The sequence below is a fragment of the Ailuropoda melanoleuca genome, chromosome 5 (assembly GCF_002007445.2).
Source record: "Ailuropoda melanoleuca isolate Jingjing chromosome 5, ASM200744v2, whole genome shotgun sequence".
NCBI lineage: Eukaryota > Metazoa > Chordata > Mammalia > Carnivora > Ursidae > Ailuropoda > Ailuropoda melanoleuca.
The window spans coordinates 57,393,868-57,520,633 of NC_048222.1; the positions used below are offsets into that span (position 1 = coordinate 57,393,868).

Genomic DNA, 126,766 nt, shown 5'->3' on the forward strand with positions numbered 1-126,766 from the left:
TCCATCTTGAGCTCCTTAATCACATCTTCAAGCCCCCCTTTTTCAAAGATGGTAACATTTATAGATTCTAGGGATTAAGACCTAGATATCTTTCAGGAGTCATTATGAGCCTACTATACTGTATCCTAGCACAGTGGTTGGGCCTTAGATCTTTATAGGGAGTTGAAACAGGAAACAGGAAATGTTTATTTCTGTGTCTACCTAGTTTTAGGGAGACAATTCTAGTATCAGCTAATTATTCAGGAGCCAAAGAACAAGGAGAGCTATGTCTGAGTTTGTCAGCAGATGTAGGCAAAAGGGGAATGGTTTAGGTTTGCTCTTGTCACAGTCTTAGGGGACTTACAAAAAGGGTAGACAGCAAGTCTTATCTAAGCCATGTGAGGAATGTTGGTTCATTGTAGTGAGCCATTTTCTAGAATACAAAAGGGTAGGAGATTTGAGGGGGATAAAAAGGTTGGGAGATTTCTTAACCATCACTGTCTTCCAGGAGCATAGAATTCAGGCGATGTTCAACATTGTCAGCACCTTCTCATTCTTAAATATTTTTTTTGTAGATGCCCTCCCTGATCAAGTGCTGCCTTCCCATTATTCTCTGTCACAGTTTCCTCTTTATTTCTTTCTGGTATTTTCCATAGTCCATAATTATTTTGTGTATTTGTCTATCAAGACCATAAATGTCTTGAGGACAGGGAACATGGTTGTCTTATATCTGAAGAGCTTAGAACAATGTATCATTATATCTTTAGATCATTTTTGTTGAATTGGCCAAAGAAGAAATACCAGATGGCCAATAAACTCAGGAAAAACTGTCTAGTAATTACTTCATTGGTAGTAAAAAAAAAAAAAAAAAAAAAAAAGCAAGGATGAAAATAACAAAAGAGAGTCAGAAATCCCAGACAGGAGGACCCACATGTTCTCAGAGACACACAGAGGTGTGTGTGAAATGTGAGTCACAGCTGGTGTGGGATGGGTTCTGAGTGGGGTGGGGTGAGGCTCCACAGCGAGTCAGAGACCAAACCCCAAGGGAGCTTGGGATTTATACTTCCTGTTTCTCTCAGTGCCCTGCATTCATTCATCCTTTCAACAAATATTTGTTGAATGTGTTTCATGTGCAGAGCTGGTCTAGACTTTGGGGATACGGCAGGGAACAGAACAGACAAAAATAAGTCTGACAGTAAGTAGAAGTGGTTGAAATAAACAGTTCTGAGTATTAAGGAGAAAAGTAAAGCGGGAGAGTAAGATGTGGAATGTAGGCTTGTGATTTATAAAAGAGTGACCAGGAAAGGCCTCAGTGAGAATATACTATGCGCCAGGTGTGGAGTTGGTGGGGGGAGGGGGGCCTTAACCACACTTACAGGGAGTGATATCCTGAAGAAGGGCATTCCAGGCAAGGGGCACAGCAAACACTCAGATCCTGAGGCATAAACTCACCTGTAAGATGGCCGGTGTGGTCCAAAGACAGTGACAGAGGGTCTTACAGTTGTAGGCGATGAGATTACAGGAGTGGGGAGCAGCGTGCAGTTGTAGGGCCTCGTAAGCTTCTGTACGGACTGTGGCTTTTCCACGGAGTGAAATGGGAAGCCACTGGAAGATTTTGATAAGAGGAGTGACATACTCTCTTTCATTTAACAAGATTACTTGGGCTGCTATGCGGAATGAGACAGAAAATGATCAAGACCTGATGCAGGAAGACCCTCTAGGAGGCTGCTCAGTGATCCAGGGGAGAAAGGACAGTGGTAGCATGGATCAGGGAGGTCACAGTGATGATGGTGAGAAGTGGCTAGATTCTGGGTATATTCTGAAAGTGGGTCTGATGTGAGGTGAGAGAGAGAAGTCAACGATAAAACCAAGATTCATGGCAAGGATGGGGTTGCCATTTATTGAGATCTGGAAGAGTGCTAAATGAGCAGCTTTGGGAAGGAAGGTCAAGAGCTCGGTTTGGGACAAATTAAGTCCAAAATGCAGAAGTAATACTTTTTCAAAAGAGAATTCATTTCATAAATGTTCCTGTGAGCATTAGGAAATTATGGAACTGGCGGTCATCTCTGTCCAATGCACTGCCTTAGTGGCTGACTAGTTGCACACCTTTCGAGACCTGTCATTGCTTTCTTCCCTGAACCTCCCACCTTCCCTGAGAATGTTTCTACCTCTCCTTTGTTGGGAGACAAGTACAATAGGAGAATTAGAAAATCCAAGTATATAATGGCTTTGGAAATAGTAAGAGCAAAGTCCGTCTGTTGAAATAACTCCTTTTCTTGACTTCCTGGGCATCCAGAAGAGCAGGTGAACTGTATTCAGAAGCTCAGGAAAGCCACCAGTTTGGGGAAAGGGCTGCATCAGAATAGAGGCCCATGCTTTGGCCCCCAGGGCTCTATAGTTGGGCCCACAGCTTGGCATGTCTTTCTCCAATAAGTCAAGTGTTTAGCTTTGGCCCCAAACAGCCCTCTGCTGAGAGGTCATCGGGGCTGAGAAAGCAAGCAAAGGCTCTTTGCCCCAGATGTCATTGCTCTCACCTTCTCTGAAGCAATGACATTCATAACCTGGATCTTGGCCTCAAGCTCTGAGTTCCCTTTCCACATTCCCAAGCTTGAGCTACCCAACCTGAAAATACACCCTTTAAGTCTTATGCCAGAGTGCCATGCATTCTGCTTCACCGCAGTCATTCCATGTAAATTAATTTTCCAGATAACTGAAGCTTAGCCATCCCCTGACACCAACTATATGAAGGAGAATTTTTCTGAGGATGCAGTGCACCTATTCTAACTGTCTCAACCAGAGTACGTGGAACAAAATCTGACTTTTCTGCCATAAGGCTGTCCTCTCCCAAGTGATGATGTCCTCAGGCTCCCGTGAGGTATGGAGGGTCTGTGTCTGCTACACTTAATGACCTCAGCCTGCCATGCTTTTGAGGTGTGTATTTCCTCTTAAAAAAGTGTTTTTGATGTTTTGCTGCATTATCTCTGCTGACATTTGCTGTTTATTTGCTGCTCATTTAACGTGCTGGGAAACACTGAAAAACCATGTAATCAGAATTGTGCATGAGGGGCGCCTGGGTGGCACAGCGGTTAAGCATCTGCCTTAGCTCAGGGCGTGATCCCGGCATTCTGGGATCGAGCCCCACATCAGGCTCTTCTGCTATGAGCCTGCTTCTTCCTCTCCCGCTCCCCCTGCTTGTGTTCCCTCTCTCGCTGGCTGTCTCTATCTCTCTGTCGAATAAATAAATAAAATCTTAAAAAAAAAAAAAGAGGGGNATTCTTGGGGGGAGGTTAAGATGGCGGAGGAGTAGGGGACACCTTTTTCAGCCGGTTCCCTGAGTTGAGCTGGATAGGTACCAGATCAGCAGGAATATCCACGGAATCAGCCTGAGACGCAGGACGATACATCTGGATCTCTGCAAATGAACATCTCCAGCGCTGAGTACCGAGGTACGAAGCGGGATGTACTGTATGGTGATTAACATAATATAATAAAATAAAATTAATTATAAAAAAAAAAAATAAAATAAAAGGTAAAAGGTAAAAGAGCCTACTACACTTACCATGCGTGGGTTCATACAAACTTAACCACTTTATTATAATGACCTCATCCTACTATGGATAATAGCAATCCTGAGTTTTATTCAGTCCAGGAAATAAAACCCAAGAATTTATTAAGATTATACTTGTCCTCTTCTGAGCTTCAGTAAATAAAATCGGCAGGGTTATAGTGAGTGGTAAGTCCAAGCCAACCATTTCTCTATCACTGTTCTCACCCAGGAGAGAATCATAAGTTTTTTTAAAAAAAAGATCTCACATTAAAAAAAAAACTAAACTAAACTAAACTAAACCAAACTAAACTAAACTAAACTAAACTTGGTAGGAGGTGGGATCAAAAATTTTTTGCAGTGATGTTTTTGTTGCTTACTTACAGATAAATGCAACAGAATCTAATGATGGTATGATACCTTACATATTTTTGTGCTTTATAAAACTTTTTAAAGCTTGTTACGTATGACCCTCATGATATATGTCACTTCAACATGAGTTAATTAAATACAACCTGGCAGGCAAGTAGTTTAGTTATTTATGGATTTCACTTCTAAAATTTTAATTCCAGTAGGGTTAACACATACAGTATTACATTAGTTTTAGATGCACAGGATAGTGACTCAACAATTCCATACATTATGGATTTCATTTTTAAAATATTATTTTTGTGCAGTCAGTATGATATAGTAAAAATTAGATCGCTCTCTCACACACCTGTCCTTCATTCATCTTGTTTTCTTCTTTAGCGTCAACTCTTACCAGTTATCTGAGCATTCTTCTAGAGGAATTCTATGCTGTAATAATTCAATATTCAAATATTTTTGCATAAATTAAATGGTGGCTAATGCTCACAAAGTGTGATTAATTTAACTGATTTTCTGACATAAGATATATCTGTATTCCTGATTATGGCGAATTATTACTTGAATATATCGATAAAATTGAGTTGTTAGTGTTTTGGGGGGGATTTTTCCATGTTTATTCATACAAGAAAGTTATTTGTCCTTTCCAGTCTGTCATCTTTTGGTATTGAGTTCATGAGAGTTTCCCAGAATAACTGAGGGAGAGAAAGACTTTCATCTTGCTCCATTCTGCAACAGCTTAAATAGGATTGTAATTATCTTTTCTTCGGAAATTTAAATGGTGTCACCTAGAAAAAAATCCTTTGGGTTGATACCTTTCTGCAGCTAATTATTTGACAATCTTTGAATTTTATTCCAAAGTATTAAATTTTGCCAGGTATTTTGTCTTATGTTAATTTTCATAAACAATGTAAATTTTACTGGAAATTGATATATTTCACTGGAATTAAAAAAATTATCAGGCTAGAGTTTTAAAGAGCATTCTTCTTCAAAGTTGTACCAATAGTCTCTCACCCATTTGTAAATTTGGATGCATTTTTATCTTTTATGTTTCGATGTTCTTTTTTTTTTTTGTTTTAGCAATAATAACAACAAACAGCACTTGACTTTATCAGCTGTACTGTTTTTGTCTTTTCTGAAAATAATAACGTCTAACACTAAGGTAAGTATTTACCATCAAGCGCTCAGCTATTTATACACATGATCTCTTCTCTTTGCAACAACCCTCAAGGGTAGATTTTTTAATAATCCTCAAGTTACACATGAGAGAATGGATTATTCAGGAGGCTAGTGATGTTCCCTCCACTACTAAGTAGGGAAACTGAGACTTAGCTCCTCTCTCTCTGACTCCAGACCCTGAACTTTTGATTTTACTCTCCTGCTTTTCTTCCTTAATTTTTTCTTCATGCTCTCCTGTAGTTACTTGGCACAGCTTCTAACTTCTTGAGTTGAATGTTAACTTTCATTTTTTCTTATTTATGAATGAATCTATTCATAGGTATAAATCTGCCTTCCAGTCCCACTTTCCCAGCATACATTTTGTTATGTGTAATTATCAATGTTTTTGGCTAATATTCTAAAATTGCATTATTTCTTTTTTTGAATTGAATTTAGAAGAATTTTCTTTTCCCAATGAGTAAGGTTTTTGATGTCACTGTTTATATATTTGTAAATAATGTTAGTTGGATTGTGATAAAAATTTATTTACTATTTCCGTATTTGGCATTTACTGATTATCAAACATATAATTTGTTTTTATAAACACCCTATAGATTTCTAAAAGGCAGTGTATTGTCTGTGCATAAGTACTATCGTACCTATTAAATCCATTTTTATTTTTTATTTTTTATTTTTTTTAAAGATTTTATTTATTTATTCGACAGAGTTAGAGACAGCCAGCGAGAGAGGGAACACAAGCAGGGGGAATGGGAGAGGAAGAAGCAGGCTCACAGCAGAGGAGCCTGATGTGGGGCTCGATCCCATAACGCCGGGATCACGCCCTGAGCCGAAGGCAGGCGCTTAACCGCTGTGCCACCCAGGCGCCCCTAAATCCATTTTAAAATGTAGTTTGAATTCTCCTATCCTTGGTCTGTCAAAGGTTATGATATAGGTGAACTGTTTCCCAAGAAAATTGACTTTCTGTGACTTTCTCTTTTTGTTTCCAACAATTCTTTTTTTTTTTTTAATGATTTTTTATTATGTTAGTCACCATACAGTACATCCCCGGATTCCGATGTAAATTTCGATGATTCATTAGTTGCGTATAACACTCAGTGCACCATGCAATACATGCCCTCCTTACTACCCATCACCAGTTTATCCCATTCCCCCATCCCCCTCCCCTCTGAGGCCCTCAGTTTGTTTCTCATAGTCCATAGTCTCTCATGTTTCATTCCCCCTTCCTGATTACCCCCCTTTTCTTTATCCCTTTCTTCCCCTACCGATCCTCCTAGTTCTTATGTTCCATAGATGAGAGAAATCATATGATAATTGTCTTTCTCTGCTTGACTTATTTCACTTAGCATTATCTCCTCCAGTGCCGTCCATGTTGCAGCAAATGTTGAGAATTCGTTCTTTCTGATAGCTGAGTAATATTCCATTGTATATATGGACCACAGCTTCTTAATCCAGTCATCTGTTGAAGGGCATCTCGGCTCCTTCCATGATTTGGCTATTGTGGACAATGCAGCTATGAACATTGGGGTGCATATGGCCCTTCTCTTTACTACGTCTGTATCTTTGGGGTAAACACCCAGTAGTGCAATGGCTGGGTCATAGGGTAGTTCAATTTTTAACTTTTTAAGGGACCTCCACACTGTTTTCCAGAGTGGCTGTACCAACTTGCATTCCCACCAACAATGTAGGAGGGATCCCCTTTCTCCACATCCTCTCCAACAATTGTTGTTTCTTGCCTTGTCTATCTTTGCCATTCTAACTGGCGTAAGGTGGTATCTCAGTGTGGTTTTGATTTGAATTTCCCTGATGGCTAATGATTTTGAACATTTTTTCATGTGTCTGTTAGCCATTTGTATGTCTTCATTGGAAAAGTGTCTGTTCATATCTTCTGCCCATTTTATGATTTGTTTATTTGTTTCTCGTGTATTGAGTTTGAGAAGTTCTTTGTAGATCTTGGATACCAGTCCTTTATCTGTGGTGTCCTTTGCAAATATATTCTCCCATTCCGTGGGCTGTCTCTTAGTTTTTTTGACTGTTTCCTTGGCTGTGCAGAAGCTCTTTATCCTGATAAAGTCCCATAAGTTCATTTTATCTTTTATTTCTCTTGCCTTTGGAGATGTGTCGTGAAAAAGGTTGCTCTGGCCGATGTCATAGAAGTTGTTGCCTATGTTCTCCTCTAGAATTTTGATGGATTCCTGTCTCACATTGAGGTCTTTCATCCATTTGGAGTTTATTTTTGTGTATGGTGTGAGAGAGTGGTCAAGTTTCATTCTTTTGCATGTAGCTGTCCAATTTTCCCAGCACCATTTATTGAAGAGACTGTCTTTTTTCCACCGGATGTTTTTTCCTGCTTTATCAAAGATTAGTTGCCCAAAGAGCCGAGGGTCCATTTCTGGGTTCTCTATTCTGTTCCATTGGTCGATGTGTCTGTTTTTGTGCCAGTACCATGCTGTCTTTGTGATCACAGCTTTGTAGTACAGCTCGAAATCCGGCATTGTGATGCCCCCAGCTTTGTTTTTCCTTTTCAACAGTTCCTTGGAGATTCGGGGCCTTTTCTGGTTCCATACAAATTTAAGGACTATTTGTTCCAGTTCTTTGAAAAATGTCCTCGGTATTTTGATCGGGATAGCATTGAAAGTGTAGATTGCTCTGGGTAGTATGGACATTTTAACTATGTTAATTCTTCCAATCCATGAGCATGGAATATTTTTCCATCTTTTTATGTCTTCCTCAATATCTTTCAAAAGTGATCTATAGTTTCTAGCATATAGGTCCTTTACGTCTCTGGTTAAGTTAATTCCAAGGTAACGCATGGTTTTTGGTGTTATTGTAAATGGGATGGATTCCCTAATTTCTCTTTCTTCAGTCTCGTTATTCGTGTATAGAAATGCAACTGATTTCTGGGCATTGATTTTGTATCCTGCCACCTTACTGAATTGTTCTATAACTTCTAATAGTTTGGGAGTGGATTCCTTTGGGTTTTCCATATAGAGTATCATGTCATCTGCAAAGAGAGACAGTTTGACTTCTTCTTTGCCGATTTGGATACCTTTGATCCCTTTTTGTCTTCTGATTGCTGTTGCAAGGACTTCTAGTACTATGTTGAATAATAGTGGCGAGAGTGGGCATCCTTGTCGTGTTCCTGATCTTAAGGGAAAGGCTTCCAGCTTTTCCCCATTGAGAATAATGCTTGCAGTAGGCTTTTCATAGATGGCTTTTATGAGATTGAGAAATGTACCCTCTATTCCTACACTCTGAAGGGTTTTAATCAGGAAAGGATGCTGTATTTTGTCAAATGCTTTTTCTGCATCAATTGAGAGGATCATATGGTTCTTGAGTCTTTTCTTGTTGATATGATGTATCACATTGATTGATTTGCGAGTGTTGAACCATGCTTGCATCCCAGGTATGAATCCCACTTGGTCATGATGGATAATCCTTTTAATGTACTGTTGGATTCTATTAGCAAGGATCTTGTTGAGGATTTTGGCATCCATATTCATTAGAGAAATCGGTCTGTAATTCTCCTTTTTGAGGGGGTCTTTGCCTGGTTTGGGGATCAAGGTAATATTAGCCTCATAGAATGAGTTTGGTAGCTTTCCTTCTGTTTCTATTTTTTGAAATAGCTTTAGGAGAATAGGTATTATTTCTTCTTTGAATGTTTGGTAGAATTCCCCAGGAAAACCGTCTGGGCCTGGAGTTTTATTATTTGGAAGGTTGTTTATCACTGACTCAATTTCTTCATAGTTAATTGGCCTATTTAAGAAATCTATTTCTTCCTGTTTCAGTCTTGGTAGTTTATAGGTTTCCAGGAAGGCCTCCATCTCTTCCAGATTGTTTAGTTTTTTGGCATATAGCTGTTGATAAAAGTTTCTAATAATCCTTGCAATTTCAATGGTGCTGGTCGTGACCTCTCCCTTTTCAGTCATAATTTTAATAATCTCAGTCCTTTCTCTTTGTTTTTGGACAAGTTTTGCCAGTGGTCTATCAATTTTATGGATTCTCTCAAAGAACCAGCTTCTAGTCCTGTTGATCTGCTCTACTGTGGTTCTGGTCTCTAATTCATTGATTTCTGCTCTAATCTTGGTCAACTCCTTCCTTGTCAGTGGGTTAGGCCTGTCCCTCTGTTGCTGTTCCAGTTTCTTGAGGTGAGAATATAGAAACTGCATTTTAGATTTTTCTATTCTTTTGAGTGAGGCTTGGATGGCTATGTATTTCCCCCTTAGGACTGCCTTTGCAGTATCCCATAGGTTTTGGACCGTTGTGTATTCATTCTCGTTGGTCTCCATAAATTGTTTAATTTGTTTTTTGATTTCCTGGTTTATCGAGTCATTCTTGAGCAGGATGGTTCTTAGCCTCCAAGTGTTTGAGTTTCTTCCAGGTTTTTCCTTGTGGTTGAGTTCCAATTTCAGAGCGTTGTGGTCTGAGAATATGCAGGGGATAATTTCAATCTTTTGGTATTGGCTGAGACCTGTTTTGTGTCCCAGAGCATGATCTATTCTTGAGAATGTTCCATGGGCATTTGAATAGAATGAGTATTCTTTGGTTCTGGGGTGTAGTGTTCTATATATATCTATGAGGTCCAACTCGTCGAGTATGGCATTCAAAGCCTTTGATTCTTTGCTTAGTTTTTGCCAGGGTGTTCTGTCTATTTCTGATAGTGGGGTGTTGAGGTCCCCTACTATTACTGTGTTCTTATCTATATGTCTCTTTATTTTGGTTAAGAGTTGGCTTGTGTATCTTGCTGCTCCCCTGTTGGGGGCATATATATTAATAATTGTCATATCCACTTGTTGAATACTTCCTTTAAGAATAATATAGTGCCCTTCTGTATCTCTCTCTATGGCCTCTAGTTTAAAATCCAGTCTATCTGATATGAGAATTGCTACTCCAGCTTTCTTTTGAGGTCCATTTGCGTGGAAGATGGTACTCCATCCCCTTACTCTAAGTCTGAATGCATCTTTGGGTTCAAAATGAGTCTCTTGTAGACAGCAAATGGATGGGTCATGTCTTTTTATCCAATCTGCAACCCTGTGGCGTTTTATGGGAGAGTTTAAGCCATTTAGATTGATAGAGATTATTGACAGATATGATTTTAATGATGCCATTTCTCTTTAAAGTCTTTGTATCGGTTGTGACTTGCTGCTCTGTATCACTCTTGGGGCCTTTTTACCTTTATAGAGCCCCCCTTAATATCTCCTGTAGGGCTGGTTTCGTGGTTACGAAATTGGTTAATGATTGGCGATTTTGGAACGTCTTTATTTCTCCATCAATTCTGAATGACAGCTTTGCTGGATAAAGGATCCTTGGCTGCATGTTTTTCTCTGAAAGAGCTTTAAAAATGCCCCCCCAAGCCTTTCTCTCATTCCAGGTCTCTGTAGACAGGTCTGACGTAATCCTGATACCTTTGCCTTGGTACGTGAGAAATTTCTTTGCCCTGGCCGCTTTCAATACTGTATCCTTGGATCTAATATTTGCGAATTGCACTATGACATGCCGTGGCGTAGGTTTGTCCTGGTTGAGCTTGGATGGGGTCCTCTCTGCCTCTTGGACACGAATGCTTGTTTCCCTTGCTAGATTAGGGAAGTTTTCAGCTACAATTTGTTCAAATATCTCTTCTAGACCTCTGTTTTTCTCCACCCCTTCAGGGATGCCGATGATTCTGACATTGGATCGTTTCATAGAGTCAGTAATCTCCCGTAATCTACATTCGTGGGCGTGGATTTTTTTAAGACCAGCTTCTATTTTCGTTTTTTCTTCTACTAACCCATCCTCCAATTCGCTAACGCGTTCCTCTGCCTCGGTGACCCTGGCCGTCAGAGCCTCTAGTTTTGACTGTATTTGGCCCATAGAATTTTTAATTTCTGTCAGATTCGCTCTCATTTCTGCCCTTAGGGATTCTATATTCTCAGCAACGCTTTCTCTGATGCTTTTTTCAAGTTTACTCATCATCTTGACCATTGTTGCTCTGAATTCCATTTCTGATAATTGGGATACATCCATATGTATTAATTCTGTGGCCGAGGCCAATTCTGTGGCAGAGGCCACAGACTCATTATCTTTTCTTTGCTGGGGGGGACTTCTCCTTCTCGTCATTCTGATGAAGAGAGATTGCAGGGTTGTCCAGAGCCCAAGTGTTGACTGGGACCCAGGCCGTGCGCCCTTGTTTTATAGAGATCTTAGGGATGTGGGCTTCTTCCTTAAAGAGTTTATTTATTTATTTGAGAGAGAGAGAGACAGTCAGCAAGAAAGGGAACCCAAGCAGAGGAGTGGGAGAGGAAGAAGCAGGTTCCCGGTGGAGAAGCCCGATGAGGGACTCCTTTCCGGAACGTTGTAAACACACCCTAATCCGAAGACAGGTGCTTGGTGACTGCGCCACTCAGGCGCTCCGGGTTGTGGGCTTCTTGATTTTTCAGCCTGCCTTCTGGGGGAGGGGCCTGCCTGCCGGTACTCAGAAAACCCTGTTTGGGTAGAGTCTCTGTGTCCCTTGCGAGGGGGGATGGGGATGGGCACCCTGTGAGCCGGTATTTCCGGGCTTTTGTTCTCTGGCGGCTTTCCCTGGCGGTTTGCTATGCCTCTTCTGAGAGAGCAGCAGCGGCTGAAATTCAGCCTCTGTCTCAGAACAGAGGGATCGCGGATCGTTCTCCACTGATGTTCTGGCCACTTTAACTCTGTTTCTGTTGGTGCTGCTCAACCCTGCAGCATCCCGGGCTGTGCGCCCCACACCCGGCGTCCCAGCCCTCACTTCCAGGGCCGGCACGTCTCTGTCCTTTGTGTTTCCAACCCCGCCCGCCGCCAGCCGCCCCGCGCGGGCTCCCGGAGCTCCCCGTCTCAGTCTGGTGTCTCACGGGTGCTGACCGCGAGTCCGCCTGCTCCCCCGTGCAGGTGGCCCTCCAGCCGCCAGCCGCCCCGCGGACGCTCCCGGAGCTCCCGGTCTCAGCCTCGATCCAGTGAGCACACCGGAGCTCCGGAGCTCCGTGAGATGCTTGGTGGTGCACGCTCCCGGCTCACGGACTCAGTCTGCCGTTTCCAGAGTGCGGGTCCGCGGTCCGCCCGCTCCCCGGTGCAGGTGGCCCGCCAGCCGCCCTGCGCGCGCGCTCCTGGAGCTCGCGTTCTAAGTCTGTTGTCTCGCGGGTGCCGTCCGCGAGTCCGCCTGCTCCCCCGTGCAGGTGGCCCGCCAACCGCCAGCCGTCCCGCGTGCGCTCCCGGAGCTCCCTTCTCAGCCTGCTGTCTCAAGCGTGCGGGTCCGCGGTCTGTCCGCTCCCCCTTGCAGGTGGCTACCGCTTCCCGGCGCCCTGACACGGCGGCTCCCTCCCCCTTCTGTTTAGCTTCCGATATCTGTGCGCGGTTTCACGGCTCCCCGCTTCGTACCTCGATACTCAGCGCTGGAGATGTTCATTTGTAGAGATGCAGATGTATCTTCCTGCGTCTCAGGCTGATTCCGTGGATATTCCTGCTGGTCTGGTACCTATTCAGCTCATCTCAGGGGACCAGCTGAAAAAGGGGTCCCCTACTCCTCCGCCATCTTCCTCCTTCCATTCTGTTTCCAACAATTCTTATATTATTTATGTCAGTGTTAAGCTATTTATTTACATAAAGCTCCATTATTATTATAGCTATCTTGTGGCTACATATTTTTTGGAAATGTAAAATGATACTCTCTTTTTCTTCCTAATTCTTTTAGTCTTAAACTTTGAATAATATTGCCAACTCTACTTTCTTGTTTAAATGTTTCTGTATATAATGAATCATTGAGCTTTACATCAGAAGCCGGGGATGTACTGTATGGTGACTAACATAATATAATAAAAAATCATTAAAAAAATGTTTCTGTATAGTTTTGTTTATTCTTTTGTTTTTAGCCTCTTTGATAGATAATTTAGAATATGGTGCTGGCAGATTGAATAGAGGTTGATTTTATTTTCATTAAATTTGAGTCTTTTTTTTTTTTAAAGATTTTATTTATTTATTTGACACAGAGAGAGAGACAGCCAGCGAGAGAGGGAACACAAGCAGGGGGAGCGGGAGGAAGAAGCAGGCTCATAGCGGAGGAGCCTGATGTGGGGCTCAATCCCATAACGCTGGGATCACGCCCTGAGCTGAAGGCAGACGATTAACCGCTGTGCCACCCAGGCGCCTCTGAGAGTCTTTATTAAGAAAGATAAACACATTTACGGTTTCTGTTTATTTCTTGTATGTGTGATCTTCTATTCTAGTATATAATCCTATGACATGATTTCTCTTTTCTAATGAGAATTTTGACTTTTCTCTTGTAGATTTTTCCCAGTTGCTGTGCTCTTTATGTATTAAAATTTACACATGTTTTAAATTCCATTAGAAGACACATTTATTTTTTAAAAAAATCACACTTAGACTTATAGTTATCCAAAATATTAATGCCATAACAAAATAGTGTCTATTGGTTTTCCCTTGTAAGAACTGCATTGCTGGCTCTCCTGGTGGCACTGAAGTCTTGTGATGTGGAAAAATGGGGACATCAACTCTGAGTGGAAAGATGAATAAAAGAGTAGGACCCTGAAGTGGAACCAAACTTATTTTACTTCTATTTCCTTTATTTTTATATGCATAAGAATGGCATATGATTTAAAATTCTGTACTTAGATAAGCCTTAAAAAGGTATCTCAATTAATATATAATAATTAATATATAAGAGATTTTTCTTCCTTAGTAGAAACTAAAATAATGGTGTGTTTAGGATGGTGTCATAGATGAGAAGGAATCTTGTATATTTTTGAAAACACTTTTTCTGCCCAAAAAGGAAGGTTGAGATCATTGTTTCAACATCAGAAATCCTAAAAGAGGTAAGTAAGATTGGCCACGGCTCGCTGCGGAGAGGAGACTGCACCTGGTGACGGGCTGCTGGGGTGTGGGAGAGCTGGGGCCTCTGGAAGAGCCCCTGGGCCACATGCTGGGGCTGGAGCAAGGGGCTGACTTCTGGGCCGTTCCTGCCACTGATGGGGGTGTCATGATCTGTCAGCAGTTGGGACAGAGTAGTGCTAAAGTGAGTCACACCCAAAGAGAAATTTCTCCTCTTCTCCTCTTGTGGAGCCCAGACAGATCTCATCCTTATGTCAGCGTGTCCCTAAATCTCTGCAGAAGAAAGCACTAGAAATACATGTCTAGGTGACCCTGGCAGCAATACCCAGTCAGCAAGGACCCCAGGAGGCACTGAGTCTTTTAAACCGTGCTGATGACAAGCAGATGTGGCGGGACTTGTGCTGGCCGCAGGGACCTCTACCACACTACCCGGTTACTGTGACAACCTTCCTATTTCATCTGAGCCAGAGGCCTGCTTGATAGCACCTTATAGTTGCCAGGTTCGTAACCCAGCAGCTGAGAACAGAGACCAGAGGACAGAGATCAAGGGCCAGGATTGTCCACCTCTGTGCATTTTCTTCTTTGCGTTAGGAGAAGTTGTGGACTGAAAGTTGATTTTTCTCTTTGGCTCAGCCTCCATGGCAAGCAGGCATCTTTCTGGTAGCTTTCAAGGGCATTCATGAGATGCCGCATGACAATAGCCATGACTTCAAGTGCTGGTGGGGGGGGCCCTCTGGGTAGTCTTTTCTGAATACTCTCTGTATCCAGCAAAACAGATCCCACTCGGTGCTATTCTCTGTCCTACCTCCAGCTTCTCATCTCCAGATGCAACTGTGGGCGGAGGTTGGTGGAAATCTTTCAGGGTCTCCTGGTGATTTTTCTTCTCTGGACTATTGGTTGCAAGCTGACCTTTGGTAGCTTCCTTTAATCTGGTCCCAAGTAAACTATGGCTTGATTGTTTTTTTAAAAATGTTACCATACGGATGGCATCCTTCCTTAGTTTCCTACTATGGTGTAGGTCTTTCCTATTTTTATGTTTCTTTGGTCATTTCAGGGGGGAGCTGATAGACAATGCAGCAAGCCTTTGTTCTAGTTGTGTGTTTTGGGTGCTATTTTTTTTCTTTTTGAACAGAAGTCTGGTCTTCCTGCATCTGTAGGACTTACAAAGAGAAACACTGTGAGCATCAATAGTTGACTATTTGGATCTGAGAGCCTGGGGAGATGTGGGTGAGAAATGTAAATTTGAGGGACATCAGCCTATGGTGACAGTCAGGTCACAGGAATAGCAGAGACTGCCTAGAGCAGGTTTCCGAAGCCTTGCAGATCATTGGTCCCTCTCCCAGATTCTAATTTAGCAGGGCAATGGGTCCCAAGAATCCACACTTTTTTTTTAAAGCTTCCAAGTAAAGATTTCTAGAATTGGGTATTAAGAGAACTTATAAGACAATGCTCTCAGGATGGTCTTATTTTGATAAGAAAGCTTTATGTCTATTGTACATGGATATGTTGTAGGGATAGTGGCAGGGTAATCAACTGAAAAAGTGCTGGAGATTTTGAGAAGTCAATGTGAGGAAGTAGAAGGGATGCTGATGGGAAATGGAAACAAACCGAGAGGGCAGAGAAAGTTTGACACCAACGCACATGATCGCGCATCTTTCTCCATCCTGCTCTGAAAGCTGAGGGTAGACACTGAGGTGATGAGTGGTTGGCTTAGTTGAGTTGGGTGAAGCAAGGGACAAGGGCAGAACACCGAGGGCTACAAGAATCTGCTGACGTCTGACCACAGCCTCCAACCATTCAATTTCCTGTGACCCTAACCTGTTTCCAGTTACAGCTGCTCTGGACCTCAAAACCGCCAGTCCCTACTGCCACCTGTCCCTCTTCTCTCCGGCCATGTACCACTCCCTCGTTAACCCAGAACCTAGGGACATACATCACTTCAGTCACTCTCTTGCCATTAGCCTGCAGGAAATTAAATAACTAGTTTAGGGTCAAACCACTAATAGATGGTGAGACTAAAATTTGAACTCAGGCCAGTCCAAGATTTTTGGTTTTTTGGGGTATTTTTGTCTTGTTTTATTTTAGACCACTACTTTCTATGACCGCTGTGGCAGGCATGGTGATGTCCCACCAGACCCTGTTTAATGAAGGACTCATTGCCCCAGCAGCTGGGAGTGCGATCAGCAGGCAGACTTCAGCTCTCAGGCCCCCCGGGGATGCCTCCGCTGCAGAGCTCTGCCTCACCCAAGGGCACACCCCCTCCTGGGCAGCACAATCCAGTGATGGATGGATGCCGGAGTATAGAGGCTAGCCCTTCCCAGCCCTGCTTGGGACTACTCTGAAGGACCTTTCTCTCCAGAGCTCCCTGTGCGGTCTGCTGAGGCTGTCCTTGGGCCCATGTCACTGCTTACCTTTTCCTTCTCCCTTCCTGCTTCCTTCCCCTCCCTCCCTTGCACAGGTATTGATCCCAAAGGCGCTCCTTAATAAACATGCTCCGTGTTAAATGCTCTTTCAGAGTCTGTTTCCCAAGGAACTCAGTGTATGACAGCCTCTCAAGGATACAAGAGCCAGACTTTCCTAGTACAGAAGTCCTATGACTTCCCACCTTTCCCGGAGACCCTCTGAAGTTTCCGAGAATTGTCAGGTCTGGATGAAGCTGGGTGTTCCTTCCCCTGGTCACCGGGACCACATCTAGTCTAGTCTTTGGATTTCAGGTATATAGGGCTCAAGAGAGGTGGTTTAATCTGGGGCTCAGGGAGGCACATGGTTCGGGATTTGGGGAGAGGCTAGCCTGCTGCTTAAGTTTTACGGACCGTTTCCCCTTTCCTCCCTTGTCATCCTCCTGAGCTGAGTTGGGCTTGGAATTCCGAATCTTTTTTTTTTTAAAGATTTTATTTATTTATTTGACAGAGATAGAGACAGCCAGCGAGAGAGGCAACACAAGCAGAGGGAGTGGGAGAGGAAGAAGCAGGCTCCCAGCACAGGAGCCCGATGTGGGGCTCGATCCCATAACACCGGGATCATGCCCTGAGCCGAAGGCAGACGCTTAACCGCTGTGCCACCCAGGCGCCCCTGGAATTCCGAATCTTGATTGCCAGTTTTAGACAAGCGTCACACGAGGCAACTGATTGAATTTTTAATGCTCACATCTGATATGCCATTGCACTGTGATCTTACTAACTTAAAGGTAAAAACATGACCTGGGCCGAAGCAAACAAATTTCAGTGCTTTTATTTCAGGTTCATTGTTTCCCTTGTATTTTATCAGTTAGAATAAACAGTCAAAACATGTTAAGAAAAAAAAAATCAAGTCATCCATCAGAAAAGAAATTTGTTGGTTTTTCAACGTGATTAAGTATTATAGGAATATTAACAAAAATGAAAAAAAAATCAATACTTGTATGTTCTATACAACACACAATTTTGTAATTTTGTCAGTTTCTCCCTTCACATTTTAATTATTCCTTTCAATCCATACAATCAGTATATAGAGTAACTAAGTATATGATTCAGGATATATTTCTTTGTAATGGCTTGAAAATTTGTGGTATTTGGTTTTCAATTAGATATCTAAGAGAATCTCATCTGTGCTAACCACTTCATTAGAAACAAATATTCAAAGTAATACTATGATGGAGATTTCAAAATATTTAGCAGGCAAAACAAAGTTTATGTGTTAAAAATGGAATCTAGTTCATCTAACTGGAATATTGTGGCCTTCTAATCCAGCTGACGTAGTCTTCAGTCAGCAGCAAATCGAAGCCCTATGTTATCAACGTTCGCTCAGGTCACTCTAAGTATATATGCTGTGTTACATTAAATAACCTTATTTAGGTCACTGCTTTAAACATTTTGTAGACTCAAGTACTTCTTAAAGTTTTCAGTTATTGATTTTCAAATCTTCTTTGTACGTATAAGGCTCTCAGAAGGCCAAGCATAATCGCGGTTCTGCCTAGCCGGTCTTTCTCTTTGATAACCACCTACGGTTACTCTACCAGCCTGTCAATAAGCATTTAATGAGCACCTGCTGTGGGGCTGCGGCCTCTCCTGAGATCTAGCAGCGAACACAAGATTAGGGTTGCCTGGAGAAGCTTACAATCAAGTTCGTGGTTTTCAGGAGAAGCCAGCATGGTTTCCTTAATTTCCTTGTTTATCAACAACAACAGCAACAATAAAGATGTTTTTTCTGGGGGTGGCATTGTCTTAAGCTGATAGAAAAAAAAATAGCCCCCAGTAACTAATAAAAAAATAATAATGACATAGTTTATATGGAATCCAGTACGACTGTCTCAGAGGTTTGCATAACCATAGATCAGATTTACAACACAAAGCACTAGACCATGTTCCTTAATTATTCATATGTTAAGTTAAGACGTGTTCTAATCTTTCTTGTATTAAGAGTAAAACGTCAGGACATTTTTGTGGTTTCCTCTAACTAGTAAAACAGGAGGGAGGTTCTTCGTGAGGATTTCCAACCAAGCCATGTACAACCAATCTGATATAGATCCTTTTCTTGCCACTGGAAGGCTCCTGACAGCATGGAAGAAAAATTTTAAAAGTGACAATTACTACAGGCAGTAACATCACTAGTCATCTGAGCTATTTCATAACCAGTGGCCTGAAACTTTGGTAACCCTCCTCCCACACGTGAAAGCACTGAAATTATTTCGAATATAGGTATTCAACTGATGTATTTCTCAGATAAGACAAATTATCTGTAAGCCAGAAAAACAGACTTAGGCGTTGTAAAGTAGCAACCAAACATAACTATAAATTTTCACTCCTTTTTAAATAGAAAATTTGATCAACCAATATCTCTCCTCCTTTTTCAATGGAAACGATTTTCCCAATAGTTTAAAGCTCTTATATTTGGCAGAAACCTCAGAAAACAGCTAGGCGAAACCTCCTTCCCAATTCAGAAGACGGTTCTAGGTCTCAGGTGGCAGACCTGTGCAGACCTTGAAGACGTATTACTCTTCATACGTAGGAATCACGTCACGAGGCATCAGTGTGAAATAGCTGTTTTTCATGTTTAGCTGTCAATCCTTTCCTACTTCCAACAGGTACACCTCTAACATTTGTAGGGTGAAGGGCAAGAGAAGAAATGGAAGAATCCCCTCCCTTTTTCTCCTACCTTGGCCTCTTTTGACATAGCCGGGAGCCTGCTGAACTTGCTGTCGGCTGGCTCTCTACCCCAGGAGCACCACGCCAGGAAGGAGCCCGTGAGCCTCAGTGGCTCACTTGAGGCTTGTTAGGCAGGGGATTCCCGGGCAGGCTCCAGGAGCACGCTCTGAAGGGGGAGCCGAGGTTCTATGGGTGGGATGCGCCAGACACAAAGTCCAAGTGGCAGGGTCCCAGGTAGCATTTATTTTCCTTCACTGTCTAAAATCCCACATGTTCCAATTTTTTAAACTTTCCACCTGAATAGTCAAGACTTTTTAAGTCGATTAAATCATTTACGTAAGATTCCTCTGTAACATTCTTAAATGCCTGCAGTGATACTCACAGGACGATGAGATTAGCGGCTCTTGAGTGTTCCTGTAAGAGTTCGTTCAGGCGAACTTGGCGGCAACTCTGTGGACAACATTCAGATTTTGTTGAGGGCAGTTCTACCAGAATTACGGATGAGAATCTATCTCCTTACCTCAAGTTATGGAGAAGTAGAAAAACCTCACTTAAAAAACAATTACAATTATTTCCTTCAGGTCTGGAAACTAATTTTTAAAAACTCACGAGAAATTCTAGAAATATAAAGAATAAGACCAGGTGCTTGTTGTGCTGGAGTGCCTTATTAAATTCTAAGGGAAAAACAAGCGAGCAGGAAACATGGATAATAGTAAAGAGAGGTGAGAACGGTCAGATCTGGGAACAGGTTTGAGGTGGAAGAACTAATGTTGATAGCAATTTGATATCCTAAGAATGTAAATTATATCCTAATCTACGTTGTTTAGGCTCTTCGAATATTTTATCAGCACAAGGGACTGGTTTCAACTAAAAAGTCATCCAAGACTCACCTGGAAAAATAACTACATCGACAATTTCGCAGTGATGACAATAATACTTATTGTGTTTCATTGGTTCAGAAACCAAGGCTTAGATGTATGATTTGCTCAATTATGTGTAAAATCTTTGTTAAAAAAAAAAGAGAGGCAAACCAAAAAGCAGACTCTTTAACTATAGAGAATAAACTGAGGGTTGCTGGAGGGAGGTGGGTGGGGGATGGGCAAAGCGTGTGATGGGCTCTAAGGAGGGCACTTGTGATGAGCACCGGGAGTTGTATGGAAGTGATGAATCACTGAATTCTACACCTGAAACTGATATCATACTGTATGTTAAGTAACTGGAATTTAAATTAAATGTGAAATTAGGGGCACCTGGGTGGCTCCACTGATAGAACGACTCTTGATTTGGGCTCAGCTCAAGATCTCAGGGTCGTGAAGTCGAGCCCCACACTGGGCTCTGTGCTGAGCATGGAGCCTGCTTAAGATTCACTCTCTCCCTCTCCCTCTGCCCCTCTGCCAGCTCTCTCTCTCCCTCTCTTAAAAAAAAAAAAAAAAAAAGGGAAACTAAAAAAAAATAAAAGTCTTCCCAACCTCCCCAGTAAACCAATAAGCAAGCAAACAAACAAAGAACTGGGCAGTTTATTATACACAGTTCATAAATCTTAGCTCAGTATTTTCTCCACTAAATTTGAAAGGCTTTAGTATCTCTTGTTCTAAATTGTTTCAAGTTCAGCTCCTAATGTTTGTTTGTTTGTTTATTTATTTATTATATCCCTCCTACAACTTGTGCCTGATGCAACTTTCATAATCATTGTTCCAATTACATATTTTCCCAGATCACTTTGTTAGTTTTCATAACCTCATCAGGTTAAAATTCTTTGTTACTGTGTTAAACTGTGAGTCAATTACCTTTATCTGCTTTGCACATATATTGACTTAAATTATTTTAGACCCATGGATCTGTCTCCATTCTATAAAATTAAATTTGAAAGGAGACTTCACAATATATATCAATAATCTGGGTTTTTAAAAATCTTTTAAAAAAAGAATTGACTTTATATTAAGAAATGAAAACCAGTTTCTAAATTCTCAGAACCAGTAATATGATTAAAAAGCATTTGAAAAATGCAGACACCCTAGATCTTGAATAATGAAATTCTATAACGGATACATTACTTCTTGATCTTTGAATCAACCACTGTTTTCTTTTTCAGCTAGTTAGCAAAGTAAAAATTAAGGAAGACAAGTCCTTACCTTTTCCTTGACTGCTTCCAGCTCTGCATCTGTAATTTTCCACGGGGTTTCTCTCTTTAATTTCTCAGCAGTTGTTAAATCTTTGCAGCTTTCATGGAGACGATATGGTTCAATCATCTCTTCAAAGACTTTCCAGCTGAAATTGGAATTATAAAGGAGGGCTCACAGTGGGAAACTAACTCATTATTTCAGAGACACTCCAAGTATGACTGGCTCTCTGGCTGCAGAATCAGAGCTGAATGTCATGCAAATCTTTTAAGAATTATCTTTGCAGCGGACTTACTGTGAGTAAAGCCATGGATATAGTATTGCCTCCCTACCCAAGGAAAGGCCTTAACATGTTGAAGCCTTGTTAGCCTACTGTGTATTAGATCCTCAATATAAACGCACCAACACACAGGTAGTAATTATTCTGCAGATATATTTTCTACATGATATAGTCAAAGACACCATTGTAATGGAGACACTTTAGCCCATAAATAAGTTTCCATGCACTTAAATGAGTTTCCATCTGCTTATTGTACAGACAGGAGACATTCATGAATTAATGTGGAAGATGAACTAGGTTGCTTGGGATGGGAGTTGGCTAGGCCTGCCCTCTCCTTTAGCCCACATGACCCTTGCTGGCGGGGCCATCGGTGGGCAGCTAGAAGAATAGCAAATTCAATGGTTATAGAACAATTTGGATGTTTGCTGCAAAAAAAGCAGCCTTCGTCCTTCTGATGACTACTGTTGCTGTCTGAGATTTTTAAATGACTTTTTTTCAGGTGCGTGTTAGAGGAAAGAACAAAAATCAATAATATTTTAATGTCTACAAATCTGAGGCCATTTTAGAGCAATTAAGAAGAAGTCATTGAGTAGAAAACTAGCAGCAGTATCTCACAGCTGTGGAACATTTTAAAAAGTACTAGAAAATCTCATTCTTGTCTTTCATAAGAACCTCAAAGATTTTTTTTGAACAGTAGTAGAGAACAAAGCTTACAGTTTATGAGAGCAGTTGTCTTCAGTGTGCTACTAGAAGATGATGCCAGATATAAACAATGTCTTTTGGTTTTGTATAATGTGGCTTACTTACAACTTAGTAACTCTGGAATGAGGAGTAACTGGAATCTAAGGAATTAAAATATGATGGCACGTGTTCAATGATCTCATCAGTTGTCCTGATTCAGGATTTGCAGATCAAAGTGCAGATATCATAAAGGAGAACCTACCGGTGCCTTTGTTAAGGAATTGAAGAGATACTTAAAGTAGTAGATTTCTGACACTTTGACTTGTTTAGAATGCTGGACAGCAACAGGGAACCACTGATATGCCCTATCATTCTTTCAACTACATAATACTTTTATTTGCTACTCCTTCCAACGGGGCCAAGCCTTCAGAGACCTTTGGCAGTAATCTGTGCAATGGAAAGGTGCCAGCCTAGGAGAGCCTTGGTTCTTGTGCTGGCTCTTCCATTGTCCTCCTGGACCTGGATAACCTTGCCTATAAAAGGAGGTAACGGCTGCTCAGAACTGGCCTGAAGATTGGTGTGATGGTTCGATGATGATTTGGGTGATGGTGCTCTGAAAGTGTAGAGTGCCCTGTAAAACCAAGGCGTTGATTTTACTCAACAGCCGTGGGACTGAGGTTAGCCATTGAGAGGCTCTCTGTTTAAGCTCTACATATACTTATTTTTTTTTAAAGATTTTATTTATTAATTTGACAGAGAGAGAGACAGCCAGCGAGAGAGGGAACACAAGCAGGGGGAGTGGGAGAGGAAGAAGCAGGATCCTAGCAGAGGAGCCTGATGTGGGGCTTGATCCCAGAACGCTGGGATCATGCCCTGAGCCGAAGGCAGATGCTTAAGGACTGCGCCACCCAGGCGCCCCTACATATACTTATTTTGATCGGGATAAAAGTTTTCTTTGCATCTCAGCCCAGGTGCTTATTAGAAAGACCAGTTCAAAAATAGTTCCCTAAGAAACGGAAGTAGAGTGGAGTTTGCTCGTTGTCTCCCCAGCATCCACTGTAGTTTGGGTGGGAGTGACTCCATTCCCAGCATCAGCTAATCAGCACAATTCTATTCCATCTGCCAGAGTGTTTCACCAGGGTAGCCACACAGCCCAGGCAAGCTTGACCAAGAGGCACCTAACATTCCACTGACCAAGTAAGTGGCTCAGTGGCTTAGGTTGGCACAACCTGGAGCCCATGACCTGGGTTCAATAACTACAGAAGAGACAAACTTTCTCTCCCACTGAACATAAATGAGCAGTATGTAGTCCTGGTTGCTGTCATCTTGTTTTTTTGAGCTAAATCAACCTTGATTGATGATTTCTTTTTTCTTTTTTTTTTTTTTTTAAGATTTTTATTTGTTTATTCGACAGAGATAGAGACAGCCAGCGAGAGAGGGAACACAAGCCAGGGGGAGTGGGAGAGGAAGAAGTAGGCTCATAGCGGAGGAGCCTGATGTGGGGCTCGATCCCAGAACGCCGGGATCACGCCCTGAGCCGTAGGCAGACGCTCAACCGCTGTGCCACCCAGGCGCCCTGATTGATGATTTCATAATGGAAGGTAGAGTAGGGATAATAGGAAAGAATTAGTCCTTGATTATATATAAAATTAACCTTCTAGATCAAGCTTTTCCTGAAAGCCAAAACATAATTGGATTTTTCAGTTATGTTTGCCAATAATTTTATTATTTAAGTCATTATAAGTTTTCTTTTCCTTGCATCAAAACACGCTAAGTGACATAAAGGTTATAATGGGAATGTATTTGCCTATTTATTTTCCCTCAACTCTTACTGTTCTTTGTCTATGTTCATCTTTGACTTCATCTTAAGGTTCATCCCTGAACTGGCCATTTACCATTCTCCTAGCTAGGTGATGCAAAGGTGGCTCAAGATTTCTATCCTGATTCTCATTCAATCTCATTTTTCATATAAATGTTTTTTAATTGACTCTAGAATAGGCCAAGTTGACTCCAGAATAGGCCAATAGACTCTAGAATAGGCCAAATAGACCATGATAATGAATATAAATGACAATTAATTCAATTTAAAAATTAACTTATACCTGCCCTGCCTTCCCCATCCTTGTTCTTCATGATAACAAAGTTTAAAAATTTTATAATTGTAAAAATTTTTCCCCCTAAGTTCCTGTAAGATTTCCTTTCTCAAATTAATGTATTAGTTGTTTTGTGACTACTCCAGTATCTTTTTTTTTTAAGATTTTATTTATTTATTTGAGAGAGAGAGAGATTGCAAGGAGAAAGGGCTGAGGGGGAGGGAGAGGGACAAGCAGACTCTGTGCTGAGCACAGAGCCCCACACAGGGCTGGATCACATGACCCTGAGATTATGACTTGAGCCAAAATCAAGAGTTGGCTGCTTAATGGACTGGACCACCCCGGCGTCCCACCACTCTAGTATCTTTAAATTATCCAGTTAATTGCTTCTACTTTCTCTTTAATTTCTGTATAAAGATTGTTGTCTTTTTGGCCTATGACTCTTAATTCAGTATATTCAATAAAAAATGAAATTTAACCACAAGAGATTTTCAGTTTCTCCAGGCTCAATTATTTTCTCATTAGCTTTGCTTTTGTACTCCCTTTCACCCTTGCCCAGCAGTATTTATGATGTGTCTATGGTAAAATATCTCCATCAACCTTACTGATGTTTTATGGGTAGTTGAAAGATTTATTAGAGGCAATTTAGGTACATTTAACATTAGCCTCCAACATGGAAATAGTTGACAAACTATTTTTGACATTTTGTGTCACCTGATGACCAAGAAAAAACAATGATGAGGAGATAATTGTTAATGGTAGGTAGGGGCTGCCTGGCTAAGAGGAGCTGAAATTGAACTGGTGCTCTAAGCATTGGACCCTCGGACGGGCTTGCATCAGCCCAGAGGAAGAGTCTTCTTTCTCTAATTCAACTCAGAGGAATTGCCTTTTAAAAATTATCACAAAGGCCTCAACAAAGTAGGTTTAGAGGGAATATACCTCAACATAATAAAGGCCATATATGAAGAACATACAGCTCATCATAATCAATGGTGAAAAACCGATAGCTTCCCCCTAAGGCACAACACAAGGATGTCCACTCCTACCACTTTTATTCAACATAGTACTGAAAGTGCTAGCCATAGCAATCAGACAAGAAAAAGAAACAAAAGTCATTTAAATTGGTAAGGAAGAAGTAAACTTTCAGTGCTTGCTGCTGACATGATACCACATATCAAAAACCCTAAAAATTCCATCCAAAACTACTAGAACTGATAAATGAATTCAGTAAGGTCACAGGATTCAAAAATCAATGTGCAGAAATCCATTGCATTTCTATACACTAATTGGGAAGCAACAGAAAGAGAAATTAAGAAAGCAATCCCTTTTACAATTGCACCAAAAATAATAAAATATCTGGGAATAAACTTAATCAAGGAGGTGAAATACGTGTACTGAAAAGTATAAAACATTAATGAAAGAAATTAAAGATGACACAAACAAATGGAAAGATATTTCATGCTCATAAATTGGAAGAACAAATATTGTTAAAATGTCTATACTACTTAGAGCAATCTACGTACTTAATGAAATCCCTGTGAAAATACCAACAGCATTTTTCACAATACTAGAAAAAATAATCCTAAAATTTATATAGGACCACGAAAGACCCCAAATAGCCAAAACAATCTTGAAAAAGAAAAACAAAACTAGAGATATCACAAGTCTAGATTTCAAGTTATACTGCAAAGCTGTAGTAATCAAAACAGTATCATACTAGCACAAAAATAGACCCATAGATCAATGGAACAGGATAAAAAGCCCAGAAATAAACCCATGATTATCTGGTCAATTAATCTGTAACAAAGAGGGCAAGAATATGCAATGGGAAAAAGACAGTCTCTTCAACAAATGGTGCTGGGAAAACTGGGCAGCTACATCCAAAAGAATAAAGCTGGACCACTTTTTTACACCATACACAAAAAATAAACTCAAAATAGATTAAAGATGTAAATGTGAGATCTGAAACCATAAAAATCCTAGAAGAGAGCACAGGCAGTAATTTCTCTGACATCGGCCATAGCAACATTTTTCTAGATATGTCTCTTAAGGCAGGAGACATAAAAGCAAAAATAAACTATTGGTACCACATCAAAGTAAAAAGCTTGTGCACAGTGAAGGAAATAATCAACAATACAACCTACTGAAGGGAAGAAGATATTTGCAAATGACATATCTGATAAAGGGTTAATATCAAAAAATAAAGAACTTACACAACTCAACACCCCAAAAACAAATTATCCAATTAAAAAAGGGGCAGAAGACATGAACAGACATTTCTCCAAAGAAGACATACAGATGGACACATGAAAAGATGCTCAACATCGGTCATCATCAGGGAAATGCACATCAGAACCACAATGAGATACCACCTTACACCCTTTGGAGTGGCTCAAATCAAAAACACAAGAAACAGCAAGTGTGATGAGGATATGGAGGAAAAAAAGGAACCATTGTAAACTGTTGGTGAGAATGCAAACTGGTGCTGCTACCCTGGAAAATAGTACGGGGTGGGTTCCTCAAAAAATTTAAGTTAGAACTACCCTATGATCTAGTAATTACACTACTGGGTATTTACCCAAAGCATACAAAAACACTAACTCAAAAGTATATATGCGTCCCTATGTTTATTGCAGCATTATTTACAATAGCCAAATTATCGAAGCAGCAGCCCAAGTGTCCATTGACTGATGAATGGATAAAGATGATGTGGGGTGTGTGTGTATATATATATATATATACACACACACAATATACAATATATTATACAATTATAGAATATATATTGTATTACATATATAATATATACAATATATTACTCAGCCATAAAAAAGAATGAAATCTTGTCACTTGCAGCAACAGGGACGGAGCTAGAGACTGTAATGCTATGTGGAATAAAACAGAGAAACACAAATACCATACGATTTCACTCCTATGTGGAATTTAAGAAAAAAAACAAATGGACAAAGGAAAAAGAGAGAGAGAGAGAAATAAGCTAAGAAATCGATTCTTAACTATAGAGAAAAACCTGATGGTTACCAGAGGGGAGGGGGTGGGGGGATGGGTGAGATAGGTGAAGGGGATTAAGAGCACACTAAACAGGACGAGCACTGAGTAATGCATAGAATTGCTGAATTACTATACTGGACACCTGAAACTAATATAACATGGTTAACTATAGTGGAATTAAAATAAAAAAACTTAATAAAAAAATTATCACAAAGGTACCAGATGTGCTACCAATGGCCATCTGTGAGATTTACTGAGTGATCATTCTCTGTTTTAAAATAGGATTGCCTTTATATATTTGAACATCATTGCCGACACCAGATGCGTGACTGTTTTACAAAGCAATATGGTATCAGTAACAGTGGAGAGCCGAAGGGAGGAGAATGGCCCTTCCAGCACCTCTCTTCTTGGTGGTATTTTGTCTTCATACCAGGGTACATTAGCTGCAAAGATTCTTTTATTCCAGTAAAAATGGATTTTGTTTTTTTGCATCTTCCTCAAGACCTTGAACTATCAAAAAAAAAAAAAATCCCCCAAATTGTGAGATCTAATCATTTTTTTCCTGAGAAAGGGAAATAGATCTCTTCATTGCAGGATGATGCGGATATGTAAGAAACAGCAAATTAAAATGGTGTCTAAAAGCAAATTTAGATACCAGGACAAAAGCAAAAATGCCTGGTCCTTTGTTTTTTACTCCTCTCCATAATGTTGGCTGCCTGAAAAGAGAAAAACATGGCACAAAGTTCAGGGTTAGTCAAAGAAATTGTGTCTAGCCTATGATGGGCACTCAGACTATGGAGAGGCACTAGTGGAAGAGGTATGTGGACATCCTTGGTGATAGGACAGATAGGACAGGAATGCAGGGGGGAACCGTGGCATCTGGCAGAGACTAGCATGAAAGAAAGGGAAAGAAACTTGTGTAGAGAAAGCCAGGTCGATCCATAAAGAGGCAAAGGATATAGGAACTAATGAATCAGCAAGCACAGACAGTCCTTAGCTGATGTTAAGACAAACAACAGCAAGAAGAATTCGGCTACAAGAAGCAGATGACTAATTTGTGCCCAGCACTGAGCCAGGGCTCATAGAAAATGTGAAGTCAGTAGGGGACGCCATGACTTCCCTCCAGATAATAGTAAACGGCCCTGTGCTTGCAGAGCTCTGGCAGGCTCCGGCCTGTTACGAGGTGGCACATGCTAGGAAATCATTGTACCTGCTGTGTTAGGAAATAGAAGGCCTTTCCGCCAATTAGAGACATAAGAGGAGCCTGTTTGATCACATCACTGCAAATGCCAAAGAGGCAATGACTTAGGAATTAAAATTCTTCAAATGAAATGTGGAAGGCTACCAGAGATTACTACATGACCACCCAGCTCATAGCAGAATGTTAATTACTTTTACTGAGGAGTATTATAAACTCATCTTAATTTACTTTTAAAGTGCTTAAAACTGTAGAAATATAGGAATATAAGGCATTAGTGGTATATACGATGTGAGGAAATACTGCATAGTAATAACCCAGGTGAACTCTGTCGATTATAGCTTTCTTATCACAATGAGGATGTTTTGTAAAGTCGTTTTGACTGACATGTAGCCTTGGAGGAATCATGCATACCCTCAAATGACATGAAGTTCAAGGTTGTTGTGTGGTCAATAAGATTGCATCTTAAATCTGGATGATCTTCTGTCAGGTATTAAGCTCATACAGGACAGCAATGAATCAAAAGAAAGGAAGAACAAGGAGATTTGAGTGTGGAATTGGAAGCTCTCAGGAGCTGCAGGAGGAAGCAGAAATGACGGCTAAGAGAAGTGAGAACAGGCCCAGCAGGCCAGGGAGAGCCGAAGCCACACTGAGATCCTTGTGCCCCTGTGTCTCTCAACCTCGAAGGCCCCACTCCACACCAACTCACGTGTATTAAATCGCATCCAGGTGCAACAGTAAATATGATTTTGGACTGTCAACAATTGCAAAATCTTATAATTGGTAAGTTATCCCTCTAAGAAGTACAGTTAATATCGGCTATAATTTCCAGACCATCTTCTTGCACCTCTGGGAATTCCTGTGATGATCTAACCTACAAGCTGTTTTCCAATATCATGGACTTGAAAAATTTAACAGTTAACGAGGGTTAAAATGATGTCGTGATTTGAAGACATTCAATTATTTCAATTTCGGCATTTTAAAAATTTTGGAGCCAATACATTTCCTTGCCAGGCTTCAGACAGTTTTAGAGGACCCCCCCCCCGCCCCAAATTCCATAGCTCTAAGTGTTGGGTCCTGAGTGCCTAAAAGTGAAAATAGCCATGGAGGGTCGGTTCTGTCATTGTGCCAGGAAGACTCATGCTGTTTCTAGCTTCTCTATCGCAGCTCCCCATCCACAGGACGCACCACCAGTGACTTTAAAAAATAGAAATTTTTTATGATTTATTTATTTATTTTAGAGGGAGGAGAGGGGCTGAGAGAGAGAGGGAGAGAAAGAAAAATGTCAAGAAGACTCCCCGCTGAAGAAGCACAGGGCCGAGGCGGGGCTCAATCTCACGACCCTGAGATCATGACCTCAGCTGAAATCAAGAGTGGACGCTTAACCGACCGCGCCACCCAGCCACCCCAGCAGTCACTTTAAATAAAGAAAACTTGCCCTGACTGCCCAGTCCAGAACAGTCTACTCTGGCCACCATACAAACCAAGAACAAGACAGGCAATCCTAACATGCTGACTAACCTGTGTTTCAACAATTCTCCCCTCTCAGGCTCAGCTTTACCGTAAAACCTTTTCCTTCCATTATAATTTATTCGATCGTTCTGCATGGTTATTCGAAGTCCCTTTTTATTACATCTTATTAGGAGGTCACTGCAGTCGATAGATAACATTTTTACCCTTTAATAATCATCACAAAAGAAAATGAGAGAGTACCAGGGGCAAACAATGGATCTTGTTAAATGCTTCATACCTCTCTTTGTTTGGCTTAATGTTGATGTCACCAATGATATGGATATCTGCAAATTTTATCCTAAATTTGCTCAGAAGAGAAGCCATTCTGGAAATATAAGAGAGAGATACTTCATCATTGCAAATGTAACTATTTTCAGGCAAAGAGTTCACGACTTATTTCAGCTTCACATTCAGACAAAGGCTATGTTTAGTTCAATGTCCTTCATCATATACTAAATGCGGACCAAACTATTCCACTGAAGGCCAAGACAAATTCAAGTAGGTGCAGACCCTAGGAATAGCAAGCCCAACTCTGCATTCACATTTCAGGGAAGATAGAGCTGTACATGCTTCCTTATCATTTGGGGGAAAAGAGAACAAGTTTTCATACTATTGACTACAATCTTGTTGAGAATTTTTACAGTTACCGACAACGTACTGACAAACCAATAATTATAATATGTCATTACATATTGGAGGTTCTTTCCCTGGCAACTGAAATTTTTGATACAATTTCAAAGTTACAGAAAAATTGCAAGGACAGCACACACACACACACACACACAAATCCCAGACTCACCAATTGTTCATACCTTGCCCCATTTAATGTAACACCTTTTTCTCTTTCTACACAGCAGCGTCTATCGACATCTTCCTTCTTTCCTTCTTGCTTTCTACTCACCTACCCCCTGCCTAGCTGCAGCTGTCAGGCCCCTTTACCTATAAATACTTCAGTATTTCCTAATATTAAGAACACTCTCTTATACGAACAAAGTATACTTTTTGAAATCAGGAAATTTAACATTGATGCCATGCTATCATCTAATCCACGAACCGCTTTTAAATTTCATCACTTGCCCCAGTAAGTTACTGGAGGCTTTAAGAAAATATAAATTATTATAGCCATCATGTTACTTTCCATCATGTTAGTTATATTATAAAAATATAATTATTATAGCCATCATGTTATGACTCTCTTTAAGGGGAATTAAATATATATATATATTTAATACATACAGCTTATATTATATATGAATATATATAATATAGTGTGTGTGTGTGTATTATAGTCCTCCCAGATGGAGGGAAAATGTGCAAAATTACAGAATAAAAGCCTGTCATTATTTCGTGATTTCTGGAAGGGCTTGCGACTTAGGCCTGCCATGAGGGGCCCAGGGCTGCAGAAGGTCGCTCTTCAGATTTCCACCAGAGACCTTTGGCTGCACGGCATTCCTAACACCCTTGCTGCTTCCACAACCACGCATCAGGCTCTCCATGACTAAATCAATGACTAAGATGTAAATTTACACTCTGGAGACTTATTTTTTTAATTATAAGAGTGTTCAACCATCATCCATTTAAACTCTTTCAGGCTACAGATGAGAAACTGGGGACCCAGGTCCGGGCGGTGGTGACTGTTGCAAAGTCCCGCAGCTCGTTGAGGGCAGGGCTGGGACAAGGACCAGGTTCAGTCTCCCGGTCCTATTTTTTAAGTGTACTGTGCTAGAATGCCCACCACAAATCAACAGGTTTGACCCACCCCAAGGAAGCTACTGGACACAAATTCCTTCGGGCTTTTCCTTTCTTGGATCCATTCACTGGTCAAATCAAAGCAAACATTATACAAGATAACGATAGTCCCGTTCAAGACTTGAGATGGGGTTTCTGTGTCAAATTCCTTTTTGAAAGCATTTGTGGCAGGGACCAAGGGACGTGAAGACAGTGATTATAAGAAGTACGCAGATAATTTAATAACCAGAAAACCAAGTAAACATGAGGCCCATCATGGCGGTTTTGTCTTTAAATCTCTTGTGTCTCAAAAACACTTGAAGTTCTTAAAATTAAAGCATTAAAGCAGCAGACATCCAAAGTGCTCTAACACAGGAGGGATGAGTTACTTACGCAATTTTTTCTTCTTCAATGCGGCTGATCTTCCCTCCAACATAGATTCTTAACTTACAGTCTTTCCATTTTTTTCTGAGAGTCAAGATATAGGGAATAAGGAGTGTTAACCCTGAAAAGAGAATAAATTATGACAGAAAGAATGAATCGATCCTGCTGAAAGGAAACGAATAGCTTTACATCTTTATTCATCGCCACATTCATTGCTCCTAAATAATTAAAAATCTTGGGAAAACACAGAAATATTCTCCTTCAACTGATATGGTTTTCATATACCTTCCCCTGCAGATTGTTAACTCGATCAACGTAGTAATTCTGCTCCCTAGTGTACATTCTGGAATTGTTTTTACCTCCATCATCAAACAACCACCACACATCAATTGTGCCTTTTCCTTGCTTCTTTTTAAATTGGGTGCTGGCTTCTACCAGTTTCTGGTTGAACTCCCCCACATGCATCGACTGGATTGTGTTCATGCTGCTGTCTGTAACGAAAGAAAAAGTAGTAGGCCTGCTTGTCTTTTGAGGAAAGAAACAAAATAACATGCCAATAAATCTATTCCGGAAAATAGAGGAAGGGTCATGAATCTGTAAGCTTTTTCATCTTTATGGGTAAACAGCGAGCTAGGAAAAGGGGTGATAAAGGTCAAGTTCCACAGTGATTTAGATCACCTTTAATAGCTCAAAAGAATTTGATGCTGATTTCATGATCACAGTTGTCATGACAAAGCAGTAGACTATTTTCAGGTCCCCAGTAATCTCAGGGCGGGGTTATTATTTCCGCAGGTAACAATGCTACATGACCTGATACAATAGCCTAGATAGCCCCATTTTTCAAAATTCCAGCTATAACGCAACTTAATCCTATTTTCAAATTTACTTCAAAGTAGAAAGTGTGGTGATTGGTTTTCTAGAGATAAGCAATAGAATCAGAAGTATTTCCTCATTAGAGCATTCATTTGAGCGCAATTGGTGTAAATTCCATGAATGTCTGGATTATAAAGGTGGCTAGGGACCAGATGCATCTTGACTCTATGACCCTTTGGTCCTAATGTTAGCCTAATGTCAGCTTGGCTTGCTTTTCTGTTTTCAAGGAGCCTTGTAAGAGAAGGCAAAGCCACTGAGCTCTTTGAATCTCTGTGAATGAGATGGAAAAGCCAGGAAATAGGGAGAGACAAAATTCCTTTACTTGAGGTAGAGATAAGGGTGCACAGAAAGTACTTGGTTGTTTTTTTTTTAAATGCACTTTCCACGCTATCAAGGATCCAGTGAAAGTGTATTAGGGAACTAGGCCAGTGTTTGAGCAGGACCCTGGCTCCTTTTTGCCAGTAGAGGTTTTCGTTGCTACACCATTGATATTATTTCTCATTTCCACATCTTTTAAAGTTCTGACTTCATTGCTCCATTTCAAAGAGATGGTGTCAGCAAAGTGCTCAGAGTAGAGCTGACAGCCGCTTCAGGCCTTCCTCTGTGATCTGAGAGGTTCTTAAGATGCTGTGTTCTGTCTTTGGCCGTTTCCATGTTTAGGGCCTATCAGTTCTGAAGCAGTTATCTTACATGGCTTCTATCTCCCCAGGACTGCTGAGGGAGAAAGTAAATATCTTTACAAAATGGACCAAACCCTGCCCCCACTTACATGCAAATCAAAGCACCCAGAGGACTCAGGCATTAGTGCCTGGAGGTGGGGTTTGTCCTGATCTAGAACTCCAAAGAGTTGTCAACCAGTGAAACCCCAGAGCGGTGAAGGGGCCTCCTTTAGGGCTGCGTTTGAAATTTGAGGTGTTGGAAATAAAACGTAACATCATTTTGCTTTTGTGAGCACTGAGATGTGTTTGTCTTTTGCCAAAAGATTTGTGATACAGAAACAGGCTTCCAGAATAAATAATAAGTCTCTTTTCATTAATAAGAACACTCATGCTTCCGTCCTCCCTCATCAGCTAAAGAACAGTATTGCGCTATGACTTCTGAATTTTCCATTGCTTTTCCGGACTGTAACTAACATTGAATGATTGAATGGTAGAGCAGATTCAATGAATAGTTAACATTTCTCATGAATAAACCAAATAATTGAAAAGGAAAGAAGACAGTTAGCATCCAGATGGTCTTATTCTAATATTTACACCCTGAAGGTCCTGATGTACCTCCAGCTTGAGATTCAAACACATCAATTTCCTAGACAATGTCATGTTAAGGTGGGGAATACTTAATAGGCTGTCCTATAGCCCATGGAATATTCCAGGAACCCGAGGGTACTTCTAGTATTTGAAGAGGGGCAATGTTTATATTTCATGTTATTCTATGGAAATACGTAAAAATATCGTATTGCAGGTGAAGCTTTGTCCTTGGACTATAGTAGGAAAACAGACAGAACCAAAACTTTCCCAAGGTGTTAGAGGGCCTCACCGAAGGACCTCTTTGAAAGGTTGGGTCCCATTAAACTAGACCAGAAGCCTGCTAAGTCTCACTTTGGATCTTGCTGTTTGATGTGAAGACCGTCCCAGAGAAATGATCTTTTCTGGGGCTCACACCAAGTGACTTCAATAAGCCTAGGATTATTTGTGTATGTTAACATTCTAATTTTCTACCAGCAGAGGTCGCTGTGGACCTCATTAAAAAACCGGCGGTGTTTCTGGAAAGCAAGCAATTTTCAATTTTCAAAAAAAGTCAGATGTTTGAATCACCTGTTTATAAGTTTTATAAAAAGCTCTCATTCTCTCCCATTCCTGGGGTGCATACTGGACATTCAAAGGTAAGCGTACCACTCAGCTGAAATCTACAGGTAATTAGCATCAGTGAAGCTACAAGCCCAGGATTCTGGTTCATGTTAAAGATAGATTTCAAAATTAGGCTTCTCATTTACCTGTCCTAGTCAACTTTTCGTCTCCTGACATGTCTGTAAGGGGCATTAAGGTGTGTGTGTGTGTGTGTGTGTGTGTGTGTATAGATAAATCCATTTGGGTATTGGTTCTTTAATTTCTATCTCCTTTCCACCTTAACTAAGAAATGTCCATTTTATGGCACTCAAATCGGTGTAAGCATTATAGGACTCCCATACCAAATACTATTATTTTAAAATTAAGATTTTACAGTGAGATGGCACAAAGGGCTTATTGTTACTGATAAATAACTTATACATTTCATCTGTGCTACTGTCTTGAAAGAAGCGTCTTTCAGTCCTTTGCTAACACAACGCTCCCAACATCTTAGATGCTGACCTCAGACCTCTATCGATACTCAAGCAATGGCTCATTTCGTAACTTTCTTGTGAATTTTAAAAGTACTTACCTTTCTTAGGAGCTGGCTTAGTAATGTTCAACTTGCTAGCTTTTTTAAATAAGCCTCGGATGCCGCCACTTCCTTCTTCACATTCGTTATCTTTGATAGTGGCTTCCAAAGCCAGCCTTTCCTGTTCCAATTTCTCTAATTCATCTAATGCAGGAAGACAAAAATCACTTAATTAACTCAGAGTGACCAAGTTTCTAGGAGCAACCTTATAAACTATTTTAATATAAAAAATGGTGTCGCATTTGCAACAACATGGATGGAGCTAGAGTGTATTATGCTAAGTGAAATAAGTCAGTCAGAGAAAGACAAATACCCTTTGATTTCACTCACATGTGGACTTTAAGAATGAAAACAGATGAGCATATAGGAAGGGGGGAAAAGGAGAGAAGGAAACAAACCGTAGGAGACTCTTAATGATAGAGAACAAACCGAGGGTTGATGGAGGGACGTGCGTGGGGGATGGGCTGGATGGGTGATGGGTATTAAGGAGGGCACTTTGGATGAGCACTGGGTGTCGTACATACGTGATGAACCACTAACTTCTACTCCAGAAACCAATATTGCACCGTATGTTAACTAAGATTTAAATAAAATTAAAAAAAATGGTGTCTATGCAATAAAATTATTATACATCATATGATTTTTTCCAAATGGTTATTAAAAAGTAATATATACCAGCAAATTGTATTTGGAAAGTAATAACTAGCTCAGGAAAGTAGCTCTGTGTGTTGTCATAATACATGAAGTCACTCGGTTTTTATTTGTGAAGGTAAGGGAGTCTATTTAATGACATCTTCCTTCACTTCTGGCAAAACCTAAAAAGCCAGACCCTCTGTACATGAGCTCTCGAGCCCTGCACGCCACTGATTTGCTGACCTAAACTACTGGGTTGGATATCTGACAAGCGGAAGTGCCAAAATTACCAAAGTACACCGGGAACGTATCAGGCACACGACAATGTCTCCTGAATTGCAGCATAAAACTAGACAGCAATAATTACGGAAAGGTCACCAAACCTTATATGAAGCTTTGTATGGGCTCCGAATAGAAATTACAGTGAAAAAGTCCACTAATAATTCTTTTTTTTTTTTTTTTTGAGAGAGAGAACACACCCCCCCCAGGGGGCAGGGAGGGAGCAGAGGGAGAGGGAAAGAATCTTAGACAGGCTTCACACCCAGTGCAGAGCCCTCATGACCCTGAGATCACGACCTGAGCTGAAATCAAGAGTTAAACGCTTGACCGACTGGACCACCCAGGCACCCCAACAATTCTTTCTTTTTTTTTTTTTTTTAAGATTTTATTTATTTATTTGACAGAGATAGAGACAGCCAGTGAGAGAGGGAACACAAGCAGGGGGAGTGGGAGAGGAAGAAGCAGGCTCATAGCAGAGGAGCCTGATGTGGGGCTCGAACCCATAACGCCGGGATCACGCCCTGAGCCGAAGGCAGACGCTTAAACGCTGTGCCACCCAGGCGCCCCCCAACAATTCTTTCTGATAAGCAACATACTTTCTGGAATGAGTGACCAAAGTTTAGGTTTCTGTGTGCCTGTCGGAGTTCAAATTGCTAAGAAGGGTCTCACGACACTCAAGTCTGGGGCAAGAGTCAGGCCGTGCAGCTTCCTGTCCAGGTCTGAGACCCACTATCCAAGCTTTGATGTTGCATCTGTCTGCCTTTTATCTTTTTTGGATTCTGATTGTGACGAAAAATTCCTAACTGCTATGTAACACCTTGCATCCCTTTCTGACGTCAACCTGCATTGGATCAGGGTGAGTAAGACTTTGAAAGCAGTCAGGGGACAGTGCTCAAGAATGATAGGCATTCTTGCTTACAGTGGGCAAGGTGGCCTCTTGTCAGATCCCCTCATCTTTTTGCTTGCTGGGAACAGAGACTTAGAAAACAAGCAATGTTCTGAGGAACAGAGTAGAAAACCAGCTTCAGTGTTACAAAACACTGGTAGGGCTTCTGTAAATGTCAGCCCTTGGAGCCTGTTGCCTTATCTATCTGGGAAGCGAAGCTATACAAACTCTAGATTTATCAATTATGTACTAACTAAATCTGTCAGGACAGTCACATCCCTAGACAGTGTGCTGTTATTCAGCTCCACAGAATTGTCTGGCCTCTTTCCAGGTCTTAGCAATTAATCTTTTGCCAGTGGCATGAGATTTAAGGTCAAATCACCCATGTGATTTCCCCAAAGCTTCAAAGGTTCTCCAGATCAGCGACTATAGAAAATCTGAGAAATTAGACTGATGGCATTAAAGCTCAGACAGGAGTGGCTTACCCCTGACTTTCGAAAGGTGAACACAGGCTGCATTGCAGGGGAGGTCGTGACCGATGACAGCTCTGCGGCGGGCTTTACGTGACATGAAGCGAGTCATTTACTTTTCCTATGCCTCTGATTTCCTATCTGTGAAATGGAAAATTGTAACCCTTCCCCTTTCCAACTCTCCCAGGTTTGCAAAAAGAACAAATAACAGCTTCTGCACGGTGCTTTGCGGCGCCTTAAAGAACAAAGCAACGAGCATGTTCTATAGGCAGTGTATTTATGCGGCCCCTGGAAACGGGCTTAGTCATGCAAAGCAAACTGAGTATTCTGAGAAGACTGGGAGTTATTTTAGCAGTTACTATTTATTGCACACTCTCTGGGTGCCCGGGACTGTGCTGCATATTATTCCTTCCCAAAGGACTCCGAGAGAGTTACTATTATTACTCTCATTTTGTAGGTGAAGAAACTGAGGCTCAGAAAGGTTAAGTAATTTGTCCGAGGTCACCCAGAAAATAACAGGGTTCAAATGCAAAGAGGCCGGCATCGCTCCAGATCCTGCACGCTTCCACTCTGAAGACATTTTGCTTTCTGCTCATTACTCTTCTCTCAGGGTTGTTCCATTAACCTCCAACACTTCATCGTCAGGCGAACTTAAACACTCTCGGGCATATAGTGTAATGTCAAGTCAACTCCCCCAGATGATGGCTCCTCCCACATGTCATTTTAAAGGGAGGACCCTGAAGACACAGGTACTGATGACAGGCTGTCCCAGGGCAGCAACCTTGTGGGAGATATCACTGGCCCTGGGGAATGGCCCCCGAGCTGTTATCTACTGTTTGGGATGCTGCAGGTGTCCAGCTGTGGGGTAACCTCCTCTTTGCGGTCGTCCGGAAGATGTATATTTGCCAGCTTCTTTGGGGGGGCAGTGGCAAGGGCCACGCTGGGGAAGGGCTTCTTTTGCTTTCCTTTTTTGGCAGGCTCCCGCACACCCCGTGATGAGGCGCTGGTTGCCACGTTCTTTGTCCTCGAGTTTGGACAAAGGAGGAAAAAAGATAAATCCTCCTTTGACACAGAGTCAGCTGGCTGAGTGAGCCGGGAGCTACTCCAACTATTTGCTCAAAGGTATGTACACAGCCCATCCTGGACAGAGCAGACTGCAAAATCCCAGGCCCCAGAGACAAAACCAGACTTCACCGGAATGCGAAAGATTCAGCAGTCCCCTCAAAGACAACAGACGGAGGCCAGCAGAGAGAGGTCTGTTCCACGGGCTAAGATCTGCTTGCTTGGCCATCTTGGATTTTCACATCCACCCAGTGGTCTCATGCCTTGCAGCGTGATTTTGCAAATTCTTATTAGAGCTAATTCATAATTATACACTTTGTGGGTGATCTAAGACCTCCTCCTGTGCCATCCATCCTTTCCTAATTTCAGTGCTAAGCAGAAGTGATGGTCTGATGATCTGTTCTGAATGATCTATCTGGTGTACTGCTCGCCTCTGTACGTGTACGAGTCCAGAGTAGACTTCGTCAAAACATTTCTTTCAACTAGAGTACTGGCTAGCCGACTTGCAAAAGCATACCACTGGCCACAAGGCGGTGAGCCCAGGGAGTAAGGATGGATAGGCATAAGCCAATTTCCACGAGGCTGACCATAACAATTACTCATTCCATCTCAACTGCACGTGTGATGTTCCGGATTTACAAAGCCCTTTCCACAAAGGATCTTATTTGATCCCAACGCCAGTCTTGGGATCCAGGCAGAGCTGGCGGCATTCTCCCCATTTTACTGAGAAGGAAATGGACTCAGACCATTCAAGGTTGCACAGCTGGGGATGCAAGCTCCTGCTTCCAATTCTAGCATCTCCCTTGTTACCATCCTTCCTCAGCGATACGCTCTGACTGCCAATATGTGCCTGCTGAAGAAATACACACTCTGCATTTTTTTGAAGAAGCCATCCCCCAATTTCCCAAATGGAGAAATTTTTATATGGCTTTACTTTTCCATGATACTCTGCTTAAACCTTTATTCTAGTAACTACACCTGTGTAGGGAATAGTTTTAAGACACATGTTTACTTATGCCCTCTGGACTGCAAATTCCTGGAGGGTAGCTTCTGTCATATTTCATTGCCCCCCACTTGTCGGGGGTTTCTTTTGTGTCACATACAATGTCAAACATTTTGTGGCCGTAATATCCTTTAATACAAGACAGTAAATCTGTGAGCTAGGTGCTATAATTATTTCCATCTGAAAATGTGAAAAGTGAAACAGAGAAGATGAGTAATTTGACTAAGGCTACACAGCCAAAAAGCTTCGAGCTGGATTTTGAAACCAGGTCTGACCGACTTCAGAGCCTATGCTTAGACTTCTCACATTCTTAGTTGCGCCCACGCCTCCCTACTCGTGCCTACCACCATGATAAACACTCAAGAACAGTCTGTCGGAATAAAAGAACAAGTCAGCGCTATTCAACACAGTTCAATACATTTGAAAGTATCTCTCTAAAGGAAGGAAAACAAAAGGATAGTTGTCAGGAATGAGCACGTATAAAGTACTGAGTGGAGGGGGGCGTACAAAAGACAGTGTTGAAAAGAAGCAGGATTAATGCCGTATACAGAATTATAAAAAGAGGGCCTGATAGGGGCTGATGGTACAAAGCAAGATGGAATGTGACAGAAGGTAGGACAGGCAGGACTGAGCAGAAGAATGAGAGGCAAGGGAAGGGATCCTTTCCCTGGAAAGATCCACCACCTGGGCATCAGGTGGGAATTTGAAGCTTCCATAGTAGATAATTCTGTAGTCTATCCTGATTTACAAAACCACAGTGCTAGAAAGAGAGAGGAAGAGAGAGAGAGAACAAAAGCCCTGCCCGTCTCTCATTCCGAGAGTAAGCGAATCCCTGAAATTCTCATGGTGGAAGAAAAAGCTTAGACCTTTCTGTTCTCTCAGTTGAGTGGGTTTCTAACCAATTCTTCAGACATACCCTTGAACAGTTCTCAATGTTCTATCCCCAGTCTTTTTTTTTTTTTTTTGAAGATGTTTTTTAGAAATAGGCATTACGATTCACTTTGAATCCCAAGGATGGAGAGCAGTCAATTATCTGACAGCAGAAGAGGGAGCAGGGAAACCCACCAAGGAATCGTGTCTCCTCCCATTTCACAGCAACCTTTCTCTTTATTAATTATTAAATTATGATTCTTTCCTGGGTCAATCAGCTCAAAGCTGTAAATGCTTACATGAATCAATGTGACTTACCCTAGGTGAAGTCTTGCTGAATTGAAGGCAGGAAGCAATCCTGCAGTGGTCGTCTTCCAATCAAGTAATTATTTACTACACTGCCATCTGTCTTTATTTTGCTAAGCCACTCCATCAGACACACCAGAATCCCCGTGCTCTGCGATGGTCATAAATCGTGTAGTACTTAAATGGAACACTTGACCACAATATATTGCAGATCACGTTTCATCACTTTATTCCTACCAGTACAATTTGGATTCTTTGTTGGCAAACTTGCTAAGTACCTCTGGGAAGTGAACAATATGAAATATTGCATTTTTGGTGTTGTCAGGCAATAAATTAATTTATTAAGAGAAACTATCAGCCATCAGTATTGGAAGAGATGCTGCGGTACACAAGTTAGAATGTTACGAGCATTGATCTTATTTATATACAAAAGTTATTCTCCTCACATAAGCCTGTGACACAGCATAGAAATAATTGTCATTAGCTGGTAAATTACCTATAAAGCTGATTTCTATTCACTGCTTTATTAACTACAGTATATGGGCACTCTGAATCGCTAATATTTCCTTTAAATTATAATCTGTGATGACACCGTGGTGCCTGTGTTGGAGAAGCTATGACGATCATCATTAACATAGTGTAATGCAATACTCAAGATTTATCAGGCTCTTATTAAGCCCTATCTTACAGTATAATATAATGAAACACAAGCTTATTTCTTCCAGTTCAAAATCTAATATGAGGATGGCGTCATAAATTACATAAACTTCAAAACGATGCATGGAAATGTGGCATAAAGTTAATTTCTATCATTATGCTGTTGTTTTCCTGCACGTTCTTCATGTATTTGTATAACACTGTTTTTTGTTTACCCTAGATAATCGGTACTTATAATTATTTTATTAGCATCCAACTCTATTTTCCCTTTCTTGACTAAGACTCAGAAAGATTTCAAACATCAAAGTTGATATAAATTGGATACATCCCTTGGGAAATTAAAAGGGGATGCAGCTCACTGCCAGGATTCTTTCAGAAATACTACAAAATTTGCTTGCTGTATTGCCTTACAGGACTAAATTGATGGTGCAATTTGGCGGAAGGAGCAGTAAAGGTGGGAGCAGTATTTTCCAGCTACATCACATCTCTTGGCTCGAAGAGATCAACATACGTACAAAGCAAACGTATAATCTAAGTGCAAATTGTATTTTGTATTCTCATTTTTTAGATGGGAAACCATTATACCACAAAAGGCAAACAAGTTAAAGCAAAATGCAGAAAGTTAGCAACAGAACAGGTCTCTTAATATTAGATTTTTGTAATTGTCCTTAACGTCATGTCTGTCTTATCATAGACAGGCACCCCCCTCCCCACACACAAAGGAATTGTTCCATTCCCATATCTCAGATTTCACCATTGGCTCTCCTTATCTTAGTCATTTTCCTTTCTAGATCTTCTTAAAAGATAGAATGGTGGTTTCAAACAGACATAGGTCTGAATCTTACTTCTACCAATTGCTACCCTTGTGAATCTTGGGTAAACCTCAATTTACTAGCTATAAAATGAGGACAAAGATCGTGCTTTCTCTATAGGGTAGTTGGGATGACAAGTGTTATATGTGAAAATGAAGCATATACATGGCACATAAAAATGCTCAAAAATGGTTAAGAGCTCCTGGCTGGGCGCAGAGCATACGACTATTGATCCTGGGGTTGTGAGTTTAACCTCACATTGGTTTGGAACCTAGTTTAAAAAAATGCTAGCTGTTGTTGCTGCTAACGTATTAAGTTCTACTAGAAAGAACTATAAATGAATCATGAACACTGAGTGGGAATTAGAATATCCATCTGGAGATGTAAAATGTCCATAAAAGAGAATAGGGGCACAAAAAAGGAAGCCTGAAGGCACCAGAGTATCCTCTTTGCTATGGTTTTGCACTGGATAGACTCTCTGTTTTATTTCTTAAGCTCTTCCTACATAATCATGGAGTATACATATTGCACAGTGGTTCTCTAGCCTATATAAACACTTGATCTCCAATTTCGTCTTCTTTCTGCTCCCTTACAACACACCAGATTGGCTCCATCAGGAAGTTCACCGAATCCTCTCACACTGCCTTCCGTTATGACGAAGACAACCCTACATGGCCAAATAGAATCTGGACTGTCAGGCACCGGCACTCTCAGATCTCTTGCAGGCTTTTCCTTCCTGCTGAACCGATCCTGCAAAATCCTGAGTCTCCTCTACCTGGAGACCAAACACCACTAGACAAAAACTAGACAACCAGCGGGACTGCTCCACCTTCGAAGAGAATTGAGAGCGCTGTGCAAAATCCTCAATCTACCACTCCACCCTTACAAATCTACATACCTCATCATCAATCCTCACCCCTTTTGCTCTAATTTTAGAGGATGAAGCATTTTTGTTTGTTTCAAGCCCCCTCTTCCATCCATGCCCTTCCCTTGATTCATCCTGTTCCTCCAGAATCTTACTCCATGGGTTGCCCCCCCTTTTTTTTTTATACCTTCACCTTCAATCTCCCACATTCTCTTGGGTCCATTTCCTCAGTCTGAAAACATCCCCCTCTCTTCCATTCTAAGGTCGATGGGTCTTCCTATGATAAATCTCCTCAATCTCATTCCTCCCTGTTGCATCCCAACTTCTCAAGGCTGGGAGGGCCACACCCATATTCTCTGCTTGGTCATCTCATACTTTGTCCTCAACCCACCGCAATCTGGATCCTGTCCACACCGCTCTACAGATACTAGATTCACTAAGATTATCTGTGCCTTGTCAGTTGCATTTCATTCATAATCTTACTGGTATGTCCTGCTGTATTTGACAATAGTGGTGATTCTTATTTTGAGCCCGCTGCTCGCATGGCTTCCGTGACACCACAGACTCCTGATTCCTTTACCTTTCTGAACGCTCCTTTCCTGCTCTTCTTTGGGGCTCCTTCCCTGTGTCTTAGGGCTCTTGACTACATGCACTCTTTGGATGATTTTTTCCAGTGTTGTTGTTTCAGTTTTCACCTAAACTAGGATACCTTCTGTATCAGTCCACTCGGTGTGCCGTAACACATACCACAGACTGGGTGCTTAAACAACAGACATTTATTCTCTCACAGTTCCGGAGACTAGAAGTCCAAGATCAAGGTGTTGGCAGGGTGGTTTCATTCTGAAGCCTCATTCCTTGGACTGTAGGTGGTTGTCTTCTCCCTTTCCTCAGTGCTTGTCTGTGTCCTAATCTTCTCTTTTCATAGTGACACCGGCCATATTGGATTAAGGGCTACCCTAGTGATCTTATTTTATCTGACTTACCTCTTAAAGGACCCTGTCTCCAAATACAGTCACATTCTGAGGTTAGGACTTCGCCATAGAATTCATAGAAAATAGTTTGGCCCATAACATCTCCTAAATCTGCATCTCCAGCTCACACTTCTCCTTTAAGACCAGGACTGTTTAACTGCCTGTCGGATCTTTCTGGTAGAATTTCCCACAGGAAATTATTTAAACCTACTCTTCCTCTGTATTTCCCATTTCCACAGGCAACACCACCATTCATGTAGTCAGCCAGTGGGTCTTTTTTCATATCCCACACATCCAACCAGCCCCCAGATGTTGCTTTCTGTGCCTCCAAAGCACTCCTGTCCTTTTGTCTCCATCCCTGGCTCTAGTTCAGGCTGTCACCTTCTCTGCCTTTGATTATCATAGAAATCTTTTTGATTTTTAATTTGTCTCCCTGTTTCCATTCTAGTCGCCTTTGAGTCCATGTCCCCCCACTTAAATCTCTTCAATCGTTCCTCATTGTCTGCAGAATATGCCCACACTTCTTAATATGGTAAATGAGGCTTTTAAAATCTGGATCTTATATCAGCAGCCTCAAATTTCACTATTGTCTGCTTCATACTTTCTACTTCAGTAACGTGAATCTGCTTTGGGTAGCCTATTTTTCCATAATCTCATGTATTCACACCTTTGCTGATGCTTTCCTCTTTGCTAGAAATGATGTTCCCCAAACTCATTCATTTCTCTCTCGCCCAATATCACCTAGTTAACTCTACTCATTCCTAGTAGAGGAATGAGTCTTTCCTCCAGAAAGACTTCTTGGAGTAAGATGTTCCTCTCTCTTTCCCATTATACTCTATTAATATACTTATTAGCACATGAATGATATACCCATTCCGATTTCTGGGCTGTGAGCCTTTTGAGAATACAGACTTTTATGAGCCTTGGTTTACCCAGCACTGTCTTTACACCATGCCTGGTACATGAGATACCTAAGAAAATACCCCTTTGTTTTAGTGTCAGTCATCAATGGATTCTATTTTGAAGTTCATCTAAAGAGATAAGTCACGAATGAATGCCCTGTCCTAATATTTCAATGACTCTTTAGATGTGTCCTTTATTTCATACATAAGAGGGTATGTTTAAACTCTTAAGATTAAACAAGTGTAATAAATCCTCTATAGGGAAAAGCAGAATCACTAATCTGAATTAGTGTTTCTGCCTTGGATTTAGATGAGGATTCACAGCATGATACATTCAGGCTCGTTTCCATGTTAGCTGCAAACCAGATCATAGACTCTTAAAAACAAAATACGTGATTTTTCAAGGAAAGAATTAATCTTTATTTTCTCAAACATCTTGCAGAAATTAATTTGGCGGTTATTTCACCAAAGGTGTTTATTTTCAGCGATGCTGGCTTTGTGGTTTTGTGATAAGAAGAGTAATTTATGACTGTCCTGGATTATTCTCTAGTTCTGTTTAGCAGAACAAAAGCCTTTTGTGTTAGCAATGGGGAAAGCACTGGGGAAGTGGACACTTCAGGTCAGCACAAGAATAAGCAAGCTCCATCATTGGGGGTTTTGTCTGTATTGTACACTACTCTATCCCCAGCACCTAGAAAAAGGCCAGGCATGGAGTAGGTGCTCAATAAATATTTGTTGTTTGAATAAAGAAAGTACATACCTTGCACTTGAAGAACCTGAGAGATGTCAAATCCTTGGCTGATTCTGACTATGACCACACCAATCTCAAAGTCAAACGCATCACTGAAAGTGGAAGCAAAATGGTTACTGATTTAAAAGACTCCTTTAATCCTGAGGATTTGTACTACTAATAATAAGAATTGCAGATGTGATTAAACTGGGGACCTTGAGATGAGATTAGCCTAGATTATCTGTCAGGGCCCAGTGTCATCACCAGGATCCTTAAAGAGTATTCGGGAAGTAGGAGAGGCGGTCAGAGTAATAATGGGAAGGATTTGACCCATCAAGAGCTTTGAAGATGGAAGAAGAGGGCCCTGTGTAGTGGGCTGCCTCTAGAACTTACAAAAGGCAAGGCTGGGGATTCTTTGCTAGAGCTTCCAGAAGAGAATAGAGGCTAGCCCACACCTTGATTTTAGCCCAGTGAATTAGTGTCAGACTTTTAGCCTACACATCTGTAGGCTATGAAATTTTTGTTGTTTTAAACCACTAAGTTTAAGGTAATTTTTTTTTTACAGCAGCCAGTGAAAACTAATACAGATTCTAATTAAAATTAAAACATACCTAAACACTTAAAATCTTTTATTCAAAGAAAAATGAGAAAACACTATACTATGGTAATAAAACCCCTATGGTAACAATAATACCATGCTTTAAGTCATAAAACAAAACAAAACAAAAAGAAAAAAAAACAGAAAAGGAAATATAATCAGTATGGATGTATGATTATCTTCCTTCCACGTTGGCCTCACTGCTATGATAGTAAAGTCATTTAATTTTACTAAGCCAGCTAAGTGTTATACTAATACAAATTTGAGCCACCTTAACACTGAACTTTACTACCGAGAAGACCAATTATTAATTTGGTATAAAAACCAGAAGTCTCCTTGGCCTCATATTACCAGGTTTGATTATTTTGGTCCCTTTGAATTTCTAGAATGTTTGGGATGGTGGGGAGGTTGGAAGACAACCCCAGATAATTTTATATCAACTAATGGATGCTTAGTGACTAAAGGTTTACATATGTCTTCCTGTTTGCTCCAGCCCTTTTCTTCTGAAGATGAGGATTAAATTTCTTTCCTCTCCACCCCTTCTTCTCCCCCCAATGGTAAAGACGACATTTTACTGAAGAATCTGGATTACAGAGAGCAGATCTGATCTATTTCCAAGAATGGCCAGCAATGGACTGTGATTTTAAATATATCAAAATGCTGGTTGCTGAGCTTGGTAAAATTCTGATCACCTGCTTTGGCCTTAACCTACCGAACTCAGGGCACCGACAGGGGCCACTCTGTAGCAGGTGGTATCCAGGCTTCATACCTTTGGGAATCACAGTTTGGGAGAATGCATTTAATACATGTGTTCCCTATGTTAGATTTAACACACATTTTCCCTATGTTAGGAAGATTATGGAGTGACTTTCTGTTTGGTCAGTAACACATATAAATTTCAGAAGATGAAAATTATCTTCTTCTTTTCAATCAACTAATACTAGAATGCTTTTGTACTGTTCCCCAGATCTCCCCCAGATAATGACGAATATCATTCTAGCAGGGCCAGAGACATAGCCTCGTATAAGCAGCGCTGCGTGTGTATTTGCTTGTTTTGAAGGGGTGAGGATTTCTTTCCTGTGTATTACGGATTTTTAAAGTGCAGCCGGACTTCTCAGGGCACACTCTCTGCCCCGAGGTGTGGAATCAGAGCAAAGCCAGACTCCGCACAGGATATCTTCCATTTTCAGAGCTGTTGACAAAAGATGGCTGTTAGCATAGCTAACATTGCCCCCCAGTGAGACAAATCCGCTTAAATATTTTCAAGCCTGAAGAAAGGCTCCGTTTTCTAGAATGGTCACTGAGGACACTCTAAGCCTTTCCGTATGGAAAGGCTCAGAAGAAGGAACCAAGCCAGATAATACTTTGGCTGTCCATGTACTTTCAAAGGCAGCAGAACATTGTGGTCACGAGTCTAAACTTGCAGTTCGAGAGTCCTGGAGTAGTTGGAATTCCCGCTCTGTCACAACACTGTCATTTTCTGCAGGTTTCTTAATTTTTAACATCTGTAACTCTACTTATAAAACGGAAACAGTATTAGTACTACAAAGGCTTCTTGTGAGAATTAAATGGGATAATGCATGTCGAGGACACCAGCCGGCTACCTGCTAGTCTTTTCCGGCCTATCATTATTGCCCTTGTCCCAAGACTTCCCCAATATTTAGATAGGAGATGTCAGGTCCCATTTTAAACTCACTTTTTGTTTTTAAACCAACACAGAGGCACTGATACATGACAGCCTCCTATCAGCAAAGGGGGAGCCGAGGCTCTTGGGTAATAAACTCCTGACCCGGGGCTCGGGAGATGATAATGACTGAACTGGGCACACCGGCCAACCCAAGATTCCCGGTGTTTTGAAAGACCATTTCTTTCCTCACCTAGCTGTCCTTTGCTCTTAATCTTGTGAATAGGTTTCATGATTGCAACCCTTAATATTTACCTTTTTTTTTGATATCGAGTTCCCTCCACCCTGCCTCCTCTGACACTATGATTCCACGCAGTTCTACTAGTGGCAGTGTTTTTTCACTTTGGTAGAGAACTCAGGGTACCTGGGGAATGTCCTCTTTTCGGCAGTTTAATCTGGTACAACAGCTCCTGTTATGTACCGCCCGGGTTAGTGCTTTGTATACAAGAACGCGTCTCGAAAGCCATCACTTACTGTATGATTCCCACATAGTTCTCAATCTCTGTCAAGGGAGCTTTCCTCCAGTTTTTTTTATATCCAATCACCAGAGTGTTTGGTTTCATTCTTCCTAAGCCCGAGGCCTAAACAGAGGAGATAAACACATGGGCAATCCTCTCCATACCAGGAAACTACCACTGCAAATGAAAAATAATGTCCACAAGAGCACCGAAGTAATGTCCGGAAGATTCTGAAGATGAGATTACATTTTAGTGCATGTCCTTCATGCCCGTACCCAAGCATAAAATAGAAAGATTAGTTCTAAATCATCTCAGCCATAAATGGATTTTAGATGACAGAAATGTAGCTTTTCTAAATTAGCAGTCATTTGCATTTCTTCTGACACACTCATTAAAATGGTTCAATAATTTAAAATCAAGTGAGGGTCGGCTCAACCGTTGGCGTGCGTGTTGTAACTTAGTGATTCAAAGCTCATTTCCACCTGTTTTATCCATAATGTCATTAGCAATAAAATCCATGTTCGGAAAATGCTTAGATGCAAGGATCACTGAAACTTCGACTTATAGTATTGCGTGAAGAGGAAGTGAGCTATGTCTCCAAGACCTAATCCTCTCGCAGGACAGTATCGTGAACAGTAGTCTTCCACTTCAGGTTTCACTCCCCCCGTTAGATGGCAGGACATGGCTTCCGGTTAATTAAACTTCACTCAGCAATGTTATTGAGCACCTATTACTTGCAAAGTGTTATGGTAGGTGCTGTGGAAGAGCAGTGAGGCCTATTCTTTGGCCCTAAAGAGCGTAGAATGATGTGAAGGAGGCAGGATATACACAGATAATTATAATTCAAGAGCACATGCCGTAGGAACTCGTATGGAAGCATAAAGGAAGAAACCTTGGATTCCAGCTGTGGGTTCATGGCTGGCTTCAAGGGAGAGGTGACATCTGTTCCAGGTCTTACAGATTGATTCGAGGTTGACACGCATAGAAAGGAGAGCAGCGGGAGTGAAGAAACGACTCTCTGGGTCACAGGAAGAGTGAAATCAGTGACCAGAGTGGGACATGTTAAAGGGGATGGTAGCAAGCAGGAGGAGATGGGCATCAACGGGAGGGTTCTTGCCTCCACATTTGTTGTGTTTCTCCTAGAATTGTACAGGTAGCAGGACAACTCCTTAGAGCTCTCATTTGGTGCTTGGCAGGATGGAGCTTGTCTTTTCTGTGACTACAGTTTGGGGATGTTGTCATTCTCATACCATTAATTCTTAGATGCATAGGAGGCTTTATCCAAAATGGTGTAATGGCCCCAGTCTTTCCCTTTAATACCGCCCCGTCCTGCCCTTTTGTCCTGATCCCTCTGTATTCCACTTTCGTTTGAGCAAATTCAAATGAACAAGCTTTTGCATTGTCAAAAAAAAATTTTTTTTACAGTTTCTTCCAGATTCATATAACAATTGTTTTCCAGACCTCTTTTCTCTCCCTGCTTATTCCATGTCAGTCCACCCATTCCTCACTGAAAATTTTATTTACCAATCTTTTGTGATAATTTTACCTGAAATGTGTAACCTTCTCAACATATTTCACCAAAGAGCTACTGAAAAGTAACTCACTACAAAAACTCAACCTCTTAAAATGGCACCTATTTCCATGGCTTAGCAAATTCGTAACAGATGAAAAGATGCTCATTGGGAGTAATAGGTCTTTCAGAAATGGTTTCTCTGTATGTACAGCTACTTTGCAAGAGTTCTTCAGGAATATTAGAGACAGGAACGCACCAAATAGTCTTAATCTCCAAAATATTACAGTTTAATCAATATTTTTTCTTTCCTGCCTGCATAAGCATCGGAGTTCCTGGACGCTGTCCTGAACTTTGACACTGCTGGAAATGGTAACTCGGAAAGTGAATATATGTAATTTGGTATATGGAGAATCAGGGCTTTCCAACCATATTAAAGCCAAATGATTAGAAAGCCAAGCCCTACAGTTTCTCAGAGTCTCTTGGATTGTTTTAAGGATACTTGACCATTCTAAGTTATGATCAGAACTCGGGAAAGAGTCTATGTACTTACTAAGGAAGGGGAGGAAAAGGGAAAGAATAAGGGAGAAAAGATAGAACTGTGGGCTTTAGCGTGGAGCCACAGAGATTATTACATTTTATTCAACATTCTGGAAATAATTTGGGGGACTAGGGAGATTTTACGCCCAGATCGCCACACATTTATTTAGTCGAATCTAGCAGCTTGCCCTCACGCCTTTTGCAGAAGAAAGGAGCAGAATGCCTGACTCGAACACTGCTATACGCAGTATGAGATGCAAAAATAGTTTGAAGTTTTAATAGGATCCTGAACGTCGTCAACCATCAGAACAAATTTGCATTTCAATAAGCGTGGGGACAGAATGTATGCTGGTGGCCAAAGGCAACCTCATTCTCCATTTCCAACGTATCATCCATAGTTCATTGTAATAGAACCTGTCTGCTTTTGTTTTAGCTTTGCCTCTCCTCAGGAATTCAAAGCGAATTCCTTACCCGTCTGCACTGATCTCTGGGGCTGTGCCTTAGCTGGAGCCTTGCACTTTGAGAGCCTCATTAACTGGGCAGTGCTAGTTGTCTTTTGCCTCCGAGCTCATTCCCTCAACGCTGGCCTTACCTGAAGGAGACTTCGAACACCATCTCTGAAACAATCTGCAGCCACTGCAGCATAAAAAGCCTTGATTTTGTTCTTTATAAGCCAGGCCTGCTTTTTTGCCATGCCACTGTTCATCTCTTTCACACACAGCTTGCGCGGTCCCTGTACGACATGATGAAATATTGGTTAGAAGCCCTGCTATTACCCATTGCGCTGCTGTTGTTTTCTAAAGGACAAAAATACCCAGCAATGCCCCACCGAGTTAAGAAATGGGAAAGAGGGGAAAACACCTCACTAAACAGGGTTCACGCAGATTCAACCTCTTGGACTGGGCCTGTGCTGCTCCCATCATTCACTTGCCACCCAGAACGTCCAGATGCATTAACATCTGCTTAATTAACTGCCTCATGCCAACGGAAGAAAGAGTCGAGGACATCATAGCACAGGAAAGAAATACTGCAAATGTGACTGAAGAAATTCAGGATAAATACACGGTCGGCCTTTGACTCAACAGCAAGAGGCACGTTTAGGAACACTAAGGAAATCTCAGTTAGAGCCCCGTTGGAAGAAATGAACCAAGCTCCTAGGAGCCAGGACGTGGTGGGTTGTAAGTCCTGCCATGAGCTACCACATCTTGACAATTCTAGTAGGCCCATTCATTGCTTTCTGTATGTGGCAAAAACACCCTTGCATCACTTTTCCTTGTATAATGTTGACTTACTCCCATCCAAATAAATTAAGATTTCCCTCTCACTCAATGAACTTGGTGGGAACAGAAGTTCACATACCTACGGCATAGGACGGTTTGGAGAGCTTAAGAGAGAAGGGGGCAGGTGTCATGGTGGTAGATGAAAAAGCTTATAATTTTAAGATTTGAGTTCTGGAAACTCAATTTAACTAAAATTTTGATTCTTTTCCTTCTTCCCTAAAGGTCCAAGCTAGCTCTTTTCTTTGCAAGTTTCAAATCAAACCCAAAAAGTGTTTCTGATGATCTATATAATATGGCTGATAAGGTACAAATCTACTATTTTCCTAGGAAGATTCTTTCAACTCATGGAGAGATTAGGTATGTTGCTGAATTGTCTTAGATTTCTTACAAGCCACCTGGAATCTTAATGAAATGCAGTGTGGAGGTCTGGAATGAGGCTTAAGATTCTGCATGTCTAACAAACCCCCAGGCGACATGGATGCTACTGGTCTTCAGGCCGTGCTTAGGGTCACAGTCTTAGAGGGGCTTAGATGGGAGAGGAAGGGCTTGAGATGTATGAGAAAGATGCCAGGCTTTGTGGTCTGCAGAACTGGTTTCAAATCTAAGCTTGGCCACTTCGTAGGTGACTGATTATTTCTGAGCTCTGATAGATTTTTCTTAAAGCAGGGATAAAATTTCTATCCTACAAGGTTGTTTTGAATAGTAAGGACAAAGTGCCTAGTCTGGTGTCTGGAAGAGAGTAGGTACTCATCCAAAGTTGGATGATTTTTATTATTGTAATGAGCACCTACGATCTCGTTGAAGCCCTAGACCTATTCCCCACTGTGTTTGCTCTACGACAGAGAGCTCAGCTGGAAGCCGGAGCTCTGGGTGCAGATCTGGCTCTCACACTGACTGGCTGACACCCCGCTGCCATGTGTCCTATCTTGGTGTGGGTTTTACATCTATAAAAATAAGGGAATTGTCCAGTTCATCACTATCCAGTATGATAGGCCTTATCCATTTGCTGTTAAGCATTTGAAATGTGTCTGGTCCACATTGAAATGTACTGGGAATGGAAAACACACATTGGATTTTGCAGCCTTAGGATGCAAAAAAAAAAAAAAAAAAGGAATGTAAAATATCTCATTAATATTTTTGTAGCATGCATATTGAAATAATAACATTTAGGATGCATGACATTAAATAAAATCTATTAAAATTAACTGTTCTTGTCTCCCTTTACTTTTTTCCAATGGCTACTAGAAAATTTTAAATTACATATGTGACACATACTATATTGCCATTCCACAATACTAGACGATGTCTGTGGTCACTTCCATTTTAATATTCTATTTGAATTGGATCAGATTCTTTATGTACTTGTTTTTACCAGTATATTTTCTAGAACCTGCCAGCTTTTCAAAAGACTTTTCAAAAACAGTTTGGATGACTTACAGTAAAGTTAAAATACAAGAGCCTTCAATGAAGATAGGGTAGGTCAAGTTATAGGGGACGGTAGTTATTAAACCAGAAGACCTAACCTCAAGAAACAGGCCGTTATGGATCACATTTTGCTCAGGGTTCTAGAATGTCAATGCATTTTGAACCATTTGTTCTCCTTGGGCATTCAAGACTCTTCAATTGCAAAGAAAGAAGAAATATTTTATTCAGGGAAGTTCAATGGTAACCCCGAGACAGAAGAATAACCAATAGCTAGAAAAGGTATTGGGCCATCAGTATATTGAGTTGTACCACAATGACTACGAAACCCTGGGGAAAGTGGCATTTATTTAAATAAATACAGTCTAATGTATGTCTATTATTGCTACAAAAATCCAGATTAAGCATTAATTGTGACAGAAAGATTTACTTTAATGCCTAAATTTGCCATATTGAGAAGTCATAAAAATATTTCAGGCAGGATCTCTCTTTGCTAAAAGCGATTATAATATCTTTGTAGCACACTTATTAATGTGAGGCAAGGCTGCAATACAAATGTAGTAGGGAAAAACAAACTAACAAAGAGGGAAGACATACTGGAATATAATTATTCAAAATTCAAATATATCATAGTCACCAAAATGGATTTTACCACTCAATTAAAATATTACAGAGATCAGCTCAGTGAGTATCCAAAATATGAATGCATAACTTAATTCAGGATTTGAACAAAGAAGCTCTAAAAATCTTGTATGTATAATAACTTTGACATTGATTGAGAAAAGGGTAAAGAAATTCTAATTATTTAGTCTGGAGAAGGAGCTGATGTGATGCTACTTCAAATAAATAAGTATTACGGAAAAAATTTGCAAAGGAGTTCCAATACCATTAGGATCAAATAGAGAAATTGCTCCAAAAGCAATGTGCTTTCCAGCTTTCATTTTTCAAGACACTGAGAGTCTTACTGCTCCGTCTTTGCTTTCATTGCCGCTCTGGTTGGAATGGTGGGAAAGAGAAATTTTCCTTTCTGATTTGTCCATATTTCATCTCACCCTGTGCCTAGTGCCCATTCATAGGTCATTTCATTTTTCCTGCGCTGGGCCGTGCCACTATCTTATGCACGTTGTGACACAGACTCGATGACTAAAGAAGAATAGACTCATCTCAAAAAATGCATCCACTTGGTGGTTGTGCACATTGAGATTAAGAAGAGGTTGAAGATAGGGGCGCCTGGGTGGCACAGCGGTTAAGCGTCTGCCTTCGGCTCAGGGCGTGATCCCGGCGTTATGGGATCGAGCCCCACATCGGGCTCCTCTGCTGTGAGCCTGCTTCTTCCTCTCCCACTCCCCCTGCTTGTGTTCCCTCTCTCGCTGGCTGTCTCTCTGTCAAATAAATAAATAAAATCTTTAAAAAAAAAAAAAAAGAAGAGGTTGAAGATAGAAGAAGAAAATGAGAATCGTAGTTTCCCCTGGGTCGTCTGTGCTTCAACATTACAGAAGGCGGCTGCGTTCCCCGAGTTTTCTGAAGAGCATCTTTGAATTCAAATAGAGCTTTAGGTTTTATGAAGGTATCTCATAAATTTTAAGAGAAAAGAGAAAGAGAAACAGTAAGGGTGAAATTTTGCTAAAAGGGGATCTACATGAGGGAGCTGGTCAAAAACTGTCTGTCATCTCCTTTACCGTGAGAGGAAAGAACAGGACAATCAAGGTTTAGAGGATGTGAAAGAGTAGGAAACATTAATCAAAATAGATCTACATCTTGGTACGCTTCAGTGAAACGAGTAGAAGAATACCAATAAGGCTGAGATAACATTGCCTTTGGAGAGGGACAGGGCCGTGAGTGAAGGGCTATAACAGGGACTTGAGCGATGATGGTCTATTTCATTTTAAGAGTGAGTAGGAACATCTCTGACAAAAATGTTAACAGTCATTAATTGAAATACATAGAATATGGGTGTCATTTAATCTTATATTGTTTAATCATATGAAATTGCCAGTGTTCCACAGTTTTGACTGACAAAAATGTAAATTTCATATGATTCAACCTAATATTTTTCTTAATGTTTCAAAATAAAAAAATAGAAGCAATCTAAAACAAAATCTTTATGTTTCAGCCACCAGGACAAAAAAGGATGTACTTAATAAAAGATGCCACTGCACACTTGAAAGCCTTTTGCAATTTTAAGACAAGCAAAATTTAGAAAAGAGGTAAGTGTTGCATTTGGGGGACAATAAAGCTTTATCTGATTTGCATTCTACGTCTCAGATCAATTGGATCAAGGTTCCATCTTGAAGGTATATTTGTCTTTGATTTGTTTTCATAAAAAATACCCTGCCTTTAAACTAAAACTGAGAAGTATATGAGTGAGGGACTATTGATGCCTGGATGATGTCTTCCCACATGGGGAAGAGAAATGTGAGCTGGCACCTTACAAGTTTTAGAAACAAACATAGCGTAGCCAGAGAAAGAAGGCTCCATAAGCCCAAACTAAGTTATTGCAATGATTGGTTTTATTGTCTTCCTAACACCTATAAATAAATGAGCAAACTGATGGACAAAGAAAAGCAGTGTGTTTTTACATCATGGTACAGAGGGTAGAATCGGGGGAGATTGCAACTCCTGACTTAATTCCTGCCTGTAGCTAACCACCCCCAAACTGGACTATGCTTGGCAATATGAGAAGATACTAGAAAGGTGGAGTCCTACTCCTTCTGATCTTTCCGTGATGATAGCATTGAAGCACAGAAGAAGAAGAAAATTACTTTTGTTCAATATAAAGCCTCTTGGGATCTAAGTATGTTGATGATTTATCCCATGGTAATTCAAAGGAGAAGAGTAGACAATATTGTAATTCACCAAGCTAGTTCCTTAAAAAGGAAGGTGCCCATGTCTGAATGACGAAGGGTACTTCTGAAATGTTCAGGCTGGGTAGGAAAGAAGCAAGAAGGAGAAGAGGCTCTGATGGGTGAGTATAAGAGTCAGTGGGAGAGTTGGAAGGACACAGTGGGGGCTTGGGGTCCAGCAAAAAGAATAACTCTTTCCATTCAATTTCAGCAGTGCTGAGGGCTATGATGTCTAGTCCTTTAAAAATGCCTTTGCTATAGAAAATGGCAGCTGTAGCCACATGCTTTCCATCTACCCACCAGCAACGAAATTCCAGTGAGCTCTGGGTCTTGCTCCTTTCTTGTAGTGTAACCTCATTTCAAGTTAGCACCGAAATAACCAAAGGCCACCAGAGGGACGGAGCACAGAGCCTGCCGTCCTTTGATTAATCAGCAGGAATGTGTAGCTCACTGTTCTATTGTGATCACTTTGGATGCCTAAAAAAGTCCAAAATCCAGTGTCGGGATCTGGTTTCCCTAAGAAAGGATGTTTCTGGTTTTTGTTGAAAGGGATCTATTTTTGGAGTGATAACGGCAACTACGCTATATCAAAAATAATGGTGATGAAATAGCAGTTCCAACAGTAACAAGCACAATTAGTTGAGGAAATTACTATTTGATAGGTGCTGTGCCGAGCCCTGAAAAGCTCACCTGATAGAATTCTCGCAACAGCTCCACAACGTAGGTGCTGTTATTATTATGATTCCCATTTTATAAAGAAAGAGAGAAAACTGAAGCCCAGAAAGGCTAAATTCTGTACCTAAGGGACTCACAGCTAACAGGTGGCAAATAGTGATTCAGAACTTGACCGTGTGTCTCAGAAGGCCGTGAGCACCAGCTTCCCAGAGTTAAGAACTGCCTCGTCACCTCTCAAGATCGTCACTCCTATTTAACCTTCCAATAAGGTTGGCCCAATACCAACGACCGCGCTTTTGGAAAAAGTTTTCTAAGGGTATGCAGCAGACTTCCCCCACGCCCCCTTCCATCTGTTTCTTTACAAAGATGATTGACGACTGAGCCTAGAGTTGGAAAATGCTGACGGCATCTGCAGCCCCAGGGGCACAGAGAGTAACTAACTGGAAAGTCATTAACTGAGGCAGTAACTACTTCCTGTCCCCAGGAGAACCTCAGAACCTGGGAGCATAATTCGCGGGCCTTACTCAGAGACCAGCACAGTGATGTACAATGTGGTCCAATATACACGTCCAACAAGGGGCCATCAGAGGCGCAGACATAGGTTCCTACGTCATATGATACTCCACAATCACGCTCTTTTATTAGAGTGAAAGCAGCAAAGGGTTAATTAAAAGCAATATCTCCTGTCTCCGTGAAAAGACCTTTTCTCCCTTGCCAATATATGATTCTTTATACTCTCAGTTCATTTCTCCTGTCCGAAAGATATTTTATTGCCTGCTAAACTAAGTTTTCTCTAAATTGCTGGAGAAGAAAAACACCCCAAACTGCTTATTCCATCAAAACCAGCTCCTGTATTATATTGGCCAAAATGAAATTCAGTAATCCAGGGCACCAAAGTTGATAATATGAGAGAAGGGTGTTTGATAAGATTTTTAAAAATCCTCTGGAGTCACAGTTGGTCATTACTTAACCTGTCAATCTTATGCAGTCAGTAGGGTTCCTTCCACTCCCTTCCTGATAATTGTGTTGAATTATATTGTCTCAGTTACTAGCATATAAGCACTGAGAGGAAGGAGAATGTGACCAATTGCTTCATATAGCATTTAGAGTATTGCCAAGTGTGAGAAGAGGCTCAAGTGCTGGTCTTGATGCTGTGTGGTAAATTTGCACATCATGGCACAGCCGAATGGCCCCAGAATTGCAAGGCTTCCTGTCAGCCCTATTCCCTGGCAGGTACTGGAAGTTTGGGTAGTGGCACCTGATTTTATCAGCACTCCCAGGCACACAGGTCTGCTAAGATTTTCTCTTCATGGGGTCACACAGAGCACAGTCGGGGGGCCTGGATTGACATCGTGGTTCTGGCCCTTTCTTGTCACGTGACCCTGTGCAAGAATTTAATTTTCTTAAATCTCACTTTTCCAACCAGTAAGAGGAAAACAGAGATTCTTTTTCCTTTCTGCCTCACTAGGCTGTAATATAGGTCAAATAAGAAAAATTGTAGGAAAATGCTTTGAGGAATAGGCAGGTACTAAAAAAATACATTGAAGTGGCTGAGAATTTTGAGTGGTGTGTGTGTGCGCGTGTGAGAAAGACAGAGACAGAGAGAGTGAGATTGTTACGGTAATACAGCAGAGATAGACTGGTTTGGAGGACCTAGACTTACTATTTTGTTATAATTTTAATGCTTTCTCCTCACTTTAGAGATTGGCGATTGGTCAATAATTATGGTTAAAGTCTTAGCATCTACTTTGAATGCCTCCTGGGAAAACCACCAATAAGTTACCATTAGTCTACCACATACTTCCTGAAGAAAAGGAACTCATTCATCTCTGAATGTTTATCCAAGATGTGGGAAACTTGGTTTAATTCCCTAGATATCTGTAGTGTCATCAATTTTATCCAAATATTTTATCTAAATTCTATGTGCTGTCATTTTAGGACATTATGTCTGCTTTTCTCCTCATCAGTTAATCTATATAATAGCACTCTCTGGCTCATTCCATCCTTTTATATTTCTGTGGACAGTTACCACCCCAAATGCCTTCATTTTATTTCAGAGCCAGTTCTCTTTTTCTTGTCTCAAAGGCCATCATTTGGAAATATTTATCACTTTTAGTTGGTCTCCTATGAAATCTGAAACACTTTTTATCCACTCGTTTAAATTCAGGATCACGGCCCTTGCTAGTCCTTGCTCTATGAATCAAGGAAAAGGGCCCTTGTCCAAACTGCCTTGCCATTTTCCTATCGCTGCCTGTACCCACCTGGCTCGCCTAAAACAACACAAGGTGAGCAGGGAGGAAAGCACCTTCCCGGATGAAGTGGCTCTTACCACAAAGACTTCACAGCAGATGCAAAGGCCACTGTTCTTGGTAAAGGCATGAGTAATGTCCAAGAGAGCAGGTCTTGTCATAGGTCCCCCTGTTAAGACAATGCACTGGGGCCTGGAAAGGAAGAAAAGGAGAAAAGGAGATGTGAGAACTGGCCATTGCAAGAAGCCTATGACAGAACGACCCCATGGCAAGGGCAGGAATGGAGGGTTTGGCAAAATGGGACAACCTCTCCCCTAAATATTTCTTGGGTTTCTCATCGGAATTCCTGAATCATCCTACCTGTTCATCTTGCCATCTTTGTATTCTTAGTTCAGTAGTGATAGCAAAAATATGAAGTAAGGAAAAGGTGTTCTTGGGTTCCCCTGTCTTCTTCTCTCCAGGCACTACCTTAACCTAAATCCCCAATACAACCTGTCACTCTCCAGCTGGTATCTTCATGCTGCTTTCCTTTCTCTTCCCTGCAAAGTTTGTGTATTTTTTTGGAGGGGGGGGTCCCATTCAAAATAAGATATAATTAACGAAGAGTTAAAATGTTACTTTTCCTAAGAGAATTCAGTAAGCCACAGAACCTTAAGCTGAATGGAGACAGTACCAAGGATTAAGATATTTGGGGGCATCTCTCTGAAATCACCCTGAGATCCCCTCTCTATCTCTGTTCATGGACGGTGACACCCAGCAGTACGATGGTTTATAGCTGGGAATGCGCGTAGCTCAGAGTGGAAGAGAAGAAGCACTCATTCACGGAGATGTTGTCATGAAAATGAGGCAGTTTTATAGGACTCCCTAGTCTTAGAATGAACCCAGAAAGTGTATCAATACTCTAGTGCTCCTGTCTCCCCTAAAGGAAAGCCACCTCTAACGTGGAACGACGCCAGGATGCCTGAGAAGCCAGCTTTACCTGAAATTTTTCACATGGTCTTCCACGGTAGTTAATTCCAGGGCGTTGTCCAGCGCGCTGACATAGGAAAGGGCCTGTGTGGAGGAGCCCCAGTTCACATCTACGGACAACAGAAGGATGTAGCATTAAAGCATTGACCTTCCCTCTGTATACTGTGAATAATTTTATAAGCCATTGCCTTCTATGATTTTCCTTGGCTATGTCATCAGTGAGGAGTGTCCAAATTAGAGAAAACACAATGCGGTATTTCCTAGAGCGAGCATTGTGTCCTTCTATGGACACTTCATGAATTCTTAGAAACGAGATTGCTCTTTCCAGGTAGGGATCAGACTCTAAAGCTGCAGCCCCAGAAATTTTGCTTGGTGGGAGAGGCTATGTGATAACCACATTGCAAGTGGATAGACTTGGAAAAATGGTTAGCTACTAAATAAATTCAAAAGGTCTTCACAAATTCTTGAATTGAAAAGAGGCATTTCTGTAGACAAGGATCGTGTGCAGCAATCTTCCTGTTTTGAATAGTAAAACTGAATAACTCAGGAATTCTTACTTTTTTGGGTATCCAAGAGGGTTCAGCAAGCATTTTAATTTGATCTTTTAGCACCTAATCTTTGTAATGAGGGATGTAAGTATTACCATCTTCTACCTTTTTTTTTCTACCCTTTTTTGAAAAAAAAAATTAAATATTAGATGGAACCTCCCATTAGGAAGTCCCTGGTGGGAATATAGAGACTTACTCCAAATGGGAGATTGAGTCATCTCCTTAGTCTTGCTTGGAAGAGTCAGGGAAATGGTGGGGAATAACTATCTGGAGATAAAAAGAATTAATATTGCCTAAGTGTTGACTATGCATCAGGTATTTAGCATACCGTAGGCTATTTTACTGTAATAAAAATCCTACCAGTCAATTAGATATTTGTAAGTAAAAAATGAACCTTGAACCATTCCTCACACCATATATAAAAATTAACTCAAATTGGATAATGGACATAGATTTAAAATCTAAAGCTTTAAACTTTCGTGGCCTTGGATTAGGGAAAGATATCTTAGATTAGAAGCAAAAAACCAAATCATAAAAGCAAAAAATGATAAATTAGACTTCATAGAAATTCAGAATATCTGCTCTTCAAAACAAACTGTAAGGAAAATGAAAAGGCAAGTTATAGTCCTGTAGAAAATATCTGCAAAACACATACTGCTAAAGGATTTGCATCTAGAATACATAAAGAACTCTTAAAACTAAATAAGAAAACAACTCAAAAAAATGGGCAAAATATTTAAAAAGCATTTGACTGAAGAAGACATACGGATGGCAAATAAGATGGTCATCATTAGTCCTTAGGAAAATGCAAAGCAAAGCAAAATGAAAGCACTCTACATCTATTAGAACTTTTTTTTTTAACCAACTGACAATACTAAGTGCTGACAAGGATGTGGAGCAATGAGGACTTTCATTCATTGCTGGTAGGAGTAGAAGATAACACTGCTTTTGTGGAAAACAGTTTGGAAGTTTCTTATGAAGATATCTGTATCTTATGAAGATATATATAGATATCAATATAGAGATAGAGGGGGTGCCTGGGTGGCACAGCGGTTAAGCATCTGCCTTCGGCTCAGGGCGTGATCCCGGCGTTATGGGATCGAGCCCCACATCAGGCTCCTCCGCTATGAGCCTGCTTCTTCCTCTCCCACTCCCCCTGCTTGTGTTCCCTCTCTCGCTGGCTGTCTCTCTCTCTGTCGAATAAATAAATAAAATCTTTTAAAAAAATAAAAAAATATAGAGATAGAGATATAGACACTCTTATTATATAATCAGAAATCCCACTCTTAGATATCCCACTCCTAGAGAAATGAAAATAGAGGTCCACATTAAAGTCCTGTGTGTGCATGTTTATAACAGCTTTGCATTTAATCATCCCAAGCTGGACACAACCCAGATGTCCATTAGCTGGCAAATACATTTTTTTAAAACTTTGAGATATATTCATACAATGAAATACTACTCAACACAAACGAACAAACCACTTACACATGTAACAACATGGATGAATCTAAAAACATCATGTTAAGTGAAAAGAAGCATACACGAAGGCTACTTACTGTTTGATTGTATATAATATTCTGAAAAGGCAAAGGTATAGTGACAGAAATCAGAACACTGGTTACCAGGGGCTGAGCAGAGGGGAAGAGATCGACTACATAGGAGTGTAAAGGGAACTTTTAGCGATGATGGAAATGTCCTCTGTCTTGATTGTGACGGTGGTTACAAGAATGTTTAAGTTTGTCAAAACCCATAGACTGTATGTCTAAAGGGGATGAATTTTACCATATGTAAATTATGCTTGATGCATAAAGAAATAAAGAAAAACAACAAAAAAATCCCTCCAAGGTAGTTGCTTTCTCCCTTCTTCTCTATTTTCTTCTCTACTTTCCTGTGCAGTACAGGTAAGGGACATATAGGGTGGCTTGGGGCTGTCCAGCTCCTGAGACTGGGCCTCCCTGTACCACACTCTGTGTTCTCTAGACTCTCCCAGCTCAGTCCATCCTTCTTGTTGACTCTAAAGTTAATATCCAAAGCTCAGGTATAACTGAGTGATCAATGGCAGCCTTTGGTTGCTCACAGATTCCTTAGCATGACATTTATGTTTCTTATTTATCTGGCCCCAACCTACTCTTCCAGGCTCATCTCATGCCCCTTCTCCTTAGCACCCAAGAACTCCATCCATGTTACAAGCCTTGAAGTTTCCTACATATGCCATGTCCTTGCATGCCTCCTAACTCCACTCATGCTTTTCCTTCTGCCCAGAATAATCTTCTCTGGCTCCTTCTGATTAACCAATCCCTAGTCTCTTGTCCTTTTTTTTTTTTTTAATAGCTTATTTGCTCATTTAACAAATGTTTATTAAGTATCTACTGAGTGTTGGCCTTGGGAATAGAAGCCATGGAGCAGAAGAGTCTTCTTGGACAAGTTTAATCAGAGCTAATCACTCCCTCTCCTCTTCTCAGTAATTTTCTTTTCTTTTTTTTTTTTTTTAAAGATTTTATTTATTTATTCAACAGAGAGAGAGACAGCCAGCGAGAGAGGGAACACAAGCAGGGGGAGTGGGAGAGGAAGAAGCAGGCTCATAGCAGAGGAGCCTGATGTGGGGCTCGATCCCATAACACCGGGATCACGCCCTGAGCTGAAGGCAGACGCTCAACCGCTGTGCCACCCAGGCGCCCCTCAGTAATTTTCTTATGACATTGCATGGTACTTACCTTATTGCGTTATGGTTAGTTGCTTGTGTGTGGGTCAGTGATCCCCTTGAGGACAGGGACTATATCTTATTTATCAGGGTTTTTAGAAGGAGATATAATGGAAAGTGTGGGGGGGGTTGGTATCATATACTCTACTTCAAATGCCAGCCCCATCATATCCTATCACCTTGGCAAGTGGTCAACTCTTTGAACTCCAGTTTCTTCATCTGTAAAATGGGTCGAATGATACCTAATGTAACAGCATTATTGTGAGGATTCAGCGAGTGCATGGTATATCATAGGTGCTCAACATGGTTCACTATTATTATGCTGTATTACATTATTAATACCCACCGTTCACATGGCACACCCAAGCACATAGGGGCTGCTCAATAAACGTTTGTTGAGTGAATGGTTAGTTAGAGAGCACTTTCAAGATCTCCTCCTACACAGTCCTTATCTTTTTTTTTTTTTAAGATTTTATTTATTTATTTATTTGACAGAGATAGAGACAGCCAGCAAGAGAGGGAACACAAGCAGGGGGAGTGGGAGAGGAAGAAGCAGGCTCATAGCAGAGGAGCCTGATGCGGGGCTCGATCCCATAACGCTGGGATCATGCCCTGAGCTGAAGGCAGACGCTTAACCGCCGTGCCACCCAGGCGCCCCCTACACAGTCCTTATCTTACCTGGCTTCTTATAAGTCACGTAGATATAGAGGAAGAACTCAATGACGTAGGTGATGACAGCTGCCCACCAGTTGATGACAAACATAACTGCACAGCACAAAATAGCTCCAAAAAGAGACACCCACATGTTGTAAATTCCGTATGCAGGTCTCCATCCTGAAAAAAAAATCTTGGTGCATAAGAAAAACTTCCACACTCTTGCTTTATACCACCGCCTATGATTAGCATGCAGGCAACAGTTTTTCCTAGCATAAAAATCAGAACTTTCGGGTCAAGCTCCCAATTCTGTCATTAGTTTTCTGTGATCTCGGGTGTCTGGCTGAGGAAGGTATACCAAATAAGAACGCTGTGAAATACAGAAAACGTGTCACTTATGGCCTCTTCGTATGCCCTGCATGTCCCAATTGTCTTCCCCAACTGTGAGACCTTAAGCCTCTGCTATCTCTACCATCAGGAGCTGAAAGGAGGCAGGAGAGATGAAAAGAGCGGGGTCTAGTAGGAAGGAGGGGGGGAAACTCCTTGGTGGCCCCAAGAAAAGAGGGATTTAAGACAATGGGCTTATTGTTCCCACGGAGAAGGCAGAGCATCATCAAAAGTCAAGCCATGGGCTTCCTGCTAGCTCTGGTTTTACCTTAAGAGGACAGTACTTGCCTTTTCAGAAATAATCATCTATGGGAAAAGACGGAGACATTTTTCGGCAATGTCTTCTTACACCTGATGCATTAATAAGATTTTGCATTTCACACGGTGCATACATGCATGGGAGCGCCCGTGTTCTATTAGTTCCCTGCCATGCAGAAGCGGGGTACAGCAGGGTCAGGCTGGGGAAGCTCTGACTTGATGGGTAAAGTACATTTTAAATTTGGAGTTGCCAAAATACAACAGAGCTTTCCAAGTCTTCAGGAGCAATTTCTGAAATGGCCACAAGATGGGAATAGCACTTTGAGAACATCGCTGGAAATGCCCTTATTTTTCTGAGTTGGGCTGTGTGTGTGTCACAGGGGCACTGTGGGTGTCATTTCATGGGTTTGTGTATCGACCTGTCTCTATGTGATCTGCTATTTTTCTTCTCTCTCTTTTTCTCTCATCCTCTTTCGCTCCTTCCCTTCCACTCCTTCCCTTACCTACTCTATTATTTCACCTTGTTTTTCAAAGATGAACATAACATGACACAGACGCTCACATTTCTATGACTTGTATTCACTAACTAGAACTTTCTGTTCTCTGCTTAAAAGAAGACAACACAACAGAAATAAAAATTCCTCCGTTATCTCCTGGAGCCTAGTGGCCTTGGGTGGATGGAAGCTTCCCTCCCATCCATATTTTGTCTTACTGGCAGCAGGTTTTCTGAAGGAGGCTGGAGACCACAGCAGGCCCTAACAGAGTGGAAATGTGTTTATATCCCTGATAAAGGCCCTCGTGGTGAAGAACTTTCTGAAGGTCAATAGTGATGAGTATTTATTCTAGTGGAAAGGGAGAAGGAATTCTAATAGCCAATGAAAGCGAGGAAGAGGTGAGAGGTGGCGAGATAGGGAAGGTTCTTTGGTGTGAAATTCTGCACCTCCTTCGACCACAGTCTGCGGAGGGCAGGGATGTCACTGACTTCAGCACGAATCTGCATTGACTGTGACTCAGCAGGTAATTATGGGAACTACTCATCCTTCTCTTCTGCACCATGGGCAGGAAACAAATTGATAGAAAGGAAGTTTCAAATATATACATTTATTCCACTTCTGTGGTCACTTTCACCCTGGAAATAAATAGTCATGTTTTTCTACTGCTGAAATAAATGTGGTTTCTCTTGCAATGAATAATTTATTGCCGCAGGAGAAAATTGACTTTACGGTTGGTCAAAAAGGCCATTGCTCAAATGATTCTTTTTCTATTTCAGAAATCACCCCCCTCCCCAACTCACCAAAATAAAGTGGATTACGCTGCCCACTAGGATATAAGGATACATATGAACACAGATTGAGCACTTTTCACGGACTTATTTCATCTTATTGAGACAAACTAACTGTCTGCCTAGGCTTCTTCTAGCTTCCAAGAGTCAACTTACCCGGAGATTTGGCATATGAGGCATGGAAGCAGGAGAAATTAATAAGTGCGTATGAGGCCAGGAAGAAGTTGGAGATGATGGGGGCGATGGTGTTCAGTTCCGCTGTGAACAAAGCAGAAGTGAGCATGTCCGTGTGAGTGATGAGACCAGGGGCTGAACAGCTGTCAGAGCCTGGAAGCTTGACTTTATTTGGAAATTGAAAACATAGCTAGCTTCTGTCAAAGTTTAAGAAGTTAGCGATTTTTCTTTGGGATTGCATTCATTTAAAGATATGTTCTCAGTCAGGGTTTCCATAAAGCAAGGAGCAAGAAAAACCTCCCAATGAGAAAATAGACAATAGACAAGACCTCAACCTAGCAAATATTCAAACGAGAGTGGGTAGAGGGTTTGGCCACTGGACAGATGATAAACTCCCCTGTCGCTCTTCCAGAGGTCCCAAATCCTGCACTCTTTCTCTGCTGTGGATACAAGCGAAAAACTCTGCAGGGCGACAGATTAAATACTGGGGCACCGGAAATGCCTAATTGGAAATCTCTATGTCCAACTTGCTCTCCCTGACTCTCAGAACTCTTGCTAGTCCTTTGCCCTTTTCTTAACATTTCTAGAGAGTTCTACCTCTCAAGGTTTGCCAAAAAAATGTTTACCCCAGTAGCTAAAGATCCAGTATAATTTAATCCTAGCTGAATAGTTTGCTGTATAAGAAATAATTTAGAAGCATTCTCATTTATCAACCTCAGTGATGCAAATGCAGGTGGCAGCTGGGTATGATTCTAGATCATGGATGCCAGCAAGGAAGTAGGCAAAAATAGCCGCCATGAAGCTTGTGCCATGAAGCTCATCTATGTTGTTCTGAGTAATTTTTAAGGATAATATTTAATTTATACAATTTTTTAAACTTTGGCTATTTAATCACATAAATGCATTGTAGGGCAATGATCTAAGGTCTTTATGTCATGGAAACGTTTCTACACATAATCGCTTTTTGTTTAATTTTTTAAAAAATCTACCAAACACAGTCATATTGTTCCCCTCTTCAACCTTGTAGAAATCTTATGAGGATTCAAGCATTCCAGTCACTTTCTGAGTTTATGATGACGAGGAGCCTTTATTGTTTGGCCCCACTGCACTGAGGAAGGCTCTGCCCTTCTAGACAGAGTTACCATGGCCTTGCCTTTTGCTTCTTTTCCTCTGATACGTTCACCAGCAAAGGTGGCACCTTAGGAAGGAACGAGGAATGTGCAGGCTAAAGCTGATAAATGTGCTCTCTACGATTATGCAGCTGTTTGTATATTGCTCAGGGAGAGGGAGCTGAGATGATAGTCTGGGCAAGTGGTTTTCTAACCTCAGTGGTCTACAAATCTCTTGAGAAGCTTGTATACATGCAGATTCCTTATCCCCAGGGACTCGGATTCTACTCCAGGGCTGGGTGTGAAAAACTCAGCACATTAACAAACCCCAAGGGATTCTGATTCTGATATAGGCTGTCAATGGACCACGTTTTGTAAACGACACTTCAATTCTCCTGCTAGCTGTCAGGCCAGGAGATGTAGAGACAGGTGGCAGCTGGGGAAAGCTTTGGAATGAGAGGATACCGGGCAGCTTGGAGGAAGGATTCAGTTGCATTTAGTTGGATGGATTTCCAACATTCAGATTGAAAGAAGAGATTAAAGTCCAAAGTCTACCTCAAGTCCTCAAAGGCCCTCTACACACGAGGATTCCTCCTTTCCTTCTTAAACAGACTTCAATATTCCCAATTGGGATATTAAACAGAAAACAGGTAATTCTTCAAGCTAAAAGGAAAACGCTATCAGTAATCAGAAGAATTCTTTGGCTTTCAGTAAGCACAAGAGAACTACGAACCAATGAGAATGAACGCCATGGCTATCACGAAAGTGAGGAAGTATCCTCTCAGGGGTTCATTGTTTTTCCCATATCCTTTCGCAAAGAACTGCAGGGCTTTGTAGATGTTGTCCTTGCACAGAGCCTAACGGAAAAGAAGAGGAGAAATTCATCATTTATATCTATGCACAGCCATTTTCCCTTAGTGATTCAAACGAGAAGATTCGGAGAAAGATGAAGTGATACACAGCATAGGCACAAGTCAACACTGCACTCTATCATTCTTTGTATTATTTGAATCAACCTCGACTATGTGGTAGACAGCGTTTGAACCAGATGCAAACGTTAAACTGTTTCAGAAAATGATGGAAAATGATTGCTGGTGAGAACGAATATTTCAGCTTGATCCACCATCAGTGGAAACAGACGTAGGGAGAAGCACGTGCTCTTGGCCTCTATCACCTGGAACACTTTGGGTGCGCTGACGAGGGAGGCCAAGGCTGAGGAGAGCGTTGCAGAAAAGATGCCAGCCGTGATGAGGGGGCCGAACCCTGACACCATGCTCATGACCTTGAGAAAAGACGTTCGAGTGAGGAGACTCATCCAACAGACAATTAAAAAACAAACAAACAAAGCCAAAATCTCGTGCAAGTGTTTTCCCTTCCACTTTCCGTGATTTGGAATCTCCTTTATAAGCTAATTGCTTCTGACCAGATTCCCGCCCCTGCTTCATTCTCAAGTTCTTTAGTATTTGTGGGTTTTTTTTTTAAATGGAAATGGCCGTTTTGTCGTTGTTCATAAAAAGAGGAAATGCTCACCACAATACATCCAGAAGATACTGGAAAGACTAAAGAAGGAAATGGTTTCAAGGACTTTGACATTTCCCCCCTTCGTTGTGGGCATATGTTTCTTTGATGATGGGAAATTGTATTGAGCAGAAAGTGGTATTTTAATAAGGTTTGGGGAGGGCTCAGCTGTTTACCAGTCTTTTGAAAAGCTTTTGCCTTTCTTCTTCCTGCACATAAAGCCTTTTCAAACATTCTCTGTGCTCATTAAATATAATTCTTGATCTGAGACATCATGAGATTCTATCAATTTAAGTCATATTTTGGAATAATAACTTCAGCTGAGTTAATTTCACTTTGTTGGTTGTTAAAATAGATGAATGAAGCCTTCATGACAAATTTACCTCTCCCTCCACTCACCAATCATTCGGACAAATTGATGTTTCAAGTTCCAAGTTTTCCCAACTTCCCTTGTTCCATCCCCCTCATTTACCTCCCCGTCTGCCACTCACAATTTCCCTCTTGACCTTGTTTTCCAGGCACGCCGGGACCATATCAGGGGCTTTCCCAAAACTGAGATCCATGCACAAAGTGCATTCCAAATACTAACAATCTAAGTCTCCCCTTTTTGCTACCATGAAATTTTGCACCATTGATTAGAAGATGCAATTTGTCAGGTGATAATCTTTCCCTGGCGATGCAATTCATACAACCGCCTATTCTCTCCCCACCACAGTAAATGTAACCCCAGGATTTGCCGCCCAGTAATGTCTACAGGGCTCCCTTCCGTCATGCATGAATTGTTCCTTGCTGAATTCAAATGGACCAATAATCAATGAGTTTCAAAGTCAGAAGTTTCATTATTCTATGTGTGACATTCTACAAATGAAAACAATAGCAATACACATTTTTTTTTCCTTTCAAACCTGGAAATTGTTCATCAGCCCATATTGACATGGTTCATGTCGACATCTTGAGAAGTCATAGCCCAACCCACAGGCTGCTGAACCATTGCAGTTCATTCCAGAAATGATGGTGTCATTCATGCTCCCGGTGGCGTCTCGGACCACACAGGCCCCTGGGGAAACAACCGTGGCTCATCAGTTCTTTAAAAGGGTTCTGCTCCATGGGGTTTTCTCCCGAAAACATAGCTTACTTTGAGTCTGAGTAGGTCTACTGCCATCCTCTCTTGCCATCCTGGGGACATGGTGCCTGGAGGTTCCCATCCTCAGAGGCTCGAGAGCGCCCCCTCTCTCTGACAGTCTGCCACTTCCACTGCCTTGGGGAGTTTAGGTCCAAGCTCTCACCTACAACTTTGTAATACAGACACTTGGGGGTTGGAACTCTCCATCCCTGACTTTCTGAAATGCTCATGGCAGTGCTCTGCACATAATATTTAAACCATATATCTGGCTTGGGGTTACTGACTAGGTGTTTTTCAGGTAGAAGGATTTATTTCCTCATCTGTGAGAGAACTAAGGGATGGCATTATTGAATTCCGGCAATTAAGAGAACTGAGCCCTTGTTTTCAACTGATGGTAGTCCTTGCATAATTTTTTAAACAGTTATAATTCCACTTTCTATGGAATTTTAAAGGTTTAAATAATAAAGAAAATGGGGATAAAATATTGAGATTTCTTTGGTAATATTAATGGTCAAATAATATTCTATCAAATATCAGTTTATTCCATTACTTTTATCCATTTTGGTATTTGTTATTTTCCATTATAAACATTCTATGATGAACATCTTTGTGCACAATTTTTTCTTCTCTATTTCGAAATATTTCTCTAGGATAGATTCCTAGAAATGGAGTTATGAACTTTATAAAGATCCTTGATATATATATTTTTTTAAACTGACTTTCCTTATGAATTTTGTAACCATAATCTCTGCCACTATGTATTTGATCGGACTACTGAAATATAAGAATATATGTGGCAAATATGTAGGAACTTTTCTGAATTACCTTCAGGATAAGTATTTCACAAACTAAATCCCAACCAATAAAACTGTTCACTTTGCTTTTCAAACTTCGGCTGGTCTGAGTTTTCATTCCTTGCTAATAACTTTTTTTTTTTTTAAAGATTTTATTTATTTATTCGACAGAGATAGAGACAGCCAGCGAGAAAGGAAACACAAGCAGGGGGAGTGGGAGAGGAAGAAGCAGGCTTATAGTGGAGGAGCCTGATGTAGGGCTCGATCCCAGAACGCGGGATCACGCCCTGAGCCGAAGGCAGACGCTTAACCGCTGTGCCACCCAGGCGCCCCTAATAACTTTAAGAGAGGTCCCAGTGACAGGTACTAATGGGAACCCTCAATTTTATCCATGGAATTCATATCCTGTGAATCTGTAAAAGACTTAAAAACAATAGGATCTTTGAGTTGGAAGAGTCATTTAAGATAATCAGTACAGGAATCCTGCTTACATAGCCTTGAGGCCTCCTAGCCTCTGCTTAAACAGTTGAAATTATGAATGTTGGTTACCAAGCAAAACCATCTGTTCCAGATTTTACCTTTTGCATTGTTCATTTATGTTGAGCTGACTTTTTGGAATCATATATTTTGGCTTCTGCATAATACATCTCCCTAAATTTCCATGAAGCCAAGCCATGAGCCATAACTTGCACTAATGACAGGCCATGGACCCCATGACTACTCTCCTCGCCAGGGAAAAATATAGAAATGGAATTTTCCCCCAGGCAAAAACTGGAAGAATCTTTGAAATCAGGTCTATAACTTTACTCATTCCTTCATTTTTGCACTGTATGAGATAGGAAACCATTTGGGAAATTTTCCTTAAGGTGATTTCAATGTCATTTAAAATGTGTCAATTTTCTAAAGTATTGGAATAAAATCTCTTTACATGTAACTAAACTTGGAAATGTCACAGCAATATAGCTAACATTATCCAATTTCCTCAAATAAGAGACAGTGAGAGAAACGAGAATCTAAGTTAACTGTTTTTGCTTTTCTCTCCAGAAACCAAGGTAAGATAAATGCACTTCCCCAATTTCCTTTAAGCAGAGTACAATTGGGATGTGCCCTTCGGTAAAATGGTCATTCGGGCTTCAGCAGTGGGGAGCTATATTCCCTAGTGTGCACAGAAAAGAGTTTTCTTCTCCGAATGTTCCACATTTCTTCCTCTCCTACTATGGCATAAGCAGGAGGTGACCCCCAGCCAGGAGGAGGTGTGGCTGCAGGCAGCAGGTGGAACGAAAGTCAGCTTAGGAACAGCAGGTGCAGCCACGTATTTTCTGCTTCCTGAGCAATGTGGGGGCTGACCACCCACCCTGCTGGCAGCTGGGTCTTGTTCTGATTTCTTGCCAACTGGTGACAGTGACATTTCCATATTAAGGACAGTTGTGCAAGGAGGAGATAGAACCATCAATTCTATGCCTTTCATACATACCTAAGGCTTTTGTTTTTGTTTTTGTTTTGTTTTATTTCTGGCTTCTTTTCTCTTGCTCTGTTTCTCACCTGCCTCCCAGGGCAAGGGAGGTGGATGCTGGGAGTGGTGGCTTCTTTGGCAGTGGGATTATCACCTAGTGTAGCTAAATGGGATTCCCTTTGTGTTCAGGTAGAGTAACAATCCAATGAACTCGACCCTAGCCCTGACCCAGAGACACCTGTATTACAGCTTAACTGCATTCAAACCCCTAAAGCACCCAGGAAGGGAATTAAAAATGTTGTCTTTTGAAAAAACTTTCTACTTATGACGTACCAAAAGCTCACTGGACATGAAGGACAATCAGACTCCTTGTAATTCCGGCATTCTGACACCAGAGACATACAACTTACCTACACAAATAGCAACTCCTATGTAGGCGACGGTGGTGATGAAAATGGCCAGCATGGTTCCTCTGGGGATGGCATCCTGGGGATCCTTTGAAGAAATAACATGGCGGGATGAAGAGACAGGGTGGAGTAAGAAACAGAAATGACTTGGCGCTCTTACCGTATTTCAAATGTTAAGGCTACCCTTCCTGAGGCAGGTTCGGAAGAAAAGATTAAGCAATGGCAAAGTGGTGAGCCTGAGTTCTTTTTGGACAAATAACAGGTGTTCAGGGTAATTAAAGAAATTTCTAGAACTTTGTGCTGAATAGACGAGATCTCTAACTGTCCAGGACAGAGTTCTTATAGAAGAGTAGACCAGTTAGCCCCCTCATTAATGCGTCTCCCTCCCCTTGATCTCCTGTGAATTTCATGCGGTTATATCAAATCTTAAAGTAATTAGGGGAAAGATGCAAACACGCCCTACACGTTGATGCACCTTGAAAATATCTGTGTGTGGGTATAAGTTTTGTACTGAGCTTAGGCTTGCCTTAAAAAAAAAATAACTTTGAAGCAAAAAGGATGATCTGCTAAGTTCTCCAATCCCTCAAATTTCCCATTTGGAATCTAGTTCAGGAATGACTGCAGTGAGAGATATTTGATTTCCATAAGTAGGCATAAAGAAAGAGGCAAATTTAAGCTTATACCAGAAAATGGGCTTTTCTTTTCCTTATGCATGTATATAAATTCACTGGGCTGAGCTCACATCATATATAACATACCATTTTATACCCTAAAATGGGGCTAAATCATAGCATCATCAATTTCCAAGCAGCATAGCTTCTTAATAATTGAATTCAACTTAACAGGGGTTATTAAATGAAGATTTCAGTGTATTCTTGCTTATACAAGACAGTGCTTGGCATATAGTAGGAATCAATAAATATTGAATTGAAGGAGGCACAATCTCAGTAGATATTTGTTCCCCCACCAGAGGACCTGAGATGTATCAATACAAATAAGCAATAAATGCAGTCAAAGTTTGAGCTTTTTTGTTTTTGTTTTTAACTTAAATCTGCTGATCAAATCCATCAGAGAGGCCAACTTATGATAAATTTCCACCCCAACAGCTGGAAATTACTATACAAGCGAATCTGCCCTTAATGGGGGTAAGTCAGCCCTATGGAGCCACTCTGTGGTCATTGATTCCTTCCCACTCTTCTAGGAATATTTGCATATAGGGTGGTTCTGCTGCATTCATAACTAGCCTCCTCTTCCAAACTATTGTCTGCAAAAGTGATTTTGCCTAATGCGTGCAGTTGAACAGCATGTCGAAGGAAGAAGAAGGTAACTGTGGCTGAAATGGGCACCCCTTAATCTCCCAATTCAAGGTATGTTTCAAGTTTTATTTTATTAACTATTTCTTGTGATCTGAGTGAAATGGGAAGATTAAATTAAATGAGAAGAAAGAAATGTATATAAAGATAAGAGGCATTAAGGCGGAAGGCAGTCATGCACCTCAAACATGAAAACTTAGTTTTTCATGTTGCTACAAACTCTGAAATTACTTACTCAGAATTTACAAGAGGGTCAGACTTGACCCAATATAAATTAGGATGTCAGTATCTTAATGTATGATCATATATTCACACCGTCTGCTCTGGGTCCCCTTCCCCTAAACAGAGACCAGGACTCTGACAATTCTTAGGTTTCACTCTAAATGTTAATTTCCATCTCCCCAGCTGTAACCTAAAAATCTAACCTTCCTTCACCTTTCTTTATTAGATGTTATATATTTTTTCTTAAGACAGAATACACAAGCAATCTGTTAGATTATTGTTTTTTGAGCATCAACCACATCCCAATCTTGCATCTTGCACATGATTCTGTTCCTGCTTCTCATGAAATCAGAGGGATTAAGTCTGACTTCGCCTTAGACCATGAGCAACTTGAAGGGAGGACTGAGCTCTTCTTTGCTTCCCCAGTGCCTGGCGTCAGCAGGCATTCTGTAAGTGTTGGCTGAGCTGAACTGATGACTAAGTATCTAATACGAACTTGTTTCTAAGGAAAGAACAATATTCTTTCATTTAAATGTGTGTTTACAGTTTGCAGAACTTTAGATCAGTGACCTCTGACACTTTTCCAAACCTGAAAAGCCGGCAGCTCCACCTCCATAGCTAAGTTTCGTTAAGCAGTGATACTTAACTACTAGAATCATTTTGAACAAGTTACTTAGTTTTCTGAGCCTCCACCTAATCTATTTTATGCCATATCTCAGCTCAAGAATTTAACATAGCACTGTGGTCCCTAATGTGACAAATTGAAATGCCGTTATTCATTCATTCAATAAATATTTATTGAAAGCTTCCTAGCTGTGAGGAGGCATCAGTGAATAGAACCAAAGGCAGGTCCCCACTCTCACGGACTTACATCCCAGGGTAAGCACCTCTTGCTCTGGTCCCACCAATGGAGATTTCCCCTTGTAAGGTCCTTATAAGGTCATCCAGCCTCGTCAGGGCTTCTCCAGGTAAACTGCGAGGGATCCCTTACTGTTTCCTGTATCCTCTTGTCTGACTGTTCTTTTGTCTTCTCTACCTGGAATACCCTTATATTTTCTCACCAATAGTCAGTATTGAGCTTTTGCTCTAAGTTCACACTTCAAAGTAACGTCCCTGAGGAAATCATCCTGGACTTAACAATTATCTGTTTATTATGTTTATCTCACAATTTATTTAGACAGTACATATGATTTTCACTTATACATGTCTCTTCATGGCTCTTACAAATATTTCTTGTCTTCCAAAGTTGATTATGAATGTATTGACATGAAACCTGTGTCTTCTTTTTTGTATACGGTAGGGACTCTTTACTCTCCCCTAATATCCATTCCCACCTTCCTCCTTTTGACACAAGAATTCCCGAAGATTCTAGGCACATGGCTGCCCAGATAGAGACTACATTTCCCAGCCTTCTTTGCAACTAGGCAAGGTCACAGAGACTAAATTCTGGCCAATGGAATGGCAGCAGAAGTAATACATGCAAGCTCCAGGAATTGCTTGCCCTCTATTCCATACTCCTCTTCCTGTGGGCTGGAACATGATCTTGAAGTGACCAGTCACCTTGGACCTTGCAGGTGAGGGCAAATCCCAAGGGAGTGGTAAATCAAGAGAGGTCATATGGGATCCTGGGCTACCATTTGGAGCATACTTTCCTTATTCCACTGCATGGCCTATGAGCTCAGATTTTTATCCACTAGAAAAATAAACTTCTATTTTGTTTAGGTCACTGCTACCAGTCTTTTATAAAACATTCAAACCAATATTCTAACATAGCACTCCTTACAGTACTGAACATAAAGTAATATGAATGCAGTGCTAAATAAATACCAATTAAACGAGTGAATGTATCTCTGAATTTAATGACATAAAAATTCATAGTAAAGTGATTTTTGGGGGGAGTGGGTGAGGTGTTTAGTTTTGCTTTATTTTTCCTGGATGTTATGTGGTTTTGTTCCTTAGGTGTTTAAAAAAAGAAAGGTTGGTGCTGATATTTTTTTCACTGAGCTATATTCATTTTGTTGGAAATGTTATACACTGTTAATATTCTCTATCCTTCCAATATCACTGAATAAAACTTTGGGAAGGACTATCTGAAGTAGAATGGTCTGGCATTAAAAATTTTGGCATTAGAAGAGAGAACTTGTAAATACCAGGGACCCTTCCAGAAATTTTGGTTTTACCATTGGTAGAGAACTATGGTCACTGTTGACCTCTATAGCTCGCGGGGCTCACCAACAGCACCACCGCTTCCCGGGATTACAAAAGCAGAGGAAAACGACGTACCTCTAAGTCTCCCGAGATGTTGGCTCCAGCAAGAATTCCAGTAGCTGCTGGGAAAAAAATGGCAAAGACAGAGAAGAAGCCTTCACCTTTCGTGAAGCTTGGCCCAAAATTTTCCGCAAATATTGATGCTGCAACACAAATAATGAGAATATTATCATGCAGACGTTCTTTACAGAAAAGGAGATACAGTTACCTTTAGCTTCTATCAATGTATCATGTAAGTGGGTCCCTATATTCTAAATGGAATGAATTTGAAGATGCTGGCATACTCTTGATAAGCCTCTTGTCAATATTTGCCAACAGTATATGTATGTAGCTGATCTCTAGAACAGCTTTGAAAAATTTTTTGTGCCAACAGAGACCCAGGCCTCCTGTCTGTTTTGAATCTAGAAGACTGAAAAAAGAAGGAAATGGAGAATTTTTCTCATGACCATGCTGGCGTATTCACAAATATACCACACACACTGCCCTCCACATACACAACTCCTTTCTTATGTGAATAAATACTCTTACCAACACACAGTTTTTCTATGCTTATTTTTTTAAATTGTAGGAGCAACTTGTGGGTGAAACTATCTTAAAATTTTGCTACTTATGTTCTAATTTTCCCACGCCTTTTTTTTTTAATGGACTTTTTTTTTTTTTAAGATTTTATTTATTTATTTGATGGAGAGAGACAGCCAGCAAGAGAGGGAACACAAGCAGGGGGAGTTGGAGAGGAAGAAGCAGGCTTCCCAGCAGAGAAGCCTGATGTGGGGCTCGATCCCACAACGCCGGGATCACGCCCTGAGCCGAAGGCAGACGCTTAATGACTATGCCACCTAGGCGCCCCCAACTTTCCCATTCCTTGCTCCCAGAGATTAGATTTTATTTTATTTTTTTTTAAAGATTTTATTTATTTATTCGACAGAGATAGGGACAGCCAGCGAGAGAGGGAACACAAGCAGGGGGAGTGGGAGAGGAAGAAGCAGGCTCATAGCAGAGGAGCCTGATGTGGGGCTCGATCCCACAATGCCGGGATCACGCCCTGAGCCGAAGGCAGACGCTTAACCGCTGTGCCACCCAGGTGCCCCCAGAGATTAGATTTTAAATTCTATACCAAATTTTCCTCTATAGGAGAATAATAGTAGCAAGGAACTTTAGTCATAAAATAATACTATCCCGTGGGGTCTCAACAAATTACTTAAGTGAGAAGGGAACAATGTAGAAGAAAAACAGAACAGGAGGGAAGAAAAACACGAACAAAAGAATCTGGGATGATGCAAAAACAAGGAAAGAAAATTTAAGGCATCAGAAAAAATACAGTAGGAGCTAGAAGGAGGGAAAAGCACAGAAAGGAAAAGGGTGTTAACATGCAAAGCAAACAAGACAAAATTTACAAAGAAAAAGAATCAGGAAGAAAGAGGTGATCTGATACCAAAAGAAAACAGACAGTAACAACTGAATAAATGATGAAGGGAAATATTTTTTAAATCTCAGCAGTGGATTCTTGAGTAAGCTTGAGTGGAAAACTAGGAAGGTATGCATAGGTGGAGTAGAATGTCATGCTTGGTGACATCCGCTCAGGATGCTACGCCAACTCCTACAATCTCTTGTGCTTGAAAACCGGACAGTGATACTTAACTAAGTAAGGCTAGAGATACTCAAGGTGCAGAAAAGTTTATCGGGGGGCACCTGGCTGGCTCCGGAGGTGGTGTGTATGACTCTTGATCTCCAGATTGTGAGTCTGAGCCCCATGTTGGGTGTAGAGATTACTTAAAAGTAAAATCTTAAAAAAAAAAAAAGAAAAAGAAAAGAAAAGAAAAAGTCTAACAGGAAAATGGCCATGTTTGGCTTTAGTGTTCTCAAGGGTCGAACAAGTTGTACGAACCATGTTCTCTTTCCTTGCATGTACAACTCCGCTTCTACTATTTGATGGAAACAACGATTTGTCCCACCCTTGAAGGTTTTCAAAGCACTTTTGCGTCCACTATTTTATTTACTTCTCGAAAATTCCCTCAGGAAGCTGTTATCACCCACACTTCAGCAGGGAAATCTGAGCCCCAAACATGTTGGGTGACCGGTCTAGCTGCCAAGCATCAGAGTTGAGACTTACTCTGGATCTCCTGAGTCCAAACCCAGGCTCTTCCCTGGATCACACTGGGATTCAAATGGCTGCCTTGGGGGTCAGAGGGGTGGTGATGGAGGCGGGCAGTGGAGAACCATTGATTGCAAAGCAACTCCTTTGTCACACGTACCTTGGTAGTTAAAGAAACCTCTGGACTTCTTCTCATTGTTGGATGGAATGACGGTTCCGATGAAGAAGTTTGCAATAGCAATGAGGAGAATGACCAAAAGTATCACCTGAGCCTGGAATGGCAAAGTAAAAGGAGACCAACTTAGAATTACTTAACAACTTTTTACATAATTACAAAAGTCATGTCCACTGAAAGTCCACTGGACAAAGACTCTATCTGGTTATTCTGATTAAAACTACTACCCAGAGTAAATAATAGTGTATCTTATAGAATGGCATCTTAACAAGCCTTATCTGACCTGAGTGTAGAAGTTACATTTTTAAAGGGAGCACATGCTTGGGGACTTGAATATTCCAAGTACTAGGTGAGTGACTTACTGCAGTGCCCTTAGGAATATAAATGGAGCCCAAAATTTTATCGCGATAGAATTATTTCTTTTCTGGGCAGAGTGCCTATGGATTCCTTCCTTTCCCAGGAAATCCAACAGGAGTTGCATTAATAACACAAGAATTCATAGAGTTCCCATGATGCCTCGTGCACCTGACGTTGGGCCACCAGTGTGCACCCAGCACACGCGGTTTGCGATATTGACCAATCAAATTGTCTTTCTTTATCCCCCTTCTCCCCCTGCGGACATTTCAAGGGTCTATTTCTTGGCATTCCCATATGCTGTTCCCTCTGTAGGGAATGCACTTCTCCCCGCTCTTTACTTAACTATTTCCTTCTTCTCTTCCTTTAAGTCTTAGTCACTTAGACAGGACTTTCTTGACTACTGAATCTAAATAATAACAGCTAACATTCACTGAGGGCTTAACAATAACAGACAGATTTCACTTTACCAGTATTCTTTCAGATGAATAATACCACCAATAACAAAGTAGGTAATATTGTTATCATCATTTTAAAGATAAAGAAACTGAAGCACAGAGAGGTTAGGCAATTTTCTCAAGGTCATACAGATGTAAACCAGATTCAAATCCAGGTGCTGTGGCAACAGAGCTTTAAACCTACCCTTACTGCTATGAAACTACATTGCCTCCTTCCGGGAAAAAAGTCATTATAAGTAGAGTGCCCTTATATTTTATCTGAGTGCCCTGTTTATATCCTTTATAGCACCTTCACAATTTTCCATTCTATATTTACTTGTTTATCTACTTCATCATTATTCATATCCCCATAGACCATATGTTCAACTAGGGGCAGGATTGTGCCTGTTTGGGTCATCACTGAATATCCGGTATCTAGCAGAATGCCCAGCGCATAATAAGCACTGAATTAATTTTTGTTTAATGTGTGAATGCATAATCCACAAATAAACACTGTATAAGAATGTTTCTCATTGCCTCATGGAGGTGGGTGGGTTTGGCCACTTTTCAATCTTTGGTGACCTCTTGAGGTCAAGATACCGTATCTCCAGGCACTTAAAACCAGTTGCAATTATACCAGTCACTGTAGAGGTATAAATCAGATAAAAGACATGCTCCTGTCATTCAGAAATTTACTGTATTCCTACTAGTTAAATCCAGATATTGTCTAGTTCCAGGACTTACTCCTGAAGTACTTCATCTCGGGGGAGAGTGATAGTTTCTGCCTCTATTCCCACTCCCATCACATGTGGGAGAAGCCCATTTCCTATGGGCTTCAGCACCCACAGTCAGCTGGAAAATGGGACACCAGGGGTGGGACTGAGAGACACAGGTTTCTAGCATGGACTGTTGCTATGATCTCAAGGGGCCTGGGTGTGAAGATGGCAGCAACCGTGGTGTCTTTGTCACGATGATGACAGTACAAAGAAGGACAAAGTGCAGGCCCAATCATGTGACACATGAGTGGGGAGTCACGACTGCCTGGACCTTGTGTTTGGAGGGCTTGGGGCTCCCCCAGTGCTAACCTGCAACTTGTGCCATAGCAAGTAATAATAGCAATTCTTTTTGAATATGGGGTTTGTTCTATTCCTGCAATTTGGTCAAGACCCGAGCAGCAGTGGTTGATAACATCATTTTGAGAGAATCACCTTTGCTTCCCATTCCATTCCAGCTACTGAAATTCCTAAAAGGATCACCACTGTGATGGAGCCTATTATCCGGATGTCGTTGGTTGGATCCACCATCATTGAATTGCTCTCCTGGAACAACAACAAAAATCACTAAAATGGTTAGAGACAGAGCTTTTTTTGGTCTGTATGTTGTAGAATTGAACAGTAAGAAGAAATACTGTGCGCTGATGACCATTGGGAATAATAGAAAAAACAGGTGCTCCTAAATCAGAGATTAGCATTATTTTGTCCTATAATAATAGGCCATGGTAGCCAAGGCTAGGAGGTGGAAATTCTAGGTGCTCATTCTAGTCACAGCTTTTAAAGCTATTGTGGCACTGAGGTAAGTATGTGCACATGTAAATACAATGTTTTGTTTCAGAAGAATGACTATTTTTGTGTGTCAAGGGGAATCTCAGAGAAATAAAAATGAGTGGTTTTCAATGTGAATATTGGAAAATAAGCGTTATTCAATTAAACAACAAACTCCATAAACCAGATCACACATTTCTTGAAGATCACATAGCTTATGAACTGTATAATCCACTCCTTTACTCACCTAATTTTCAAATAAAGGTAACTGTTACTAATTGAATTCAGTGAATGCTATCACTACCATGAAAGGAGAAGTTAGTAACCAGCTAGTTAACACACTCACAGACAGACTGACTAGTCGCGCCTAAACTAGGAAATGCTTAGTTTTCTGCAGTGAGTTGCTCCAATGTCTGAACTGTCTTTCCCTTTGGAAATCTGTAACCACAGTAGTAATCTTGCTGCTCGTAATAGCACCCATTACTTATCTTTCGTTTCATATTTTACACAGTATTCCATGTACATTATTTCATCTGTTCAATGCCACATTTCTATGAAACACATAGAACAGTATTATTAGCCCCTATGATAGATTTGAGAAACAACGTTCGGGTGACCAGAGGGACTGGTCCAGAATCTCTCAGGTGATAAACATGAGAGCCAGGATTCTGAGCCAGTTCTGACGCTAAGCCTAGAGCTCCTTCAACTAAATCCAGCTTCCACATTCTACAGAATAAATCTATTTCCTCTCTCATCTTGCCATAATGATATCCCCTCGTGCCCTGAAAAGGCAAAATGAACCAAATTATCTTACTTGGCTGAAGAAAAGAGAAACTTTTAATTACCTTAAGAAGATCTACCACTGTTTCAGCAAATCCCACCACATACATAGCAACAGCCACTGCATTGGCAAAAGCAAAGATCAAGCCTATAGACCCACCGAACTCGGGTCCTAAGCTTCTGGAAATAAGGTAGTAGGCCCCACCTAAAACAAAAAAATGAACATGCTTTACTCTGAGGAACTGCTAAGGGAACTGCATAAGTTCTACGACCAAATAATTTTGCATAATTTTTATTCTGATAAAAAATTGCAACTTCCTAATAATTTTAAGAATCTTGTATCACTTTAATGAATAAGTTAGCCAGCCTTTCTTTGTACTCTGAGAACTATAATAAAACACAATAGAATTACCCTGACTTAGTAACTTCTGATTTATGGAAGCCCAATTGTGTACAAATGTTTCAAATAAGACTACAGCAAACTTTACCAAAACAAAATGCTTTGCCTTCTAAAAAAAAAAACTCAGTGGTGAGTTCAAATCAATAACGTAACCAAAGTAAAATTTTATATTTGAAATTTCCAGGAACAGGCGGGCCTAGGCAGAAGCTGAAGTAGGTGAAATTTATCATTGCCATCCTAACTTCCTTTCTGGTATACTTTTCTGGTATATATTTGCTGCATAAAAAGTTATCTCTATACAGGGCCACGGGCTGGCGCAGTTGATTGAGCGCCGACTTTTGGTTTCGGCTCAGGTCCTGGTCTCAGGGTCCTGGGATTGAGCCCCACATTGGCCTCTGCTTTCAGCTCAGAGTCTGCTAAAGTTTCTCTCTCCCTCTTCCCCTCCCCTCCAAATAAATAAATAAATCTTAAAAAAGAAAAGGTATCCGTATAGTGCTACATTATTATTCACTCTATAAATTGGAATTGGTTCTCTATGTTTTTAGCTCAAGAAGGCATGATTATTGCCAAATACTCATATGTGTATGGGGGTGGCAAATGGAAGAAAGGTAGGGAGGGTTTGGAGCAATTGCTTCTCCTTTGGACTTTGAGAAGATAGTTCTATACGTGGCCGTGAATTTCTTTCTGTGCACATGAAAGACTGAGCCGCCCTGGTTACTCCTAGACGGTAGTGAGAGCAGGTAAAAAAGCCTGGGTGTTGAGAGGCCTAGGTAGCTAGACGCTGTGCCAGACCACAGGAAACTAATGACTTCCTGTACTGAGCGAGTCCTAGAGGTGGGCAGAATTGGTAGGGGAATGACACTAAACAACCCATCTCAAACAAAACAAAACAAAACACCTATCTTTACTGAAAAGGAATTTCCCCCACTGTAGTAACTCCTTGGGTTAAAGGGTCAAAGCTCTCCTTAGAAATGTAACAATTATCTGGGTGGAGCAAATCCCCATTATCTCCTTTGTCCAGAAGACATTAACCAAATTAGCTAGCCAGTTACTCGGCTTGGTCAAAATGAGAGAGGGACAGGGGAAGCTGTGAGAGGAGGTGTGTTTGTGGGGGAAGGGTGCTCTTAGAAGGCCCTGGGTAGGGAAACCTGGATAAGGTACCCAAGTTGTGGCCCCAGGAGCCAAAGGGAATGGGAGAGGGAAGATGGGAATTGGAGCAACAATGATAAACCTCACCCTCTCCATTTTCAGCCTAGGCCTGCTTATTCCTGGATGATTTAAAAGTTATTCTTTGTTCTGTTTAGTTGTTTCTATTTTCTTTTAAAGGATCTTCTCAGGCCTGTGGGCCACTGGGAACATCGTGTTGGGGTGAACTCTGAGGGCTTACTAAGTGGGAAATGTCAGCTGGGGTGCTGAGTGGGCCTGGGAGAGGGCCAGCAGGGCCCAGCCAAGGCAAAAAGAAACCATATATTTTACTTTAATTATTTATGCCTTCTTTCTAGACACCTGGTCACTCTCCATAAACATGTTTAATCACAGGAAACAGGTCAAAGAAAACCTTCTGGAGATCGCTTAATTTTAATTGAGAGAATTTTGCCTTGATGTTTAAATTTGGGTTAGTTCATTTTGCTTTAAGGCTTTGGGGACTAGTCATGAATATGCAAATTTTACTTCCCATATTAAACCAACTATAGACATTACTCTGTAACCCAAGCCTGTAGTCATAAGTAAATGAACCGACTTACCTCCTCTTACTACTCCGTTTGTGCAAATAGCGGACATAGAAATACCTGTGAGTGTTGTCACCACCACACTCAGGCCAATGATGATGACTCCGAGACCTGCAAAATCCCCCAAGAAAGGTGTTTGGCTCCGGTACTTCAAGAAGTCACCAGCCCTTGAGGAGGCCGAGGAGGCAGCAGTCTGAGTCTTGTCACAGAAGGGTCAGTCTCCCCATGAAAAACCTGAAATGTTCTAAAAGATCCCAGTCCATGAAGGTCTCGGAAACACACCTGAAATGTACTAAACTTTAAAACTGAAGCCACGTCCAGGAATTATTTCCCCAGAGACACCAGCAAGGGGCTTGCAGACTGGCCTGAAAAAGAAACATTCCCCGGAGGAATGTGAACACCTGCAAACCATGAGCTGCCATGTGCCCGAGATGGCCATTAGAGGCGATCCCACAGCTGAGCGGCGCGGAACAGGACTGAACTCACGGTACCTGCGGTTTCCTTCTGCATTCGGCTCACTTACACAGTTTACCAGGCGTCAAGAACAGGGGGCTGCCTGCTTGCTCCAGTCAAAAAGAAGTATATAAAAGCTTTTCCTACCCGTGGCAAGCGATGAGGGCATTAGGTATCTTAGAAATGTTACCTCCACGAACAAACCCGTTAGTCGCTATTGCAGACGTTGACAACCCAGTAATAGAAGTTACCATGGTGGAAAGAAGAATTATGAGAACTCCAAGACCTGTTAGCAATGAAAGATAAAAGATAGTACGTTTTACTTTTCTTACTTGGACTCCCTATTGCTGCAAACTATACTGCCCCTGATTTAAGTTTTCACGTCCATGCCTTGGGCCCCAGTGGGGTTGCTCTGTGCTTGGGAGAAACAGGTTTGCCTGGCATAAAGATCAAGTCCGAGGCCTGCTCATTATGATGAAGGACGGTTTCCAAAAGTAAACACAATCTAAAATGCGGCCCTGGAAAGGAAAAGTTGACTTAGGCGGGTGTCCTGGGAGAGAAACTACCCTGGCTGTGAAAAGAGAAAACATGACATTTGACCTTCTCTCTTGCTTGAGAGGAACCTGCATGAGAAAGTTGGGGGTTTGACAAAGGTTAAATTCTTCCCCATTTTTCTTGCATCTCTCTTGCCTGGAGGAGAAAAAAAGGAACCAACTTGGATTACCTTTGAAAGCACTCCAGAAAGGTCAGTGGTGAACTACCAGCCTGTGTTGTCTTTACCTTACAAACGATCGTGCGGGTCACAAGTTTAATTACCTCCTCTGACATATCCATTTGTGGCAATAGCAGAGGTGGATAAACCAGTGATACCAGTCACTGTCACGGCTAAGCCGATGATAATCACACCAAGACCTCAATTGAGAGAGGAAAAATAAAGGCAGTTAAACAGTGGAACAATCCATTAGATCGTTTACATAAAAGCCGGCAAATCTAGGGTAATCACCAAAGGACCACATTGGAATTAACAAGTTGACCTGGAAATCACCAGAGTAACTGCTCAGCTTTGAAGTTTTCTGCCTTTAGCAGCACAGATCCTAGAAACCGAATAGCTAAGATGTGCAGTGAGAATTTCCCACAACTGAACGATGGCTGGTCAAAATTCAATGGGAACCCCATTTTTTATGCTGTTCTAGACACCTACAAACATAATAATTGGCCCATACAATTCCAAGTGGCTCATATAACCGGAGAGTAAATGTTCATCCTTCCATGTAAATATCTTTTTATGACCATTTGGTTGTGTGGGAGTGGAAAATGACATACAATATAACAAATTGTTCATCTGGTAGGTACGTAAAGTGGGAAGAATCAAATGGAACTACATTCATTTATTGGCTACGTGACCTCTGGCAAATTACTTATTCTCTGAGCCAAAAATGGCAATGGAATTAGAAAGAATACATGTGTAAAGTGGCTAGCATAGTGAGTAGAACGCGGGTACACAGGGAGTGGCCCTGCATTTTGGTCCATGTCCACAATAGTTATAAGCGTTGTTGTTTATTGAAAGCCTACTATACATCCAGCCAGGTGTCAGGTAGCAAGAGAAATGCAAGGAACAAATAAAACGAAATGAAAAAAGCTGCCCTCGAGGATTCTACAGGGCAGAAGGTCAATGATTCTAGGAGGGAGAAAGTGATAACCTGGAATTCAGAGAAAGGCAAGGCTGCTTTCAGCTTCAGGAAACACAGTCAGGAGGATACTGCAGGCTAGAATCTGCCACCCAAAATGTACCACTTTAGTAGAAAAATTAGTGTGAGCTACAGGCAACAGGAAAAAAAAGGAGATACTTCCCCCTATTTGCCTAAAAACTAGACATAAGTTCGTAAAGTGGCTCCACTTTCCTCTATACCAGGAAGGACAGAAGTTAATCATCAGAGCCAACTCTAGACCGTTATCAGCTGGAGTCACACCACAGGAACCTACACGACACACTTTACTTCTTTTCTGTTAGTCCCCCCACGTTAGTCTGCCTTTCCGCGATCTGCCAGCCTAGAAACTCAGTCCTTTCCTTTTGTCTTGTGACTTTTCTAAAAAAGTCTTGTTCTCTTGTTAAAATGCTGCGTAAGCCCACTCCTTTGAATCACTCATCACCGAGTCTTCTCAGGTGTATACATGATGTGTAAAGTTAATAAGCTTCCGATCGTTTTTCTCTTGTTAGGCTGTCTGTTGTCAGTGTTACAGAAAGAAGCTTGGGGTCACAAGCACTGAAATCACCCTGGCTGTAGCCAGAATGGTCTCCCCTGGGTCTGTTTGGTGTGCTCCCCCAGATCAAGTAGATGCTTCATAACTGTTGTTGGCAGGCTCTCTTGTTCCAGGGATAATTAGAACAGTAGTCGTCCACGAGAGGCTGTGATCTCTCTGGCCATGCCCTGGGAGAAGGGGAAGTGGAAGGAGAGGAAGGACAGACAGAAATGGAAACAAGGCACTGGAGGCTACCTCTCTTGATGCTCCCAGCTGTATCCTGGCTCTAAAAGAAGTCTCGAGGCTATTTTACAGTTTGAAGGGCAGTAGGAAGAGGCTAAATGTAGGCATGAGACGAAACTTGGACCGTAGTGCTTCAGTCCCTACAGACACTTAAAGTTTGGTGTTGTAAGAAAAAGTTGCACTAAATTCTTCGCATCTATTGCAGGCATCCTGTGGTGAACATCACGTCTACGTCACCATGTGGCCTTAGTTCTTTGCACCCTTACAGGTAATTTCCTCTTTTGCACACTATTTCGCTTCTGATTTTGTTTTGAGGACATTCGATGTCAAATGTTTAGCTCATCCCAGGAACTATACAGAACCATACAGTTTGCGTTTCAGGACATTAAACCTACTCTGATTATTTCCCTACCCTTATTTTCCCTTTGCTTCTTTTTTCCCAACAATTATTTGTTCTTTTGCATCATATATATTTCTGTAAACCATTTGAAATCCTGGGACGAAGTTTTTATACATTTAAACAGCAAGAGATTTGCTTTTCTCTCATAATCAAACATAAAATCCCAGGGTAAGAGGCAGCTTCGAGAACATTTAGTTTATAGTTTTCTCCAAGCAAGGTTCTTGAACCACCTACTTCGGGAAAGACCTGAAGTGTTTATTAAAAATGCCCAGACCCACTGAGTTGGAATCTTTCAAAGTGAATGCTAGGACTCTGTGGTTTTGTCACCAACTTCCCAGGTCATTCTTAGGTACCCCACAGTCTGAAGACTACTGCACCAGTCCTAGCCTATCTCAGTTTGTGTCTGCCTAGACAGCAAGGTTCTTTACCTTTATCTTCAAAGAATTGATTGGGAAACAATCCAGCTCCTTCATTTTCAGTTGAGAAAATGAAACTCATGGAGTGTAAATGACTTGCTTTAGGTCATACCTGTTTCATACCCTTCTTCCATGCCTAATGTTTATTAGAAACTATCTTGCCCCAGCCAAAGTCTCCGAGACAGAGAAGGACAAGTCAATGGCATTAGTGGCTTATTCTACCATTTGCTTTTGGGGAAAAAAATAGCCCAAACTCACAGCCTTAGAATGGTTACCCAAGGGCTGTAGCTACTGTGACTCATGGTTCCAGCTTCCTCCTGGCTTTGTTCCCAGGATCTCCTCTTGAAAGTGTATTCAGGTTTTTTCCCCAAACTATCCGCACAACAGGGAGAAACTACTTGGATTTGCTTCTTTTCTTACCCAATAAGGGGACTCCAAATAGGACCCAGAAGGTGACTTAACTCATTTAGCTTTAAGTTCACAGCAAAGGCCAGTAAAACTGAGCAAGGGTGGTAATAAGTTTCTACAACTCACTAAAGGCTGCTTTCTGAGAACTAAAACAATAGCGACAAACCAACCTTCATTCAAAGGAAAACCCGCTAGACACCCATTGAAAGTAGGGTATGACTACTTAAATAAAACGTCCTTATTAAAACAATACTGATGTCTGAAAGTATAATGTGGCTTAGCAGAAGATAGGGGTCTTCGTATTTTGCGATTTTGCAATAAGCACGAACCTGAGAAGAATAATGTAAGATCTGATTAAAGTTCAGATTATTGCCCAAACACATGGATGTTAAATAAGTTGCATTAGAAAGAATTACTCTTGCCCTTGGCTACATTCACACCTCCAAACAAAGTAATGTTGCTTGATGATCTCAATAAGTTACTAAACTGCCCTTAAAAAACTAATTTTGCATGAAACCCTAGAGCAAACACTTGGCAATATTAAGATGCAGATTTTCCATGGAACAGCATATACTTATTTTGGACCCTGCGGCTATGAGCATTCATTTGATACGCATCATAAAGCTGGCAAGCAGCCTTTTGTCAACAACCCAGCAGTTGCCAAACAGGAAACGTGGACAAACGTGGACAAACTATGGGAACTGGTTCCCCTGTTTGAATTTACAGATCAGCCTTTCTTGTTGCAAGTTAGTCTTCTGGTGATGCTGCATATGTTTTGAGGGGCAAAGGCAATAAATAATCACCAAGTACCTTTAAATGTGAATTGAGATACATTCTGGAGCAGTATCTAAGAGCACATCTGAACCTCTACGTTCTTGATACTAATGATTTATAAGGTCTTCTCCGAAAGTGGATCTATCATGTATTTCCCGTATATAGAGTAGAACATCATTAATTTTGATCACATTAAATCAGGCACTTTGATAAAATTCAAATAGATTTTTCATATAAATTTTGCCAATATACTCTCGATAAAGGAAAGGTTTGCCACAGGAAATGATATCTTAAATAAAATATCATCTTTAAAAACATCAAATAATCACTCAAAATAACTGCAACATCATGCATTTTCCATTAGAAAAATTAGTAATAGTTATATATGTTATCTTAGTCATTTTATCTATTATTTTTAAGCCTCTATCTGGCAATATTTTATTAACCTTTGTTTTCTTACCACCGGTACGTGAAAGTAACACAATTATTCTCTTTGGAAAATGTTCAACTCATTCAGCATTAGTCCAGTCACATTGTTACCACTTTCCCCACAAGCTATTTTTGTTGAGCGAAATTTTGCCAATAATCATAAGGGGGGATGCACAAATGTCAGTATGTCCCCAAATATGAATAGTACTATTCGTATATATTCATATGTTCATATTTATATATGAATATATATCTATCTATATTTCTGTACATCTAAAATGCAATGAAAAGATAGAAATATTTGCTTGAGCATTTATCTGGTTACCTAGCGAGCTGGAAAATTCCAGTCTCCCACAAGTTAACGCCTCACCTTTCCTCTCTGACAAACACTGTCAAAGAGGCAAAGTAAAAGAGCCGGAGGGCAGATTATTTCTGTGACCTTCATCTCACCTTCAGCATTAATGGTCAAAACAAGTTGCTTATGGAGTTTATCGTTGACATTGAAAACTATAGACAGGGCGTGGGGAAACACGCTTACCAATTCCAGCCTCTCCAACGATCCAGGACAGGCGAATGAACAGCATCACACCCCAGATGTTCAGCATGCATCTTACCTGTGGGTTGACGGAGCATTGAAAGGGACGTGAGACATGACAATGGGACAAAACCCAGCCCTCTCCGTAACTCTGCTCTCCAGGCTTTGCTAACACGAGTGCGCGAGGACTCTGAACGGACGGATTCCATTTGGAAACATAGGAGCTTTCTCACCAGCACACCTTTCACCCATCCAAACTTCACGGCACCGGCTTTATCCTCCCCTTCCTTGGGTTCAGCTTCTTCATCTCCAGGCATCCCATCACCGTTAGCGACCCTGTCAGCCGAACCAGGCGCCACGGCTATGTTCTGCATTTTTACAGGTAGTAAAAACAATATTTGGTCAACACAGGGACCCATAAAACTTTCAAAGGCAAATCAAAACAATTGACATCAAATTTTAGACACACTAAAAAAAAAAGAAACATCTTCTAGCCTTTGAATAAGGTAATTATTTTTTTGCTCCGGGGAGCTGATGGGTTCGTTTTGTGAGTGATTTCAGGCCCAGCAAGACTGCTAGGGTGGTAAAGGAGCTTGGGCAGTTCCTCTACTGGTGAAAATATTACCTAAAAGAAATCGGTTAGATTTGGGTACATTTAGAATACAAAAAAAAAACAAAGGAGAGAAAAAGAAAGTAAAGGCAGGGTGGAAAGCCTATCAAAGTGAATGGGGGTCTTTGAGACGTGGTAAGAGGTTAATGTCATTGATGTGGACTAACTGGACTTCTTTCCAATAACCTCCCTGGGCTTCACTTTATTCATTTCAAATAATGATAATGAAACTTCTCTAATCATCATCTTTAAGAAGATTGAATGAAAGAACATGGAGAAGCGCTTTCTTTAAAAACAAGAAGAAAAGGGTTACAGTTCTAAAAAGATTTAAAGATACTATCTGGCGACAAGAATGCTATTCCTATAGATTACGTTTCTTTCAGATTCGATATGTCTTTGCCTGAAAATTGCTGGATGTGCTGGTAGTATTGTACAGAGGGTAGGAAGTCTCATGAATGACTGACTACTAAAAAGGTAGGCTGAGTAGAAATAAGAAGTAAGTTGTATAAAAAATGTCAAAAGCTTTGTTAGTGGTTTTTTGTGACCTGATTTTGAAGACCTTCCTTGTCAGTAGGATAATCTTAATTTAATGGGGGAAGGAAATAGCTCTGTTTCTCTCCAGTTAAGAGCAACTCTAATTTCTTTTGTAGATAGGACTTTGAATAATTTCAGATGCACCAACTTAATTTAGCCCATCTGGCACCTACCTGACTCTAATGGTTAGACTGAGTTACCCACTGAGTTCCCCCAAAACACTCTTTTCCAGTAAGGGGTGGAAACCACTGGGGACGTCTTTTAGATTCAGCACTTAATTATCATGATTAAAGAACAACTTTATTCTATTTAAGTGGTCTAAATTGGTTTAAGGCTGGGATATTGTGTTCCCACATTACTAGCTAAGAAGGCTCGGACAAGGACAAATTTTTCCCCTCTAAAATGGGACTGGTGGGAAATAAGTATTCGGTATTTATTAAAAGGACTTTATTTGAAGGTGATCAAAGTTCTTGTCCTTGCTATGCTCAAGGTTTATTGCTTCCTTGGGCTTTGATGTATCATTAGCATACCCACTGTAAGCTGATTCTGATTTGGGCTGTTTGCTCCAAGTGACTGACTTCTTGTCTCCATGTTCTACCTCTCTATGTAAATAAGGATTTCTTCCAACTGTTTGCCCACAAGGTTTTTTTCCAGACTAGTATGACACTTGGGTAACCAGTGCAATTCAATGTGGTAAGTCGTGGTGTATCAACTGGAGGATGAGGGCTACTTCTCCTCAATGCCGACCAAGAGCCTACCATACAGCAGGTCATCAAAGAATAGTATTGAATCCATAAAGTGGATTTGCAGGCCACCTGATCTCTACCACTTAAGAACAGATGACCTCGTTCCTTATCCATTCTTGCCTCCTATTTCTTTTCTCTTCCATCCCTAGTGGGTATTTCATTTCTCATTGTTTCCTCTGTGTAACCCACATTGAAAAAGGGAGTGGAAAGAGAATGAATCTCAAGTCCGATCATTTAACTATTTTCCTAAAGCACTGGGGGTAAAACTGAGTGAAATTAATAGTTAAAATATAGTCTTCAATTATGTGAAGAATATCTTAATTCTAAGTATCCTCAGTCCCTATTTGCACAAATAATTGAAAGCTGACATCGTATGTTCACATCAATGTTAAGATACGGATAAACAAAGTCCACAGAAATTGAGGCTGAATGAGCAGGGCAGAAACTGGTTATAGATACCAGCTAGAGATGCAAGTCATGTATGTAATTCAAAAATTTCCAGTAGCTCCTTTTAAAAAAGTAAAAGGAAATTAATAAAATAACTTGGGTTCAGATTTGGACCCTTAAATTTTAAAAATGTACTTAACTTTTGTACAATATCGTATTTTTTTTTAAAGATTTTATTTATTTATTCGACAGAGAAAGAGACAGCTAGCGAGAGAGGGAACACAAGCAGGAGAGGAAGAAGCAGGCTCACAGCAGAGGAGCCTGATGTGGGGCTCGATCCCATAACACCGGGATCACGCCCTGAGCTGAAGGCAGACGCTTAACCGCTGTGCCACCCAGGCGCCCCCGTATTCTTAATTGCAATAATTCATTACCTATAGTGGCATCCCACCTTGGAGGAGGAACCCGATTATGGACTGTTTTAATCATATATTTAATGACATATTTTACTTAGTAGACTTCTATAAAATATTATTTCAACATGAAATCAATAAAAATATTAATGAGATATTATACTTTTTTTTTTCTTCACACTATGTCTTTGAGATCTGGTGTGTAGTTTACACTGATAGCACATCTCAATTTGCACTAGCCATATTTCAAGGGCTCAAGAGTGTCATGTGGCTGGGGCTCTCACATTGGAGAGCACCTGTCTATACATTGTAGTCAATTACAGATGGATGAAACATTTGAGGTTTTTCTCCAGGCGATTAAAAATTCTTTTTTTTTTTCTCTGAAAGGATTCTATACTCATAGGGCAGCTGAGTGATTCAGATGTAACTTCATTTTCCATAACTAGAAAATCAATGAGAACACAGAATTGAGGAATGTGTTAAAATGCCCATGAATGTTGAAGAGATTATTTGGTTAAGAAATTCATTTATTTGACTTGATTTGAAAAAACCTTTTAAAATTGTCAATATTCTAGTTAATCAAGAACTCATGGCCAGACTATCAGCAGCTACTCATTCAGGGAGAAGGCAATTTCCTTTTCCTCAGTTAATTGGGGCTCCCGTGAGACAGAGCCCTAGTCACTTGCTTTTTAAAGGCAATCTTGGGAATAAAACCTCTGTTTTCTGATTAAACCTGAACTTGAGGGTTTGGTCCAGGAAATTGCTTTGCTCCTGGCTGAACTCCGGAGGTAACTGTGACCCTTACATCTGGATTAATGAGAATGCCAATGATTGTTTAAAAAAAAAAAATCTTACAAAATAGGCTAAAGGGTGAATAAGATATTTAAAATTTCCCCTTAAATGGACATTTCTATCTGGTAGATGCTTTTCTGGGCACAGTTTAACAGTTCTTCAATTTATTACTAGGACATCACAATATGAAGCAAAAGGAATATTCCATGAGGGCATGTCAGGGAACTCATCATATGTGGAAGTTAGGAAGGCAATAATTTTTTTAAACTATTCAAAAATAGAATCAATGTAGGATGTTCAACTCTTTCTTAGGTGAAAATGCTCAACCTGCTAGAGTTTCTAAGTTTTTCATGTATTTATGCCATAGAGGGGAAAAAACCTTTAAATGTGTATTTCTTCTCTTGACTATAAAGGACTGTAGTAAAGTTGTAAGCGCAGAAGCCATTTCCATTGCTTCCTGTCTTACAGGAGCTGAAAAATCACTGTACCATATAAACTAGGAGACTTGGAATCTGGTTTCAGCTATGCAATTAATTCAGGGTGTGTCCTCCAGCAAGTTACTTAACCTTTCCTGGATACTGCCAAGGAGGAGAAATCCAATGGGTTTTCTGAAAATCTTACTTTGAAGTAATTTACTCTAAGGCAAAATCATTTTTCTATGTTTGTCATCTTCTCTTCTAACATGGCAAAGCAAAACTTGGTTTCGCTCTTTAATAAATGCCTCCTTTGTAAGCCCATACAGCAATTATAAAGTCAACTTATCATCAAAGTATTGAAAAGACTTTGGGTCAAGGGTCTGTGGGCCCTTGATGGCTGTGAGCTCTACCTGGTGGCTGGCAGGCTTCTGGCGGGAACATGTTCTTGAGACCAAAGTCTCAAAGACTAAAAGTTTCATGATTGCTGCCTGAAACCAGTTTTTTCCTTCATAGTTTGAATTAATTTGTTTGTTCACACTCCATTACCATAAATGATGACCCACCACCTTTCGTAAATGCATTTTAAATTGCATAGCTTTAGGGAATGATTATTTATTTACCAAAAGTTTTACCTGTGCATTAAGTATTCGGAGAAGGTAAAATGAAGTGCATTAGAAAGAAAGAAAGAAAGAAAGAAAGAAAGAAAGAAAGAAAGAAAGAAAGAAAGAAAGAAAAAGAAAGAAAGCAGGCCATTTCTCCCCTTCAAGATTGATAAACTAATGAGGCTTCAATCACATAAATTTTTTTATTTAATGTAAAATGTGTGATTTTTCAGACCCCAGAAAAATGACAAATACCTTTCTAGCTGTCATCAAAGAAGAAAGAAATAAATATATTTATTCTTCGAATTCTAACTAGGTAATATTTGCTACAACACATGTTTTTAGGTTTCACCCTTTAATCTCTGGATGGCCCATCATTGAGAAATAGATCCATAAATATTTAGGACTATATGATTCCCTCTCAGTTGTTTTAAACTTTCTTTTATTATTGAAATATTCAAATATATGGTGTAGTAGGGAGAATAAATAGCTCTCATGTGCCTATCACTCAGCTTCAACAATTATCAACGTATGGCCAATATTATTCTACTTTGAGCTCTTCAACCCTGGGATTTTTTTTTTTTTTAAACCAATCCCAGTAAGAATCAGAGCATTCCTAAGGTTCATTTCAGAATGAAAAGCACGAGTCTAATCACATGTCTATACCTTATTGATCAATGTTATTATGGTCGTACTTTACCAGCCCTTTGCTATAAAGGGGAGTATTTTTTTTTTTAAAGATTTTATTTATTTGACAGAGAGAGAGACAGCCAGCGAGGGAGGGAACACAAGCAGGGGGAGTGAGAGAGGAAGAAGCAGGCTCATAGCGGAGGAGCTTGATGTGGGGCTCGATCCCAGAACACCGGGATAACGCCCTGAGCCGAAGGCAGATGCTTAACCGCTGTACCACCCAGGCACCCCAAAGGGAGTATTTTAAATTACGAAAATGAGAGTTTTTTTCCCCTTGTTTTAAAAGTTTCTATAAACCGTGCCTCTAAATTACTATCAATGGTCACAATTTACAATCACAGTAATTTTACTGTATCTGAAAACACATAGCTCACACACACATTGACTTATATTTTTAATAACTGAGGCCAAAAGGAAGCTATGTGTGTAATAAACAGCATAAGAAAATAAAACCAAAAGATTATTATTTTCCACATATACTTCAAGGGAACTCCTACTCTACTCACTAAGTACTAAAGACTACAACTAAAACTTCTGGCAAATAGAATGAGTCTTTAGTTGCAGATTTTCACTCCAACAAATATTTTAGGAGTGGCCACTGGTCCTTACTGACCTTCAAGAAATTTATTGCCTCAATTTTCGTGTCTATTTTATTTGGCTTGATGATATTTCTAACTTAGGATACCCCCAATTTGAGTGCTAAAGTTCCAGATTTGAACTTCAAAGCACGGTAGAAAAAATGTTATTTTCTAGAGAATGCATTTGTACATTTTTATTTGTCTTTTTACAGAATATAAGCATTTATACATTGGTTTATGTGGTTTAATGTTTGCATATTTGACTACATGTCCTTTATTTCTACCCATAACAATGCCATTTGACATATAAAATAAAATTCTGGAGAGTAGAGGTCAGATCTCTTTAACTCACTTTATACAGCAGTTCTTATAAACAAAAGACTAATAAATGCCTTTGATGATGACAATGAAAATGATTGAGACCTACAATTAATTCTGTAGGAGAAGCAACACGATCTTTTGGCACAGACCCCAAGAAAGGAAACGGAATCTCCTGTTCTGCCCATCGCAACTGAGATGCAATTTCTTCTTTGAGCCTGAATTCCACTATTTCCTGTAGCTTTCAAGTGAGCTAAGGCAAAATGCTGTGGGAGAGCAGACTGAGGATGGAAAGTACTGATACAGCACATGGACTCTAGAGTCATGCAGATGTGGGTTCAGCTTATTTGACACATGACCTTGGCTTCTTGACCTTGGGAGAGTATTGACTTCAGTTTTTGTTTTCTCTTCTAAAGGATCCATACGATTTTATAAAATCTTTGCTATCTATAAAATAGCAATAACAGTACCTACCCTGAAGGGTTGTTCTAAGGATTGAATGAGAATTTGCCAAGTGTAAGCGCTCCGCCTGATACATAAAAAACTCTCAATAAAAAGTTTGTTTTTACACCAGAGTGTGTGTATTGGTTTTTATTCACAAATTACTTTTTGTTGATAACAGCCTAATAGCCCCAATGTGAAGTCATTCCATTGTTTTTGTTTTGAGTTTGTAAATGGTTGGTTTCCTTAAAAATAATCTTAGTTTTTATATTATTTTATACTCTTCACAGACAGTTTATTTCAATGATATGAGAATGCTGACTTTGATAGAAAGGCTATATATTTTCCTGATTTCTATATTATTATATTTTTCTGAAACGCTAACAACAATGGTGGTTGGTAAGGCTGAAAAGGAGTTTCATTTTGGTTAGCCCTGTAGTTAGGAACTGTGTATAAAAAGGTGGCCACAGGATTATACTGGACACTAAAAGTAGAATTATTTTTGCAAAGTAAAAATACTAGATTAATCTTTGCCAGATGTCCAACAATCATTATACATGTTTTGAATTGGAAAGAACTCCAATGTATATTATTTAGTGAAAACAGTGGAGGGCAGGACAATGTGTAAAGTATGTTTCAATATGTGTTTGAAAAAAACTCCCGACTAATAATTACATAGATAGGAATATAGATACTTATAGATCTATTTGTATGTTTGTATAGGCATAGAAAATTTCTGGGAGGATTTATAAGAAACTGCCAGTAATGATTGTCCTACAGAGAATAACTGAAAATCTATATTAGACAAGAGACATTTCATTATACATTTTTTAGTGCTTGTGAAATATTTTATCAGTGTATATTTTACTTTTTTAAATAAAAATCAGCTAATATAAAAATTACCATCATCATCAACCACCATTTATTGAGTTGCTAACCATTGTAGGCAATGTACTAGACTTTACATGCATATAAACTCTAGTATTCACAAACATCGTACAATATCAGTTGAAGTTATGTAGCTTGTATAATATTGCAGAGAAAATAAAGGATGGAGTCATTATTTTCCTGCTTTTGACTAGAGTTTTTGGAAATCCATAATTCATAGCCACCCACATAGGCATTTAGCTCTTTAACACACAGAAAATGAAAAGATTTCTTCAACTACAATCTCAAATCATTGGGATTACAAATTTTGTCAATATGTATCACTCCTAGAGTTTCAGTTAAGGTAGAGATTTGAAATAATGTCTTTCAAACCTATTTTTTATTTCAACTATTAGGAAAACCTTTTTGTGTAATTTTTTTTTTTTTCTGAGCTGGAAGTTATAACCGGGATTTGCACAGACTCCAAATAGTTTCTATCTAAATATGTTCTGTCATGTAGTGTGAATGTATCATTCCTATGTGGCTTTTTAAAGCATTAGAATCATGGATACAAAAAAATGTCACTTGTACTATGTCAATTGCTTCCCACTTTTAAATTGTTTGAGTAAACATTATCATGTATAATTTTTTGCATACGAAATCTGTGATGTGTCTGAGTATTCTTATATACCATGTTTGCTCTGTTGATCGTTCCTAGTTGTAGTTTGAGGGACCACCATAAAAATGTCAAGGACCGCAAGGAGGGAGCAGCATAGCTACTTTCCACTATACGTCTTCATCTTTTATGCTTTTAAGCAGGGGAAATAGAATCAAATTCACTGACAAGGAAGAAAGAGATGAATTGAAGAAGGCCTGCATTGTTCATGTCTGATAGTGAAGGTGAGCACAGAAGTAGAACACGTGGAGAGGTGAACTGGGCCCTACAATTTTAACAGTACTAGAATGTGGATTCCATAGTTGTTTTTGAATCCTGCTCCCAGTTTGGCCATATGGCTATTTCTGTACGATTTAAGCAAGATGAAGTATCTTGGTCAGTAAGGGTCAAATTCATAAAAAGAGTGCCTTATTACTATACTTATTCATTCAGAATGATTATTCAGGGCATTGGGCCTAAACCTAATATATTTTTTTTTAAGATTTATTTATTTATTTTAAAGAGAGAGAGCACCAGCAGGAGGGGCAGAGGGAGAGGGAGAGGGAATCTCAAGCAGGTTCTGTGCCGAGTGCAGAGTCTAACCCAGGTTCAGTCTCATGATCCTGAGATCAGGACCCGAGCCTAAACCGAGTCTGATGCTTAATGGACTGTGCCACCCAAGCATCCCAGGCCTAAACTTAATTTTTAAACTATTTAATTTGCTATTCCTTTGTAGCTGAGAAGAAAGTGCTGGAAGTCAAAGTTAAGTCCTTTGTCTCATTTGATCTTTTCAAAAAGAACGTGATATGGCGAACAGCTGTGCAACCTGTCAAACACAGCTACTGCATTTCTCCCACGTTCATTCAGATGGCTTTTGAACAACCAACCTGACCATTGTTCCCTGAGAGTCTTTCTTCCCTAATGTAAAGATTCACATAAACTGTGGCTTTGGGAATTGTAAATAAGCTATATTTCTCTCAACGTTAGTCCAAAGAACAATGTGAGTTTGCTCCATTTCCTTTTTAACGGAATTAGAGTTTTATTTTGTTTTGTTGTAAATTGGGGGAGGAATGTGAACGAGAATATTTAAATTTTGATGGCAATTTTATGAAGGATGCAGCTTTAAAAATTATCATGTGTCATGAGGTTGGTTATGGTGGGAGAGAATTTCAGGTCTTTTTAAAGAGAACTTAGGCTCGTTTTACTTCTTCAGAATAAAATGAAATCTCTTTATAATGCCCTAAATTTCTTTTTCTGCTCTTCCCATATCTTGAAAACTTGTGCTCTCTTCTCGCAACCAACTTCTCCCTTTTTCCTTCTCCCCTTTCTCTTTTCTTCTTTCCTCTTTCCTACGCAAAGGAAAGCGACACTTCAGTCTGATTTCAGGAGCTTCAAATCAACCCTCATCTCAAAATTCTTAATGGGGGCTGCCAATTTTTTCTCACATTGTCACATTGCTAACTTCTTCTGATGAAAACGTCAAATATCCCAGATAAAGTCTAAATCTTATACCTCTAAAGAAACCAGCCCTTCAGTGGAGTGTTGCCAATATGGTACCTGGGACAAGTAAGGCTTGGTGGGGAGAAGGGAGAAGGGCACAGAGTTCACAGCATAGGCTCCCTTCAGGAAGTCTCTCAGTCTCTGGTGGTAGGATGCAGAGTCAGGGACTCTGTGTAGCCAAGGGGAGTAAGTTTTAGAGATGGGTATCCTTGTGGAAAGAAGAATGAACAGAAACTAAAGGGGAATTTTAACCTTAATTAGCATCTTTCTTGAGAGCAATATTCCTAGACTCCCCAGAGTGGGTAATTATTTGATTAAAAAAAAATGTTGAATGAATGAATATGAAAAGAATTGTTTGAGTCAATTTTTTCTTTTACCTCAAAACTTGAGCAAAAGTAAACTACATTCAGGGGCTCCTGGGTGGCACAGCGGTTAAGCGTCTGCCTTCGGCTCAGGGCGTGATCCCGGCGTTATGGGATCGAGACCCACATCAGGCTCCTCCGCTAGGAGCCTGCTTCTTCCTCTCCCACTCCCCCGCTTGTGTTCCCTCTCTCGCTGGCTGTCTCTATCTCTGTCGAATAAATAAATAAAATCTTAAAAAAAAAAGTAAACTACATTCGGATATGTGACAGCTAATTATTTTTTTAATCAAGTAGTTATAACAATAAAGAATGATATTCATTCCAAACTGTGTTCCAGAAGAGTAGGAAGATAAAGTGCTTCAACCTATTTCGGAGCAAGGTGTAGGAGAGCAAATCTACTGAGTTTATAACTGATGTGCTTCGAGATTAGAAGAAGTGCTGCCTCATGCTTCTAGCAGATTTGGGAACCCTGGCTATATTCCTTAAATAATGAAAAGTTTAGTCACGTCTGTTGCTTCTGTACTTAAATTTAATTTAGTTACTTTTACATGCTTAAGTGCATTCAGGAGCCTCAGGAAAAGTTTTGAACAGGAAAGGATAAAATGCTGAATCTTATGAATCTTTGCTCTGTCTTTAAAGAATATAAAATACCCATGTGCTCTAAAGGCTGGCACTACAGTATTAACTACAGCGAGCGCCCATGAGTTTTTCTTTTTTTACAACTGTAGTGGAGACATTAATAGCAAGGTAAAACCAGCTTAGTATTTAGCTTGACATGTTTAACCAAGTGTGCATTGAATAGCCGATAGCTGTAAACAAGATACAACAAATTGCATAACTTTCAGAGCTAATTCTTTCATTCTCTGTGCTCAGCCTGTGAACATTCGTGTGTATTTTCTAGTTATTGGGAACTAGGGACAGTCGTGTCAGGAAGAAGGGTGGTTCGGAATAGACCTCTCCACCAGACACTGTGACATTCAGAGCATTGTTAAAGAGCAGGAGATCACCTGAAGGAGTAAGGGAGGATACTTGCCTGTGCCTGGAAACTTACCTTTGCAAGTTGCTCGTGAATATCAAGCAGGCTGGGTCGGTTGACCTTGGGCCCGCTGATGCTACCCGCGTTGCGATAGTACTCAATCTTGGGAACGGCATCCACGGTGTTGTGGCCAAAGGTTTGTAGGTAGTATGTATTTGTGTGAGAATCATAAGCATGAAAACTGGCATCTGTTTTAGCGTTTTCTCCATTTTGGAGGAAATTGTCATAGCACTCCCGATTCCCGGGCCTAAAGCTGATTCTGAATCTGTTCTGGGTTTCATCCCCAAAAGAGGTTTCCTCATAATGTGGAGGGTCAGCATTGTTATCCACAGCTGCGCTGCTTTCATGGCTCTCATTTATGACATTAACTTGAAAGCGATTGCTATTACTGGGCACTGAATCCAGAAATACAGTGGAAGAGTTGTTCAGAGACATCTTCCAAAGTGGATTTTTTTTTTTTTTTGGACTAAGCTGTCTACTTTATGGTTGCCTTTTTTTTTTTTTTTTTGATCTATGTCTTTCCTCCCAAAAATCAACACTACGTGTTTACATTAGGGAGCTCCTGGCTTTTGTTTTAGAAGGACTCAATAAGTGGATTCTTGATGCATTGTCTCCTATGCAGTCTTCAGAATGTTCTTCAAAGCTGCCATTGAAAAAGAAAAGTAAACTTGTTTCAAGAAATATAAATACGTTTAAGTAGGGAACAGTTTTATGTCACAAGACATAGAATTTTAAATTTGTTTCATTAAAAACTACCTGTCCAAGAACTTTAGTTACCTGAGCAATTAAACCCCATAATAAATAACTGGGGAACTGCTTCAGCAAAGAGAATTTTCAATGCAGTCATTAAACTGTTATCTGTGTTTGTAGTATTTACTTAGACTCAGTGCAGTTGGATTTAATATGATTTTAGAAAAGATATAACTCTACCAACTGAATACAGTAAGAGCTGATGAGAGTATTCTTAGTCTGAAATACAGTTCATTGACGGTAATAAATGTTGAAACTGCAAAGTATTTTATTATTGATATGAATACATATTATGTGATAATGATGACTTTATTATATGATGATTATAAAACTTTAAAAATAATTTTAAAACTTCTAAAAAATACATGCTATTGGTTTATAAAAATACATCCTGTGTGTCGGGGCGCCTGGGTGGCACAGTGGTTAAGCGTCTGCCTTCTGCTCAGGGCGTGATCCCGGCATTATAGGATCGAGCCCCACATCAGGCTCTTCAGCTATGAGCCTGCTTCTTCCTCTCCCACTCCCCCTGCTTGTGTTCCCTCTCTCTCTGGCTGTCTCTCTGTCGAATAAATAAATAAAATCTTTAAAAAAAAAAATCCTGTGAAGAAGATAGCTCTGTAAATTCTTGGATCTTCTACTAGCCTTGCATTTGCCCATACATTTGTATGTTTTACAAATGCTATCATGGAATCTTTAAAAATATATGAATATTCAGGGTAAGGAAATAAATCTCAGTCCTTAATAAAGTTGTATGCTGTATTTAGGTAAAATAATCATGCCCTATTGATTCCCTTTAATGAAATAGTCTCAAATTATTGAGAAGCTTATATATGACCATGAGATAAATAGACTATATAATCGCTTTATAATCCACAAGCCCATCTTAGAATATTCTTTAATTAGAATAATATTTCTTTACTGATGCGTTAAATTTTGGCTTTTTAGAAAAACAGACAAATACAGACAAAAACATGCCTCTCTCCTGAAGTTCTTAGGCTATTTCTTTGAACGAAAAAAAAAAAAAGAATCTTAACTTCAACTTGCAAGTGAAGCTGTCATCTCTTTAGTTTTTATAGAATATACCACTCCTTATCATAGTCCTTGACATCCTTTGCCTTTACTCCACTCCTCAGAATCTACTTTATGACATAATATGAAGTGTGATTTTTTCCCCACCCAGAAATGTTTAACTTACCCCCAGAAGAAGGAGCCTTCTTCTCAGGAAGCGATACCTGTTTCAACAACACCCAGGCATATATGGGGCACTTAGCTTTCAGCCCAGAATCGTAGGCTTCTTCTTATTGGTTAGAATCTTCCTTGAAAGAGATGATTGAGCAGTGATTGGTGTGGAATAAAACTGTGGGCACGCCCAGTCATTAGCTCTGAGGAAACTTAAGTACTACCTCAGCTAGTAACCAGTAGTAAACCATTAATCCGTTTAGACAGGAAGTCATATAAAGCTTCTTTAATTCATAAGGGGAGTTGGATTGCTCAACAGTAACCATCCAACAAAATATAAGCAGTGCTTCAGCTGTTTGGTGCTAAATAAATTGAATCCCATTGTCTTCACAGGATTGCGGGCGACCTCCTACTGTTAGCATGTACAGCAAAATCTGGGCTAACAGAGATCGTTTCTACACTTTGTAACTAGAAAATGGTATTTGAGATCATTTTATCTTGCTTATGGTAGATATTAACTTAATTCTTCTCTGCATGGGAAGTGAGCAGATTGAATGCAGAATCAGTGATTTATTGAAAATATTTCTACCTCTTGGGAAAACTGTTTCAAGTAAGAATGAGACTGTGGGTAAGTTTCCCAGTGGCTTTTTTGTCTCTACCTGGCAAAACATTGATATCAAACCCAGTTTTTTTAGTGGTTTTTTTTTTTTTAATTTATGCGACAGAGACAGAGATAGAGACAGCCAGCGAGAGAGGGAACACAAGCAGGGGGAGGGGGAGGAAGAAGCAGGCTCGTAGCAGAGGAGCCTGATGTGGGGCTTGATCCCATAACGCCGGGATCACGCCCTGAGCCGAAGGCAGACGCCCAACCGCCGTGCCACCCAGGCGCCCCTAGTTTTGTTTTTTAGTTTTGTTGAGGGTAAGGTTTTGTTCAAATCTGTGAGGTGGTGATTATTAAGACAGCACAAACAATTCCTCTGTGCAAGTTCTGTCATTGGTTTCCAATCAGGGTGACTGAATGAATCTTCCTTGTCTTTTATAAGAAGCTATCCAAGTGATTTCCAGCTGCCAGAGCAGCACGGTTGTAGCTTGGCACAGTGGCTAGGAGCAAGACTCTGAAGTCTGCGTACTCAATTCACATCCCAGCTGTGCCACTTCCTGTGTGAGCTCTGGCAAATTCATCAATCTCTCTGTGCCTTGACTTTCTCATCTGTAAAATGCAGTTGTGGATAACAATGTTACCTACCTTGCTGTCAACTTCTCAAGGGGATTAAATTAGTTAATTTGTATGTTGGATTTAGATCAGTACTGGTTTGTAGTTAGCACTTTTACTATTTTGGAAATATTTACAATTGACTGATGACTTTTACTTAGTCACATCTAAGATTCCAGGGTGAATCATTAGAGATTGGGAGAGGTACTATGCCTATTAAAATAGGAGAAAAGGTAGGTTGGTGAACAGACGCTGGATTGTAGAAAAGGGTCTGCAGATACCTAAATAAAACCCCTTAGATGCTCTTAGGCAAATGTCATGCTAATCAATCAGGCTAATGTCATGACGTTGTTTCAGAAATAGAGACAGAATTACAACTATGTACCACTAACTCACTTTGCTCTTAAGTACAAGGCATTTATCTGTTCAACAAAGGGTTCTGATTCTCCACATGGAGGCATAGGAATTATGCCTTTCCGATTCAAATTCATTTCAGATTCATCTGGCTGTTGCTATTACTTAGAACAGCTAAGATGGGGTTGGGACTCAAAACTAGCCCTATTCACTGGCCCTGGATGGGAGCTGTGAACTCACTGGCAGTTACCTAGTCCCCTTTTCCTTCAACCATTCCCTCAATCCCCTTCTTCTTTCAGGAGCCCACTTATTTATTCCTTAACCTTTTTCCTCTGCCAAAGACTGTGAATGTCTCCTATATTGGTCAATTTCCTTTTTCCTTGCTGCTTGCCTGCCTGACTACAGTGACATGTGAGTTAGTTTTAGTCTTGGTCTTACATCAACCAGACATTTTCATTCTAAGCCTTTTATCTCTGTGAAATGAAAGTCTTTGTTCTCTATTAAGGGGAGTCAGACGTTCTGGAGCAGATGGGAGATGGTTTGGGGGATATGGATGAAATTACACCATCCATAATCCAGCCTTGAAAGGTAAACCCAAGTTAGGCTTTTTAGACATGTGGGTAAGTATGCTCCTCTGTTTTTCCTCTTGTCATTCCTGATGGGGCTCTAAGGAAGGGGCAGTTAGAGGATGATCTGACTATCACATTGGGCATTCCTAGGAGAATTAGCATTTCATGAAGTTTCCATGATGTAGCCATACTGTAACCATTCTTCATATTTTTTATATTGTTTTTGGCTTTGAAATTACTGACACTGACCACTCTTTCCTCTCTGCTGCCTCCAAAAAGTCTAAGGTGAACAATAGGTCATGAATAAATGCCATGGATGGAAACACTTTCAGTTAAGAGAATTTCCATTTAGTGGGATTGAAAATAATACTATGGTGGAATTGATGATACCTGAAAAGCTTGTGAGTGTTGAACTTTCAGAAACAATGCTCACACTTCATGAAGTTTTCTTGTGTTTTAGGTTTTAGAGTATTTCTTCTTTTTGAAGTAAAATCTGTCCTTACTATGTTCTAGTCACCAAAATGGAAGATTTTGTTGGGTGTCTTCCCTGGGGGACAAATGGTGCATCTCATACTTGGGTGTATATCTTAACAAGTACTTTAGAAGCCTGGGTCACAAAGGAGACGCCTAGTGTCCTGGGCACACACATCTTTCAATGTGTCCAGCTGACTTGGCTCAATGAGGTGTTCCTGGACCAAACTACTAACTGGCGATAAGGTGTCCCAGGCTGACACTTCTGTACCTACTGGGGCTCAAAGAGCTCCTTGAGGTGTGGGTTTGGTCCAGAAGAGTAACGACCAACACAGATGTGTTCTAAGTCTTCTAGGAGATAGAAAGTATCAGGAATGAGACAGCTTGTTTTGGAGTGCCATAGACTTGAGCAGTAATCATATTTGTAAGGTGTACAGAAATGTTGAGGATAGCATCTCGGAGTATAACATGATGTTTACAAAGAATGTCTCTGACATTAGACTGCCCACGTTCTATTCCTAACACAACCACTCTCTAGCTCGATGAACATGGGAAGTTATTTAATGTCTCTCAGCTTCAGTTCTTCAAATGTGACATTAAGATAATAAAATGGAAATAGTAGTGTTGAACTCAAAGGATTCATATGGGTATCAAGTCACATAATAAGTGGAAAGCACTCGATTTGGTGCTAACTCAGTAAATATTAGTCATTCTTTTTTTCGGTATGTTTGGCAGATTTGTGTTCTGGTGACACAAATATTTTTGTATTTATTTATATCCTCTGTGTTCCTCCATTTGGTAATCATAAAGAGTCAGAATTTTGTAGTTGGAAAGAATTTTAGAATAATATAATTCTCTCTTTTCGTATATCAAATGAAGAGAAGGAAGATTGAAGAGGGAATAATTTACACGAAGCCATTGCTTCTTGAGGTTTGAGAATCTCTATTTCTATTGCCAATGAGGGTAATAAATATATAAAATAAAGATAAAATAAAAATAAAGATTGCAAGGTATGTTCCAACAATGTCTTATGGTTTTCAAATTGCTTTCACATTCATTATACATCACTCGGTCCTCTCAACATCCCTGTAAGATGTGCAGGATAGGTTTCTTTATCCTTGTTTTGCAGATGTGGAAAGGTGCCCCTTAGCTAGCTTTCTAGGTCGTAAAGCTAGTTCTTGACTAAGTCAACATTAGAATTCAAATCACAAGAGTTTAGACTCCTAAACGGAAAAACTTCTCATGACATCTTAAATCTTCATTCATCCCAGATCTCTGGGTTTCCAGATCCGTTCACAGAGTCCATAGGGCACTAGAATTGAAAGGGACATTAAAAATTCTCTGATTAGCCTCCTCACCGAAGTCCGTACAGATTAGATGACTTGTCCAACCACACATATGTATTGAATGTACTGAATGAAATGAGCCTCTTCCAGCATGCTCAAGGAAATTACAACCGTATCTTCCATGTGTCCCAGGGCATAACCCTAGAAACCGTAAGGTGGAACTCTCACGCAAGTGCATGTTCAAATGTCCCTTTATCGAACTCCTCAACTTCATCTTCCCACGTAGAGGAAGGCATGCTACTATACGGGTCTAGCAGGATTTTGAAGCATCTGATAATAAGAAGTCCCAAGAAGATACACAAAATCCCAACAAAAGCAAAGCCAGTTTTTTGCTCCAGAGTCCATGAAACAGCGGATACTTCGTTGACACTCATCTTAGCTGAAGAGTTGCCACAGTAAGAACTACTCATTATTATTCACTGTCACATCATTACGGCTCTTCAGAATTCCTGCTGGAGTCACCTCTTGGCCTAGATACAAAATGAGACTCAGTTTAGCGTTATTCACGTATGGTATTGAGCAGCTAATTGTTTTTTTAAAATCTGACAGTTTCAAACCCTCTTGACTTAACTCACAAAAGACACGTGGAAACATCAGATAAGGATCAGGATCAAATTGGCATTGCAGATGCTGCTTCTATTGTAGTCATTACAGAACTGCCTTTGTGGACACCTGAAACTACCTATATGCACTAAATATGAAATCAGGTATGAAAGGGAATATTCAAATAATTAACCCTAGAAGCTTTTGATTCATTGTGAGATGGTTAAGTCACTGCTTCCTTGACCTGAATTGTCATCTAATATTTACTTTCATTTTTGCATGTGTAGATAACATCATAAATAATCATAGAGTGTGAACTGGTCAAGCTCCCTAAGGTCCATGTTTTAAGGTCTATCTCCAGTGTCATTTTGTCTGATACAGATTCTGATCTTTTTAAATAGGTGTAATGTCTTCTTTCTTTTTCATTTTCTTAGCTTTTAGACTTATGTACTTGTCTTTTCTTTCCCACTACCACTCCATATGCTAAATATTAATTTCTTAAAGAGATAAATTGTGTTTTAAAAATTATTTTAATAAGAGCAGCACCCAACGTAGCATCCTGCAAGGAGTAAGCAGCAGTGGCTATGAATCCCTAACCATGTCCCCACCATCGCCATTAGCTTTCAGCACCCTAAATAAACACAAAACCCAAGTTAGACAGCATATTTTCTATAAACTTTCAGCTTCAAGATGAGCTCCCCAGTTCTTTTCCCAAACAGATGCCCTTCTGTACTGCGATTCTAAAACTACAGAAAAATTGTCCAGAAGGTATGTGTTGGATTGAAGCAAAACAGATTTTCCCATTTGAAGTCTTAATGTTAAGTAAATTAATCAACTAAAACTAAGATTAGTTAATTAAATCAAATGGCTGCTAACCCATTGCCACCCTTCTTGAGGGTACTTTCATCAAATAGCTTGTCATCCAATAACAGAGAGTAATAGATTTTTTTGTGTTTGCATTTTTATTATTGCTTTTTCTAATAATTTTTAAGAATTACTGATTAAAATGGCTGACCCTTCAGATTTTTTTGGATTCAATTTTCAGAGAACAATTGATACAGAAGAGGTAGGGGATGTAAAGAGTAAGGAAAGGAAGTAATTAATAAGAACAAACTCGTAGCTTTCAAAGTTATTCACCAATGAATACCAGTTAATGCTAAGCAATATTTTATTTTATAATAGTTTGGATTACAAAACAGCTTTATCTTCAAACCTTCAGTGTCAGGAATATTTAATACATTCTGTGGTATGTTGTTCCTTGACTTGTTCGTTTAATAAACAGAAACTCATTGTTTCAAAATTCTCTGTTAAACTTCTTTCCATAAAATCATTTTTTTCTGCCCTAATATGTATGGTATAGTGACTATACTCTAATTTTTTAAAAAATTTCGTACCACTTAGGTGGCTCAGAGTGATTTTTCTGATTGCGCTCTTGCACTATTTATCCTATGGAAGACATGAGACCGGACTGGATATCTAATGACCTTGAGATTTAACAAGAAATTTTTTTCTGGGGCGCCTGGGTGGCACAGCGGTTAAGCGTCTGCCTTCAGCTCAGGGCGTGATCCCGGCGTTGTGGGATCGGGCCCCACATCAGGCTCCTCTGCTATGAGCCTGCTTCTTCCTCTCCCGCTCCCCCTGCTTGTGTTCCCTCTCTCGCTGCCTGTCTCTATCTCTGTCGAATAAATAAATAAAATCTTTAAAAAAAAAAAAAGAATTTTTTTTCTGACGAAATCTCTACTTTTATTGCTTTTGTCAGTTAAGGGTCTTTTGTTGAGAGTCATACATTCTCTTGTTCATTTGCTTAATGAGCAAAGAAACTGAAAAGCAAGATGTTTCTACGTGGAGATGCTGAACCAAACCTTTGTTGGGTAACTGATAAAGCCAAGTAGCTAGTTTGGAGTATTTTTTTCACTGGAGTCATGACTTTGCTAGGCTATACCATTTGAATATTTCAGAGAACATGGGGGTATGAGGAAGCAATAAACCTGGTTTACTGGTGGACAATGTGGTGCGGTGTGTCTAACAGGCTCCCTTCAATGGAGGACTTGCTGCCCAGCAGCTGGGAGTGCTGCCACCAGATAGTCTTCAGCTGTAAGCCCCTTTCACAGGGAGCTGCCTGCCTCGTGCAAGGTGACTTCTGTTCTTAGGGCAGACCATTTTTAATGACTGACTGATGTAAGAGTAAAAGACCTGGTCATTTCAACTCAAAGGAGCACAACTTTGAAAGGCCATTCTAGATCAAGAGTTGTGCATGGAGTAAACCAAGACTGTCACTGGCTCCACATTACAACTCAACTTCTGCTCACTCCTGCCTAGTTCCCCACTCTTCCACAGGTGTTGGGCCCAAGGGCATTACTTAAATGTCCTCACACTAAACTCTGCCTCAGAGTCCGGTTTCTGAAGAACCAAACTTGCAACAATTGGTAGCACAGAAGTGAAAACATTTGGGCAGTTTTAGTAATCTGTACGTTTTCCAGCTAGTTTATTTTGCCATTATGTAGAAACAACCTAAACTATGTATAATTATGATGTTAGTTCAATTTATTTATGTTTTTAAAAATCGTAATGCAGACAGAGACACAGGGTCATAGCTGATCCTTAGAAGAGTTAAGTCAGTTAGCTCTCAGTGATTAATAGTCTCTATTATTTGTATTAAGACCCATCAACTGACCTAACAAACAGACAAACAAAAAGAGGCATTTTCTAGTTGTAGCAATAAAGCACTCAACTAATTTGTCACTATTTAAATTAAAACACAGTATCTTCCACGTTTGAGATACAAAATCCCTTATTAAATTATCTAACACACCAGATAATGCCTTGTTCTGAGAGTCTCAGACAATCTGTGAATGACTTTCCTTTTTAATGGAAAAATAACTAGTTCTCAAGTACTGATTATAGATAGTTCTCAGCATCTCATAGGTATCCAAAAACTATTTGAACTGAATCAAAGTAAATTTATTGAAAAATATAATTTTTGACAATTAAAGTTCTAATATCTGAAAATCTGATTTTTAGGCATCCAGAAAACATGTCAAAAAACATTTAACATTTAGTTGAAATGAATAAGAGAAATTTTGTTTGATTTCAAAAAAAAAATTGGCCTTGGAGATAAATATCAAAATTCAGTAGCTCAGAGTTCAGTGTTTCTTGTTTGTTTTTATCAGACTGATGAAGAATAGCATTCCCAGAAAGAGTCACATGACTTGTACTCTTAAGTGATTCCAGCTTGTAGGGGAGAGGTTCCATGCACAAACAGAAAGAAAACAGCATAGTTTACTACAAAGGCAGTAGAAGGGAAGAGGGAACGAACTTGTATTTAACATATATTGTATATCAAACATTGCTTTACATCTGTTATTTTATTTAATCCCCATAATAACCATATAGGGTTAGTATTATTATCTTAAACATTTTGATGACAAAAGAGATGCAAAGATCAACAAATTTAGAAGGAAGAGAGATTTCACTCATTTAGGGATCAGGAAAGTTTTTCTTCTAAGAGACTTTAAGATTTGAGCTGAGTCTTGAAAGACAGAAGAAGATTTAGATATGTGAGGAAGGAAAAATGACAGTAAATATGAAGATAGAAAACTGCTGAGTTTGTTCAGAGGAGCTATTTGTTCAGAACAATTTGGCACAAGGAAAGGGGAGTATGGGAAACAAAACATTGGAAAGGTAGGTTGAGCCAAAATGTGAAATCTCTTGACTGTTAGGCTAAGAGTTTGCAATTTATTTGCCTAAAGGCTGAGTTGCTTGATGATGAGGCCAAAATAGACAAAGATTTAAGGGAGGGAGCATCATGGGAAAGAAATGGTCCAGATGAGAAGCAATGCAGGCTTGGACTAACAAAGTAGATGTGTGGGAGAGGAAATGGGTTTGAAAGATATGTGTAAAGATATTGGGGATAGTTTTGACAAATGATGGAAGGTAGCAGGCCATGGAGAGAGAGGTATCAAAGATGACTCCTCTCTATTAAGCCTGGACAAGTGTAAAGATAGTGCTTTCATTAACTAAAATAAGGAAAATATGAACAAAGTGTAAATTTAGAAAGTAAATGAAGAGTTTAGTTCTGGTCTTAGTGAACTTATGGTGTCCATACCTGACACATAGTAGACACTCAATAAGGAGTTTTAAACAAATTAACCCAGATCATGTTGTTCAGCATAAAGTTGCTGGTGGGGAGAATACCTTAAGGATATTGTTAACCAAAATTTTGTGTGGAAGAATGCCTCCGGGATGAAGAGAGTTTAATACATAGAAGCATTTATAGATCAAAACTTAAGAGAAGGAAAGAATTGTTGAGTTTTGCAGAAAAGCGAAGACCAAGGAGGATGCTAGCTGCATTCGAATATTTGAAGTGTTACTGTAGGAAGCCAGATCTACTTGTTCTGGATTGGTCCAGGAAGCAATTTTGATGTAATCCCATTAAGATTCTATTTGCAGTCACCAAAAAGGATTGAAGATAAAAGAAGCCTAGCAATGAGCCTCAGAGAATCCCTCTTACAAGAAGAAAGCAGGATCCGCTAGTGGTGGTGTATAAGGAATGATCAGAGCCATAAGTGAATCTGTAGTGGGAAGTTCACTTGAAACAAAGGAAGCTAGAGTTTCTAAAGGTGTTGGTAAACAGTATCAAATTCTGCAGCAGTGATGGAAACTAAGTGCTGAAAAACAGGGGCTTGGGTTTGGCATTCAAAATTTTTTCATCATTTAAAAAATTCTAGTTGAATGTCCAGGGGGGACACTAAATTGAAGAGGGGTTTGGAGTGATGGGTAATGAATAAACGAAGCCAGATGATAAAAAGAAACTTGACAAAAAAGACGTTTTACTTACACAAAAATTTAAGTGCATAAGTTTAGATCTAAAGACCAATTATTTCCAATAATAAGAACATGATTATATGTTCTACTTTTAAAAGCAGAGCCGAATAAACTCAGTTGAGGTTCAAAGAACTAGGAAATTTCCATTTTTAACCAAAAATTGGGGTGATAAAGAACATGGGTTTTATTAATATCTTAAAAGGAAGAACTTGAACTTTTATATTCATTTTAAAATTCTACCTTATACTAAAGATGAAAACAAAATACAAGTCAAGGTAAACAACTAAAAGGGTAGTATTTAAAGGTTGAAAAAAAGTCTGGCCATTGCTCCAGGCTGTGTCCATACAAGCAAATAAATAAAAAGTTAAGCAATTACCTAACAATATGTTCAGCAAATAGATGCTCTTGGTAATTTAAGCCATAAGTGTAGCATTTGAAATACCAGTATTTTCAGGCCCAAATTTTTCAAACATCTGCCCAAACGTTCCATTTTACTTGCTGTGTGAAATGAACAATGTGTCTCATTTCAACAGCAAGTCTAGAGTTTTTGAGAATATATTGTTAAGTGCAATGAGCTTTGTACCTTTCTATTGATATAGAGCATAATTTAATAAAAAAGTATCGCTAGTAACAAAATACTGTTAAAAATAAATAGAACTCTCCATTTACAATACTGACTTCTCCATAATTAAGAAGATATCTGGAATTAATGAATGTGGATAAAAGATACATTTTCACTTTTTCTAATCTGTGACAGAGATGGAAAAGCACAACAAATCATTAGCTTCTGTAAAACAGACATTTTAATGCCTACCTCAGAAGGAAAACATCATCTTAATATCTTGTTTACTGGGAAATAGAAAAATGAGAGACATTTAGACCATGAAGTTACAAAACCAGGATAAAGAAACCCTGTTGAGAAAAAAGAAATGAATTTTCAAAAAAAGAGTAGATGTAAAATTATGTGGTAGAAGTTATTTCAAATATGCTACACCACAAAAAATGGATAAGAAGATCAACATTTAGGTGCTTTCGAAATGAGCAATTGAGTTGAAAGTACATCATTTCCTCCTTCATGGCAATTGTCAGGAACTGGGATTTTTAAGTCTTGATGAATCATAGGATTGGGCCAACTGTATACCTGTAGACCAAAAGGCCAAAATCTCACTCAATTAGCTTTGTAGTTAATAACCAATAAACAAAAGTCTTTCTATGATCAGTCATATAAATCATATCACTGTGAGTAGTCAAGCAAAGATAACAGTATTTTTATAACTAATATATATATCCTTTCATACACATGAATGTTGTATGTGATTTTTTTCTGTGAATAAGTTTACCGATTAGAAATATAAAATTTCACTTTTCAGAAATCTATAGCTAGTTTGCATGCCACAATATGCAATTGCAGAAACCAATATTGAAAAGTATATGCCCATTAAAAAAAAAGGGGAACCTTCTGTATTTTATTTTAATCAACAGGTTTTTCCCTCTGGTTTATTTATCTATTAATGATAGTCCAAAAAGTATATCTGAAATGACAACTATTATAGCGGAATATGGTATTCTTGGTGAAAAGTATTTTGATATTGGATATCAGTTATAGTAATCTTTAATGCTAATAATATGAATACTGATGATTTCATGAAATGAGACATGTAAGAAAACCTAGGTTTAAAAAATAATGAATCCTCCCATACACACCCTCCACCAAATATCAAGGTTATTAAATCCAATTCAAAGTAAACAGGGAAAAGAAACATGATGCAGGCCACTTCTGCACTGAGCTGTTAATCATCAGGAGTGGAATGTGTTAGAATTAAAGGAAAACCTTAAATTACAAACCCAGATGTCTTCGTCATGATGAAGTACATAAATTTCAGGCCTTCCCAGATATCCAAAACCCTGGGATCTGCCAGAATTCCCCTCTCCAACCTTTCAGATTTCAACCTTAAGAGAATCTTCTTCGCATGGGTCCCCAAGGACTCTGACATTGGATCTTTTCAAAGCACTGGATATCTGGTCTGAAAATTTTCAAAATGTCTCGCTAGAGAAACCTGGACTGTCATTATCGTTCTGCCTTGTTTGTCTCCAGTTCTCTTTGGACATATTAAACTAAAGAAGCATAGAAACCTCCTACAAAACATTATGGGAGAAGCGTCAGAGAGCTAACTGCAAACACAAAACACATTTTTTTTTTCTTTTTGGCGACAGCAGCAGCAGCAGCAGCAGCGGAAACATCAGGGCTCTTTTCTCCTTTAGAATTTGAACTGACCAGACCCGCAGGCTCCATCCCCCCACCCCCCCTTCCTGCTCCCTAGCATCAGAAATACAAGAGAATGAGAACAGGCTACTCAACAGGACCTTCACTGGAACCCTGTCGGTTAATGCGGAGGGTAGGGGGAGAAAGTTACTTCGCAGGCAGCGATGTCTCACCTTCCATGCTTGTTGCCATGGAGATGAAATCCAGCGAGTAGACTTAAGTGTTGGCAGGTTTGTCTGTGTTCGCTGATCGGTTCAGTAAGAATGTAAAAGGAGTGTCCTGGGAACCTGCGAGGAGTCACAGGACCGTGGTTAGCGCTCTCCTGGCCTACGTGTGTAAATGTCTGTATCTGTCAGTGAGAGACAGAGGACGTGGGCGCCCACGAAGTACGTATGCGCGCGCTAGTGTATTTGCAGGAAAATGTGCCTGGATTTATTCGATGTGGCAGAGTAAATATTTGCGCGCGCGCGTGTATGTGAAGGCGTCTGTTTGTGAGACAGAGAAGAGTTGGAAAATGAGAGGGGGAAGGGAATGGGCCACCGCAGCAACAGGCTCTATTTTTCCTCAGTTTTGCTAAAAAGAAAAAAAAAAATAGGTGCTCATTTTCACTCATATCACACTGCAGGTTAGCAATCGGAGTTCATCACCCATTTGGCTTCCTAAGGCAGTGGGGGTTTAATTAATTTATTATTAAAATCCTTGTTTTCCTCTCCTCTGCATCAGTAGCTGTGCCGCGGGCATTTTGTTGTGCTCCTCCACAGCAGTCTCAGTCGGGGAGTAGACGCTAAATAGGTCTTCCCTCTCATCCGGTAAGAGAAAAATGAGAGTGAAAGTGTATTGGTTTAATTGGGGACAGCATGCGTCATTTGGATTTATTTTCTCCCATTTTTCACCTTTTCTTTTCTACGGAAACTCAACCGAATCCTGCCCCCCCCCCAACCTCCCCCCTCAACGCTTTTTTAGGGATTTGTGTCTAGGCGCTGTCCATAGTGCTGAAAATTGCGTAGTAATATCTACCTATGAGCTAGAATAGACCAACACAGGAATGTTCCATAAAAGCCCGTATGTAGTTGCAACACACGTTTTCTAAACAGTGTTAGGTACGTAGACTCTAAACTTAAACGGCATTGAAAGCAAAGCAAAATAAAACAAAAGAAAAACAACAACAATAAAAACTCTCCCCCCATCCTTACTTATGGGTCTTGTTGTCCAACTCAGTTATAGATGTCCAATCCTACTCATGTTTGGATACTATATCCAGAACCTTCAAATTGCAAACACCTGTAGATTCTCTAAAATTTTGATTATTGATCCTGTAAACTATTAAACTGTCAGCAATTGGGGAAAATGTAGATGCAGAATTGGGTCATCGTCAATGTAAAAAATGCTGAAAGCACATGATGTAAAGATGTGTTAGAATTCAATAATAAAGTGAAGACAATGTATAGGGTCATTTGGTGTATTTACTAATTTAGAAAATTTCATGGTCTTACAAGAAATGGACAATGTATAACAGGTAGTTCATATAAGACTATACTCAAAAATATTTATTCTTTTTCATTTAAAACTATTAACCACCCTGGGGGCACCTGGGTGACTCAGTAGTTTAAGCACCCAATTTTTGATTTCTGCTCAGGTCATGATCTCAGGGTAGTGAGATTGAGTCCCACAGTGGGCTCAGCCCTTAGCCTGGAGGCTGCTTGGGATTCTCCCTCCTCCTCCTTCCCCCCCTCAAATAAATAAATAAATCTTAAACAAAACAAAACTATTAAACATCCTATAATATAGGTGAACTGCCCACCAATGAAGAAAGTGGAAGAAGTTCCTCTTCCAGTAACATGTTCCTAGGTATGGCTTTATAGACTCTTTTTTAAAGCTTGCTAAGGGCTCCATCCTATTTTGGTAGTATGTACTAGAGCAGTGCCTCCTGAAATTTAATGTGCATATGAAACCCCTCAGGATCTTAAAAAAATGCAGGTTTTCATTCAGTAAGAGTGAGTTTGAGTCTCAGATTCTGCATTTCTAACAATATCCCACGTGATGCCAGAGGTTGCTAGTTCAGAACCACACTTCAAGCAGCAAGGTTCTAGAAATATTGTATTCTGGTGATGCAGTCACTCATAGAGTATGGGAAAGAAGGTCATTTTCTTCCATCTATTTTGTATGTTTCTAGACTGTTGCAAGATTGTTTTATTGAAATAAGTTTGGAAGTTAACCATTTATTTGCACAATAGTAATAAATTGTTTATAACTCAAACTGCTTATAAATTTGATCATTTGGTTTTGATTTTGATATTGTCTGAACATGTACTACAGTTTACATCACTCTGTATTTTCATACTATAACCTGCAATCACCCGTTCTCTTTGCAATCCAAACCAAGGAAAAAAAACTAAGTTACCTGATTTTACTGCTCATGTATGGGCCCCACGCCAAGGATTTGTTGTCATGATTGGAGATTTTGACTTCTCATTTTATGACTTTAAGTATCATTTTATACTAAGTGCTCATTATACTGATTTTACAAAATCTGAATGTTACAGATTGAATTCTCACCCAGTTTAGAAAGTGAGATAGGACCATTGTTTCATAGATCATTTGAGTAAATGCTGATCTGTAATGTCACTGACATAACACATGTGTAGTTAGATTTTAAAGGTTCTTCTGGATAGTTTTCTTCTTTAAAAAAAATCCATACATATATCAGTTGATAAGTGTTTTTAGTCAATGCTTTTGAATTGATGCCAAAGGTAAGTTTTGACTATATATTAGGTTCCTTGGAGTTAGTGCATGATCTTGACCTTTTTCAAGCTATATGAAAGGCGATGATGCTCTGGAAAATCTGCAAAGTGGCTCATTCAGGAAAACTTAATAAATTAAAAATCCATTATGTTCCACTTCCTTTGCTAGCTGCTGGGATTCAAAGATAGATGATCTTTGGCCTCTGACCTTGATGAGATACATTGCTAAACAACATGACAAGTCTACTAAGTTTTATAGAAGAGTTTAAAAATTTTTATTTTATTCTCCATTGCCAAAGAAGTGATGAAGAATAGGAAAACAGACAAAACCCAGAATACCTGCATTTCAGGTCCTTGTCAATGCCTGCTGCTCAATTTTTATTTTAAAAAATTGTTGAAAGATAGGAAACATATGAATGCTTTTCTAAAGCTCACATGGTTAATCCATACTTTTGGGTAGTCTATGATTTATTTTCAGAGAAATCCAAATTATTAGAAAGGTAAATATGTGGGCGGCATTGTTTAGACCTTCCCCAAACAGAATTGCCTTTCCTATGCTTCAACATTATAATTTCAGCTTAAATGCAAATATTCTGTATAAAACAATCCTCAGTTTACTTGCCCTGCTCTATGTCTACTGTAGGGTTCCTACTAAAGACTTGGACTTGCCCAACACATCACTTACTATTCCTTATATGAGATCTCTTTAAAAACATTTCTTTCATTGCCAGTTTCATGAATTGAACTCTCATACTCCTCCTACTCACTTAAACCATCCAAAAAGCTAAGTGGTTTGTTCTCCTCTTATATACAATGCACATCATGTAATTGATCCCATTTGCCTTTTGTTTTTAGTTACTAGGAATGTCCAAGTTAAATTAACAGCTAAAAATTAGTAACTGTGTAAATTATTAAGGCCTTTATATTTGTGTTTTTTCCCTATTGCCTTGACTACTGCGATTTTGTTTTCTTAGGTATCAGTATATTATTTTCTTTTCATTATCTGTTTTAATGTGTGTCCTATGTAAATGTCCTCACAAAATCAGAAATGAAGTAAGGAAATTAAAAGTAAGTAAATAAATACATTTATTTTTCTACTTTTTGACCAAAAATGTTGACTACCGTGTAGGAATATATAGTTAGCTGTTCTCTAAGTTTTTCTTTAACAAGATACTAAAATATTTTAAAAAATCATATAGTTAACTATGAAGATAAAAATATAATCTATTATGACTACATGATGTTAAGCTAGCAGGAGAAAATTTTGACTTAAAAGACTACAGATCAGCTTTATTTCAAAACAGTTCGTTTCTCTGTTTCTCTTTCCGTATCCTAAATAGTGTCCTTTATATGAGTAGGACTTTTTTTTTTAAATGTCAGAGAGCGGAAGTGTTGTTTATCTAACTTGCTAGAAGATGTGGCAAGTATAGAAAATTAAAGAACATGACAGCCCCACTCTTATGAATATACTTTGGAATAAGAGTCTCACAAACGAACTAAAAGCAAGAATTTCTTCTAACAAGCCAGCTCAGGATTCTTTTCAGAGGAAAATTTTGCTTGCTGTGAATTCTTGCCACCCTGGCTCTAGCTGACTTCTTGCTCTTAAGTTTTCTATGGTGGGATCGTCTCTTGAACTTACTAGGCCAGCATGTTACCTTCAGCTCTTTATGGAAATCTACACCTTGTCTGGCTGAAGTATGATCATTCTTTCTAAACTACAATGTCTTTATGTAGCTGGGTCTTTTTATTTGAAATGTTGCTATTTACTCAAATACTGGACACTACAACTTTCAAATGTTGAACTCTAAAAAATGTATTAGAGACAAATATAAATTATTTTTGTTATAAACATTAAAAAATTAATCCAATTCTTATTTGGTTTTAAACGGTATTAGATAATCAGCTATATCCAAAAGTCACCTGTTTATCTTTAAAAAATTCATTCTTACCTATTCTGAGTATCATTTTTAGCTATCCATGCCCTTTTCTCACATGAGTGGTTTTAATTTTGGGGGGGTGTTAAGATTGATTGAAAATACAATAAGAAATATATGCCCTCTACCTAAAAATAGATGCAGGAAATTCTGCTCACAACCCAGAGTAGTCCTGGGCCCTTGGAGGTCCAGTTCTATAATCCCAAAGTAATCTAAGGAACAATCCAAAAATCTCAGCAAAAATGAACGGCCCATGGTCTTGTTCTCAGCTTTGCAGCTAAGTATTGACTGGCTTAAAGTTTTGAATTTTTTTTTTAACCACCCTATTAGTTTTCTATTTTCTTTCCTTGGACTTCTCCCTCTAGGTCATTTTACCATATGATCTCTAGAGAGTAGCCAATGCTGAATATGCTGACATAGGAGAGTACAGTAATAGGATGATTAGATCTGATTAGAAAGTGACTGTGGGATTTTTGTCAACAGTGAAGAAATTATCTAAAGTAAGTGGACTCATAAGTGAATTGAGCATGACACTTCAGTGTAGATAATGATCTAATGCTGGTCTGTTTGATGAGTACCATTGAAAATGAGATGTTATGTTTTGCTGGTAAACTTTTCTGCAAAGAAAAAAAATGTGCTTAATGCTTCAGTTCAGAGTGATCTATTTGAATGAAGTTTCATTTAATTAGTTTTAATTTACAGCCCATAAGCCTTCAATTGTTTCATTTAAAATGTACTTCAAGCCCTCTACTATATTTACTGTTGAATCTAATGAGTATGATAAGATACCTTGGGCACAATCTCCACAAATGTGTGAGCAATAACCATGGTATAATAGATTTAATTGGTTTATTTTACTGGGTCAAAGAAACAAAGAAACAAAAGGAGTTTATTTTGCTGAAGTGTATGTTTCTGTAATATGAATCAGTTAATACATAATTGGCAAATAAGTATGTCAATAGAATGTGGAAATCGATTCATTTATATACAGTTTTCCTCCAAACATTAGGGTTTGACTACCAAATGAAACAGCTTAACCCCAAGTCCACACTAACACAGCCGAATGCAGTGAACTGTGGAGGAAAGCAGTCCTATACACATGCCCATTCACTCTGTCTTGCTCTTGGCTCAGTTTGGCCATGTGCTCTGTCTTGAAAATGCATATTTATTGGTTCTTCCTGATCTTTGTGCATTTGTCCCTATTTTCATAATTCAACCTTTCTTTACACTTTTTCTATCATTCTTTCCTAACTAAAAATTTTCTTGTGAGGTTCTAGATATATTGCAATGTATATTTTTAACTTGTATTTTTAGTGCTACATTTTCATTTTTTGTAAATATTTTTGTGGTGCTCTGGTTATGAAGATGAATGGGTTTTACATTTTGTACCCAACATTATTTTTTTTTACTCCTAAATATTTTCAGTTATTTTTGTAATTGAGTGGGCTTTATTTTTTATATTTATTTTTTTGGAGAAGGGGGCAGAGGGAGAGAGAGAATCTTAAGCAGGCTCCACACCCAGCACAGAGCCTGATATGGGGCTTGATCTCACAACTCTGAGATCATGACCCGAGCCCAAATCATGAGTCAGATGCTTAACTGACTGAACTACCCAGGCACCCCAAGTGGGCTTTATTTTTTGGGGCAGTTTTAGTATTACAGACAAAGAGAGCAGAAAGTACAGAAAGGTCCCATATGCCTCCTCTCCCCTTGCGCCACAGTTTCATTTATTATTAACATATTGCATTAGTGTGGTGCATTTGTTACAATTGGTAAACCGATACTGATACATTATTATTAACTAAAGTCCACAGTTTAGAGTTCATCTTTGTGTTGTTCAGTTCTATGGGTTTTGACAAATGCTTAATGTCATCCATCCACCATTATAGTATTATAATAGTTTTACTTCTTTAAATATCTGGTCCCCACTTACTTATTTCCTCCCCTTCCTTTCCACCCATCTGCAGCATGAACCTCTGGAAACCATTGCTCTTTTTACCGTTTCTATAGCTTTTCTTTTCCAGAATTGTATGTATGGAGCTGTATAGGCTCTGTTACTTTTTCAGACTAGCTTTTTTTCACTTAGCAATATGCATTTAAGGTTCCCCCATGACTTTTCATGATTTAATAGCTCATTTCTTTTTATTGCCTAACAACGTTTCACTGCATGGATATACCACAGTTCAGCCATTCACTTATTGAAGGATATCTTGGTTGCTTCCAATTTTTGAAAATTATGAATAAAGATGCTATAAACATTCATGTACTGGTTTTTGTGTGAACATAAATTTCCAACTCATTTTGGTAAATACCTGAGAGTTCGATTGCTGGGTTGAATGGTAAGACTATGTTTAGCTTTGTAGGAATCCTCCATATTGCCCTTCAAAGTGATTATACCATTTTGCATTCCTACCAACAATGAATGAGAGTTCCTGTTGCTTCATGTTTTTCACCAGCATTTGGTATTGTCAATGTTTGGATTCTAGCCATTTTAATGGCTATATCATGGTATCTCATTTTAATTTTCAACTCTGTAATGATATAAGATATGGAACATTTTATGCTTATTTTCTGTCTTTGTATCTTCTTTGGTGAGGTTTCTGTTCAGAGCTTTTTTCACTTTTTAATTGGGTTGTTTGCTTTCTTATCATTGAATTTTGTATATTTTGGATATATGTCCTTTATCAGATGTGTGTTTTGCAAAGATTTTATCCCAGTCTGTCTTTTCCCTTTTTTAAGTGGCTGCTTATTTTCAGGGGATGATTTTGTAGAACAAGAGTTGTTTTTTCCCCCCCAGAAATGTGTGCATTGTCAAAGAAGAAACACTTGCATACTTGATGTCATATTTCTACAACTAAGCTAGCCAAATAAAGCTCACATTTCTCATATTCTAAGTAAAACTAAACTGAATGAGTGTTTAGTCACTTTAGGCAACTATAGAAAATAACTAGAAAGGCCTACCTAGGGGCCTTATCTTTCAATACTACCTAAACATCAGTAAAATAAGTTGAAGTTAGTGACTAGTGCATTAAAGAGTACTTGAAAGTATGAAAATTTTAAGGAGAAAGTATAAACCTAATGTTTTGAGGACTAATTTCAATAATTTTTCCATAATCTCTCTCTATATATAGTACTTCTTATTTGACTGTTCTTAGATGATGCTCAAAGCAATAAACAGTTGGAAAGAATAAGGTCTGATTTTTTTAGAAATATTTTTGACATTGGTTTCCAGAAGTATTAGGAGTCTAGATGTGGAAATCTAAGTTGAAGTAAATGGACATTTATGTAAACCTACATTTCCTCATTGACTTTGGGACTATCAGGACAATGACCTTGACAGTACTACCATGCAGTTTCCTTAATAATCTGAAGGATAGCTCAAGGCACTCACAATTGAGATTTGTTGATGAAGTCAAAAGAGTAACACCGCTATAAATATTTTTACATATTTAATCTTATTTAGAGGCACAGACATTCCTAAATTTAACAGATACAATGAATGAATAGATAAATGAAAAAATGGATAAAGTAATTCTCTCTTTTGTTTTGGAGTACCTCAGAATGTATGCTAAAAGGCTTAGACACCATGCCGAATATTCAGTTGATACCCAGCACCATCCTACCCTTCTCCCTGTTTGAGATATTTCTCAGATTCTGTGGCCAGCAGTATCCCAACCTAAATTCTACCAATGAGAGGCACTGATGTAAAATTTAAGAGAAGGAAAAGAAAAAAGAAATCACTAATCAGGGCCCCTGGGTGGCTCAGTCGTTAAGCATCTGCCTTCGGCTCAGGGCGTGATCCCAGCGGTCTGGGATCGAGCCCCACATCAGGCTCTTCTGCTGGGAGCCTGCTTCTTCCTCTCCCACCCCCCACCCCCTGACTGCGTTCCCTCTCTTGCTGGCTGTCTCTCTGTCAAATAAATTAATAAAATCTAAAAAAAAAAAAAGAAAAAAGAAAGAAATTACTAAACTCACTAACCTTATAGTTATCAGCAAGTGGCAGATGAGATGTTATACCGGCAGTTTTTGAGGTGTTAGGAAGTTCTGAGCCTTACCTTGCTGTTACAGATACAAAGACCATTGGTGATAGATTCTCCATGATTCTTGCTCTTCCTGATCTTTCAAACCCTAGCAATAGCTCCCCAGCCCTAATTATTGTGTAAACCTTCAAGTCTTTGTGCATTAAATCTTACATGAAATATCTACTGTGTCTGGTTCGATATTGGCTAATATTTTTAGCATGTTTAGTTTGTGAATGGAAATGTGATGACGTGAAATCACTCCAGCCTACCATTCTGTAATACACTACGAAAAAATGTACTACATTTGTATACTACTGAAAACCATTGCTTCCAATGAACTAGGCTCATAAGAAGCCATCAGGAATGATGTGTTCCTTGTTAAAAAGGGTTGCAAAACAGTACGATTTTTAAATTCTGTTCAGTTTCATGAAACTGAGGTAACAGAAATCCAATGGCAATGCCTAAGGCAAGGGAAGTTTTTCTCCCCAAATAAGAAGTTTGGGTGTAGGCAGTCTGGGAGTTTTTCAATGGCTCTGTAAGTTCATAAGTGTTTCAGTCTCCTATTTTTCTGATCTGTCATCCTTAGCTGTGGTTTTTGTCCTCATTCCTATTCTCTCATGGTTTCCAAAGGGATACTCCACCCTCTAGCCTCACAGGAAAGAAAGAAGGCAAAGAACTTGTTAAGAAAGACTCTGGAATCCCTAGTGTATTTCTCCTTACAGCTTCTTAGAGTTGTGTTCCAAGGCCACTCCCAGGATTTTAGCTGGGCACATCGCTACTCTAAACAAAGCTGTGCTTCTGTCAGTGAGGAAAAAAGGGAGAATGAGTACCAGATAGGAGTTCTGTAGTGTTCTAAGCCATAAAGCGAAGGAACAAACAAAATCCAATGTAAATGATGTCTTTGGAAAAAACCATTTTAAAAGTAGTGTTGTGCGACCACGGTTTAGAAGAAACTCTGGAAGCAATTCAGTCATTTCAATAAAACTGCTGATCATCAGGATGAAGTTCAGCTGTATATAAGATAAAAACTCCAAATAGTAGCAATTTAATCAGGATAGAAATTTATTTCCTCCTCTTGAAAACAGTTTTGGGTGGGAATGTGAGGGTTCTTACTGCAGCTATCTAATGATGGGCTGACTAATCTATTAGTCTATTTTCCTGTTCCATCATCCTCAGCACTTCGTTTCCAATCGCAAGGTTACTTCATGGTCAAACACGGTTGCTATTGCCACAGACATCATTTCTTCATTTCAAGCCAGACAGCAGAAGAAGGCAAGGGAGGACAAAAGGGCCATTCTTCCCGTTAAGTCAATTCTTTCTAAGGAAACTCCTATTTGGTCCTCACAACATTTCTGCTTATATTTTCCTGGTCAAAGCATAGTCACTTGGTCATGCAGAGCAGCAAGTGAGGCTAGGGAATAGGGGCTTTTATCAATTTTCATAGTCAACTTAAATAAATTTCTATCATCAAACAAGCACGGGCATACGGATTATGTTGTTATCTCTATCATCAAGATTTATAGGATTATATTCAAATATGCAGGGCAACATGTGGATTGAATCTTAGTATTGACCACTGTAAGAAATCTATTTTCTCTTCCAAATACTGTAGTTGAAAATTGAGAATAATAGTTCTAAAAAAGGTAATTATTTCAATGAAAAACAATATTTGTTATAATCATTTTCATTAATATTCTTTAGATTAGGACTAAACCTAGAATAATTAAAAATATTACCATACAATACCCATTGCCTTGGACAGAGGAAGTACAGTTCATGGGATTATTAAAGAAGAGGGAGAGCAACTATGCCTATAGGAAGGGAAGCAGGGCAGACATCTTGGAAATTGGCTCTTCTGATCCACCTTTTAATGGAGTTATTGGGGTGAGATTGAGGAAAAAGCAGAGTGATTTAAGAAATTAGAAAGTGGTCAAAAATTGAGACAAGTAAATGTCTAGGAGTTATAGAAGTCTTTAGTCTTCAAAGAAAAAAATGTCCAAATATTGCTTACAAAAATCAAAATTAAATCTGTTATTAGGTGATGACCCTGACATTGTAAAGTTGATGAAACAGTTATCTAAGGAATTCAAGCAAAACCCTTTGCATTATGAGTTATTTGAATAATTGAGGTGAAAGTGGGATTTCTGCCTGGATTATTCAGATAACTGCCTTAATTCCAAGATTCATTTAGTTGGTAGAGACCTTTCCTTAGGATATATTTTTAGAATGCTAATGTGAAAAATCAGACTCCTAAATTAAGCAGAGCAATAGAATGAGGGAGGGTGGGAGGAGAGAGAGAGAAACAATGAGAGGGGTGGGGGAGAGAGGGAGGGGTGGGAGAGAGAGAAAAATATAAGTAGTTCATTGTCAGAATAAATCCATACTTTTTTCCCCATACTTTTTCTAAGGACAATAACTGACCTCCACTTTTTCATCATAGAATAAACTTCCGTGATGAAAAAAGGAACTATATACAGATCTCAGATATAACCCACAGTATTTCTTAAAGTTATAAATTCCTTTTGGGGTTTCAATTCTTTTAAGTGTGGAAATTTAGTGGCTCCAAATTCAGCCATTTAATTTTCTAAAGTCAAGTAAATTGACTTTAAAATCATACTATACTTTCTGTTTGACTTCGTATTGTTGGTATTTGCCTTCAATTCTTAAAAACAAATTACAAGGATGATCATATCTAAGTTGACACTCCATTCTCTTCTTTGGTAACAGAACCCTGGGCAGTGAGCCCAACTGAGAAATTATTTGCCCACCTCCTCTCAATAGATGAATGTATCATATTGCTAAGTTTTGACCCATGAGTGGGAGTGTTGTTTGAGACTTCTGGATAGGATCTCTCTTTTCTGGACTGTTTCTGGCCTCCACTGAGGACAAGATGCCTAGATCTCCAGGAACCGTTTTGGGCCATAGGGCAACCCAAGAATTGGAAGCCACACACAATGATGGTGAAAGATTTAGAAGGAACCTGAGCCCATGATGACCATACCTGCTCTGTGATGCCTAGTTTGGCATTGCTTTTACTTAGGAAGGTAGTAACTTCTTTTTTGTTTAAGACACTATTATTTCTAGTCTTTATTACTAGCAGGTGAACACAATTCCTAAATAATACACATATTAAGGTATTGATTGAAAATATTTTGGAATTTTAGGGTTAAATTTTCAGATATGTATAATGGCCTCTTTCAATCTACCCCTCCCTACACACACCCACCCCCCAATTTTTAAGAAAGAAAACTAAGAGGTTATATGAATTTTACCAGTTATACATTTTGTGCAATTGCAAAAAATAACATATGCAATGGGAATTGTGAGAAGATAAAAACTAAAGCATTACTCAATAATTTTTCAGTATGTCTATATAGACTTAAAAAAAACAGAGGAAGGAAGGAAGAAATGAAGGAAGGAAGGACGGACAATACAGAAATAGAATGTTAATAACGATTTTTTATTTTTTGCAGATTTAGCTAAGGTAAGTATAATTTTGATAGCAAGAGAGGAAGAAAACATCTATGGAGCAGTCTGATGGAGTAGTATTGATCGTTTTCTCTTTAGAAGCTGCCCCAATTCTCCCCATCTTTTAAAGATTCAGCTCTTCCACGAAATGGTCACCAATCCCTCTGCAGTAATTAACCTCTGCCCTTCGTTGCATTTATTAGGGCCAGGACTAAGTTACAGTAAGGCAAGTATTTGAGACACAACATTTTAAGAGGTGTCAAAAAGCTCAGCAATCAAGAAAAATATTTTTATGGAATATTTTAATTAGCACACTACAGCAAGCAGTCCAGTCTCTTGTTTTGGTAAATAAAATTTTTTGTATATAAATTTTTAATTTTGCTTCACATTTATCTCTACTATAGCACTCAAATAGTACTCTGTATAAATGTTCTCTCCCAACAGTGCTATATGCGTTTTCATATTCCTCATCTGCCTATACTCTGTTTTAAGCATAAAGGTCTCCTAAAAAATATTAAATTCCA

At 39.8% G+C, this 126,766-nt stretch overlaps 2 protein-coding genes across 4 annotated transcripts; both read right to left on the reverse strand.

The window, feature by feature from the left end:
* Nucleotides 1–18,296: 18,296 nt before the first annotated feature.
* Nucleotides 18,297–101,000, reverse strand: SLC12A1 (solute carrier family 12 member 1). 2 transcript variants are annotated; one of them, XM_002917549.3, is made up of 26 exons: nt 100,581–101,000; nt 89,852–89,986; nt 89,622–89,697; nt 83,735–83,830; nt 81,655–81,794; nt 80,477–80,587; nt 78,463–78,574; nt 76,226–76,353; nt 72,411–72,495; nt 69,536–69,687; nt 68,287–68,394; nt 67,846–67,969; nt 65,986–66,087; nt 63,927–64,082; nt 60,007–60,106; nt 59,108–59,219; nt 51,151–51,291; nt 48,525–48,631; nt 45,799–45,881; nt 35,323–35,466; nt 32,391–32,522; nt 32,041–32,152; nt 30,158–30,244; nt 21,159–21,294; nt 19,409–19,476; nt 18,297–18,432 (listed from the first exon to the last, which is right to left on the reverse strand). In XM_002917549.3, exons 1-26 carry the CDS (start codon nt 100,998–101,000, stop codon nt 18,297–18,299), a joined length of 3,303 nt encoding a protein of 1,100 aa, XP_002917595.1. The 2 variants fall into 2 exon arrangements, with proteins under 2 accessions (XP_002917595.1, XP_002917597.1); XM_002917551.3 differs by lacking the exon at nt 83,735–83,830 and adding an exon at nt 84,363–84,458.
* A 5,155-nt stretch (nt 101,001–106,155) lies between these two features.
* CTXN2 (cortexin 2) lies at nt 106,156–114,440 on the reverse strand. 2 transcript variants are annotated; one of them, XM_034660153.1, is made up of 3 exons: nt 114,251–114,440; nt 112,629–112,663; nt 106,156–106,917 (listed from the first exon to the last, which is right to left on the reverse strand). In XM_034660153.1, exon 3 carries the CDS (start codon nt 106,855–106,857, stop codon nt 106,612–106,614), a length of 246 nt encoding a protein of 81 aa, XP_034516044.1. In that variant the 5' UTR covers nt 106,858–106,917; nt 112,629–112,663; nt 114,251–114,440; the 3' UTR covers nt 106,156–106,611. The 2 variants fall into 2 exon arrangements, with proteins under 2 accessions (XP_034516044.1, XP_019653412.1); XM_019797853.2 differs by lacking the exon at nt 112,629–112,663.
* Nucleotides 114,441–126,766: the final 12,326 nt, after the last annotated feature.

Excerpts from the sequence above, each read along its gene's own strand:
- SLC12A1 (XM_002917549.3), bottom strand. The coding sequence starts at position 101,000 with ATGTCTCTGAACAACTCTTCCACTGTATTTCTGGATTCAGTGCCCAGT. Across the intron at positions 67,970-68,286 it reads GCGCACCCAAAGTGTTCCAG|GCTCTGTGCAAGGACAACAT; the intron begins GTGATAGAGGCC and ends CTTTTCCGTTAG. Across the intron at positions 32,523-35,322 it reads TAAGCCAGCTCCTAAGAAAG|ACAGCAGCATGAACACAATC; the intron begins GTAAGTACTTTT and ends CTTTCGTTACAG.
- CTXN2 (XM_019797853.2), bottom strand. The coding sequence starts at position 106,857 with ATGAGTAGTTCTTACTGTGGCAACTCTTCAGCTAAGATGAGTGTCAAC.